The 144,179-nt window shown below is 41.5% G+C and overlaps 1 pseudogene across 1 annotated transcript; it reads left to right on the forward strand.

The window, feature by feature from the left end:
* Positions 1-62,585: 62,585 nt before the first annotated feature.
* On the forward strand, positions 62,586-114,476 carry LOC115831530 (annotated as a pseudogene). Its single transcript, XR_004027031.1, has 4 exons — positions 62,586-62,820; positions 99,167-99,817; positions 111,017-111,164; positions 112,858-114,476. The product of XR_004027031.1 is annotated as an uncharacterized LOC115831530 (transcript).
* Positions 114,477-144,179: the final 29,703 nt, after the last annotated feature.

Raw genomic sequence — 144,179 nt, forward strand, 5'->3', positions numbered from 1 at the left:
CATCTATCCACTCAGTTATACAGAGGGTTTCAGATTTTCTGTGGCATTGTGAAACAAACCAAAACCACACAGCTGCCTGGATTTGGGGATCTGAGCTGAAAGACCGTCTTTGCTTTTCTGCTTGTGACCCCAGGTCTGTTATCCTCTGTCCCTCGGGGCTATTTCCTCAGCTTTGCCATAGGGAGGGTGGTTTGCAAGCTCTGGAGTTCACTTGGACACGCATGCTTTATCATCTCTCAAATCACTTCCATTCCGTCTGAGTGTTGCAGAAATATATGCTTTGCAGGCAGTGCAATGTTTAAGACACCCCGGTCCACCCAGCCTGCGAAGTTGGGAGCTCTCACCAACTTCAGCAGACTTCAGAGTTGTTGTGAGATCGGCTAGAATGTGAGCCACATGACATATTGCCACCGCGGCCCCCACACTCTCACATTCCTGTGCACGGCCCCTCAACAGCTGCTCCAGTGAGAATCCAAGTATAGTTCCCCCTGTGGGCACATCCTATGCTGCTTTTCGGATCAGCTTTTGGGCACGGCCATTTCTGTGAAGGCCAACCAGCTCGCCTTCTTCTTACAGGCAAAACTTCCCTCACACATTCAATTTCAATGACTCGGTTCAGAGTTTATGTTCTTTTTTTTTTTTTTTTTCAGTCTTGCATTCACAAACTCACAAAAATGCAACCTGCAATAGTGTTACCACGGTTGTGCTGAAATCGGCGAGGGTCTGGCCGGGGAGAGCTTAATACCTCCTATAAGTGGGAAGTTACGGAGGATCTTGTTGCGGCATGCTGGATGATTTATGAAAGGCAAGTGATCTGGAAAGCTAGAGTTTCTCGTTTCTGTTCTAGACCTTCAGTGTCAGGCCAAGTCTCGGGAAAGGTCTGCAGCTCTAGGACTCAAGACTAGAATGTGAGCCGGTGCTCTCCAAAGGTCCCATAGCATGACTGAGGTTAATGCAAAGCCAGTCATGTTTTTTCCAGGATAGCTCTGACCCTTCACTCCAACCCTGCCTTAACCAGTCACATCTCAACTTCACTCTGTTTCTGTCATAAAGAAAAGCATAATCTTTACTTTTAGACACATCTGAGCTCAAGTCTTTCTCAGCCATTTGGTATAGTTTTGTTACCATGGCAAGAAAATTAAGTAGCCTTGCTTACTGTCAAGTTCCAAAACCTTAAAATCCAGCCACTGCCTGACCATGTGCATATCATGAGAATCAAATAGAGTAACACAAGTAAAGTGCCTGGCATGCACGTGAAGTTCCTTTTCTACTCTCAGTTTCTGTCCCTAACATTCCCCATTCCCCCTTCCCCAGTCGGCTATAGTAGAAAAAACCTGAGAACACAAAAAGCTGGCTTCAGCCACCTAACGACCTCTGTGATTCTGAATAAGCTGCCGAATTTCCTCATTGGAAAAGTGGAAAGAATAACAATAAGGCAATTACAACTTTGATAGGATTACGTGATTAAGATGACAGTGTAAATAATAATGACAGCTGATATCTATGTTAAATATTTTATTTACATTTAGTATCTGTGAGTACTATATGCCAAGTAGTTAATGCATCTCACGCAAACATATCCATCCGATGGATCACTACAATAATCTCTATTTTTCTCATGAGCGACTCGAGGCACAGAGAAGCTAAGTAACCTTCCAAGGTAACAGAGAGATGCTTCCAACAGTCTACACTGGGAGTTCCTCTGTCTTTACTTGCCTGCAGTGCCTGGCATATCATCCTGCCCCGGTAAATGCCCTACCTGGGTGGAATGAACAAAGGTGAAGAAGGCGTCATCCTCATTCCTACTGCAGATGGGGCTTTTGTATTTTTGCCCCAGGCTCTGGCTCTTGAATTGGAGACCCATTATGCTATTTGTTTTTTGCCTTCAGGTGTTCAGGAAGCCAGTGATGGAGGATTCCTAGGACCACTTGCTTTTAATTCTACTTGTTAGGGTTTCTCAGGATCAAAGGCAAAATACTTGCAGCTCTAAGTCTGTGACAGTGAGCAAATAGCAATCAATGCCTGGGAGAAAGAATTTCAGGTTCAAGGCCAATTCCAACCTCTCTCCCCCAGCTGTGTCCTCCTTAAGCACAGTGCCCTCTCCTGCCGGTGCTTCTGCCAAGACACAGCGGCTCTGGAATGGTGAGAACTCATGTGCGTTTGAGCTTGGAAGAGGCTAAGACAATTATTTTCAGAAATGAACCAAGTTAATGAGTGTAGATTCAACTTGGTATGATAGGAATCGTTGACCCAGTAAATGTTATAAATCTTTTATAGGTGAATTACTTCCTTCTAAGCATATTTTTATAAATTCCTCCAAGTAATGAGTTGAATGGTATAGTGTTGCCTGGTTTGTATCTTCATTACCTGCAGTACTTGAAATTTATAATATTAAAACAGCACTCTATACATAAAGTTATATAGAGATATTTAATTAATGGAATTACAGTGTGAAAAAAATATAAAGTGTTAATTACTACAGTGCCCACATAAATGAGAACTCCCAGGTGACCTGAGGCTGCAAAACATACATTTTGCACACGCAATCATTGATGTCTTTTCTCTTTTCTTCACTAATGCACCTGTTTCTAGTCCAGCCCTCTGGCTTTGCCTGAAATTTCCTCTCCGTGTGGAATTGTGGAAGTGGCCAAAAATTCCTTCTCAGATACATCTTTGCAGAACCTTAATTTCTACTTTTGGCCACTATAAGTCTTGCTTCTTTGTTATCATGGCCTATGATCATGTAATGGACAGAATGTCGGAAGTAATTCTCCTGCTAATTTAATGTTCATCCAAAGCTGACACATCATCATTGCACTTTCTTTAGTTGATAAAAGAGTCAAAAGATTGATCAAGTCTGCTTTACTGCAGTGAGCACATTTTCCTCTCCTTCCTAGTATCTTTGATCTTTAAATCTCAGTTCTTCATTTTCTGTAGCAGGGATTCCCAACTTCTATTCTCTCAGCTGGCACTGTTCCGTAAATGTAAAAAAATTTAGATACATATGTGTGTTCCTTAGTCGGAAGGACTACTATTTATTTTTAGAGTGATTTTTCCTATGTCTTAATGCTTAAATATCCTGAATGTGGGGTGATGATCAATTTTTGTTTTGTCTTGAATTTATGGATCTATTAATATCCCAAATCTGAAAGGCACTTGCGTAAGAATGCTGTTTTTCATTGATTCCAAAATACACTCTCCCTACCCCATCTTCTTATTTCTGAAACTGAAACATAACAGAGTCAGTGACATCTTAGTTTCAAAGAAATAGAGATACATCCATTATTACAATCTTATCACACGTGGATAAGACAGATGTTTATAGACAGACTACTTTTCCTTTGGTTTTCTCATTGGAGTCATGCAATTGAGTTTGTGGATGAACATACTCTCTGAGTTGCATCAAGATATTTTGGGGGTGGTTGATATAGATTGGATTCTTTACCCTCAAAATTCATACATGGTGTCCTTATAAGAAGAGAAAGACACCAGTCATGCACAGAGAAAAGGTCGTGTGAGGACACAACAGGAAGGTAGCCATCAGCAAGCCAAAGAGCGAGACCTCCCCAGAATCCAACCCTGCTATCACACTGTTCTTATACTTCTAGCCCCTAGAACTGTGAGAAGTAGTTTTTTTCCTTAAGGCACCTAGTCTGTGATATTTTATTAAAGCAGCCCTAGATGACTAATACAATGGTAAAGGAAGAGATCAATGTTGCCGTGATGATACTGGGAATTATTTTGTGATGAACAAATGAACTACAGCTTGGCCAAACACACTGGAATGGACAAATTACAGATTATTATTTCTAATCTTGAATTGCAAAAGTTCTCCATATGCATTGCATTAGTCCACTCTCATCCTGCTAATAAAGACATACCCAAGACTGGGTAATTTATAAAGGAAAGAGGTTTAATTGACTCACAGTTCCACATGGCTTGGGAGGCCTCACAATCATGGCAGAGGTGAAAGAGAAGCAAAGTCATGTCTTACGTGGCAGCAGGCAAAGACAGCACATGCAGAACTGCTCTTTATAAAACCATCAGATATCATGAGACTTAATCACAATCATGAGAACAGCATGAGAAAGACCCAACCTCATGATTCAATTACCTCTCACTGAGTCCTCACTGAGGACACAAGGGGATTATGGGAGCTACAATTCAAGATGAGATGTTGGTGGGGATACAGCCTAATCATATTATCTATTAAAATTCAGCATTAAAATCTGAGTCAATTTATTCATTTAAAAAATAAACTCTCAGCAAAGAAAGAATAAAACTTCATCAAACTACAAAAAAGTATTTATAAATCCCATAGCTAATATTATACTTAATGGTAAAAGACTGGATGCTTTCTTCCTGAGGTTGGGGGTAAAATATGAGTATCAACTTTCACCACTTCTAATCAATATTGGAAGAGGTCATAACTAGAGTGATAATGCAAGAAAAATAAATAAAGGGATAATAATTGGGAAGGAAGAAGTAAAACTGTTGCTTTTCACAAAGGGCGTGATTATCTATGACGAACAGTCCAAGGAATATTAAAAAAAACTAGTAGGATGAATGAATGAATTTGGCAAGGCTGTAAGATAATGATTAATATATAAAACATAAACAGTGGAAAAAGACTTTTATAAAATATCATCTGTAAGAGCCTCACTAATACTTAGAAATAAATTTTATGACTGATGTCCAAGACCTCTGTAAAAATGACTAGAAAACATTCCTGAGAAAAGACAGAAAAGGTCTAAGTAAGTAAAAAGATAGACAATTTTCATAAAATGAAATATGTAATGCTAAGATATCCATTTCTCCAAATTGATTCATAGATTCATTATGTTTCTAATAAAAATTTCAGCAGGCTTTTCAGAGTAATTGGTAAGCTGTTTTTAGAATTCATATGGAAATGCAAAGTATGTACAATATCCAAAATATCTTGAAGAGTTGGGAAAGTTGGAAGACTTACACTAACTGATTTACAGACTTACTTGGATCCTAGGCCTAAATGGAGAAACTAAAAGTCTAAAAATTCTAGCAGAAAACATTCTGCAATTTTAAAGTAGGCAAAGACTTCTTAGACAGAACAAAAAAACACAGAAATTAAAAATATATAAATTTATCTTATTCAAAGATAAAGTCCTCTGATTTTCAAAAGACACAGTTGAAAATATAAAAAGACAAGTCATTGACTGAGCGAAAGTACTCTCAATCCAAATAATTGGAAAAGGGTTAATATCAAGAATACATAAAGCATTTGTGGAAATCAATTTTGAGAGAAAAGTTCAACAAAAATGGGCATAAGACTTAAACAGACACTTCATAAAAGAAGATATACCAATGTCCAAGAAGCCTAAGATACCCTATTTTATGTCATTCGTTTTTAGGAAAATACAACTTAAAACCATAATGGGATGCTAGAATATACTCACTTGCATGGAGAAATTGAAAGGACACACCCATCAAGTCTAGTCAGGCATATGGAGCAACTGGAACTCTGATATATTGAACTTGGGAATGTAAAACGGTAAGCCACATTTGAAAATAAGAATTGGCAGTGTTTCGTAAAGTTATGCATACACTTATTATATTAGTTTTTACAAATTACTATGTAACAAATTGCTGCAAATCTAGCAGCTTAAAATCACTCACATTTATTGCCTCACAGTTTCCCTAGATTAGGAGTCCAGGCAATGCTTAGCTGGGTCCTTTGCTCACAGGCTTCAATCAAGTTGTGGACTAGGGCTGAGGACTCATCTAAGGCTCATGGTGCTCTTCTAAGCTCACGTGGTTGTTAAGAGAAATTTATTTCCTTGCAGCTTGCTTCTTCAAGGACAACAGGGGAATCTCTCACCTTTAGAGCCTCTTTTAAAAAGCTCAGTTGATTAGGTTAGGTTCACCCAGAACAATCTCCCCATTAATTAACTTAAAGTCAACACATTGGGAATGCTGATTACAGCCACAAATCTCCACATCTTTGTTAACTAATCATAGGAATAACATTCATCGAGAAGTCCTACCCACAATCAAAAGAAAACGGTTACACAGGGTGTGTAAACCAGGAGTCAGGGGATCTTGGGAACAGTCTTAAGGAATATGACTGCTACACTTACAATATGACCCATAATTCCACTACTAAATATTTATCCTGGGTAAATAAAAAGACTTTCACAAAAAGACTAGTACATAAATGTTCATACTAATTTTATGCATTATCATAAAAAACTAAAATAACTTCATATACCAACAGGTGAATAGATAAACAGACAGTGGCATAGTCACACAACTTGGCAATATAAAGAGGAACAAATGATTTGTGTTACAAACCAACGAATCTCTAAAACATGACATTGATCCAAAGAATTCAGACCCCAAGGAGTGTACATGTTATGATTCCATTAATGTGAAGATCTGCAGTAGGCAAAATCCATCTGTCCTTAATACTGATATTAAGATAGAAATGAAATCATTGGTTCTAAAGGGCAGAGGAGGGTTGACTGCAAAGGGTCAAGAGGAAATTTTCTTGATGATGAAAATATTTATATCATGTTCAAAGTGACCATTATTGCAAATGTATGCATTTGTCAAAATTTACCAAACTGTACACTCAAATTGTGTATGCATTTTATTGTATGTGAATTATTTCTCAATAAAGTTGACTTTTAAAAATATAGCTCTTCCACCAAAGAACAAATAAACAAAAAACAAATTTCAGAGGCCGGATTATCTTAGAATGGATTTAGAACCATTCCTCCACTCCCACATAGCAGTCATGTTTGGAAGGAAATCATGTTCGCCTATAAATGTGGAAATACACGGCCAGTTAGTCACCAGCATCTGGCACTTGTGATTGGCTTCATTTGTCTTGTAGTTTCTGGATCTTCAAACGTCTTCACAATTGGCTCACTTTCTGTCTAGTGCTATTGAGCGGCAATGTGGTCCTTTTCTTTCGAAGAACAGGGAATCACCTAAAAAGAAAAAAAAAAGATAGTTTTAACATTTATAGCAAAATTTGTCATGATGGTATGGCAAAAGATCCAGTTTCTCTTACAGAAGTTATTGTAAGGCTTTATACACAGACTTACACACGTGTATAAACATACGTGCATATCAACTTATTTCTTTACCTATATCTTGTTTACAAAGAATAGCTCATTCAGCAGAAAGACTAGATACTAATTCCAAAAGTATATTATGTGAATAGTTAAAATTGTATGCTGCCATCTTGTCACAAATCTTGCTCACCAAACCTCTTTGATTCAACTGAACAGCAAATGAGCATGGGGAAGAGGCACCGTGAGTGACCATGCTGTACCGTACATGAACAATTGCAGGACCTAGGGAAGATAAAAGGCAAGAGTTTGATGAGGAATGGCCTGCACTGGGCTCTCCAATTTTGTTTCCTACAAGAATCTGTGTAGGCCCAATAGAACATGTCACTCATTTCCTGGGAACAAGTAGAGATTCTGTAAATAAATGAATGAAAATGTCTATATCTCTCTATACCTGTGAAACTTTTCAGAGGAAAAAGTATCCCATATGTAAGTCGAGACTAAATATTCTTTTAAGAATTCTATATTTATCTCAGTGTTTAAAAAAAGTGTGGCTTATGAACAGTATGACAGAAGAAATGTTTTTAATTCACATCAAAGAGTTCAAGAAGACGTTGAAACAGTTGTGAAAGGGAACTCAGTAAGAGAACCCAACAAATGCCACCTAACTCATGCTTACAACATCTCAGTAGGATATTCCTAAAACTGATCATTTCGCAGGTGAGGAATCATGGCCAGAGAATTTCTAATTCTCCTTATTTTAAGGCAAAGCCAAAAGCAGTATAGCTAGCAGACAGTGGAGCTACGAATTAGACTTGCATTTGTCCTCCAGCCAGGAAAGGAAGACTGGTTGGTGATTTCAGTGTGTGTCATACAATGAGGTAGCTGGATATACAGATGAGGTCAGAGGAGATGCTGAACACAGCCAGTTGGGAGACGAGGCCATATTAAGGAGGATGGTTTCTGGGCTTTCTTGGGTACATTAACTCTGGAACTGAGATGTGCGAGAGGAGATATGTGAAGAGGATCAGCGGATCAGCGGATGCAAGAAAAAGAGGCAAGAGTGAGAACGACCAGGGATGGTGAGTATAGCTGGAGGACCAGAGGCAAGAGTACAAGATGAGTTGGCCCCACTCAAGTCATTAACAGCCATAGTAATGTAACAGCATTAAAATCTGAATTGCATGTTTCAAGTCTGTGAAATTGCAATAGCTGCCTTTATAACTGTGAGTTTCAAACCTTATCCACATGCTCAGACATCTTTAAAAAGTATATGAGCAATATACTAAGCTATGTACTTAGAATACAAGTAATAAAAGTTCTCATTTCCACTAGAATATTGTGAACTACAGCCAAAGGGAGTCACATGTGTGAAATGGACAAAGTGCACAATTTAAACATTCTTTAAAAAGCAACACATTCTCCTAAAGTGTATCTAAAACAAATCCCAAGATATCTTTATACAATGTTAAAATAACTGTACCTTCTAAAGCAAACGAACAAAAATCTTTGCCTTTTTTTCATAATTCCGTAATGCAAGGTGAAAATTACGTTTTACCCATAATTTATTTTTGAACACCCAATTCTCAAAAGCATTCAGAATGAGTCAGATCCAAGTGTCTGTATGTGTCTAAATTGCACAGTATTAAATTTAGTGTTTGGTGAGAGAACATGTAAATTTGAGGTAATTACATATACAAGCATGTGAAAGGTATTCTACTGTGTGGACTTAAAAATAGTCACTTATTTTGTCCTAGTGGAAAAGGAAAACCTCGCTATGAATGCTAAATAGCTTTGTATTGCTTGAAAAGCCTTTTGATACAATTCAAGGTATTGACTTCACAAACATTAGAAAGGGGACTTTTTAAGTGCACACTCTTATTAAAGCTATTTAATACTAATGAATGTGAAATGCAGTAGTAATCACATTTATTTCTAGCTATTTGTTCTTTTTTAATTAACTGAATGCAAATTTTAACAACCCTTTCTAAACTAACATGTGCCTTTGGGTAAGCTACAAATATTCATTCAACACCTACAAATATTAATACAAAAGGTCTCTACAATGAAGCACTTGATTCCATTTTAATTATCAGGGTTAAATTTTATTCACAGTATTGTTGGAGATTTAAAGCTGGATCTGTATACCTCTCTTTTCTGTTGCGATGAGAAGGAGTATAGCAAAATATCCAGGAATGAAGCATCATTAACTAATGCCTTACTCAATAACAGTTTGTGATAACTCTAACACAAATTGTTCTACTTTACAACTCAATTTCAGACAACTCTAATTTCTGTTTTCATTGAGAATCCAATTATGACAAGGATGGCATTACCTACCATCAGATTTCCAAGTTGAGGGCTTGAGTTGTTGAGAATTCCCATAAAACTCCTTCTACATTAATTTTTAGTGTTTCCCAGGCTCAGAGTCTCTAACAGCCACCTGCTCCAAGAGCATTTCTCAAACCTCTCATTCCATTTCAAATACCTGTGAACACTTTTATTGATATGTTTGTTTAAGATCCATAGAATTGCCTTTTGCTGTCACCTCTGATGGAAAGTGTATATGAAGATCCTTGGAGCTAAGATCTAAGGGAGATCTGTTATGTTCATTTATTTTCAACCCTCAATTCAATACCTTTGCCACCTTTTACTATGAAGACTGAGAATTCAGTATGTTGAAACACAATGAGTACTCAAGGTTGGAAACTCTAAGCCATTAGAATTTTTCCTTAAAAACATGAATGTATCAATATTGTTGATGAAACAAATCAAAATTATTGACACTAGTTGTAACAGTGTGTTCTTTAGACTCTTCTGTATGGACTAAATTTATTCCAATAGGTGCTTATTATTTTCATAGTTCAAATAACTGGAATAGTGACATCTTACATGACAGGCCCTAAATCAACTCCTTAAGACATAAAGACTGAGTTTCATGTGTCTATCGCTTGCTCCTTTGGCAACTTTGGCAGGCACCAATCAATCAGATGTCCCTACTCATCTCTGATGACTTCTCCAAATTAAATATTTTAGATTCTTCAATGATATTTCCAAGATGCTTAAATTAAGGATCATACCTACTTGGTTTTTGTATCCTAGCAACTTGTGCAGTGTTGGGAGTGTATTCAGTCTGGGGCCCAGGTAATGTTAGCAGAATAATTGATTTTATATCACTTCACCAGAATGGTTATTTTTCTGTGGAAAGCGTGAGTTTGACTATATTTCTTGAAGTGAAGCCCCTCAATTGTCTCCTGACCTGTGCCCACAGTGATGTGCTTCTTTAAATAGAACTGAAAGTTACCTTGGTGTCTATGCAGCCACACTGCACCATTGACTCCTGCAGAGTTATTTGTCAATAAAATATTGAGTTGTTTTCACAGGTTGTGCTCTGTCATTCTGTGCAACTTGTACAGTGTCATTTCATTAACTTGAGTCTACTGTTTCTTACTCATTGTACTATCAATAATCAATGCTGACATGTACTTACTGCTTACTATATGCTAGGAATAGTTCTAAGACTTCTCTATGCTTTATCTGCATTACTTCAATTACTTCTCTTAGTAACTCTGTCAGGTAGACCGGGGAGTTTGAAGCAAATAGTTTGAGCCTAGGGAATTCAAGGGTTGCGTTTGATTGACTATATTTTATTACCTCTCACTTGTTGGAACTTAGAAAACTGACTTTCACAGAAGAAGTCCTAGTTGCCTAATCAATCACATGGGTACCTCTTTGTTCCCTGAAACTACAGAGAATATTCTAGAGAATCAGAAAGTAATATTGCAAAAATAAGAGATGGCTAGATTTCTGAAAAGTTTTATTATAGCAATGTGCATAGTACCTTGCTACTTAAAGACCAGCAGCTGCCTGACAACTCCGAGGACATGCAAAACCTCGTCTCTGTTCAGGTCTAGTGAATCAAAATCTGCATCTTCGCGGGATCCTCCCTGTGTGTACGCAGGTCTGAGAGTCAGGAGTATAGTGAAAGGGAGCTGCACTTAGAGAGAAGGGCTGGTTTAATCCCCGGCTCCAGCACATAGTGCCTGTTTGAACAAGTTACTTAACATTTCCAGCCACAGCCTCTTCATTTAAAAAATTGGGCAAATGTCATCTACCTCAGAGTTGCAGCTTAAAATAAACCAGATTTAATATACACGCATGATCAGCTCAGCACCCAGAATGTCACTGATAATGTTCCCATATTGATCAAATCCAAATGTTATTTTGAAACAATGCTTTCCTTTCTCTAATTTTAAAAAATGATATACCTTCATTGCAGAAAATTGGCAAAATACATTTTTATTGTGCAGTTTTATTTCAGTTTTTAGCTATATAAAAACTGACATGTCTGAGTATTGGGTCCAATTAAGTGGCTCTTATAAAAAAGTACTTGCACTTTAGAAAAGCAGGTTCTATTTTCTTAAAATACATCTATGATAACAAGAACACAAGTACCCAAAAAATGTTATATATAAAAACCTCCATAAGTGGTAGATCTAGGCTGAAAGAACCCAGCCTTTTGAGCTGGGCAGGCTCAAGTTTAGACCAAGAAGGCAACTCCAATGGATGAATGCCTTAAGGCAAGATATTTAAGTCACACAAACTTCAGTTTCTTCATCTGTAAGGATGCTGTTAGGAAGGTTTAAGTGAGATGAGGGGGTTAGCTCAGAGGCTGTCATGGAGGATACCTGATCTGTGGTAGCTGTCATGTGATAGGTTATAAAGAAATTCTGCTTTTGACAGCCTCTTCCAAAAGAAATAAGAAATTGAGCTTAGTATTTACAGGAATTCCAAGTAGCTTTCAGATACTCAATTTAACCATGTCTGAAGGGACCCAAGGGTGTGGTGAGAAAAGCTCCTTGGGATGGAATTTAAAGGCTAACATTGCAAAAGTGGGTGTTTCCTGTAAAAGCAGTTTAAGCCACACTCTAAAATAAGTGATTATATAAGTTTTCTTTATTACCTGTAAAATGCTGATTTTTTAAAGACATGGAAAAGCAGGGCTGAAAAAGGTAGTTCAGAAGGGCTGAGGTGTGTTTTCCAACAGAACTCTGCAAGGACCATGGATTGCAGCATGTTTCCAATTTGTCTTCCATTTTTGTGTCAAGTTTTAAAGTCTTTGGAAGGGTAGTCAGTTCATTATCAAAGGACAAAGATGACGATGGCAAAGAGTAGGAGACTCAGCACAGCTTGCAGAATTGGTTTTCAAACGTGCTTCTTGAAAATCCTGCTGGTCACAGGCCATACAAACCTGACAAGCAAATTTCACAGAGGGGGAGTTTGAACTGGGTTTCAGGGGATTGTTCTAGGGTAGGTGGCTACATAGAATAGCTATGTATGGATCCTGCCCTGCAACTTCCTCTGCAAAAGGCAACTGGGTGTGGTGGAGGGAGCATTGACTGGGGCTGGGAGAGATGGCTCGGCTGAGTGGAGCACGCTTTGGAGGACTGCACCTCAATGCCTTCATGCCACACACTGATTGCGAGTGAGGCCCCAGGCCCTTTGACCTCCCTGACAATACAAGTGGATTATGGTGCCTGGCCCCTCAGACACGCCCTGCACTCATCTTCCAAGGTGCTTCTCCCTGCTATGTGTGTTCTTGGGCTTTTAATGGAGAATAGAAAGGAAACCAGGAAGAAACAATGAGACAGGGCAAAGGCTAGCACACTTTTTCTGAGGGTTTTGAAGAGAAATATGTATAAGTGGCTCCCTTTCCAAATGTACTTGCTGATACAAGATATAATATTTAACGATGCCACATGGTTAAGTTGACCAACACAGTCACATCTTTGTAATTGATATGCAGTCAAACACGCTCTATAATGATGTTTCGCTCAGTGATGGACCCCATATACGACAGCGGTCCCATACGATTATAAGGAAGCTGAAACCTTCCCATCATCTAGTGACCCTGAGGCACCCAGCATTCCCCACGTGTTTGTGGTGTGCTGGTGTAAGCAAATCTACTCTGCTGCCAGGCGTGCAAAAGCCCAAAACCAACAACTATGCATAGTACATCAGACCTGATGAAGACACTAAATGACCATGACCCTGGCTTATTATTTACGGTGCTATCCTTTTGTTATTATTTTAAAGTGTACTCTTACTTATTAAAAATAATTTAATGTAAAAGAGCCTCAGGTATGTCCTTCAGGAGGTATCCAGAAGTAGGCATTTTTGTCAGAGGAGAAAACAGCTCCATGCCTGTTACTGCCCCTAAAAAACCTTCCAGTGGGACAAAATGTGGAGGTGGGAGACAGTGGCGTTGATGATCCTGACCCTGTGTAGGCCTAGGCTAATGTATGTATGGTGTCTTAATTTTTAAGAAAAAATTTAAAAGTTAAAAAAATAAAATTAAAATGTTATAAGGTTAAAGGAAAGAAAATATTTTAATACAAGCATACAATGCATTGTGTCTTAAGCTGTTATTACCAAAAAGTCAAAACTTTTTTAAAACTTAAAAGTTTATACAGTAAAAAAGTTACAGCAAGCTAAAGTTGATTTATTATTTTAAAAAGTGTATTTTAAAATACATTTGGCCAAGCACAGTGGCTCACACTTGTAGTCCCAGCACTTTGGGAGACTGAAGTAGGGTGATGGCTTTAGCCTGGGAGTATGAGACCAGCCCAGACAACATGGTAAAGTCCCATATCTACAAAAAATACAAAAATTAGCCGGGCATGGTGGCGCATACCTGTGGTTCCAGCTACTCAGAGATTGAGGTAGGAGGACTGCTTGAGGCAGAGGTTGCAGTGAACTGAGATCATGCCACAGGACTCAGCCTGGGTGACAGAGTGAAACCCTGTCTCAAAATTAATAAAATAAAAGACCAAATGGAAATAAATGTAATGCAGCCTAAGTGTAGAGTTTCTAAAGTCTTCAGTAATGCACAGCAATGTCCCAGGCCTTCCCATTCACTCACCACTCACACCTGGACTCTCCCAGAACGACTTCCAGTCCCGCAAGCTCCATTCATGGTGAGTGCCCTATATGGGTGAACCGTTTCCTATCTTTTACACAGTGTTTTTACTGTGCCTTTATAATGTTTAGACACATTCTTACCATTGTGTTACAACTGCCTATAGTATTCTATACAGTAACATCCTCTTCAGGTTTGTAGCCTAGAAGCAATACCCTCTAGCCTAGGTGTGCAGTAGGCTGTACCATCCAGATGTGTGTAAGTACTTAACTCTATGATGTTTACACAATGATGGAATCGCCTAATACTACATTTCTCAGGACATATCCCCGTCTTTAGGGGAGGCATGTCTGTGTATTCATTGAGATGCTGTTTGGTACAGGTCACAATGTTGGGTAATGTCATGGGAAGGAATGCAAGCAGTAAAATGCATGATCCCTGCACCAGGTAAACTTAATGCCTACCAGAGAATACAAGGCAAAAGTGCACACAACTGCATGAATATAAGGCATACTGCAGCAAGTGACAGCCCGAGGCAGCATGGGACAGGAGTGCATGAATAGTGCAAGGCTAACACGCTGGAGGAGTGAGGATGTCTCACAGAAAAGTGGTGAGTCATTTCCCAGCAGGTGGAAGGATTCCAGACAGCAGAGATGAGAAAAGGGGGAAGCAAGGTAGCATGAACAGCTGTAGAAAGGACTTGGGTGTGCCCTAGAAATATAGATGTTATGTTCTCTGCTTTTTTTTTTTTTTTTTTTGAGACGGAGTCTTGCTCTGTCGCCCAGGCTGGAGTAGTGCAGGGGCGCGATCTCGGCTCACTGCAAGCTCCACCTCCCGGGTTCACGCCATTCTCCTGCCTCAGCCTCCCGAGTAGCTGGGACTACAGGCACCCGCCACCACGCCCGGCTAATTTTTTATATTTTTAGTAGAGACGGGGTTTCGCCGTGTTAACCAGGATGGTCTCGATCTCCTGACCTCCTGATCTGCCTGCCTCGGCCTCCCAAAGTGCTGGGATTACAGGTGTGAGCCACCGCACCGGGCCATGTTCTCTGTTTTTTAGGTCTCTCTCTCTCTCTCTCTCTCTATATATATATATATATATAGCATTTCCTACACCATTTATATATACACACACACACACTTTGGGAGGCCTAGGTGAGTGGATCACGAAGTCAAAAGATTAAGACCATCCTGGCCAACATGGTGAAACACTGTCTCTACTAAAAATACAAAAATTAGCTGGGCATGGTAGCGCACACCTGTGGTCCCAGCTACTAGGGAGGCTGAGGCAGGAGAATCACTTGATTCCAGAAGGCGGAGGTTGCAGTGAGCCGAGATTGTGCCACTGCACTCCAGCCTGGTGACAGAGCGAGACTCTGTCTCAAAAAATATATATATATATTCATATTTAATTTATATATTATATTCTATATACACATATACATGTAAATAAATGTAAAATATTAAAAAATGTGTTAAAACCCTTTAGAACCTGTTTACAAAATACTTTTCTAAAACTAATTTTAAATGTGTTACAAAAAAGAAAAGCTCAAGAGATTTTTTCTCGGTGATTTTTTTTTTTTTAGTGGCCAGAATAAATATTAGCTGACCTGAGGAGACATTTGAAAATCCTTGGACCACCTTAACTCTCTAAGATCAAATATTTACCTCCCTGAAGTTCTCAAAATAAAAGCTTCTGCTGGAAGGGTCTTGCCAGCAAAACAAATGTTGGCTGCAGAATGTTACAGTTGGCCTGTTAAGACATTACCAAATAAATTGCTTGATTGCCAAATCATACTCTTTGTTTTGAAAATTACTAAGATTGGTCGTATGGCCTGAGAGTTCAAGTTAGCTTTTTATAGATGAGTATAATTTCATTCTGCAATAGGATTGTCAGTAGAATAGAGTAGTGTTTACTTTATGGATAATATACATTTCAAAACATTGTGAAGCTCATATGCAAAGGCAATTACTTGCCCCTAAAATAAATACTCGCTGGAAGATGCACATTTCACATCATTATGTTCAATGGAATGCCAGCCCCTCCATGAGCTCAGGACCTCTGTAAATGTAAATGTTTATAAAAAGATTTTGCTGTAGAAATAAACCTCAATGATTTGGACTTCACTAACTTGGAATGTATAATGTCCCTTGTAGAGACTAGCTTGAAATTCTTCTTTTAAGATAGAGTAAGCATAATTTCAGGGGAAATTTTTAAGTTAGTTAACACATTTTAAGCACGGTGGGTAGCATTTATTGGCATGCAAGCAATGTAAATGACTGTTACAAATCACTCTGATTTATGCATTTAAGCAAGTTCCCTCTGGACCCTTAGACGTGTGGACTTTTAACCACTGAGGGTTTTGTCACTGATGTTTTGTTTTGTTTTACATGTTCTTAAAAATTAATAAAGCTGTATGCAATTTATGCTGTCCTCAACTTTATCTTCTGCACCTAATTTCTATGAGTCAGTAAGGCATGCTTTGAATAACTTCTTTGCCATGTGGCTAGGAAATCAGGTAGCATTTCTTCTTACACACACACTCAATAGTAAAAGACAGCTACCTTATGATCAGTTAAGCCTGCTATCTTTCAAAATTCTTCGAGTTGATATAAAATCCAGAATTCTCCAGCAGCAGGCTGTTGCATACAGCACTAGTACTTCACATTAACAATGAATATGTGTTGGGCCCTTGCTGAGTTTTGACTGTGTTCCATACATAAAGACAGCATCCTCTGCCCTAGAGGTTTGGCATAAATTACCCAGATTAATCAATAGAGAACAGGCCAGCAGAACAGAGAGTAGGAGAGAAAAATGCTATTCTTCTAACTGTGGCTGTGCAATAATATTGCTTATTATTGAGCATGATATCCAAACTGAATGGAGCTGCTGTCATGGAAAGATAATCAGCTTTGCCATGTAAAAATTGTGGAATATCAGCTCTGCTATACATTAGAATTTTTGAAAAGCAGACATGCCCAACTCCCATTGTTGATGGAGGGGATCGGGGATGGGGTCTGGCTAGGAAGTTTCTGAAAAGCCTTAGAGGCAATTCTGACGCATACTGGCTGTTGTTATCAACTGGAAAATGGAAGCGATGTTCTCAAGAGTTGGAGAACCAGAGTGTTACCTTTTTATTCAGCAGGCCCAGGATTGGCAGAGTTAGTGGTCCCATCTGAGCTTTGCTATAATATTGATATAATGTCACACTCTTAAGGGTTGCATTAGGGAATATACAAGGAAAGGCATAAGAAATTGTAGTATTTTGTAAAGATGTGCGAGCTTATTTTCAGACTAGAGGTTTGGGTGAATGAAATTTTGTATGTTGAGAGTATTTTGCCAAATCTTACCAGCTAACTTACTAGCAAATATTGCTCCCCAAAGCCTTGATCAGAGCTCCCATACTAGGCTGTACGTTCAGTTCATGAAATGACCAAGTAATCCCTTCTGGCTTGATAGAAACGGACCATCCAGGAAGTGGATTTTCTTACAAATACTGTACCTTTGACTTGTGTGGCTGTGTCAGTAAAATGAGACCAGCATGGGTCTGAGACTATACTGAGCTGTGTGATACCTCAGAAACATAGAGGAAATATTTAGCATATTAAGAGACATGGAAGACATAAACATGGTTCATACTGAACTTTTTGAGATGGAAACTCCATTTCCGAAAACCATAAAAAATGCATTAGGTGGCATTAATAGCAGATTAGATACTGCAGAACTAAAAATTAGTTACTTGAAGGCATAGTAATAGAAGCTAGTCAAAATAAACCACAAATAAGTGACTGAAAAAAGTGAACAATGCTAACAGAGTTTTGGGAGAACATAAAACACCCTAACATACATGTAATTGAAGTTCTGAAAGATAAGGTGGGGAAGCAGAGATAAGCATTGGAATAAATACATAATGGGTGAAATTTTTCCAAATTTGTTGAGAAGTCCAACCTCACAAATCCAAGAAGCTCAGCAAACCTCAAGCACACACTGACAAATGTAGAAAACCACATCATAATCAAGCTGCTTTAAATCAGTGACAGGCAGAAGATTTTAGAAATATCCAGATTACAGGACTGTATACAGAGAAGTAACGATAAACAGGGTAGCTAATTTCTTGCTAGAAAAAAACAGAAACCTGAAACCAGTATATTGTATAAAATGTAGAGTAAAACCACAAAAACCTTAGAGGAAAACATAGGAAATATTTGTGACCCTGGGTTGGGCAAGTATCTATTTGAGACTACATGAAGAGACTGGATAATAAAAGAAAAGTTGATCAACTTGAATTCATCAACTTTAAAAACTTTTTCTTTGTTCAAAAGAGATTGATAATTAAGTGAAAAGACAAGCAAGCCCCAGCCTGAGACGGTAAACATCTGCAAAGCACACACTTGGTAAAGAACTTGTTTCCAGAATTTATCTTACAACTCAGAAAGAAGATAAACAACCACATAGTCAAGTGGAGAAAATATGTCAACACATGCTCCACCCAAGAAGATATAAAGATGGTAAATAAGCACAGGGGAAAATGCTCACAATCCATGGGGGAATAAAAATTCAAAACACCAGGAGCTCCCAGGACATGCCTGTTAGAAGGGACAAAATTGAAAGGAGTGACAAGACCAAGTGCTGACAAGGAGGAAGGACAGTTGACACCCGCACACGTTGCTGGTGGTAAGGCAATGAAACCGTTTGGCAGTTTCTTATAAAGTTAAAATACACAATATACACCACATGTATGGGCTTCCTAGGGCTGCCAGAACAAAGTACCACAAAACATCACACACAGGCTGGCTTAAACAACATGCATTTATCATCCCTCAGTTCTAGGATAGAGAGCTGAGATCAAGGTGTCGACAGCATTGGTTCCTTCAAAAACACTGTGAAGAAGGATGTGCCCAGGCCCTTTTCTGTTTTCTGGTGATTCATTGGCGTCTTTGTCATCCCTTGGCTTCGAGGCATGCCTCCCCAATCTCTCCTTGTATCTTCACATGGTGTTTGTCTGTCTCTATGTCCAAATACCTTATTTTTATAATGACAACGGTCATACTAGGTTAGGGCTCACCCTATTTATCTCATTTTAACTTGATTATCTGACAAAACCCTATTTCCAAATAAAGTCACATTGGCACGTACTGAGGGTGAGGACTTGAACAACTTTGGGGTCATGATTTAACCCATCCTGCCATAGGACCAAGCAATTTCACACCCAGGTATTTTTCCTCAAGGGGTTTTATGAAGTTTATAGGATATTAAAATCTCAATTGGCCCAATTGCTATTTGTAGAATTTTTACTATACCAAGCCCTGCCCTTCAACTTGTACATGCAGGTTGGATGGGAATAAAAAATTGCTTTATTCTGGTCTTCAACACATTTATTCAAAATACACTGCATTATTTGCATTGTATATGATCCTGCTCATGAGAAGCTTCCAGTCTAGAGGAAGATACGAAATGTAGTTCTCAAAACTTACAATGCCAAACAGTACTTCCTTGTGTAATAAAAGTTGCAGACAAGGTTTCTAGTACATTCAGAAGGGCTGTAAACTGTTTTAACTTGAGGAGGAGGATCAGGGATGGCATTATGAAATAAGTGGCATTTCAGCTCAACTTAAAAATTGTGAACAAAGTAGTTAGAGGGAAAGGGAATCCAGGCACAGAGAACAGGAAAAGTGAAGTGAAGGAGAAGGGAAAGTAAACAAATACATGCAAGAAACAGTCAACCACAGATAGGCTGAAGCAAGCTGGGAGAGCACACTGCAGAGAGTGATGAAGCAAGCTTGAAAGGGCCAGGATGCCAGCCCGTGTTCTGGGAACAACAGGGACAAAAGGAGACATATTAAGTGGGAAAGTGACAGAATTAGTGCCACTGCAGCAAGATTAATCTTGCACTAGGTGCAGAGTGAATAGCTACTCGGGAGTCTGAGGCAGGAGAATAGCTTGAACCCAGGAGGCGGAGGTTGCAGTGAGCCAAGATCGCACCATTGCATTCCAGCCTGAGCAACAAGAGTGAAACTCTGTCTCAAAAATAAATAAGTAAATAAATAAATAAATAAATAAATAAATAAATAGAAAGAAAGGGGAGAGCCACACAGGCAGCCATTCAGTGGGCTACTGAGTAAGTGGAGATCCCTGGCTAGCCAGGGGCTCAGTCCATCCATTTGGTGAGGTTTCCTGTTCACATAGCTAGCCTGCCGGAAGGCAATTTTCTTTTCTTTTCTTTTTTGTTATACTTTAAGTTCTAAGGTACATGTGCACAACGTGCAGGTTTGTTACATATGTATACATGTGGCATGTTGATGTGCTGCACTTATTAACTCGTCATTTACATGAAGTATTTCTCCTAATGCTATCCCTCCCCCCTCCTTCCACCCCACGACAGGCCCCAGTGTGTGATGTTCCCCACCCTGTATCCAAGTGTTCTCATTGTTCAATTCCCACCTATGAGTGAGAACATGCGGTGTTTGCTTTTAGGTCCCTGCGGTAGTTTGCTCAGAATGATGGTTTCCAGCTTCATCTATGTCCCTACAAAGGACATGAACTCATTCTTTTTTATGACTGCATAGTATTCCATGGTGTATATGTGCCACATTTTCTTAATCCAATCTATCATTGATGGACATTTGGGTTGTTTCCAACTCTTTGCTATTGTGAATAGTGCCACAATAAACATACGTGTGCATGTGTCTTTATAGTAGCATGATTTATAATCCTTTGGGTATACACCCAGAAATGGAATCACTGGGTCAAATGGTATTTCTAGTTCTAGATACTTGAGGAATCGCCACACTGTCTTCCACAATGGTTGAACTAGTTTACACTCTCACCAATAGTGTAAAAGTGTTCCTATTTCTCCACATCCTCTCCACCACCTGTTTTTTCCTGACTTTTTAATGATTGCCATTCTAACTGGTGTGAGATGATATTTCACTGTGGTTTTGATTTGCATTTCTCTGATGGCCAGTGATGATGAGCATTTTTTCATGTGTCTGTTGACTGCATAAATGTCTTCTTTTGAGAAGTGTCTGTTCATATCCTTTGCCCACTTTTTGATGGGGTTGTTTGATTTTTTCTTGTAAATTTGTTTAAGTTCTTTGTAGATTCTGGATATTAGCCTTTTGTCAGATGAGTAGATTGCAAAAATTTTCTCCCTTTCTATAGGTTGCTGTTCACTCTGATGATAGTTTCTTTTGCTGTGCAGAAGCTCTTTAGTTTAATTAGATCCCATTTGTCTATTTTGGCTTTTGTTGCCATTGCTTTTGGTGTTTTAGTCATGAAGTCCTTGCCCACGTCTATATCCTGAATGGTATTGCCTAGGTTTTCTTCTAGGGTTTTTATGGTTTTAGGTCTAACATGTAAGTCTTTAATCCATCTTGAATTAATTTTTGTATAAGGTGTAAGGAAGGGATCCAGTTTCAGCTTTCTACATATGGCTAGCCAGTTTTCCCAGCACCATTTATTAAATAGGGAATCCTTTCCCCATTTCTTGTTTTTGCCAGGTTTGTTAAAGATCAGATGGTTGTGGATGTGTGGTATTATTTCTGAGGGCTCTGTTCTGTTCCATTGGTCTATATCTCTGTTTTGGTACCAGTACCATGCTATTTTGGTTACTATAGCCTTGTAGTATAGTTTGAAGTCAGGTAGTGTGATGCCTCCAGCTTTGTTCTTTTTGCTTAGGATTGTCTTGGCAATGTGGGCTCTTTTTTGGTTGCATATGAACTTCAAAGTAGTTTTTTCCAATTCTGTGAAGAAAGTCATGGTTTGATGGGGATGGCATTGAATCTAAATTACCTTGGGCAGTATGGCCATTTTCATGATATTGATTCTTCCTATCCATGAGCATGGAATGTTCTTCCATTTGTTTGTATCCTCTTTTATTTCATTGAGCAGTGGTTTGTAGTTCTCCTTGAAGAGCTCCTTCACATCCCTTGTAAGTTGGATTCCTAAGTATTTTCTTCTCTTTGAAGCAATTGTGAATGAGAGTTCACTCATGATTTGGCTCTCTGTTTGTCTGTTATTGGTGTATAGGAATGCTTGTGATTTTTACACATTGATTTTGCATCCTGAGAGTTTGCTGAAGTTGCTTATCAGCTTAAGGAGATTTTGGGCTGAGATGATGGGGTTTTCTAAATATACAATCATGTCATCTGCAAAGAGGGACAATTTGACTTCCTCTTTTCCTAATTGAGTACCCTTTATTTCTTTCTCCTGCCTGATTGCCCTGGCCAGAACTTCCAACACTATGTTGAATAGGAGTGATGAGAGAGGGCATCCCTGTCTTGTGCCAGTTTTCAAAGGGAATGCTTCCAGTTTTTACCCATTCAGTATATTGGCTGTGGGTTTGTCATAAATAGCTCTTATAATTTTGAAATATGTCCCATCAATACCTAGTTTATTGAGAGTTTTTAGCATGAAGTGCTGTTGAATTTTGTCAAAGGCCTTTTCTGCATCTATTGAGATAATCATGTGGTTTTTATCTTTGGATCTGTTTATGTGATGGATTACGTTTATTAATTTGTGTATGTTGAACCAGTCTTGCATCCCAGGGATGAAGCCAACTTGATCTTGGTGGATAAGCTTTTTGATGTGCTGCTGGATTCGGTTTGCGAGTATTTTATTGAGGATTTTTGCATCAATGTTCATCAGGGATATTGGTCTAAAATTCTCTTTTTCTGTTGTGTCTCTGCCAGGCTCTGGTATCAGGGTGATACTGGCCTCGTAAAATGTGTTAGGGAGGATTCCCTCTTTTTCTATTGATTGGAATATTTTCAGAAGGAATGGTACCAGCTCCTCCTTGTACCTCTGGTATAATTTGGCTGTGAATCTGTCTGGTCCTGGGCTTTTTTTGGTTGGTAAGCTATTAATTATTGCCTTAATTTCAGAGCCTGTTGTTGGTCTATTCAGAGATTCAACTTCTTCCTAGATTAGTCTTGGGAGGGTGTATGTGTCCAGGAATTTATCCATTTCTTCTAGATTTTCTAGTTTATTTGCGTAGAGGTGTTTATAGTATTCTCTGATGGTAGTTTGTATTTCTGTGGGATTGGTGGTCATATCCCTTTTATCAATTTTTATTGTGTCTATTTGATTCTTCTCTCTTTTATTCTTTATTAGTCTTGCTAGCAGTCTATCAATTTTGTTGATCTTTTCAAAAAGCCAGCTCTTGGATTCATTGATTTTTAAAGGGTTTTTTGTGTCTCTATCTCCTTCAGTTCTGCTCTGATCTTAGTTATTTCTTGCCTTCTGCTAGTTTTTGAATGTGTTTGCTCTTGCTTCTCTAGCTCTTTTAATTGTGATGTTAGGGTGTCGATTTTAGATTGTTCCTGTTTCCTCTTGTGGGCATTTAGTGCTATAAATTTCCCTCTACATGCTGCTTTAAATGTGTCCCAGAGATTCTAGTATGTTGTGTCTTTATTCTCATTGGTTTCAAAGAAGATCTTTATTTCTGCCTTAATTTTGTTATTTACCCAGTAGTCATTCAGGAGCAGGTTGTTCAGTTTCCATGTCGTTGTGTTGTTCTGAGTGAGTTTCTTAATCCTGAGTTCTAATTTGATTGCACTGCGGTCTGAGAGACAGTTTGTTGTGATTTCTGTTCTTTTACATTTGCTGAGGAGTGCTTTACTTCCAACTGTGTGGTCAATTTTGGAATAAATGTGATGTGGTGCTGAGAAGAATGTACATTCTGTTGATTTGGGGTGGAGAGTTCTGCAGATGTCTATTAGGTCCACTTGGTGCAGAGCTGAGTTCAAGTCCTGGATATCCTTGTTAACTTTCTGTCTCGCTGATCTGTCTAATGTTGACAGTGGGGTGTTAAAGTCTCCCATTACTATTGTGTGGGAGTCTAAGTCTCTTTGTAGGTCCCTAAGGACTTACTTTATGCATCTGGATGCTTCCATATTGGGTGCATATATATTTAGGATAGTTAGTTCTTCTTGTTGAATTGATCCCTTTATCATTATGTAATGGCCCTGAAGGAATTTTCAATGAACACCAGTGCATTAAAGGACATGATGGAATAGTTGGAGAGCTTGGTGATCCTTCTGGTGAAGCTAAAAGAGCAGGTCCTTACCTGATGGTGCAGTTTGTTCCACTTTTATGATGAGAAAAGCTCATGATGACACAGTGCTGCTGAAATAATATGAGCGTGGATTTTATTTTTGCAGAATTAATGGGATAATTTTCTTCAGAATCAGATCTCTAAATAATCTGTGTTAAAGATAATGCCAGTAACACCATTTTTAACATCTTAACACTGGTTTGTGTGTCTTATGGAGGCATCTAGGGATATAGTTCCAATTGTGCAGACTTGCAAATGTCCCCCATGGCATACTCTTTCAACATCAATATCCAGGGAAATTCCCTGGGATAAAAATCTGAACACGGCTCAACTTTACTGTAAAAACATAAAATTGGTTATCCAGGGCAACGAAGGAAAATAAATTCTAATCCTTTCCCTCTCTGCCTGCCCTTGGATGCCATCAGAAAGGTGGACATTGGCACCATCCTCTTCCTGAACACATCAGAGGATTCATCCCTCACCCTAAGCATCTCATCACCCAATCCATGGAAGTCACCAGTGCAGCTGTCCTGCTGCATCATCAGAACCCGGTCCCTGAGGACAAGCTTGGTGACTGCTGAGATGGGGCCAGACCTTGGGGAAAGGTCTTCAGGTTTCCCCAAATGGCTCAGAGGCCGTGGGTGTACTCAGCCAGACTTTGCACATATGCAACTCTGCAGGAAAGTGGAGGCTCCCACAGGAAGGTGACGCTGGATGCCAGCCTGTCACTAGAGCACAACAGAATGAGTTTAAGAACAATTGAGTTGAACACACACGTACCATCTCCACAAGTTCTCCAGAGGGCATTTGAAGCAGGAAGCAAGATGTTTATTGCTATGTAAAGCTCTGGGTTTCCTGAATAAGAAATCTGTTCCTGTATTTCTTTATTTATGTCTGTACTTCACATATATCCATGGAGAAGAGGAAAACATTTTCGGCAGGAGCATTGCTGAGCTGCAGGTTTGTATTTGAAAGGAAAATGTGTGGCAGTTATTTATTCTGGAGATGTAAGGGCCAAAGGAGTGTGTGGCTCATTGCAAAATTGAGCTGCAAGTTGAGGCCACTATGTAATTTTCCAAGATCCCACAAGAAATCATTGGTGAATTCGAAATGAGAGTCCTTATTTCTTGACCCCTCGTTCCCTGTATCTATCATAACAAGCCACCACGAAATTTGGTGACCTAAAACAACAGCAACCATGTATGTTTTCTTGTTGTTGTTTTGAGATGGAGTCTCGCTCTGCCGCCCAGGCTGGAGTGCAGTGGCTGGATCTCCGCTCACTGCAAGCTCCGCCTCCCGGGTTCACGCCACACCATTCTCCTGCCTCAGCCTCCCGCGTAGCTGGGACTAGGGGCACCCACCACCATGCCCGGCTAATTTTTTTTTTGGATTTTTTAGTAGAGAAGGGCCATGTATGTTTTTATGAACTACAGTTCGGGCTGGCGTGGACAGCTCATGCCTGTTTCTTGCTTGATCAGTTGTGTTGGCTCTGGGCCTGGCAATGTACCTCCAAGATGCTCGCCCATGAAGCCAGCAGCTCCTGGGAGCTCAGCTGGGGCTTTCATGGCTGACCTCATTACTTCTTTACATGGGTCTGTCCTCTGCCTTGCTCACGGCGTGGCAGCCGTGTTTTAAGACAGGAAGCAGAAGCTGGTTCCCCAAACCGGCAAGTGTCACTTCTGCCATATTCTACTGGTTTAGAAATCACAACACCTGCCAAGATTCAAGAGAACACACAGACTTCCCGGAACCTGAGGGAAGACAGTCAGCTGGTTTGTGTCTATCGTGGTCTGCCATCCTCTCAGTATGTTTCCCAAATGCTACATGGTGTCTTCATTTCACACCATGACTTTTATCACATTTTTATGTTTTTCCTGCATAAATATCTCTAGTTTGCATTCAACCATTGCTTTTTAGAGTTAAACTAAAAGGTTAGGTAACTGTTTACTTATAAGTAACAATCCTGAAGCCTAATAGAGTGAGATGATGTCCAAAATCAAAGACTGAGGTAGTAATGAAAGCATCTAGAATCCAGACGTTCTGACGTCTTGTCCGGTCCTCTGTTCATAACAGGGGATTGACCACACTGAGCTGGACCTTTGGCTACATGAGTGGTTAGGGTCAATATTGTAGTATGAGACAGTCATAGAAACACGTATTTCATCTGTAACATAAAATGCTTAAGAAGTTATACTCCGTAATTTTAAAAATTTGTAACACTTTTGAAAAACAATATCCATTGAAGAAAGAGAATGAGCAAAGTAATCTCAGACACTATGTTATAATATTCTTAGTAGAATTTTAAAAATAGGAAAAATAAAAACCTGTCTTCTCGCTGAAGCTTCATAAGACCCACCACCTCACGAACACCTCTATGCTGTCTTCGGTAATTTTAAAATTATATCTCACGTCATCAAAAAAATATTACTACAATTGATTTTCACAAAATGGCATTGGACTATAAGAAAAATATGCACGATGATGATGATAATGATGATGATAACAGCTTTTATTTGCTATCAGACTCACAAATTTGAATGGGTTAATACATTTACTTCTCACAGTAACCTTGTCAAGTGGGCTTTGGAGGCTGAGTTTCAGTGTGTTGTCCAAGGTCTGTAAATTACAGAACTGCAATTCTGTCCATTCTGTCAAATATTTACTGCACACCTCCTACTCCTACAGGCCTCTGTTCCATGCTCTGGGTACAGCATGGGCCAGCATGTGCTGGCTGTCTGAACTCACATTGCTCAGGGCCTTATGGGCTTTGAGGTTGATTTTCCCTGAATTTCTGTTGGCTTATGCTATGATAGTTAATTTCATGGATCAACTTGACTGGGCCACTGGGTGCCCAGAAATCTGATTAAACCTAATCCTGGATGTATCCATAAGGGTGTTTTCAGATGAGCTGAGCATTTGGTTAAGTGCACCGAATAAAGCTGATTGTCCTCCCCAATGCGAGCAAGCCTCATCCAAGGCTTCAGCAGGAGAAATGGCTGAGCAAGAGAGATCTTGCTCTCCCTGCGTTGTTGCCTTAGAGAGGGAATATCAGCCTTCTGCCTCTGGACTTGAACTCAGGCTGGAACTTACACCATTGGCTTTTCTGGGTCTGGGTTCCTCAGCCTCTGTAGTTGCATGTGTCAATTCCTTATAAAAATTCTCTTTTCTCCCCTCCTCTCTCTCTCTCTCTCTCACACACACACACACACTCTCTCTCTCTCACACACACACACCCTATTAATTCTGTTTCTCTGAATTACTCGTACACATACACCAAACTTTTTGTGATCTATATAGTGCATCACAAATTAAAATGCATTGAGGGGCAAGGCAGTAACATGTAAATGTGTGAGGCAGCCAAGTGTTGTGAGGGAGAGTGGTCCATTTGTGAAGTGGGAACACATCTCCACTCGAAGACACCGCATCACTGTTGTTGTTCTGAATGCAGCATGGTCTGAACGACACAGGACTGTTAGCCCTTTTTCTTGACTTGGAACAACACCGGGATGCCCCGCTTAGGCCTTGAGCTGTGCTTCGACTTGGCCTTGGTGTGTTCCTTGCAGCATGTGTCAGTTCATGTAGAAATGCACAATCTGTGGGAGGCGCTAACATTTTACTGCCCACTCGTGCTCTTGACCATTTGGCTAAACATGGTGAGATCTTTTCCATTTTGAAAAATGCTATCAGAATCTAGTTGAAAGAAGAGAGTAATACTTGCTTTCTCTCTGTGTCTTGACGTCAGTAACAGATGAGCTCCATCCTGAAGTATTTGCAGCTGATGGCAGGAAATATTTACATCTGGATCTGGACCATGCAGTGAGTGGTGTATTTCTCAGTGTGTGAGAAACACACATACACACATATGAAGTTTATATGTATAATGTATATATAAAGGTATTTTTGACCATTGTTATTTATTGAATTTAACATTTTCATAATCTTTTTATGCCCAAATTTAAAACAGTCTAACACATCTTTTAAAATCTAACTGATATAAGGAGCTGTAGCTTTGTGCTAAGCCCTAAGGTGCAAATAAAGTTTATTTTACTTTTCACTTCCAATTTGCCATTGTTACTGTAGCTTAGAGAGAACAGCAACAGTTTTTTTTCTTAGGAAACCCAGATGCTATGAAGGTGTCTTTTTCCCAGAAAGAAATACAAACTTGCTAAGTTTTAATATATAATTTTGACAATAAAGTAAAAAATACATTATATTTTGTTTCTACTAAAAACATATTTAGAAGCAAAGTGGAGTGTTGTTTTAACTATAAAACAATAAACAAAGAAACAGCAATGCACATCTTAAGATAAAATGATGTAAATTGTGCTACTTAAATGATGGTACATAGAGTGGGTCCCGGGACCTACTGGGCCCTTTTAGAAAGAAACCACCTTTTTCTCCATCAGCGTTTACAGATGACCTGTTACGTGCTGGCCACAGTGGTAAAGTGGGGGGATGTCATGGTAAGGAGTGCACGGTCTTCTCACTAAGAAGCACGTTTGGAGGAAGAAACTCACATATGTGTGAAACTACCTCCCCTCTGGCTTTGTGGAATGTCCTTTCGGGGTGAAGCAGTCTTCTCCAGAGAAATACAGTGTGTGGCTTCTGCCTTCATAATTAACCTCCAGAATGCCCAAAGCATGAGCCCAAGCAAGTAAAGAAGCAAAGAGAACAAAGAAAAACAATGACAAAACACTTACCCAATATCTACTACTGTTTCCAAGAATGATTCACATATATTTACTTATGTAACCTTCACAGAGCCCAGTGAGTTAGGTACCATATTATTCCACCGTATGGATGAGGAAACTGAGGCACAGAGGGGACTGCAGTAACTTGCTTTAAGTTGCACAGGTAGGCGGCACAGCCAGCATGTAACCCCAGACAGCCTCTCCACATAGCCCTGAGCTTGACCTTGACCTTGACCACCGTGCAATTCTTGAGACTCTGTTTCCTGTGATTTTGCAGAAGTTGTGAAAATGGCTCTGCCACTGTGTCTCCCCCTCAGCTGTGTTCTTTTCTGCTCCTATTTTACTTCCATGTTCGTTCCTCTCCCCCAACTTTTCTTAACCCCAACTGTCACTCAGCCTCCTTAGATCATTGTGCACCCTACCTTCTCCCATCTGCTAACCTGGAATCTTTCTCTTTTTGGTAAAAAAGTGTCAGATGATAAAATAAGCTTAGATCATACAATCTATGGGTCCTAGCCCTGCAGTGGGAATAAGAGTAAAGGAAATTAGACTTATTGAGCTACTTCAAATACAGTAGCGAATGTTTTCACCATTCATTGCTCTGGCGCTCGACAGAAGGGGAGTGAGGAGATGTAACACACCAGGGATGTGCTTTGGCCCACGGTTTTCAAGTCTATATTCAAGACAGAGAGCTGTTTGGCTTGGGTTTCATGACAACTCTATGGTGAATTAGAAATGCTTGATGTCATTTTGTTGTGGTAGTAGGATTTAATTATGAATAATAATTTTTAAAAATATATTTTATTTATGGGGCAATGTCATGTTGAGCAAAGTGAAGAAAATTGTAAAGCAAAACAATCACCAGTAATGCCACCAGAATAACAAAGCTATTCTTATTTTCTGTTTTCCTAGTTTGTATTTTTATTTTTAATTTATTGAAATAGAACCCCCAATGCTACTCTCTTATTAGATGAATATCAAGTTGAGAGCACAAACAGTCGCCCACATTAATATGACTTCTGGGGACTGCCAAGCCTTCTATGGTCTGTCATCTGCTCAGATTTCAAGCACCATCTCTTTTTATTTATTAATTTTATTTTATGTTCCAGGGTACTGGCACAGGGTGTGCAGATTTGTTACATAAGTAAACTTGTGCTATGGTGGTTTGCTGCACAGATCATCCCATCCCCTAGGTATTAAGCCCAGCATGCGTGAGCTATTCTTCCTGATGCTCTCCCTCCCCCAAACCCCCTTCTCACCGCAGACAGGTGCCAGAGTGTGCTGTTCCCATTCCTGTGTCTATGTATTCACATTGCTTAGCTCTCACTTATAAGTGAGAACACGCAGTGTTCAGTTTTCTATTCCCTTGTTAGTGTGCTGAGGATAATGGCTTCTAGCTCTATCCAGGTCTCTGCAAAAGATATGATCTTGTTCCTTTTTATGGCTGCATAGTATTCCATGGTGTATATATACCACATTTTCTTTATCCAGTCTATCATTAATGGTCAATCACCATCTCTTACCTCTGCCCCATACACGGTCTTAGTGGCATATATATTGAACTCCATACAGTTACTGGCAGGTGACATCTTTTTTCCCTCACATCTACCTGCCTTTGATTAAGCTGTTTTTCTATTAATACATCCTTCCCTGTTTGTTGTCTACTTACCTTTCAATATTTAGCTGACACATCACTTCTGAGACAAGCTTTCCCTAAATTAGTTGCCAAAGTTTTCTCTGCCATTTTTTCGTCTGCAAAGTTAGAATGATAATAGTATCATGACACTAAGATATTGTTAGAATTAAATAAATTAAATGAGACAACACAGGGTAAGCACTTCGGTGCCTGACATATGGCACTTAATAAATGTTGGCTGCTTTACTAATAATTATGTTAGAAATGGGAGTCTTTACTATAATTTTTATGAAAGTCATTTGAGCTCAGTAATACCACTATTCAAAAGCAAAATCATGATGAATATCTGAATGTAACTGTACACAGTTAACAATTTGATCACTCGGTAATCTATTGCATTATTTTCCGTAGACTGTTGCAAATGTCATGTTTCCAAAAGAAGAGGGAATTGGGGCAAATGTCATTTCAAAATCTGCCCCCTACTTGCTATTTTATAATTTCCATGAAACCATTTACAAATACTTTCTTTATGGGCAGTTAGGGCAAATTACTACTTCACATCTGGAACTTTAGGGTAAGGAACAACTCCAGCTTCCAATGGTCTCACTTGAAGGGAGAGAAAAGTGAGATGCAGAGAGTTACCTGAGCTGCCCAGTGACACAACATGAGAATCAGACGCAGGCTTTCTGCTCTGGCTGCCCTTACACCAGCATGGTGTTCACAGCGACCTCTGTGCGTGGAAGTTCATGGAATCTCTCCTGTTCCCCTCGTCTATGAGTCCTGGTAGTCTTTCAGACTTCTTTTTTCTTTTTTGTCACAGAGTCTCTCTCTGTCATCCAGGCTTGAGTGCAGTGACGCCGTCTTGGCTCACTGCAACTTCCACCTCCCAGGTTTAAGTGATTCTCCTGCCTCAGCCTCCCGAGTAGCTGGGATTACAGGCACCCGCCACCATGTCCAGCTAATTTTGTATTTTTAGTAGAGATGGAGTTTTGCCGTGTTGGCCAGGCTGGTCTCGAATTCCTGACGTCAGGTGATCCACCCACCTTGGCCTCCCAAAGCGCTGGGATTATAGGCATGAGCCACAGTGCCTGGCCAGTCTTTTAGATTCTAAAGAGTGAAAGTTGCATGCATCAGGTTGCTATCTCAGCTGTGCTGTTGTTTTGATATTTGGGGCCGTAATGAGCTCTGCTTTATGGCTGCCAGTACACGCCTCTGATTGTGCCATTGTTTGTGTTTGCTGTGGGTGCTCTGTTTATGTGTTAAGGCCCATGGTACCTTAGGCTTGCCATATGATACTCGTCTAGCATCTTAGGCACGTAAAAATGCTGTTCTCATTAGTGGGATTTCAGAAACAATCTTAGAACACTTTAAAATAAAACCTATTATGGATGAACTTTAAGTAAGAATAAAGCATCTATGCTAATGGTAATTTTTGCAATGTGATTCTTTAGGTTAAATCTACTGTCCATCCATTATTTAGTTTTAGGATGAACATAGCATTTAACTTTGATTAAATACGAAGTAGATGAGAATTTAAACCAGTGGAACTCAATTATTGGACTGATTAAGCAAGAAATATATATTATCTATTTTAATCTGCTTAATTACTGAAACAAGTTTTTCTTTTAAAATTACTCCATTAGTCCAAAGAACAAAATCAATGCATATTCAATTAACATTAATTATACAACAAACGCAAAGTCGAGTCAGGTTTAGCACAGTCCAATACTGTGATTTTCTTTTTGGTAAACTGAAAATTCATTTACTAAAAGCAAAAAGAGTGCTTTTGACTACATTTAAAATCAGCATGAATGCTAAAATTTAAATGTCAAACCAATCTCAAATCTGTAGGGGTTTAAGTGTGTAAAGGGCCAAGGTAGGGAGGAAGAATGTGATTCTATTTCTTCTGCTTCTGAAGCAAAAACTTAAAAGGACCTGTACAATGAAACTGTTAGGTTTCTAGACAACAGGTTACTTTACCAAAATAGTATTTTAGTGGTTGAAGAGAGACAAATCAGAAGATGCTGAATGAATTTTCTTTAAGCTATACACAGGTTTATAAATGAAGGAACAAAGGCGTGATAAGATGTGTCTGTGTTTCTACTATAAAATTAATTGTCTTGGGGCCACTGCCCAAGACAAGTTGCTTTGTCCACCTGATGGAAATAAAACCATGCACAGCTAATTTGTTTTGCCAACCAAACTCTACTGGTCATTAAGGAATGAACAGGAGAAAAAAAGAGAGAGTCCCAGAGGGCAGCTCTTGTGAAGGCTAACCTGAACTCTCTAGTTAGGTCTGGGCTGTGCCCACAGGTTGTATCAGACAGTGCACATTTGATTTTGTAGTAACACTTCATGTTTGAGCAACATTTCCCATTTTACAAAGCTTTTTATTTATTTTCTTTTTTAACTTCCACAGCCACTCTATCGGGCCTATGTATATTTAGCTATAGATTGTTAACTATTTATTATGTCATGCAATTAACATGTAGTTAAGTAAGTTAAACGAACATTTTATGCACATATGAGTAATTTTTATGATTTTCCATCTGTAAGTCAGCAAAAAGGCTCCGAGAGGCAGAATCATGATGTCGAATAGTGTGTGAATGGCAGAGCTGGAATTTAAGCCTGCGTTTTCTAAGTCTAGGGTTCTTTTCTTGATGCCCAAACTGCCATTGAAGTCACAGAGCTGCTGACTGACCAAAATGGGAACCAAAATGGGAAAGGTGTGATAACCCCTAGATTACTTTAAGGAACCTGGACCATTTAAACTCCTTTGCCTGTATCGATCAAGTTAATGTCAAACTGACCACAGAGCTGCTTCTCTCTACCTGTTAAGCTAGAGTCTAAATCAATAAGCACATCATTCGGATACCCCATGCGTTCATTCACTCATTTATTCATTTATTCAGCACGTGATTACCCGTGATCTCTGTGGCTCCACGAGTCTCCCTGGGAATAGAACAGTGCAAATGTTAGTATGAGTCCCACCCTCACAGAGGGAAAGGGACTAGCAGTGGTTTAGGAATTAGACGCCAATGTAGAAAATGATAGGAGGGTCAGGGAGCTGTGGGTGCTCCGAGGAGAGGCACGGAACACAACCTGGAGGAGTCAGAGAAATCCTGGGTGACATTTCTAAGTGCAGCCCTCATGGGTAAGCAAGAATTAGCAAGGCAAAGTTGAAGCATGAAGGTTTGGAGAGAAAAAAAAATGTTGCTGGCAGAATGATTGGTACATGGGAAGAATCAGTTGCCTCATCCAGTCTGAGTTTTCAACACTCCTATGAGGATGCTTCCTGACAGAGAAAGCCTCACCCTCAGCAGCCATCCCTGCTTTATTTGTGTGAATGGCGAGACTCAGGGAAGCAAAGTAATTTTTCCCTTCTGGAAAATAGCAATCACGCTTAACACTTAGTTCTAGCCTTTCTATGCATTTCTTTCTTTTTTTTTTTTTTCACAATACTATGCTACAATTAACCATGGTTTATATCAGAATTTCCCAAACCACAGTTTGCCTTCAAATAAGAATAAAATAATAGCTATTGCTGTGGCCAATTAGACTAGATCTTAAAATTATAAAATGAGTCAGGATAATTTGTTCAATGAATTCTAACAATGAAGATTGGCTACACAATCATACTTTTTCAGTGATTTTGGGGTCATGAAGTCCAGAAATGAAACCCAGTTTGTGTGAGCAAGACACAATTCTGCATTTCCAGTCCAGTAATTCTAAACATATACAAATTTCACCATTTCAAATTCATCAGCACCCTCATCTCCAGATGAATGGACAGAGGAAAAGAAGATGGACAGGACAAGGGTTTTAGGCTGCTTTGGGAACTATGTATTTATGTGTTTGGGGAGGTAGAGGGATTCAGGACTATCTTATTTCCTCTTTATTTCTCTACCTTCACTAGGAGGTGCTCCATGTTCACTAGGAGGTGCTCCAAAGATCCAAATCACGTAATCACGCACAACATACGTTCTAATGACCAAGCCTTACAAGTAAGTAATTTAGCGAGATGGAGAGTAATGTCATTGACAGTCCTGTGGCCTGGCATATTGGTCATCTTTAATGCCTCACTGAATCCTTGTCCCTACAGAATGTTTGTTTACTGCTTTGTGAAAACCCTTGTCTTTACATTTTTGTGTCTGCATCCATAAACTGTCATCATTATTCCACCTCTCTGAGCCATTCACTAACTCACAGATGGAGAATGAGAAGCATTGCATGTATTGGTATATTGATATTGGGCACTTTTGTGTCTGGTCCATGTGCATGCGTTCTGCCTGGCACACTGATGCACACACCTGGTCTCACTTTCTGCCTTCATGATTTTCTAGATTGAGGACAGATATTGTTTATTTTTGCTGCCCCACCCACATTCATTCAAACTTCTTTTACTAAAACATACTGTGACGCCTGTAATCTCAGCACTTTGGGAGGCCGAAGCAGGCGGATCACGAGGTCAAGAGATTGAGACCATCCTGGCCAACATGGTGAAACCCTGTCTCTACTAAAAATCCAAAAATTAGCTGGGTGTGGTGGTGTGCACCTGTAGTTCCTGCTACTCGGGAGGCTGAGGCAGGAGAATGGCTTGAACCTGGGAGGTGGAGGTTGCAGTGAGCCGAGATTGCGTCACTGCACTCCAGCCTGGTGACAGAACGACACTCTGTCTCAAGAAAAAAAACAGAAAACAAAAATAAACAAACAAAATACTGCGATTTATTTATTTATTTATTTATTTATTTATTTATTTATTTTGTTGTGGGGTGGGAAGGATTCACTTTTTCAAGGCTCTTCACCCATGAGGTTTGGATGGAATTGACTTCACCTCCAGCCACTGTGGTGGACTCTAATTGGCCCAATTAGAAAAATGCATTCCCCTTAATTGGCTCAGAGCCAGCAAGATATAAAAAGGCTATTGTTAGGTCTTCGTGAAACATGCAGGTATAATTGCTACTGTACTTGTAGCTGGAAGAAGTGTCATGTTGGAACTGATGCTGCCATCTTGCTACAACACATGATTTCAGGATGAAGCCACCCCCGACACTTAGAGAACAGACCCAAGAAAGAGAGTGAGAAAAGCAGAGTCCAGGAAAATCAACTGAGTTTTTGAACCCAATCCTACCCCTGGTATTAGTTTTCCTACTTCAGAAATATTTCCTTATTCATTAAACCAATTTGGGTTGTGTTTTGGGCCATTTTCCATTGGAAAGACATTAACTGTTATACTTTGCCAAACCTGCCAGGCAGAATGGATTCCTCCCTTCTCTGCATTCTCAAATGCTTTGTTTATAGCACTATTAGATCACTTATCAAATGATTTATAGTTGGTTATATGAGTTTGTAAGCCTCTGGAGGGTACTAACCATGGCTAATTCCGCTTTACATCTCCCCAGCTTCAAGCACAGTGCCTGGCACATGGTAGGTACTCAATGAGGGTTTGTTCAGTTAACTAACAACTTTACTGCTCTTCCTCTGTTAGCTTCAGATTGGTTTCCCTCTCTGAGTTTATAAGCTTCAACTCCCACAGAATGAGAACAGCACGTATCTGTGCAATGTTTTAATGATTAAAATAATTAAAAGGCAATAGGGGCTACATTATCTTGATGACTTCCTCAAAGGTGAACCAAGTTGAACGCTGTTAACTAATTACCATCACAGGCAAACCGAATGTAGGAAATTGTCAATTGTTTGCCGAGAAATGTCACCATTGTTTTCAAAGCATATTTTTTCCAGGCTGACATTATTTCAGTCCTTCTACAGGCACTGGAGACCTTTGAAAAATGAAGTATGAGTATTTTATTGATAAAAAATAACCTTTAAGGGATTTTGGAAAAGAAAAAAAAATAGTGATCCCCGAAAGTGCCTTCCAGAGCCTTGTAAAATGCTATCAGCTGAATTATTACGAGATTTCTACTTCATTTCAGAAAACTCACCCCTGCCAGGATTGAAAAATACCAGCCAATTAGCCATCTCGACAGCACGAGTGCTTTCATTTGCCTTCAAATGTTTGCTGAATCCCTCGCTGGCACCCACACTGAGCAAGCAGCTCTCCCACGGATCCCATGTGAATGTCATCAATAGACCAAATTCATTGCATTTTTACTCTTGTTGCTTGGCAAACCTATCCATGTTGAGTTCACCATTACTGCCCATATAGTTTTGTTTTATCACAATTTTCACAATAATCCCTTTTCTACTTTAAATGGAAGGAAAGGCCATGTTAGACCAGTAGCCTTCATTGATCATTTCTTGCCTTGAACAGAGCTCCTGGTAACGTAAAGCCTATACATGCTGCTTCTGGCTTTCCCTAAGTTATGGGCACATCTGTCATTCCTTGGCTTTACTAGTGCTCACCACCGCTACGTGACAATGCTCTTGAATCTCACCTTGAAAGCCTCATACCAGGTAAAGGGACAAAGCCGCAACTTTGATGGCAGGACAATAGATTAGTTTTTACTCTGGGCTCTGTGACTTGTGAAAAAATCATTTCTTGGCCAGGCACAATGGCTCATGACTGTAGTCCCAACACTTTGGGAGGCCAAGACAGGAGGATATCTTGAGGCCAGGAGTTCAAGACCAGCCTGGGCAACAAAGTAAGACCCTGTCTTTACAAAGAAAAATTAAAAAAAAAATTAGCCTAGTGGTGGCATGCACCTGTGGTCCCAGCTACTTGGGAGGCTGAGGCAGGAGGAATGCTTGAGACTAGGAAGTTGAGGCTGCAGTGAGCTGCATTTGTGGCCCTGTACTCAGCCTGGGTAGGACGGTGAGTGCCTGTCTCAGAAAAGAAAATGAAAAATCATTTCTCTTTACTTAGCCTCACAGGACTGCACAAGAAAAGAAATTGGTATAGACAGTCCATAAAAATCACAATATTGTTAATATATTCTGATTCTGTGTTGCTTTTCTTTACGAGGGTGGCACACTAGTTCACATCCATGAGATGCAGTAACACTCACCTGGAGAACACACTCCAAATTTTCTGTTTTTATTTGGTAATAGATTTCTTTTTTCGAATTACTTTGATCGGTTGATAACTGGGGAGCACAGGCTCTTCTAGGGGTCTCTTTCTAGATGTGAAAAGCAAGAGATGTAATCATGCACAAGGAGAAACAGTGCGTTTATTACCTCTAAGTCACACACACACACAAATACAAGCATTAGATAACCTCTTGGAATATTCATGAATTTTGAAACGTGTTACAGTATCAGGGGTTCTTCTCCCTGTTTTCTGATACTTTAACTCACACTTTCTGAACTGTAGAATTTCTAGTGACTTGTGAAATCTCCACTCAAATTGGTCCTACCTGCTGGAGGAAGCCTTCACTGATACCCTTAGCCCTGACCAGCTGCCCCTTCTCTGTGCCTGTAGGCACATATGAGTAACCGCGCACCATGCTGACTTCACGGATCTTTGGAGGTCAATCTTCTATGCTTCACATTCCTTGAAGGTAAAGAGTCTGTCCTATTCCTCTTTGTATTCCCGAGGCCCAGCCTAATGGGCAATGAATTATGGAAATCTCAGCCAATGTTTGAAAAGTAAGCTTAGGGAAAATTTATGAGCAAAAGACTTAAATAATAATGAGACACTTTTACAATACACGAGGATTCACAGAAATGTGTATGGTAAATAGGAAATGAGTTGACCAGACATGGGAGGCCATAGAGAGAAAATGCAATGTCTTCATCAGCAAAGAATAGTTTGGATAAAAATAAAATGTGGTAACATGCTTTCTGCGGTTAAGAACTATGGTTAGTCCAATGTGGCTAAGGAATGTTAGAAAGTCAGATTGAGAGGAAATTATGATAAAAAGCTATGAAGGCCATACCATGCTAAGATTTTGATGAATAGAATCTGTGGGCAATTCTGCCTTGCATATATGTTATAAAGATAGACATCACCTCCTGAGCCTCAGCTCCCTTACATATGAAGTCAGGTGGTTAGAACCCTGGCAATCTCTAAGGTTTCTTGAGGACCTTCAATCTATAATTTAGGGCCGAGCTGGTTCGCCTCATGCAGACATCACTTTGGAAAAGATTATCCTCATTATGCTGCCTCATCTGAGCCCAAGATAATAAATAACTGCAATTATCAATTAGGCTTAACCTGTTTCAGCTTTCTTTCTCAACAATCTTTAAGAAAATCCTTTAAGATTGTGGCTTTATAAACACGTAAGATAATTAATTGAGAAGAATCAAACACATTTTCACTCAAGAAGCCTTCTCCACAAGGAAGGGCAGAGCTGAGTGAGAAACAACGACCCACAACCAGAGTTGAGCGGACCTCAGGGAGAAGAGGGTGGAGGGGACATTGACAAGGATGCCCAAGGGGAAGCCAGACTGGAGAGGGACCATTCAGGTGCCGGCTGGCCCCAGCAGGGAAGACCTGGGAGGCGAAAATCCACAGGGGCTGGGAAGGGAAGTTCCAAAGTGCCCCAAAAGGACCCAAGGGAAATAGCGTAGCCACCTTGTGGCCCATGGGTTTGTATTCTTCGTCACTTTCCATGGCATTTTTCCTCTATGTCCCACCCTTTAAGTTTAAGGAAAACTTGAAGGTTTCTCCCAAGTTACATATAACAGTTTGGAGACAAACCAACTCAGTAGAAGCTCAGACTGGCTGGTATCAAGGACCTTTGTGGAATAATTCCAAGAAATGTATTAATTATCATATATTATGAGATATTTGCCTAGTTCTGTGGCAAAATAAAATTGCCGTATGAATCTGTGAATGTAAGTGTGTTGCCTGGTGTAATTGACACACAAAGAGACACTTATATGTGGCAAGTCCTCTGACTGCTTCATCTCTCACAAGACAGCTCGCAGATTCAGCCTTTCATTCACACGTGTGAGATAAAATGCTACCCAAAGGGATAAGTTCAGGTTTTTGAGCTTAGGGCATTTTTCAGGAAAAACGAGGATAATGGAACACACACATACCTATACAGAGCCAGCTTCATAGGCATGCAAACTGTGCAGCCCCACACAGCCACACACAGCCCCACACAGTCCCACACAGCCACATGCTCAGCAGAAGTTTTAAGGCACTATTGTCTCCATCCTGAAATTCTTAGTAATTTTTGAACAAAAGGCCTAATACTTTTATTTTATACAGGTTCCCACAAAGTATATGGCTGGCCTTATGTGCATATATGGATAGATAACAAATAGACGATAGAGACAGATAAACAGATAAATAAATATGATAGTGATGACTATGATAATAGATCAAGATTTGAATAAAGAAAGCAAGCTGTGAGGATGAGAAAGAAACTTTCTATCATATATTAAGTGGTTAAATCACTATTTTTCTTGAAATCACTTGTCTTTTGCCTAATTCACGTCTTATCTGGTGAGAACATTTCAATTTGATTATTAATAGAGAATTTAAATTCTCTGAAAGACCACTGTTTATGAGTTGTGCTAAGATCAGTAACATACTTCATTAAACGGAGTTAATAATGTTATTTTTGTGGGTACTTCAATACAGAGTAGAAAGCCACTTTTTCCAGGAAAGGTACTGTATTTGTCAGTAATCTTCTTTCCACTTTCTTCATTGTAACTTAATGCCCAAGAATCAGCTAATCTCAGTGAAAATAATATGCCTCATGCGCTGCCACCTCAAACATCACCTAGAGTCAAATTGTTTCAAAACATGCATTCCACTGGCTTCCAGCTGAAGTCGCAGTGAGTGTGCTTCATGCTGCTAAAACTGCAAACAGTTCAATCTGAAGGCTTCCATCTCAGGAGAACTGGATGTGCAACTAGATGACACTATAGATAAGTGAATTAATTCAGAAACTTCTAATGCTTTCTAATTCCATTCAACAGGGAAAGATGGTCACAGTGACAAGATGAGTCTATTCTTAAAAAAAAAAATTGTTAGAAATCTTCTAAAACAGTGTTAATTTCCTTTGTATTGCCATTTTGATGATTACATAGTAGTGGTTTTCTGTATTTCCGTCTTTTAAAAACATTATTACTATTTTATTTTTATAGGATAGGGTCTTGCTATGTTGTTCTGGCTGGTCTCAAACTCCTAGGCTCAAGTGACCCTCCCATCTCAGCCTCCCGAGTAGCTGATGTTATAGGCTTGAGCCACTCTACCTGGGTCTTTGTTTTCCTCTTTAAGTTATTCTACATTTGAGCTTACTTTAAAATTATGTTTTCTTTCTAAATTAGAAAAAATCACTGATTCTCAAACTATGAAAACTAGAAGAACTATTTGGAATTATTCAGCTCATTGTTTTACAATTTTAAAGTATTTTGTTATGGTCTTCATATATTTTTTCCATACCTTGATTCCCTAAATACAATATAATGATTTCTATTTTTTAAAATCAGTTCATTTTTTATGTTAAAGAAATTTACTTTCGTCTTAAGCAATAGTATCCATTAAATCCTGGATTTAATAAGCTAGTTTTAAACTTTCAAAACACACACACAAACACACAATTTTTTCCCTTAAATTTGTCTATGACCACCTGAGAATAGTTTATGTATCTCTCTATGTATCTACTACAATTTGAGATGTGGAAATACAATCTAAACTTTCTGTGGTACAGACTAGCCAATTAAGGCTTAGTGAGCATATTAAAGAAAAAAAATGTATATATCCCATGGCCCAGTGGAAAATCTTAGGCTTTAAAATATTTTTAATTATAATCCTTACCCTGCCACTTCCTACCTCTACCTCTTTGACTAAGTTACCTAAAAATCTGTGAGCCTCAGTTTTCTTATACATAGGAATGACATTTAAGCAACAACCTAGCCCATACAACACTCCTGAGGACTAAATAAACCCAAGAAGGAGGGGTTATAATGGGTTTGTGATGGTGACAGATGACATAGATCATTGTAAAGATGGTGGATTTTATTCTGAGATAGAAAGCCATCCTTCAAGGTCACAAGGGCAGTTATTGACAGATGACAAACAAAACCAAATTTCCCTAATTCTCAGTTGAATGACCTGGGTGCAAAATGTACTAAGTTAGTTAGATGTTAAATAAACTAGTGTCATTTCTCCATCTTCAATGAACTGAGTTTTTATAAGACTTTATCTAGCCAATAATGTTCACAGACCACAGATAACTCTCTTTCCTAATGAAAATACTTAGTGTATTATTGCATGAGGATCACTGGTTCCCTAATTTTTTTCTGACATGGTTGCTTCATTGCAATTTATCTCTGCAGCAAAAGGTAGAATGATTGGTTCCTTTCTGATTTTTCCTTTCAATCTAACATATGGTTCTGTTTAAATGTGTCCATGTTTGCAACTTACAGTTGACGTTTTTGGCACTCAGAATAGTATCTTGCAATTATACTTAGTTTAGAAAGAAGGGTTTGCTTTAACAGCAGAATGCACGAAATAAAAAAGTTCAAGTCAAATTTATTGGCTGCTGAGAGCCCTCCAGAATGTAGACGTCTGGTCTGGGGGAACTCAATGGATTTCTGTTCTTGGTACATGCACCCACTTATGTGTTCATGTCCCACCCCCCATCCTCACAGCCATTACATGAAAGCATCTGAGTGTTGTACAAGGTTAAAGCTTTTTGTGTTAATCTATCCCATATGGAGTAGGTATTAAACAGACAGCAAATTCAGTCAAAGCCTGGGGCAGGCATGTATTTGTAACTGGGGACACTGTCAAGGGACTTTTGTAGCAAAGAATACGGGGCGGGGGGAAAAACAGAGAAAAGAGCATATGGAAAGTAGAAAAGTACCTCCCAGGCTAGACTCAGCCTGCAAGTAATTGTATTTGTGAAGATCCTAAACTTCTCGCTATGGTCACAGTTGACATTTACAAACACTTGAGGAAGGGGTGCTCCTCCTGCATCACCACGCCCATGAGACACAGAGTTACCCCATTTCTGAGCCTAACTGCAGAAATTAAACCCAGAAATAACAGGGATTCAGCACAACTCAACAGTGTCCCAGCACCAGATCCTGGACACATGGAAATTAGTAAAACAAAGGAGCTCTGCAAAAGTCATAGAAAGGCACATGTCGAGCTCTTTGCCATTTAAGCGAAAAGATTTGATGTTTTAAGTACTGAATTCTGAGCAAATGAGAGAATGACTGAGAACTCTTGGTGGTTAGAATATCTATATCAAAATCAACATGTGACCAGGCCAGTTCGTGACGTATATCAGACAACGGAGATCTGGAATAGACTCAGGACAACAAAACTGTGGGAAGCCAACTAGAGGAGACGCTGGCACTGCTGACCCTGGTTCAAGGGCAGGTTGATCCCCCAGGATGGAGGAACTGGAAGTCAGTACCAAAACACAAGGTAGGCTTGTTTCTTTCTATATCTTTTTACAAACGTTTTTGCTTACTTATCAGATTTAAAGTGTTCTAAAATGTGGATACAGTTCTTCTGGGTGCTTTTATCCTCTGCTTGTGTGCACGAGATTCTTAAAGGACTCTTCTGGGTGACATAATCCTATCATCTATTAATGTAGATCCCTTGCATAGAATAAGCCCAAGTAAAGCCTGGAAAACCATTTATTAAGTGGAATGCATGGCCAGGGAGGTTTGAGAAGAGGGAGAGTTTGGGATTAGATGATATCTAAAGTCTCTTTCAGCTCTGAGTCTATTATTCTATGAGAGGTCTCTGAGCTCAAAAAACCTCACAAACATCAGTGACCTGGCTGGACCTTTACCCTGCTACCCAGATGGCGACCTAGTAAGAGACCACCTTCTGAGTCAGCCAGATCAGTCTGCTTCTTGTTGACAAATACCGAGTAACCATTACATGCCAGGCACTTAAGATACAAAAGTGAGCAAAACCAACATAACCTTTGTGTTCTCATGAAGTTTCCATTGTAGTGGGGGATGCAGACATTGTTCAGTAATCACAGTAAGCGTGTGTATTAAAAGTGATATAAGGCCGGGCTCGGTGGCTCACACCTGTAATCCCAGCACTTTGGGAGGCGGACGCAGGCAGACCACGAGGTCAGGAGATCGAGACCATCCTGGCCAACATGGTGAAACCCTGTCTCTACTAAAAATATAAAAATTAGCTGGGTGTGGTGGCGCATGTCTGTAATCCCAGTTACTCAGGAGGCTGAGGCAGGAGAATCGCTTGAACCAGGGAGTCGGAGGTTGCAGGGAGCCAAGATCGCGCCACTGCACTCCAGCCTGGTGACAGAGCGAGACTCCATCACACACACACACACACACACACACACACACACACACACACACGTGATATAAAAGATCCAAATGAATCCTATGTGTCATATAATAAACTTGGCCTAGACTAGGCAATCAGGGAACGATGTCTAGGGAAAGTGATATTTGAGCCAAAATTTGAGGAACAGGAGTTAACTAAAGGAAGGAGGAACATGAGTTTCCGGAGAGATGAAACAAACGGGAAGAACGTGACATCATAAAATCTAAACGAAGGCCAGTAGGCTGGAGGAGAAATCCTGACGGGCAGAGGCAATGAAGTGTCTAAGATGCAATGTTGGAGCCAGGCTGGTCCACTTAGGGACTCAGGCCAGGAGAGAGATTCTGCCCCTGAATCTAAGTGATAATGAAGAGGCGCTGTAGGTTTTAAGGTGAAGGTTAACTTAGATTTGAATTTGAAAAGACCAATTTGGCATTCAGTTTCCTAGATGCAACCAAACAGTTTTTGAATCAACTTTTAACTTACACTCCTTAGGTAGGCAATTTTCAAACAATCTTCAAGGCTTGGTGCTTATTTTGCATATAAATGGCTGGGCTAATTTGTGCTGCTTATAGCTTAGACCCAAAGCATGCTGGCCAACTAGGGTTTTCTGGCCTTTCTGTGCGAATGAGCCTCTTTCATTTCCTTGAAGAGTTGAGTTCATTGGGAAAAAGCCAGAAGCATCGACAACAGTCAAGGACGGTGTTTGGAGCAGGAGTTTAATTAACTAATAGGAAGACTGACAACAGATGTTGAGAATCTGCAATGGGGGAGGGACTTCAGATAAGGTACCAGAAATTCCACTTTCACCCTTGATAGAGCACTTAGCCACTTTGGGCTTCTGTTTCCTTGTTTGTAAAATAGGATTCTTTCATTCATGCATTTGTTTTTTCTTGTTTTTAAATAATGCCCATTTGCCAAATCTTGTGCTAAGCTCTGGAGACACACAAAATAAATAAAGTGTGGGGCCAGCCTTTAAGTCACGCACTGTCACTAGGGAAGAGAAGATCCAATCTTTAGTGAGTACTTACTGCATTCTGACAGTGTTCGGTACTTTCATATACGTTCCATTCTCTAATTCTTACAACAACCAGGGGAGATCATCAGCTTCTTAGCCACACTCTTAGAAACGGGAAAACTAAGACTTAGAGAGAGGAAGTACCTAACCTAAGCTCAGGCAGATGGTAAATGGCAGAGCCAGCTTTCACACTCAAGGCTGTTTGATTCCAAAGCCCATGTTCTTTTCACTATAACACACTGTAAGCAAGTCATTACAGAACCAAGTGATAAGTGTTTTAGAGGAGGTATGCACAAAGAATTATGGGAGCAGAGTGGGGAGAGACTAATAATAGCTTCCCTGATGTTTCATAGGGCTGTCTGGAGGATCACGTGCACTAATGGACTTGAAAGTGCTTTGTAAACTAAAAAGTGCTATATAAATATAAGGGATTATTGTAACCCACATATCCGGATCTGCTATGTGAGGGTGCTGAGTAATTCTCAGTGTGAGAAATACATGCTTGGACTATGGCTATTTAATTCCTTCGTTTCCAGGACTTTCTTGGCATTCACTAAACCACAGGGGTGGGTCTGGCAGCCAGCAATCTCACACATTCTAAATGGAAGCCGATGCCTGTCAGCTGTGTGGGGACATTCCTGGGTGCTGAGCGCTCAAATGGCACTTCAGGTTTTTATCTCTGAGCTGAAAGGGAAAGGACTGATTTAGCCTGGAGAGCTCCGGAGCAACTCTCCTCCCTCTCCTGCTGCCCAGAACCCAGCAGCCCCTAAGGGGGCCCTCCCAATGCCTCAACTCCCACTGAGATCCCAGTGATTTCCTGCTGGGACTGCCCACGGAGATAAGCTCCAGCAGGGGCCAGGCTGAGTCACCGTCTCCACCTTGCGGTGGGGCCCTGGGGAGAGGGATGGCTTGGAGAAAAGTCCTGTTTATAATTACAGGGATTTTCCAGGCTACCCAGTATGGGGACAAGGTGGATTGTAAACAGTTGTGCTCAGTAGCCAGGGAGTGACAATAGGGCAGTGTGACCCAACTTGGAGTCCACTAGGAGAAATGTGTGACCGGGCTAAGAACAAAGATCCTCCCACTGGCCAGTACTGTGGTTAGCATGGGCACTGCCTGTGTGAATATCTGTCTATTCACATGGATGGGCATCCTTATTTTTCCTACGTAGGAAGGCCTATCATCTTATTGTAGACTTAATTTTAAGGCCTCTCTAACTTACTAGGGCTCATGAAAACAGCTCAGACTGCTGCCCCTGCTGGTCTCTCTGTCTCCTAAACATACAGCTTTGTATCATGAAGACTGGCAGCCCAAGGGTCAGGCCTGGCTCATGCAAGCTTTTCCCGCTCCAATGCCTCACTCCTCCAAGGCAAGTCACAGTAGGACAAGCACTGGGGCAGACTTGAGGACTGGGAGAGAAGCCGACTTGCCTTCTTGCCATCTGTCCATCTTCTCCTGCTCGGCCACATCCCTATCTCATATGCATGGGGTTTTCGCCAGGCTCCCTTGCCCCATAAGTGTATTGACACAACCCTGCCTGTTCTTTGTAGTCCACAGAACAAGGATTAGCACCCTCACCTCAAGGGGTCCCTCTGCTGGTGGAAATGACCCAGAAAGAGAAGGCATCAGAAGCCCAAGGGGAACCCTACCTTTTGGAGGAGCCACGGCTGCAATGAGGAGTTTGACAGTCCCACAAATATTAACCACATCCCCACAGAAAGGAATCAGTAAAATCCGAGAAGCAGAAAGGCAGGAGAGAAGAAAGCCAGGAGAGAATCGTTCCTCACATTTCAAGAAAAGAGACAGCACAGCATTAAGAACAAGAGGTAGGCAGTGGTTAAATTTCAGATAACATTAAATGGGATGAGGCTCCACCCAAGTTAAACCACTGATGAGTTTTACAAGAACGATATCCAGAACCTGGTGGAGATTTCAACAAACTGAAGTGGGAAGGAAGCAGATGTAGACTGCTTTCCCTAGAACTTTGGAGGTGATAAGAATAAAAGAAGAAAATCAGAGAGATCAAGAGTTATTTTATTCATTTATTTTTAATATGGAATATTCTCATCATATTTGTTGACTGGCAGGTGGTGTAAAGAAAGAGATTTAAGGCATGTCAGAGATAGCATGTTTGGTTGGACTAGTGCAGTCTCAGTTCAGTCCTGATGGCCCCCTATGCCCTCCCATCATAGCTTCCTTTTCCTCCGGTTTGGATGAATTATTACATGCTTAGAAGGTTAGAAAAGTAAGAGAGATTGGATTCAGGACCTCGATGGAGGGGTGAGCCTTTGTCTGGTGGAAAAATTCTGTTTCCTCTGGAGAGGTAAACAAGGAGAAAAATACCGGTGAAGACATATAAATATTTTGAAATGGATGGAAGGGAAAGGAGGCCACTGATAGAGAATCATCAACTCATCATGCTGAGATAATCTATTGAGAATGAGAGGGCAGGTCATTTTGCAGACTGAAAGATGGCAAGCAGGTGTGGGATAGATGAGATGAAATATGCATGTTGGTTAGCCCTCAGTTTATTTACCTGTAAGGTACCTACATTAACTGATATGGGTTAGCTCTGTGTCCCCACCCAAATCTCATCTTGAGTTGTAATTCCCATGTGTCAAGGGAGGGAACCTGATTGGTGGCGATTGGATTATGGGGGCGGTTTCCTCCACGCTGTTCCTGTGATAGTGAGTGAGTCTCATGGGACCTGATGGTTTTAAAAATGGCAGTATTTCCTGTGCTCACACTTCACTTCTCTCACCTGCTGCCATGTAAGACACGCCTGCTTCTCCTTCTGTCATGATTATAAGCTTCCTGAGGCCTCCCCAGCCATGTGGAACTGTGAGTCAATTAAATCTCTCTTCTTTATAAACTACCCAGTCTTGGGTAGTGTCTTTATAGCAGTGTGAGAATGAACTAATACATTAGCCAACCTATTTATATTGCACAGCTTACCTATGCATGCTACACTGGGTCTTATATCCAATCCTAGAATGACCTGGTGTTTGGATTGCAAAGAGCTCTGTTTGGTAGGAATGTGCAGAGTCTGGGTGCCATCACTGCGTGTTATTGTCCCTTGCCATATGCTGCCCTTTACAAAGATAGCTGTCTCCTGCCATCAATAGGGCACATATGCTGACCACAATTTCCAGACTTTCTGAGCACTTATGTGTCATAGCTTCCTTGAGACACACAGCATGAGTTCGAGGCAGCTGGCTAAAAGCCACCCTAATGGCCCTCCTAGATTAGTGTCACAGATTCTCATACGGTGGGGCCGGGCAAAGGGAGAGGTGTTCTCATAGTAGGTTTCCAGAGGGAAGCAGACATCAAGATGGATAATTCCCTAGGAGGATGATTATCTAGGATCCAGGACCGATTTTGGTAAGAACACTGAGCTTATGTAGTTTTAAATTGCCCTAATTTCATACTCTTTTCATCAGCTCTGAGGTAGTCTTGAAAATAAGCAATCTTGAAATCTGAATCATTTCAGCATGGTGAGAAAGTATAGTAGCCATGAAAAATAACAGCCCAAGAACCAATGAAGATGGGGATAGAATGAATCTGAAGCTTCTCAAACCCCATCTCCAAGGAACTGTAAAAATTTGGCCTATTTGGCAGCAACCTAAAGAGCCCCACTCCCAAGTCTTGTCTTTATTTGACCTTACTCAGAGCTTACTTTCTGCAAACAGCTTTATCTCCAGGGCATTCATTGAAAACAATCAGCAGCAATTGTTCACTGGCTGAGGCAATAGACTTGAGGCTAATAAGACAGTGATCAAAATTTAAAAAGGAAAACTGAGGAAACCATAGGGCATATGCAAGTCTTCTGTATTCATGGCAATCTTGAAGGCTACCACACTAGGTGAACTGTGCACATGCCTAGAAAAGATCCAAGAAGACCTTGACCTCTTACCTCAAACTGACTGTGTCGGCAGGCAGTGAAGGCTAAGGCAGGGTTTTAAAGTATCTGCTGGGGCATTGAAAGCATGCCTCAATATAAACAGAGCCCTTTCACCAAAGCTGGGAGATGTACTGGTTCAAGGCCTTTAAAGAAATCTCTGTTAATTGAGAATTGACAGAATTAGTCTAAAACATTACTAGTTAAATAGCCACAGTATCAACAAAAGGCAACAATAACAAACCATGTAGGAGTGTATTTATAGTTTTCAATGAAAATTGTGAAACATACAAAAAAACCATACACAAAAAAGTATGGTACATAAATAAAGGAAAAACAGTTAACGAAAACTTTCTTTGAGGAAGTCTAGATGCTGGAATTAACAGACAAAACCTTTAAATTAGCTATCATAAAAATGTTCCAAAAGCTAAAGGAAACTGTATCTAAAAAATTAAAAGGAAGTTAAAAAAAAGGATGATGTCTCCTCAAATAAAGAATATCAATAAAGAGATAGAAATCATAAAAAGAACCAAATAGAAAATACGGAAAGGAAATGAAATAACTAAAAAGCAAACTACTAGAGGGGCTGAATGGCACTTTGGAAGTGGTAGAAAAATAGAATCATCAAAGATGTGTGAGTTGAGATTTTGTAATGTGAGATCCAGAAAGAGAAAGGAAAAAAAAGTAATAAAAAACCTGACGTTCAGAGCTGTGAGATACAATCAATCACATCAAAATATATATGATGGAAGTACCAGAAAAACAGAAGTTCAGAAATAATATTCAAAGATATAACGGCTGAAAATTGTTTTAAATTTCATGACAAACAGTAATCTGTACATCTGAGAGGCACAACAAACTCAGAGTAAGGTCAAAAAAGCTGACTGTTAGGCACATCAAATCAAACTATCCAGCCAAAGACAAAGAGATAGTCTTATAAGCAGCAAGAGAGGCATGACTCATTGTGTACAAGGGATCCTCAATAAGACTAACTGATGACTTCTCATCAGAAACCATGGAGCCCAGCAAGCAGGAAAGTGGAATTTCTAGGACAATAATAATGCAAAGAAGGCAGAAGAAATGGAGCTATATTGGAGTAATGATTTTGTGTACCACTGAATTGTTTGTATTAATATGAACTAGGCAGTTTTAACTGAAAATGTTAATTATAATCTCCAGGACAATTACTGGGAAAACACACACACACACACACACACACACACACAAATGTAGTAAATGAAATAAAAAGGAAATTAAATGGTACACCAGAGAATATCTTTTAAACAAAAAAGAAGTCAGTAATGGAGGAATGCAGAAGCAAATAACAAAGGGGCAGACATAAATCTTACCTTATCAGTAATTACATTAAATGTAAAATTACTGAACATGACAATCAAAAGGCAGCAATTGATGGAATGGGTAAAAAAAACCACCTGCCTTTAGTGTATCTACAAAAGATGCATTTACACTCAAAGATACAAATAGCATCTTTGAATAGTTAGAAAGTAAGTGGATGGAAAAAGTTATCTCATTCAAATAATAACCAAAGGGGATCTAGAGAGCCTACATTAATCTTAGACAATATTACTCTAAGCAGAAGTTTTTGGTGGAGACAAAGAAGAACATTTTATAATGATAAGAGGTTTAATTCATCAGAATAACATTGCAAGTGTAAACATATGCATCTAACATGTGAACCCCAAAATGCATGCAACAAAACTGACTAAACTGAAGGAAGAAATAGAAACATCAACAATGATAGAAACATCAATACCCACTTTTCAGTAATAAATAAATAAAACTAAGCAGGAGATCAACAAGGAAGTAGAAGACTCTGGAAGAGCACTATACACACTAGACCTAAGAGATACATACCGAGCATTCCACAAAACACCACAGAATATAATCTCAAATGCACATGGAGTATTTTCCAGAATAGATCTCAGGCCCAAAAACAAGGCGCAATACATTTAAAATAGCTGAAATTGTGCAAAGTACATTTCCTGACCACAATGGAATGAAAGTTAAAAAATAAAAAAAAAGAATAATTCTATTAACATGAAGTGTCCAGGATAGGCAGATCTATAGAGACTGAAAGAATTTTAATGGTTGCTACAATTTGTAGGGAGGGAAAAATTGCTAATGAGTTTCTTTTTGGGACATTGATATTATTCTGGAATTAATGTCACTCAAATTTGTGAAATACCAAAAACTATTGAATTGTACACTTTAAAGGGAAATAATATTTATGATATGTGTATTCTATTCTCTATAAATATTATGAAAAATAAAAAAGATTCGAGAAACTATAAATATTCCTTGAGCTAAACCTGAAGGTCGAAAGTGCATGATTGTTGCAAGGACAAGGTGGTACATCTGACAGTGAAATTCCTTCCTAAGCTGATCAGCCAGAAATCGTTGATATTATCCCCAAGCCTCAGACCACAAGCCAGTGAAATTTTACATTGTGTACTCATTCTTCAGAAGTAATTCTGTAACCTCCTTTGCATGCTAGTCATGGTCCTGATGGATGCACTTGTTAATTTTCTCTCACCTGAGTCTCACCTACCATGTTCCAGATATTTTGGCGGGGTGGCGGGGGAGGGTTCTTAGGAAGTATTTGACAGCGTGAAAATGAGATCTGTTTATATTCTAATCTTTTCTAATCTTTTTTTCTTCTTTGTCTTCTTTTTCACTTAGCTCACTAAATGGCTCAATCCAGGGAAGGTTTAGGTTCCATTATCTTATCATTTCTGAATGTTGATATATTATCTCAATCTTGGCCACCAAGGCGAAAACTGAAGTGTCTTTTTCAAAGCAGCGCTTCCATAGTCTACATAAGGGGAGTGGATATTAACAAGTCCTTTGGACCGTCAGAGTTCTCTGGCACTGAGCCAAGACGTTTCCAGCGCTCATTTTCCTGAGCCCTGAGGCCTGGGTGAGACACATCCCATCCTGGTTAATTTCAAAGAAGAAGCCATTATTGAGTGGTTCTAAGCTTAGTGTTCATTTTAAAACTTTTAATTCTTATATCATTTGTTAAGTAATTGGGCTCAACTGTGTGCTATCAGCATATTATATTAGTAAATTGCACATGTAGCTTTAATTTCTGCTTTTTAGGTTTCAGTTATTCTTTTTGTAACTCCTCTAGAGAAACACGTGTCTTTGTACATTTTTGGTCCTGTTTAACTGTGAAAACTTTCCTCTTGGCTGTTTTGTTACTAACAGATAATCACCTTTACAGTCCCGACTTTTTTTCTGCGGATGAAAGCTGAGCAAGTTTGTGGGCCGCCGTATATCAGCCCTGGATTTGGGGTAGACACCGCACAGACCTGGACTGAAATCCAGTTTCCGCCATGTTCTTTGTAACTTGGGAAAATTTCTGAAAATCTTAGCATCAATTTGTTGTTATTGTTGTTGTTTGTAAAATGAGGGTAAGAGTATTTGCCCCACAGGACTATTGAGAAAATTTGCTTTTCTTCCTCTTTATTGTACAATATTCAGGATTTTTTTTCCCACAAAATAAGAGATAAGATGTCGGTATTCGAGTCTTAATAGATAACTATTCTAGGTGGCATTCCTTTTCCTGGCTGCACGCCTGGTCATGAAATGGTGTCAAAATCTCCACTACCCTAACGATAGGTCCACTCAGCTCCCTGCCAGAAACCTGACTGAGACTACCTTGCTGGCACATGATTTCATTCACTAAGCATTTATTGAGCACTTACTATGTACTGGTTACTCTACTTGTTAGGCAAAGACAAATAACACGGGATGTCTGCTGCAGAGAAGTCATCAAACAAAATTATTTTGGAGGGAGAAAGGTATAATTGCTGCTCAACATTTAAGCATGTGATTTTTTTTTTTTACCCTGAATCTCATTCTATTTAGCTATCTATGATCTATTTTAAATCAGAGAGGCATAAAACCTGGAGTGAGTTATAGACACCACTGGGTTTGCTCCCCTCGCAGGGTTGTTTCACAATTAATGCTTCTAGGAGGACCCTTATTTGCTATTGGCCACCATCTTTTTCTTTAATATCAGCATCTTCAATCCTGCCACGGTATTTAAATAAAAAGTACAAATATAGTTTTAATATCATTCTCCTTGAAAGACCTTTTTTGTTTTTCTGGTTTTTTTTTTCTTTTTTCTGTGACTCCATGTATCTGTCAACCAAGAAAAGGCAAAAGATCAGACGCCAAAGCAGTAAGACAAGGTCTTTATTGGGAACTTAGGAATTGCCATTTGGGAGACACAGATTTCACTATTAATAGAAGGCAAATTATGTTCCAAAGAGAAGGAGAGAGTGGGGATTTTTTAAATGATGCTGAGTGCGCTTACACAAGTTGTATTGAAATATAATAATTACCCTGGTGGAGGTGGCTGGTTTAGTACAGGAGTCCGTAGTTCATTGGTTGTTGCTGCTTAGGAGTCGCAGCTCTAGTGAAAATCAGATGTTTTCCAGGATGCTGTGGTTCTGACACTCTGGTCTGGCTCAAAGTTTCAAGGCAAATTCCCATTTTTGTGATTTTTGTTGTTTTTGCAAGGTTGCTGTCCGTGCAAGTAGTCCTTCTTAGCGAAGCTTCCCAACACCATTTCGCATGCCGCGTCTCACATATCCGCCATCTTTACGGTTTCCCAACACCATTTCGCATGGCGCGTCTCACATATCCACCATATCCGCCATCTTTACGGTTTCCCAACACCATTTCGCATGGCGCGTCTCACATATCCACCATATCCACCAGCTTTACTGCTTCCTAACACCATTTCGCATGCCACATCTCACATATCCACCATCTTTTCTTTGGTGACATTCTTCGGGTTATGCCACTGGGTCTCCCCTCCCCAGCCTGCCCCCAACCACAGCTGTTATCCACACTTCTCATCTATGCATTTTAATTCCCACCTATTAAATGAGAATGGTTGCTTTAGTCTTTTTCCTCAGCCTTCTTTCTTTTTATCTAATTCTACTGGTGACTGGATAAGTATTTTCAACTCCTGAAACTAAACATGATTTTGCTGATTTGTTTTTAGAGCTTTTGTGATAAGAGTTAGAAAAATGGAGAGAGTAACCACAGAAGAACCTTGGGTTACAAAGAAGGTCCATGGAACGGGGTGCTGGGGAGGTTTTTGCCATTAAAAGCAATGGCAAATGTGTAATTACTTTTGCAGAACCTAATCGTAACATGAGTTGTGCTACCATTGTTCAGGAATGAGAGCCCTGAGAGTGAACTCCATGGGTCCACAAAATCAAAAGGGCAATAAACATTGCAATCTCCTGCACACAGTTGTTACGATGACCTCCATATGTTAGTAAAGGCTGGCTCAAAAATACAAAACTGGGAAAAAAATTCTGTTGTCAATCAACATGTGTTTCAGCAAAAATGCAATGAGAGAGTTTCAATTTTTCAGAGGACTCCTATGTAGTAGAATACACGCCAGCACCTGAATGTCTTTATTCTCCACCTATGAGTTTGTTGAGATAAGTTATCTGAACAGAATATGAAAGGTTTCTGTAGAAAGAAGCTGCCTGAGTGTCATTGCATTGGCAGTGACCACAAACTGCCTTATTTTAAAAGTGGAACATGCACATCATAGCTCATATCCACAAAAGCTCTGGCCGTGTGCTGTGTTAAGAAAATCACTCAGAGGTCTTTCATTTGTTCTTTTGCAAGGGCTATAGGGTTGTAGACAAAAGGTTATTTTCATGTCTGTCTTCATCATTATTATTATAAGAAATTAATATCATCCACCTTATCTAGGAATGCTTCAAAGGTCTTGACCCGACCCAAACCGTGAACCCAAAACTGAACTGAACCACATTAATTTTCAAAACCATCAGCTGAAACTGAAACCACATAGTAATTATAGCTGAAATGTATACTGAAACAACGTCTTCTGAAAACCTGACTTGGCTTGATATATTTCGAAAGGTAATTAAGGTATGTAAAAATGTCTCTGACCGACAGGTCATTGCAGCTTTATTTGTAATATGAGTCAAAGCACATGCAGTGTGACCAAAATAATTAAAGAAGAGAAAAACCACCCTAGACCTTAAAATGTTGGCGCTATCAATTTTCAGACTGTTTTGCTGGTGGAAAGGGGGGAAGGGAGCATGTCTTAGGCCTAGGCGATCTGCATTTGATCTTCAGGGTGGGTAAGGGGTGCATCCAAGAGCCAGGCCTTTGAGGGGTCAGCCTGAGAAACATGGAGTGCTGAAGAGAGCAAAACTGAGCAGGGACATGGGCTGGGGAAGGAGAGAACTATGACCATAGTGAGGAAGGTCTCCTGGGGCGCTCAGCAAACAGATTTAAACATTTTCTACAACTGAAGAAAATAGCTATACCAGATCCTAAGTGATCTCTTGTGCTGACTAGAAAAAATTCAAAATTGAACTAAAAACTTTATTTGAATCACTCCCCTTTTAGAGTTTAAACCAGTCGATCGCTCAGGTTGGAGGTCTGGGAAGGACAAAAGGCTGCCTCCTGTTTCTTGTACCTGTATTCAGGGGCTCCCCGCACTCCACCTTCAGCATCTGTGTGTCCATCTGTTCCGCTCAGTGGACTGGGCAATTTAAGTCTCTCTAGGCCTGACACAGAATAAACACTTGCAGGTGAGCATACCAGATCTGGAAATTCAAAATCAGAAGTGTTCCAATATCTAAAACTTCTTGACCACTAATGTGACACTGCAAGTCAAAAATTCCACGCATCGTGGCTTAACGCCAACTTTGTTTTGTGCACAAAATTATTTAAAATCTTGCATAAAATTACCTCCAGGTTGAGGATATAAGGTGTATATGAAACATAAATAAATTTTATGTGAACTTGGGTCCCATCTTCAAGGTATCTCGTTACATATATGCAAATATTCAAAAATCCAAAAAATGCCAAAACACTTCTAGTCCCAAGCATTTTGGGTAAATGATACTCAACTTTTAATAGTTATTAAATGACTACATGAATGCATCAATGAACGAAATCTTGTGAATTTTCCGAAAGGGAGAGTTATGTGGGGCTTGGCGGGAGTCTTTTTTGTCCCATCGTGAGAGCTGGGCCCAGAGAGACTGTCATCTAACCCTGCTTTAGTGATGATGGGTGTGGTGGGGGAAGGAGCCCATGGCTGTGGGCATGTGTGGGCCACTGTCTCACTCGGGAGATAAATGGTGGATGTTACCAGGGAGGCTCAGGGCCGGAAGCACACACACAGCCACTATCCCACAGAGTCTCCACCCAGTGGTGACAGGGATGGGATGAGGATCAATACAACGCTTTTCTTTTTGTTTTTAGTACAGATTTTTAAATCCTAGAATAAAAGGCTAGAAATAAAAACAGAAAGAAGTCACAGTACAAGGCAAAAGAACCAGCCAACCAACCAAACATCTTAAATCTGAGCTGGAACAAGGGTGGGTTGCAGCCAGTCAGTCTGGAGGTGTGTTCCTGGTGCCCATGGCGCCTCACTCGGCCAAAGAGCTTGACGCGCACAGCAGCTCGAGATGGGCACATGCTCTGCTATTCTGCAGAGGAGCAGCTAAGCCTTCCACAGAGGTGGAATTCACAGTCTTCACTTCACATGAAGAATCTCTGAGCCTAGGAAAGATTTGAAATAACCTCTTTAAAGTTATAAGGAAACAATATAATTTTGACAGCTATTGTCTAAAACTGCAAAAGATGGTAATAATTTTCCAACATTTGGTATTGTACATACAGACCCATAACCCACCCAGGTTATTTTGATATTAGTTTCAGACCCATAACCCGTCCAGGTTATTTTGATATTAGTTTGTGCAGTTAAAAAAGAATGAAATGATTTGGATAATTGAAATTTGCAAGGACCATGGTAGATTAGTAAAAATGAATAACAATAGACTGCTTCAATTTCTTTTCATTTCTAATTCATAGCAGGAAATGAGAAAGCACATTAGGTCGATGGTTATGAACTAATTAAGAGGGAAACTAAAAGCAATTCCATTTTGAAATAGGTTGTGCAGAGAATATGGAATACCCAAGGTATCTGCAAATTTACAGGCTTACAGTACTGGGTTTAAGCCAGATAACCCGGGCTTCTATCTTAGTTCTTGCACTTACTAGCTGTGTAACATGGAGCAATCTACTTAAACTCCTTGACTCTAGGTTTGCTCATCTATGGCATATATATAGTAATAAATACCTTACAGGTTCTTGTTAAAACGTTACTGAGTAGCTTTTCAGAATGTCTTGTGCAGTGCTGATCAGATGGTCTGTGTTTAGTATTTTTTATCTGCATCTGACTTCAGATTAGAGAAGCCAGAAAGAAAAACATCTCACCCGACAAAGAAAATTAAAATCAGCTGGTTGGGTCCTCACCCTCACGTGCTGGGAATTCCTTGCTTTGCCACATTAATGTCTTCATTAAATATTCACGGGCATTGTTCATCTTTTCTGAATCCACCTTGGAACCCTTGAGGAAAAGCATGTCCTGTGTCCCTCGGAAGGCTGCCCTGAGCCTGGATGCCAGTGGTGGCAGTGGACACATAGGCGATGACTGGATGAAAGATGAGGGTGGCTGGGTGTGAGCAGGTCACTTCCAGGGCAGCACTCAGCTTTCTGAGCCAAGATACTGGTGCCTAGAGGGCTGTTGTTCACTACCCAGCACCCAAATCTGCATTTTCCCTCTGCCCATCTCCCAAAGGGAACACTGTGGCTTGCTTCTATTTTAGTAAAGGGAGCATTTTGCCCCAGGGAGCCCCCGTTTCTGAAAGCACGGGAAGTGGGATACTGGAGACTTTCCCTGCAGTCTACTTGGATGGGTCATTATGAAGGATGAGAGTCCCATCTAGCACTAGGAATAGCCGCTGCTCACAAAAACACCACACGGGCTTACCCTGTCTTCACAAGCACAACCTCATCTATGAATGAACCATTATATGTCTGCAAAGGGTAAAGTCAGCAGACTGAAATGAAGGCCTTTATGATGATCCAGTTTTATTTAATGACGAATAAATATATTTTTCTCTTTTGTGTGATTTTCTGAATAACATTTTTATTTTCTCTAGTTTATTTTATCATGAGAATACCATATGCAATACGTATAATATGCAGCATATGTGCTAATTGACTTTGTTATCAGTAAGACTTCTGGTCAAAATAGGCTACTAGGAATTAAGTTTTTTGGGGAGTCAAAAGTTATATGCAGATTTCTGGCTGTAGAAAGTTTCAGGGAGTTGGTACCCCTGACCCCTACATTGTTAGAGGGTCAATTATAAATGAAACATCCAGGCAAATTCATAGAGAAAGAAAAGAGATTACTGGTTACCAGGGACTATTGAGGAGGGTGACTGCTTTATGAGTACAGGGATTTTTTTGAAGGTGATGGAAATGTTTTGGAACTCAATAGTGCTGATGGTTGCCTGCACACCATTCTGAGTGTATTGAATGCCACTGAATTGTACCCTGTTGAAATGATACATTTTAAATTTTGTGTATTTTGTCATCATAGTAAAACTAGTTGTAAGGGCTTTCCGTATTTGAATCTAGCTTTATTTTGTTAGTCAACAAACTAACCGTATTGATGTTAAATAAAGCTAGCAAATTAACTTTCTTTATTTTGATTCTTCCATTCCAGTGCTGTCCTCCATGGTCTGACCAAACTGAAATGCTCACACTTCAAAGAATAGACATGTGACTTCTTATCTTCAATTCTGCCCTCCACTGCCTGGCTAATACTCACTGGTGCACACATTCATATTTCAAGATAGGACTCATATCACCAACTCATGAAATCTTTTTTGAACTACTCAATATAGACTTTGTGCGCCCACCACAGCTGGCCAACTTTTAATCCAATCCATGATATTGTTTAGGTACTAAACATGGGCTGCATAACAAACCACCCCATAACTCAGTGGCTTAAACCAGTAATGTTTCTTTTATTCACAAATCTGCAGTTGGGGCAGGGCCTGGTGAGGATAGCTCCTTTCTGCTCCATTTAGCCCCAAGCAGGGCAGCTTGAAGGCTGGACTTGTGAAAAAGCTCATCCACTCACATGCCTGGTGGCTCATGGGGCCATTGGCTGTGGCCTCAGCTGGGACTGTCAGCTGGGATGCCTACACATGGCGTAGCCACATGGCCTGAACTTTCTTACAGTATCCTGGCTGAGTTCCATGGTGAGTCCCACAATAGAGAAAACCAAGCAGAGCCATCCTAACTTTGATGTCTACCCTCAGGAGTCACATGGCTCCATTTCTGCCACATCTATTCGAAGTGGGTCACTCAAGTCAATTTAAGAGATGAGGTGATAGAGACCCTACTTTTTGTGGGAGGAGTATCAGAGAACTGATGGGCATGTGTTAAAATCACCACAAATACTCCCTGATCTCAGACAGGTACACCCACCCTGGACTTCCATGGTCCTTCTCACTTCTACTAGAATGTTCTTCCTGTCTGTCTTCATTCCTAGACTGTTAACTGCATGAGACTGTATCAACTTTGCTCAATATCATATCAGTAGGTAGCACTGTGCCTAAATGTTTATTGCATAAATAAATATTTTCTTGCACCCAATTGTTTACTAGATTTTCTTTGCCTATGGTTGCCTGAAGACAGGAATAGTGCCTTATAAAGCTCCATATCCCCAGCACAGCCATGGTGGTGTCCAGCACAAAGCAGGAGCAACAGTTATTTGTGAAATAAATTAATACATGCATAGATGGATGGCTGGATTTGTTAGCTGAGAATATATGTATATTTGTGTGTGTAGGTGGAAGACTTTTTCATCAGATAACCCCAGTAAGGACAGAAATTTAATTTTCTTACCTCTCTACATTCAGGATTAGGAAAGCACTTAAAATGCAATAAGTAGTCAGTATGTTCATTCAATTTACTAATTAAATGAATAAATAAATGAATTCGTAGTTTGCTCTTTCCTACAGAAACAAATTGAGACATATTAGTTATCAAATGACTGCAGCTTATGTTATATTTAATGAATTCTATTGTAATTTGATATTTTTTTCAATGACCACTTTGTTTAGTATTAATTCTGCCCTAGTAATCATACTAAGGTAGTGATTCTCAAGTGGCATTGATTTTGCCACCCGAGAGATGTAGAGCAATGGCTGGGGAGGTTTCTGGTTGGCTCAACTAGGAGGATGTTACTGGCATCTAGTGGGTAGAAGCCAGGGATGCTGCTAAAATCCTACAATGCACAGGTCAGTCCCACTACAAAGAAGAATGACCTACTCACAAATTTCAATATGTGCAAAGGTTAAGAAACATTGGATGAAAATTCAGGGAAACAAAGGTGACTAAGACATTGCTTTTGTCACTAAGAGACTCACAAGAGAAATAGGTAAATAAATAATTATAACAGGGTGACTTAAATGTAATAATCTAAATGTGTAGAACAAATAGAGATGGAATAGGGTGGGAGTCATGAACTCACCTGCACTTCACATAAAAAATTCTATAGAAAGGGGAACAGCTTGTGCAAAATCATATACAAAACATAGACTGAAATATATACATTTAATAATGCTGAGAACTAGTAGGAACTGATTAGAAGGAAATGGAGATCCCCTTTACCAGAGAATGAACACCTAAGATGGACATTAAGGCATCTTTTGATATCTGTGAAGGATGTTCAGCACCGCAGCCATCTTATTAAACATTTCAGTGTAAATTTTTGATTTATTGAATGACAGATCGATTCATGGAGAAAAGGAGGCTTTACTTTAATATTAAAATAGAAAACCTCTAAGGCTGGCTGTGGATCCTGACGTTTCTTGGGAGGTGAGGACCCTTCTGTCATCTACATGTTCTCTTACCCTCATCAATTTATTGCCTCTCAGCTCTAAATCCACCCTTCTCTCCCTGCTGTGAAATCTTGCAGCTGGGCCCTGTAAACATTTCCTCTCTGTCAGCTGGTAGAGTGTTAGGCTTTCTCAGTAGAGATCAGTGGTGTCATCCTGAAAGGGGCTGATGGAAGAGAGGCATTTTTCTTCTAGGTTTCTGTCCTCAGTAGTTGTTGTTGCTACTATTATTACTCTTCAGTGTGGGGTATATGTAATGTATATATCAATACACATTTTGAAGACATACTTTAAAACTTTTTATAATGTCCACACACCAATAAAAAGTTGGGGCCAGGCACTATGGCTCACACCTGTAATCCTAGCACTTTGGGAGGTCAAAGTGGGAGAATCTCTTGAGCCCTGGAGTTTGAGACCAGCCTGGGTAATGTAAGAAGATCTTTTCTCTACAAAAGAAAAATTTAAAAGTTAGCCAGCTACGATGGTGTCTGTAACCCCAGCTACTTGGGAGGTTGAGGTGGGAAGAATGAGTCGGGAAGTTGAGGCTACAGTGGGCCATGGTTGCACCACCACACTCCAGCTCGGCTGACAGAGTGAGACCCTGTCTCCAAAACAAAACAAAAAAAGTTGTAGGTGAGAGATTGAAGACAAAAAGACTAATCTCTCATGCCCTCCTATAAAGTCTCTTTTCAGTTTCTACTTTCTGTTTGCATTCCCCTTTATTTTATTTTATTTTATTTTTAGTTCCACAGGCTTTTGGGAAACAGGTGGTGTTTGGTTACATGAGTAAGTTCTTCAGTGGTGATTTGTGAGATTTTGGTGCACCCACCACCCAAGCAGTATGCACTTGAATCCCCCTTTAGCTTAGGCAATTCACATGATGAATTACTTTTAGTTAAACTTCCTGGTTCCTGGATTTAACACTAACCACATCTATAGCTTTAGGCAAAGTATGTAAATTTTATGCATTGGAATCACCTTGTTTTATAATTGAGAGTATTTTAAATCGTTATTAAAGGGGAATACACTTTACATAGTGCCCTGAAACATGTAGATAAAAGAGAAAAAAATGCTTTAGAGAGTACCGTGGCATACAGTAAGTGTTCAATAAATGTTTTTTTTTTCCCTAAGCCAAAAATCTGTCTTCTAACACAGAGATGTGGCCTTATCTTTGAAAGCATTAGCAGGACCCTGTTATGTGAAGACCATGACTCCTACACAAATATAACAAGTACTGCATATCCAGCACTGGCGAACTAGTAAGTTAGTAAGATAGTTGTGGTAGAATTAGGACCATTGAATAGAGTAATAACAGCAGTTAACATTTATTGTGCAAAACTATGGATGAAGCAATGTTCCAGCTGGTTTTGCATATATTAGCTCATTTAATTCTTAACAGCTACTGCATCAGCTCATGTAACAGCAAATGTTCTCTCATCTTGTAATCGGGAATACTGAGGTGTCTACTGTTTAGACAATTTGTCTGGGTCACAGAGCTAAGAAGGGGCAGTGAGGATTAGAAGCCTATGAGTCTTCAGTGATTCTAATGGCTGTATTATACTTCCTCTAAAAACCACAGGTATTTGTGTTTTGGCTTAAAAATATATATTAGAATGGTGATGCTTGGAGGGACTTTGGCAATCAACCAACCTAACTGCTTGAAAGCCAGGAGAGATACTGACAGCCAGGCACCAAGGAACTTGCACAAATCTTTAAAGTTAATTCAGTGTTATTTCTGGAACTGGAACCCAGGTCTCCAGGTCTCCTCAGTCTCAGTTCTATGCTGTTATGTGTCTCTTGCATTCTTCCAACAACATAATTAATATTCCAGTGTGCATTATTAATTTCCTACGTGGTTACTTTTTTTTGTATCCATGTCTCCCCAGTCAATTATATCCTTTCCATATGGAGTCTTAAAGTCATATAAATTAAATGAGAACAACGTGTTATAGAGGAATAAGGGAATAGTTGCTGGATTTTTTAAAAATAAAATGATTTCAGTCGATAGGTATTTATGGAAAAACACTAGAATCTTTATAAATATCTTTATGCTTAAATATATTTTAATCGGCAGCACTAATAAAAGAGAAGAACTTCAACAGAAGCTTTGGGATTAATAATTACTTTGCTAAAAATGATGAATTCTTGGCTGGCATGTTTGCAGGGGTTGGGCTGTGAGTCCCTGAATGGCTGGAACCCTGGCAGAGAGGATCCCGGAGTGTCGGAAGAGGGGCATCACAGACAGATACATCCTACAGAGATTGCAGGACTCCGAGCTTGGGGAAGAGACAGTTAAAGCTTCCCTGTGAGAGCGAGTTATATCACGCAGCGCCAGTGCCAGGTCAGCAGTCTGGCTGGAGCTGGACCGGCTGGTGGCGCCAGGCAGTGCCAAGCACCCCTGGCAGCCCAGCAGAGGGTTCTCAAATCCAGATTTCATTCTGCAGTCCCGGCAGTGCTTTGACGACTGCCTCACTAAAGGAAGCTAAAAGCTGTGTTGATGCCTCCCAGACGAGCCTCGTTGGAAGCACAGAACCTTCACGGCTCGGAGCCACTGACACCGTGACAAAGGGAGCCCTGCTCAGGTGAGACAAGGCTCGGGGGTTCAGATGCTGGTCATCTGGTACAGGTCTCTGTCGTGTGCATAAGAACAAGTCCGTCTGCCAGGCTGGACGCTGCTATGAGACAGATTGATGTGCGGAGTGTCTTTCAGCATTTCCCTAATTCCTTTTTGAAAAGCAAGAGCTAGGCTGATCATGCACCTGGGTCATAAAGCCCACTCTAAATCAGGGAGATGGCTTTAGAGAGGATCCAGCCCAGGAGAAATCTAGTTCTGACTCTCGGATGTGTCAGCAACTGCCCGACTCTGCTCAGTAGGTCCCCAGAGGTGATTCATCTCCATAGCCTGTGAACTCATCATGGAATGCTGGCAACGGACTACTCCACGGGGTCTGGAGTGCTGAGTTCTAGTTCAGAACCTGTCCTAGCGGCACCAGGAAGCCCTGTGGTGTTGGGCAAATCACATAACCTCTTGGTGTTTCTGTTCTCCATTGAAAAAGATGGTTATGTATTTGCCATGAGAGGTTCAAACTCCTTAGGGGTAAAATTGTGCCCTATTTACCTTTGTTTGCTGAGTCCTTGGCACAAGGCCTGATGTTTGACACACCTAAAAATTACCCATGGACTCTGTGCTTCGGGACAGAAAAGGTGATGACAAGATGCAGGTGTAAACTTGGAAAGGCCATGAGATCCAGGTTATAGTCTCAGTGAAGTCAGCTACCCATTCAGAGCCCTGTAAAATGAACACAGCTATGTTTTGCGTTGTGTGATGACATCAGTGCAGATGTGAGCCAGACTTAGGCTCATGGTGGGCACTTCAGCAGGTGCTAGCCCTGGTGGCCTTAGCTTTGTGTGTGTCAGACCCCAGTGACAGGTCTAAGGGTTGGAGAGGAGACCGGGAGTGATCTCGGGCTCTGGGATGAGGGCGTATTTGGAACAGTATGGCTGAAGCCCTGTCATGATGACCAAATGGTTCTGATGACTCTGAGCCATTCCCCAGTTGGAGTCAACCTCCGGGATGACTGATCCACTGGGCAGGGTCTGGTGTTAAGAGACAACACGGTGCTGGCAGTCAGGCAGATGTTCTTGTTTCAATACCAAACAGACACATCCAGAAGGCAAACAGAATGGTGTTAGCTTCCTGATTAAATCTCACTTGCCTCCCCCACTGCCTTGGGGGCCCTTAGAATAATGCCCATTATTTCAACACACAGTATGAAATAATGTGTGTTCGAGCTTCCTCCTTTGCCTGACCGTTTTGATATCGGAGTACGTCATCTCCATTCTCTTGCTGCTATATTCCCTTCTGGCCTTATTTTGGGAGATGCCCTGCTTCATTGCTTCTGTGACAACTATTGCTTGTATTTTCCTGCTTTCTTCCCGATGTTTCTCATCTTCATGCCTCTGCTTAAGCTGGGCACCCTCTCCAGTGACTTGAATGACTTGAATTCATTGTTTAAGGCTACGCTGAGCTCCTGCTTCCTCCAAAACGCCTCCCCCTGATCTTTTAGGTGTTTCTTTCCTTGTCCTGAAAAGCACCCAGCGTTGTATCTATTACATAAGATTGTACTGCCATTATCTACACTCTGCCCCACTCATCTGTGCTCCTTGAAGGCAGGAACTGTGGTTTCACATCCTGATATATCCAGAGTCTAGTGCAATGTCTGGCTTACAGGAGGGAGAGCCTTGTCCAACTGTGGGGAGGAAGAAAGAATATCCAATTTCTGGGAAGATGACAGGGGGCTTCCAAGAGTTTCATGGTCCTCAAGAAGACTGTGGCTCTGGTTGACAACAACAACCAGGAAACCACAGTAGAAACCCAGAGCCCAGACACCAGCACTGGGGGTCTCAGGGAGGCTGCAGCTCAAGGGCTGGGGGACATGGGTGCTCTGCACTCACTGTAGGGAGAGAGATTCCCACAGTTGAAGGCACCTGGCTCCTCCAGGGCACCAGCCTTGGTTTGCGCTATGCTGAATGGGGTGGAGGCTGAACCCTGGTCTCACAATGGAAGTAAGATTGAATGGTGGGGTAGACAGTGAGGTCAAGCACTCAGTGACAATCAGTTGCATTGTTAGATTATTTATTCCAGCATTGATTTGCTCCCAGATGACAATATGTCGTTTTAGCATTTGGGTAATTTGCACAAAGAGGTTTTTAAGGCCCTGACTTTGTCCTGGTGTAGACAGTGAGATCTTCCTGGTGGAGCCTGGGTGCATGCATGCCGTGCTTCTAATTGGCCATGCGGCAGGACGAGGAGGACCACAGCCTCCATGGTTCTTCCTGTCGGATGTGACCATCCTTTGAGCAGAGGTTCCTACAAAGGCAAAGCTGGAACAGCATGGACGCCTAACTGTGCCCGTGAGGCAGAGTCTTTGAGTTGTGACCGACACATCTCACACTAGTTTAGGCAAGAGAGGAGAGGAAAGGTATCAGGTCAGGTGACCAGGAAGATTAAACACAACTTTGACCCAGCTGGACCCATGGGCTGAATAAAGTCAACAAATACAAGTATTGTTTTTTATTCATTTTTTCTCTACTTCTCAAGTTTGCTTTTTTTCTGAATTCTCTTTCATACAAGAAAACACTCTCCATGGATTGTCAGAGAGAACTCTGACAGTTCTCATTAGTAACTCCAATGATAAAAGAGGACCCCCTTTCCCTAGAGTTCTCGCAAAATCCTCAGGTCCTTTGGCCTTGTTCGGCTCGCAAACACATCCGGGGATGCAGTGTTCTGAGGGGGTCCGGGGATGCAGTGTTCTGAGGGGGTCCGGGGATGCAGTGTTCTGAGGGGGTCCGGGGATGCAGTGTTCTGAGGGGTCCGGGGATGCAGTGTTCTGAGGGCGTCCGGGGATGCAGTGTTCTGAGGGGGTCCGGGGATGCAGTGTTCTGAGGGCGTCCGGGGATGCAGTGTTCTGAGGGGTCCGGGGATGCAGTGTTCTGAGGGCGTCCGGGGATGCAGTGTTCTGAGGGGGTCTGGGGATGCAGTGTTCTGAGGGGGTCCGGGGATGCAGTGTTCTGAGGGGGTCTGGGGATGCAGTGTTCTGAGAGGCCCAGCGTGGGTCAGTCCCTTCCCTGGCCCTGCCCCTGCCCCATCTCCATATGAGAAGTGCATGCAATAAAGCTACAACTCAAACTGACGGGGCAAGAGGGGAGCTTAGAAATTATCTGGTTGACTTCCTTCATTTTAGGTTTATTAATTTGGAAAAGGAGCAATGCTGTGAATATTTTATGTACTTACTGGTTATAATTTAGAGAATTAAAATGAAAATAAAAGCCATGCATAATCCTCTAACATTTAGATGTACTTCTGATCATTTGATATTTTCCCCAAATACTTTAAAAGTTATCTACATCATTTGAAATATATTAATATTTTGGAGCTCCGAATTTACCTTAACCATTTTTCCTTGTCATTCACTTTTTAAAATTATTTAATGACCTTCCTTAGCACGAATATACCCATTTATCAAAATTCATTCAGCCATTCCCCTAGTATCAATACCTTCTTTTTAGGGGTGAAGAAATTGAGGTCTAGAGAAAGTAAGTGATCTTCCAAGATTGGCAGCAGAGCTAAGACAATCTTGTTTATACCTTATTTATCAAAGTTAAATTACCTACCTAAGGTCTTTATCTCTCTCTATATATAGATAGATATCTGGAAGACTTTGAAAAGTGATTCCATTTTTTTTTTTTTCTTTTTGGTGGCTTTAAAAATTGGCAGATAGGACAGGCATGGTGGTTCATACCTGTAATCCTAGCACCTTTGGTGGCCTAGGAGGGCGGGTCACCTGTGGTCAGGAGTTCGAGACCAGCCTGGCCAAGACAGTGAAACCCCTTCTCTACTAAAAATACATAAATTAACCTGGCATGGTGGCAGGCACCTGTAAGCCCAGCTACTTGGGAGGCTGAGGCAGGAGAATCACTTGAACCTGAGAGGCGGAGGTTGTGGTGAGACGTGGAGGTTGTGGTGAGCCACTGCACTCTAGCCTGGGTGACAAGAGCAAGGCTCCACCTCAAAAAAAAAAAAAAAATTGTCAGATAAAAAAGAGAGACGTATTTGATCTGAGTAAAATGCTCCTCCCCAAATGAGGCCACCTGAAGCCCTGATGAGAAGTTATCCTTAGAGGAGGGGCCAGTGTAGCAGGTAGAAGTTGGGTTAGTTACCAGGGGGGTGGGGGGAGGGCATCAGCAATGAGCTTTTCTACATTTGCAAAGATGGAGAGTATATTGACAATGCACACTCTTCATGAAGGGCCACATGTGGGTGCTGCATCTGCCTGTACATTTTGGTCCATTCCACAGATACTGATTGCTCCCCTGCTCTGTGCCAGGCACAGTTCTAGGCACTGAGGATAAGCAGAGAAAAGATAGGAGCTGTGCTCCCAGGGAGCACAGCTAGGCATGAAAGGTGGCACAGAAAATTAGACAAAGACATAAATGAAAATGAAGAAGACAAGATGGAGATGGATGTTAATTCAAATGGTGAGCAATGATGAGGACAGGAGAGCGTTGGATTGGGACTAAGTTGTTGAAGTGGCTACTTAGGAGGTGAGGATTTGGTTGAATTGTGAAGGAGAAGACGGGCCGGGAGAGAGAGCATCGCAAGCCAAGGTGAGCTGGTGCAAAGGTCCTGGGGTAGGTGATGCAGGGCTTGTTTGAGGAACAGAAGGAAGGCCAGCCTGTGTGGCCCATGGCTGAGCCTAAGAGGAGGGTGTGGAGCCAGCCTAGACTGAGGTCAGGGAGAGGCAGGGCCAGGTGAGGGCTTTATATTTCTTTCAAAGTGTTCCGGGAAGCTCTGGGGAGTTTTCCAGCTGGGTAGTGCCATGCTCTCATTTCTGTTTGGGAAGATCACACCGGCTTCTCTGAAAGCGCAGATATTATGGAGCCAGGAATGGCAGCCGTGAGACTGATGAGGAGGTTATTGTGAAGGTTCGGGCAGAACACCCGGGTGCCTTGTACTGGCTTGGAAAAATCAGCTGGGAGGGGCTGCGTGGAGATCAGGCCACAGGTCACAGCGGAACTGAATGGGGCTGGTGATGGGTGGTGAGTGGTGGCCTGTTTAGGGAAAGGGGAAAATTAAAGAGAAGCCTTACAGTTTTTTAAACATACGAGAATTTAACACCCAATCTGTTTTTCCTTCATTTTCTACTTCATTCAGGACAAGAGGGAGAAATTGAGATTCAAATAACCCAACACTCAGGCAGATTGCCTGCTAGCATGCCTACCTCTCACCAGCACAGTGAGGGAGGGGCCTGTGTCACTTTACAGATGAGGCAGAGGGTCCCGCAACTCCTCAAGGGTGGAACTAGGATTGGAAACCACTCCTCCTGACTCCTCTTTTCCTGCCAAGAGCGCTGCACCAGCTCTGGAGGAAGCCACAGGAGAGGTTACACAGGTCTCAGCTGCCTGTGGTATTTGAGTGGCCATGGAGGATGGAATTTATGCTGCTGGAATAATTAGAGCCACTGCCCCTCATCTGCAGAGAAGACACGCTGTCTTGTAATTGCAGAGATCCTGTACCTCGCTTTCGAAATTGGTCATAAGCTGGAGGCTGATGTTATCTTTCCTCACCCTTCAGACCCAAGTTCCCCAACTCCTCTCACAGCCTCGAACCACCCCTTTAATGACCCGTAAACAAGCAGCTAAATGCACCATGCACTGAGGGGCTCCAGTGAGGGGAGGAGGTGACTCTTCTGAAGCAGGGCTCCACCTGAGTTACTGAGTCAGCGAAAAGGCACCTTTATCCAGGCCTAGAGCAAAACACAATCAGCCTTCGCAGGAGTGGTTTCCCAGCCATGAGCTTGCGGCACGGGACGGGGCTGGCTGCAACGGGGACTGCCAAGGGCCCAGGTTCTGTGCTGGAAACAAGAGCACTCTGGTGGACTCGGAAATACAGCGCTGAGGTGGGTGGGCTTTAGTCGGAGCCACCTCCCGACATTCCTGCCCCAGGCTTCTCTCCCAGGATTTCCTTCCAGGCCCTGCCATTCTGCATTCCTTAGGAAGCTGCTGATTGCTGTAGGCTGCCTCCTCTTCCCCCGAGCTTTACAGCATTCATTATTTACCTTCCAGTTTGTACAGTTACATCATGGAGTTTAAGAACACTTTCTATGTGCAGAACAAACATTTGTACATGCCACAACATACAGTGGGCTGTTTTGTGCCATGTATTGTGCTACTGTATGCAAATTAAAGATGAAATTAACATTCTCTGTTGCTGGCTTTTCCCAATGTGTGGGTATCCATTATAGACTTCGATTCTTTGTAAATATTTCAAAGGAAGAAATTCAAAGAGATGATGTGAAGGTTGTGAAATTCCCCATCATAAAATCAGAAACTGATTAAAGCTGGAACATGCAAAGCCAATATTGATTTCAGCAGCAAAACCAGAATCGGGACAAGCAGACACAATATTTTCATAATTAAAAAAGAAAATGAGCTCATGTGAAGAGATGTTATCATCACTCGTAACTTGAAGATGCTTTTGGATACACTGCAATAATTCAGCTAACGTTAACATAAAAATGAAAGTACTTTTTCCACATCTGTATTATTAGCAAAGGAATTAGGCAATTAATAATCTGTTTGCTTTAAAATGTCATTTTCATAAACACAATTTAAGCATGATATATTTATGATGATATCTTTCATTTTAAAGTTATTTTTACTTAGTGTTTATTGTATGTTAATGCGCTCTCTTTCTGTTCCTTTTTTATTGTCAAAAGTCCATATTAGGTAGAGATAATTTTTGCTGGCTATTGTAATATATAATCTTGTTAGAATATATTCATCCATGATAACAAATTGTGCATTTATCATAGTATGTGTTTTACAAAATATCTCCTTTAATGTAACCCTATTACAGAAAAAAAATTCAGTGTTTATTATTTTGGTCCATTTTTATTTTCGATTTTCAAAAAGTGCTTTCACAAATGCCGAATAACTAATCTACTTATGCTCTAAAATAAGGACTCTAGTACAGATAGCTGCAGAAGCATAGATCAAAAAATAACTTATGTTGCCTGAGGGAGATGGTTAGGAAACAGTACTGAGATAAAATATAATTTAAAATGGGTTTTCAAGAATGCATAGGAGTTTGTCAGGCTGTAAAGGAAGAGAAGGACATCTCATAGTGTACAGCCTATACAAGCAAAAATCTAAATAGAGAAGTATATAGTATATAGTGTCAGAACAGTAGGAGCTAGAAGTAAAAAATACGAAATCTGTGCAGTGCAACAAAAGCTATAACCCCAGAAGAAAGGCTGCATGTTAATAAACACAAAGGGAGGCCGGGCGAGGTGGCTTGTTCATGCCTGTAATCCCTGCACTTTGGGAGGCCAAGGCAGGAGGATCACTTGAGGTCAGGAGTTTGAGGCCAGCCTGACCAACATGGTGAAACCCTGTCTACACGAAAAATACCAAAATTAGCCAGGCATGATGGTGGGCACCTGTAATCTCAGCTACTTGGGAGGCTGAGGCAGGAGAATCGCTTGAACCCAGGAGGCAGAGGTTGTAGTGAGCCGAGATGGCACCATTGCACTCCAGCCTGGGGGACAGAATGTGACTGAGTCTCTAAATAAATAAATAAATAAAAAAGAGACAGTGAAATTGGGCTAGGCTGTGAGAATGGGATTTGAGCCCCCAGCATTCTCCATTCTATTCTCACCTCTGTCTTCTCCAAAGCAGCCCAGCTTTGGAGCTCCAGGTTGGCGGCTGCAGGAGGCTTCAGATCTAATTTAATTGGTCTTTTCAGGGCCACCTGTCAGCTCGCACCTCTTCCAGGAAGCTGTCCTGGCTCTCCAGCTCCCACAGACATGTCCTCTGACATCTTGCAGCCCCTTCTCGTGAATGTTTAGAATCAGTGGCTCCTGTCCTTCTTCTTCCCATTTTCCACTTCTCAGGTCTCTCACTTGGCCTGGAGCACCTTCCAGACCCAAGAACTTCCCACTTCCTCCACAATCTGGCTCACAAACTGAATAGAGATGCCTGTGGGGCACACACAGCCGACTGCTAACCAGCAGGGGTAAACCCCCAGGGCTGAACAGGCCCAATCTTGGTACACTTGGAACCAGAGACTACTGCCAGGAGGATTGTGCTGGCTCATTGTCCTGCTCCTGAAGTGTTTGGTCCATGAACCAGCAGCATCAGCGTCCCCTGCAGGCTTGTTGGAAATGCAGATTCTCAGGCGCCACCTCCAGACCCATGTGACATGTAAGCACCAGGACGTCAGAGAAGCTCTGGTGTTGCCCCCACATGCTACTCTCCTGGGTTAAGCAGAGCCAGGTATAGGTAAGGAGAGGAACTTCCAGCAAGGCCTGGGGCCTGGCTACTTTCCTGGCAGGGAGCCTGGCACGTCAATGGCAGTGGCACTTAATCCTGCCTGCACACATGCATTGTCCAGTGTGAACTGATGCCGGTCCCTTTTCTCAAATATCTGATTAAATTGGTCTGGGACGTGCCCAGGAATGGGTCCTGTTTTGTTCCAAGATTATTCTAATCTGTGCCCAGGGTGGACCCAGTGGTCATCATAGGATAGAACATCCTCTTCCCCAAGAGAACAAGGGATGAGGAGCCCAAGCTGTCCCATTGGCATGGCCCTCAGCTGCCAGGGCCAGGTTTCTTTAATCAGCCTGGCACAGGGTAGCTGAGCACTGAACGTTAGACCTGGCATGAACCCAGGCCAGAGAATAGCTTCCAGGGAGAGCCAATATTCTAACTACATCAGTGGAGAGGCTCTGTCCAAGAAGAGCCCTCTGGGATGGTGGAAATGATTCCTTCATTCACTTGTAGAGAAACTGGGCTCCAGTCCTGGCACTGATGGGAAGTCACTCCTAAGGGGCCCTCCAGCAGCCCAGCTTTGAAGCTCCCAGTTGGTGGCTGCAGGAGGCTTCAGGGTGCAGCCCTGCAGTGGCCTTTGCTGCTAAGATAGAATCAGAGTCCTTCGCATGGCATATGAAGCCCCATGGCCTGGCGCTCACTTGCCTTTCAAGCCTCATTTTTGCCATTCCCTGCCTCAAAATTCACATGGCAATAAGGAGTTGCATACAGTTCTGCACACACATGACAGTTCTCTCCTCTGACTGTTTTTGGATGCCTGTCCCCTTCCTCAGGGCCTCGTCCACGTTCATGCTCCCCACATGTGAAGCATCATCACTTTCCCTAGGATGACTTCTTGGTCCTGGCCCAGTCTGGGCTCGGCATTCTTCTCTGTGATAGGCGGTTGCCACCCCACCACGGGCAAGGACGTCGAAAGCCTCCCTAAGTCATCTGGTGCCACCTCCGTCTTCCACAGAGCCTGTGTCCCATGTCCATCTTTAGAATTACAGTAAACTGAGCAGTGTCTAAAATCTGGCATTGCACAGTCAAGGCGTCTAACATTTGGGCAAGAAAACGTGAACCACCCTGGGAAACCCGCACGGGACTTTTCCTGACATTCAGCTGGACCTTTCCAACTGAAGCCTTTCTCTTGGTTCCTGCCCTAACATGAAAAGCTCCGTGGCATGGAAAAGCAAACCCTAGGGCCAGGGTCTGCCAACTGCAGCCCACAGGCAAAGGCCCAACACTGCCTGTGTTGTAGCTAAAGCTTCCCTGGAGCACACCACACCCACACCCACTTGTCTAGATGTCGATGGTGGCAGCTTTCAGACCGCAGCCGCAGGCAGAGTTGAGTCGTTGCAACGGGAAGCGCATGACCCGCAAATCTGAAATGATCTGGCCCTTGGCAGGGGAAGTTTGCCAGCGCCTGCTCTAGAGAACCCTGAAACCAACCCCAGGCACCTGGGGTACTGCTTCTTGTCCTAAGCCTAGTCTTATTTTCTTATTGCACGTGAACATAGATAACAAATTATGTCTAATATGATTGAGTTTTAGGGTTCCTGGAAAGGTGTAGGACTTGGGGTCAGATGGCCTGGTTTTAACTTCCGGTTCTGCAATCCACAAGGTCTGGGGCCTCGAGAAAGTAAGAAAATGCCTCGGTTCTTGGTCTCTTTATCTGTCCAGAGATCAGTCTCCACCCTCCAAATGGACCTAAGGTCTTGGTGATTAAAGGAAAGCCCTTCATGCCATTGAAAATGCTGCCCGATGGCCCTCCAGGGGAGAGGGCGTCTTGCAAATCCATCTCTTTGTGAGTGACGTTAGATCTCTGTCCAAATTTGCCTTAAACTGCAGCCAACTACTTCTGGTGCCAAATTCTACCCTGTCCCCTTCTTACTTTCTTGCTTTTGCTTCTAGTCTCTTCCACCAAGAATGACCCCAACCTCCAGTCTCTCCTTCAGGCCAGGCCTTGATGACGCTGCCCAGGAGCACCTGCCTCAGGCAACTTTGATCTCAGTCCAGCCTCATCCCACCCTTTTCTGACCATCCCACCCCAGGGGCACACACACCCACCTCTCCATCCAGGGTACTGGCCAAGCTGAGCCTTTCCTGGTGATACCTCCTTCTCCCCAGCAGTGAGCACAGAGGCTTAGCACGTGTTTGCTGAATGGACTTCACCCATTCCCTATTTTCTTTCTCTCTCTCTCCTTCTCCACTTCCCACTTGTTACCTGTAGCTGACAATTACTCAACAGCAGAGAGAGGTGAAGCAGGCAGCTTGGGACCAGAGAATAGACAAGAAGAAGTGAACTAGCCCTGTGTTGCACCCATAAGCTCAGATTTTGAATAAAACCTTCTCTATCCGACAGGACTTATCATCTGTAGAATTACCTGGAAGGTAGTAGAGTGAGAGAGTTTGTCATTTGTGGATTGTGAGCACAGAAGTGTGTGTGTGTGCTTCCCTATTATTTGTAAAGAGGTAGCCACTATATCCCGATTCATTTTGTACTCATATTCTGCCCCTGGATGGCAGGGTAGAATTGATTAGAAATAATGGCTGGAAGCAAGCAGGGAAGAGAAGGCTAACACAGGCTCAGCTTGCAAATCTGAGTCTTGCTCACTTTTTTTTTTTTTTTTTTTTTTAGAGACAGAGTCTCACTCTGTCGCCCAGGCTGGAGTGCAGTGGGGCAATCTCGGCTCACTACAAGCTCCGCCTCCCAGGTTCACGCCATTCTCCTGCCTCAGCCTCTCTGAGTAGCTGGGACTACAGGCGCCCGCCACCACGCCCGGCTAATTTTTTTATATTTTTAGTAGAGACGGGGTTTCACCGTGGTCTCGATCTCCGGACCTCGTGATCCGCCCGCCTCGGCCTCCCAAAGTGCTGGGATTACAAGCGTGAGCCACCGCGCCCGGCCTCGCTCACTGTTGAGCTGATGCTGGGTGCAGGCAGAGTGACCACAGAGCCTGCTCCTCTACAGCCTGGCCCAGGGCTGCGAGGAGCTGAATCTTGGCTTCCATGCCAGCCCAGGTCTCACACAATTTTCATAGTTTTATTGACAAAAGTGATTTAATGACTAAAATTAAACAGTCAGGCATTTGAGGCCATCAGGAAACAATGAATCAATGTGGGAATGTGAGTTGCCCAGGAGGCTGAGCATTCATCTTTTAGGCTTCTTAACTTTTTCATACTTAGGTCATTTTGTATATAGATCCTTCAAATTTATTATATAATTTTCTTTCTCCTTAAGAAGAGCAAACAACTTATATTGTGATGTAGTGCAGTGATATTTTCGGAGTTCCACAGTAAAGTTTTTCTGCTCTTTTAAACAGCCCCAGGTTACCGTATCTTTAGAGTTTCTATGTTCGTTTTGGTAGTTTTCAATGTTTTATCTTTTTTTTTTCTCTGTCAGTTGTCAGCTCTTACTTTTGCTATTGGTAAATTTCTCTATAATAGCAATATTTCTTAGGGAATATTTTTTTCTAATCTAGAGAGAACTAGAAATATGAATGAGGAAGCTGGTTAAATATACATATATAAATTAAAAGCAATCTGAATTTGAGTGAAGATTTAAAGAGTTCTAAAGAAAGCCAAGGACATGGCATTTATAACAAGGATTTTGTAGATTTCACTTCAACTGATACAAAGAGGTTTTATTTATGCATGTTCTTATTTGTATCTTATTGTTATTTAGTTTCTTATTTTGTAGCTTTTGGCTATTTTACTAATTAGTGAGATTGCTAAAAGGCTAGGTTACGACTATTTGAAGTATTTTGACTGCAACATGAATATGTCACTTTATATAATGATATAAAATGTTCAGATTCAATTAAGTTGTTCAAATGCCTGATTAAGTGGCTAACATGTATGAAACCCTCCTAAGTCTAAGACACAATTCTGTTCTCTGAAGGTGACTCAGGAAGGGTAAGGGAGTTCATATCCCACATCCTAGACAAGAGCTTGAGTGCCATGACATATGGACTCTCTAAGCTTTCTTGGAGAAATTTTCTGGATAGTTGAACAAGCTCACTAAGAAAGACAACTTTCTCTTTTTCTCATTTCATTAAAAAGACGACTGCAGGCATTCACCATCTCGATTTTGGTTACTCGCGTATTCATATTATGCTTTAAATATAAAATGTGCATGCTCTTGGCCATGAGTGCAAACAGGATGTCCTGAGCAACATTTTTTTTCTGCTCCCTATAGCTGGTGCCTTTGTGTGTTTGTGTGTGTGTGTCTGTGTGTGTACATAAAATTTGTCAAAAGGATGCTTCGATGGCCTTGGGTCACAGGTTTGTATTTGCCAGATGAATGACTGTGACACCCTCAGTTTGTGAATTCCATGCCTGTATATATTTGTATAATGGACTAAGTGAGGGCTCCTGTCACCCCAGATCTGAGCAAAGAAAAATGGTCCTAGGAAACTCAGTCCCTTTGACACAGACATGGCAAACCCAAGGAGCCACACAGGTCAGTCAGCTGACACAAGGAGTGGAGTAACAGGCGCAGTGCAGCAGGGAGACGTGCCCCATCTGACTTGGATGGCTGGTCATTGCCAGGTGACACACACAGGCCCGGGGATGACACATATTCTAGAGTCCTGCAGGAAGCTAGAGATCTCAGACAAGGAATCTCCCAACCTTTAAAACCCTGTGCAGAGCGAAAAACTATGTCTGTGGAAGGAATGTGGCTTGAAGGCTACAAGTTTGTGACTTCTGCCTGGTATCATTAACAGAGGACAGATGTCCTCTACCGGGAGGTCCAGTCTCCAATCCAGACATAGAACTATTTTCTGAGTTTGGCTTAGTGATGAAATATATATATATATAAATCTTTTCTCTGTTCGCAGTTGTGGTTTCCAGTCTAGTCAGGGAGCTAACACAGCAGAACTGTTGACTAGCAGAGCCTAGAGTGGTATGAATAAAGCCGTGTGGCCCGGCAGTGAGGGAGGGTGCAGCATTTGCCCTCAGCTTTGATTGGGGTGTGGTGCGGCTTCTTTCTTCTTGAACTGTAGAGTCCTGGTCTGTAACATGCAGAGTTAATTGCGACATTAGAAACAAAACACACAAAGCATAGATTACAGTGCCCGACACCTCATAGGAACTCAATATGTGGAAACTGATTATCACTGTGCTTGTTATTTTCTGATGATTATTTTTATCAGCGTAGCTTATGTCAATGGACAGGAGTGATAGCTAAACAGCTGTGGAATCACCCAGTGCAGAAATGCTTATATTCATAATCTTCCAGGGCTCCCAAGCACGGTGTTTCTTAGATGCAAATACAATAGACGTGGAATTCTAAAGCCCCAATTAAGTGGAAAAGGTCGCTTGAGAGGTAACAATAGGCCAGAACCAAGCAACAACAAAAAAGCTACTTAGTTTGGCAACCTTTGTTCAGAAGAATCCTTCAAAAAAGCCCCCCTCGGAATCCTATGAATGGGGCCTGAACCAGCCTCCATCCTCTGCCTGTCACACACAGGGTTAATTGAATACTTGGGTTGGGGGTGGGCCCCCCTTTTGTGGCAGTCACTGGTCACAAAACAAAAACCAATTGCTAGGTTCAGAAAGGGCTTTCCAGCTTACACTCTGTGCTAAAATAAGCCCTCCAATTCTTCTTCCTGCTTGGCCAGGAGGAGGTGAGGAGAAAATTAAATCTTTCAAATACACAGAGTTTGCTGGAAAAGGTGAAAGTTTCATTGCAAATTCCTGATGGAATGCGGACTCTCGGTGGAAGCTTTGCTCCCTTTGTCTTCTGTGCCATGGGTGGGTGCATCGTGAGTTCCTGCAGCAGCGCGGGTGGGGGATGGGAATCTGTCCAACTGAAACCCCAGTCCCCCACCTCCCTGTCCCTTAAGTCCCCCAGTCTCCCCACCCACCCTCGTCCTCACCCCAAAATATTAGTCTGTATGCAGTAATTACATCTTGAGGACCTGGAGATTTTGGATTCCAGTGGAGGAATGCGGCGCTGAACACTGGTCCCCGAGTCCGCACCCTTGCGCTGGGAGGTGTCTTTAGTCACACATGGTTTCCCAGGTAAACACGCTTGAAAACAGTTCCAGGCGGGAATTGAATGAACACCTTACCCTTGCTTGTCATGAACCAGTTTGTTTAATTACACAAGCATAAAATTATAACACTGGAAAATATAAAACTGTAGCTAAAAATGTATAGTTCACCTAGCTTCTGCAAGCCCTTCACATGATATCTTTCCCAAATAGGATGTTTTCTTGGCCACTAAACATGTTTATTTTCTCTAATAGACAAACGGGCATAGTGAAAGATAAGGGCTCTTGTGATCTAACAACTGTCTGCAAGGATATTATGTGTTCTTAGCCAAATTGTTTAACTTCTTTGGGCCTCAGCTTCCTTCCTGTAAAATGTGTACGCCTATCTGAGGATTTAATCTGGGGATTAAATCTGAATTTTTTTCTGGTTTAATTTTTCTAAACACTCAGGCCAAAATTCAGATTAAATTCAATTGCTCTCATTAATATATTTGATTATTTATCCAATAAAATAATGGTAATAGGCACTTTTTGAACATGTAGGTGTGCAAAGCACTGCTCTAATTCACCTGCACATGGCATTGTTTTAATTCTCAGAGTGGTTTTGTACTTGGACACTTTTATTATTCTAGGTAGACAGACAGTGACACACTGGGCAAGTGAGGTTAAGCAGCAGGCCCAAGACCACAGAGTTAGCAAGAGACGAACCTCAGATTCAAAGTGAGTTCTGCTGACTTCCAAGCTTATGCATTGAGCAAGACCCTATCCGTCCTCAGTCTGTGCACGATAGTTCATGTAGAGGCAACGTTCACAGGCTCACTCCATTTTCGTGTCCTTTTCTCATTTCTCCTGGCTCAGCGTTTGGTTGGAGATCTACCTGGGAATGTTATAACCTCACGGAGGTTCTGGATGGACAGTCGGTTAACGAACTGGTATTTTATTTCTAAAGTAATCCTGCCCAGTTGCTGTCCACCTGGGAAAGAAGGGAGGGTCAACATGTCACAAAAATGTCTCAGAAATGCACCAGGAAGGCCCCACAAGCTGCTCTCGGGAAAGGTCCCTTGTGTCCAGGACTCTCTCTTGGTCTTTGAAGTGGTAGAATGGCGTCTTTCGGTATGTTCTGTAGGTGGATGTGTGCACCCAGGCCTGAAATCTCCATGCTGTGGAGTTCTAGTCACCAAGGAACAACAAATTTAGTTCTAGTCCACAAGGTCACAGAGGAGTGAGAACGGTAGGTGGCCTTTTCTAACCACCATCCAGACGCCTGGGTCTCCATCTTTCTTCCCACCATGGTGAGTGTCACCTTCAGGTGTGGACCATCAAGAGGCAGGAGACCTGGGTTCCCATCTTGGCCTCGCCATTTCCCAGTGACGTGACCCCTGTACCTATCCTCCTCCTATGCCCATCTCTCTGAGTGTGAGGTGGGAAAACAGAAAGGCAGATAAATAGTAAGGGAGAATTCCTGGTGTGACATAGGATATTGGTGATTTAGGAGATGTGGAGAGATTGGAGTTTTCTTTTCCTTCCTGCTCAAGGCACATTCTGAAGAGACTTCCACAGCAGGCATGAAGGGAGCCATTTAGAAAGAGAGATAGGCTACTGGGGTCAAGGGGAGGTTTGGATGCCAGGTTCTTGGTGGGATTCTGGGATGTGATCGCCGGTAGTATTAGTAATGGTGGCGGTGGTTATAGTAATAATAGCAGTAATACTTATTATAATTCCTGGATGTCCTTTTGCTTTACAAGGAATTTCTAATTCTCACAGATCTTATAAGGTAGGTAATTTATTTTTCCTATTCACAGATGAGGGACCTGGCACCTGGGGAAGTAACTTACACAACATTCAGGGCCACCAAGCGGAGCTGCTTGTTTTAGCCTAGACTGATGTAAGCCCAGTTTTGCCCTCAGCGGGTAGAGAGCTCTCTCCCAGCAAAGCCCAAGCCTCCCTTACCCCTGGGACCTGGTGCTGAGCCCCAGCCAGCAGACAGAGACGCTCTGGTAAATCGCCCCATTTCTTCCATCTCCCAGGGCAGTGGACTCACTGTAGATTGGGGCAAATGCTGTTGTTTTGCTTGTCTCTGTATTTCTATCTTCATTCTTCTCTCCACTCTTCTCCCCTCAGACACAGTAGTAGAGAAAGTAGTAGAAAAATATTGTATGCTACTTGATCTTATCTGAAAGGTTTTCTACAGTCCTACTGTAATGTTTGTGTGTAGAGAGGGAGGGAGGGGAAGAGGGTGCATTCTGAATTGTGTCTCTTGCAATCTGTTTCTGTTTTCTCCGCGTTCACCAATTGAAGGCAATCCTATTTTAAGAACAACTCAGTTTATCTCCCACTCTTCTGCATTTTGCACTGCCATCAGAGAGATTTTTTCTAAACATTCATGTGGATTACATAAATGTCTAATTGACAAGTCAGTATTAGCTGCCCATGACCTACCTGTAGGGCAACATCAAAGATGCTTAGGATGTCATGAGCAGCCCTCTACATTTGCTCCTCACCTGCCTGTCTAACCCGTGTTCTCTGCCTCCCTGCTCTCCCCACTCCACCCCACATGTAAACATGATCTCACCTCTGCAATGTCGATCTCACAGATACCATTTGCTTATCTGTAGTGGACATTTAATGTGACTCAAGGTATATCTGCTGAATCAATGCATAAAGTAACGGTAGCCAAACTGCACAATCCACAGTCCCACCATGGCAGCCTCTCAGCAGTCCCACCTGCAGTGCTTTCTTCACCCATCCCTATCATACGCTTCAGCCTAGAGGATTCCCAGTTGTCCTTCAAGGCTCAACTCAAAGTTTCCTCTTCTTCTCTGAAGTTTTTCTGTCTTATCTTCCCCCAAATAGGGTTAGCAATTTACTCTCCTTGGGGCTCATTTTCTCAGAAGCAGAAGTAGTAGTAAGGAAGCCAACCAGGTGCATTCTTGGGGAATCCTGGGGATTCTAGTGAGTCTCTCGTGTTGTTCTCCAGGATCCTCTAGAAGAAATACTTTGATTCCTCATTCTGTGGGCTATGCAAAGTCTTCTGCTAGAGGTTGTAGGACTATGGCATTGAACAAGGCATGGACCCTCCCCTCAGGTGTTTATCATAAAGGAGGTATAATAGATATATGCCATTGACTAAAACGCAGCCATTTGAAAAGTACTATTGTAGCTTAGAGAAAGGTACCCCTTCCTCTGCAGGAAAATCAGGGAAGACACTAAGAAGCAACAGCATTTAGTCCTGACCTAAAAAATGAATATGTTTTAATAGGCAGTTTATGGGGCAGCTGGGGTGATGGGGAAGTCATCTGGAGCTAGAGAAGCCAGGTAAGAGAGATGCAGTTTGATCATAGGTGACAGTTGAGCAGGGAGTGAGAAGAGGGAAATTTTATGTCAGGTGAATACCCTTTGGAATCCATGTTTTTCAAATAGCCTGAGATCCTAAGAAATGACTGAGTATTGAACAGACCTTAAGGATTTAAAAATGTTCAACACAAACACATCCGTTAAACAGGAGTAAGATCCACCTAGATGCACATGAACATTTATCATTCCAAATATTTTAACTTGACACTATGCTGATAATCCCTAATTAAGACATTGGCCAATAGTTAAATAAAAGATATATAAAATGGGAAATTAAAGGCCGATACCGACACAGGGCACTGACTGAGTTGATCAGTTAAGTTCATGTGGACATTATTTAACATCCATTCAGAATGCTTTCATTATTCAAATTATTGTACATAGACTCTAAACCGGAGAGTGGTGTACCTATAGACTGGATCACCACCATCTGTGACAGGCACTGAGTGTATGGCACAGAGCAAAAGAGCTGTGGACTCTGCTCAGGAAATCTGGAAACTCGTTATGCATTTGATGTGCATGTGTGCCCCTGTATGGGTGTGGCCTGGATTCCTCTGGAAGAACTGTTGGCAGCCCCCTGCATAGACTCTCTGCAGGTGAGCATGGACAGTCATCACAGAGACTCACTTGTGTCCTGGGAGCTACCACCAAACAGGGGGGCAGAGCCCCGGGTGGATTGGAGCTTTGGAAAGGTCCTGATCATCCCCAGACTCAGGTTTTCCATTCAAGAAAACTTAGCTCAGAAGGTCATGGAGAAATTTCACGAGACAGTACCTATAATGTCCAAGACAGCGCCATGTGGGGTGGCATCCAGCAGGCTTTCCCTGAGTATCAGTCTCCTTCCTCCTCCTCTGTCCCCAGATGATGGAGTAGAGATTTAGTAACAACTTTTTCGTAGCAATGAGGTCCAGCAACAATTCCAGATCCAATTTTTCTCCTGGTTTGGGAACTTGGAGATCATTGTGTAGTGGGTGCTGATGACTTTACCCTTGAATGGATCCAGTTCTTCTTAAGAGCACCCCTGTTGCTAAGCCACAGTTACAATCCCAGGGTGCGAACACATCCCCATTCCATAGACAGCCTTTGTCTCATTTTGTCTGCCAGGGTCAGGATTGCCAAGAGATTTCCCTGGTATAGCCTCTAGGAGCCCAGGCCACTCTGATTACCATGCAACTGTTCCTTTATTTTGCAAGAAAATCCTGCCTTCCAGGGATGGAGCTGAGAAGAAGGAATGGACAATGAGGGCTGGTTAGATACTCCTAGCTGAAGAGCTGTACTTGGCTCAGGCTAGCTGGTGTCTGTCATTCCCAGACACACAGGGAGAGGAGGCACCTAATCTGCGGGAGTCCTTTGGGGGAGCTGTACACACAGGAGGCCCTGGGCTCCGGCTTCATGGGCAGAGTTTGCACAGCCAGCAATTTTCCAGCCGCAGCCAGTAGAACCACCAGCAAGCATTTAGAAAATGGAGGGTAAGGCAAACCTGCCTTTCTCCAGTGGGTTGTAGGGAGACTCCAGTCATGCCTCAGGCATGAACTCCAGAGAGCAGCCTAAGCCCAGCCTGACCACATCCTCCACAGGCTTCTCCACTACCTGGTTCCAGGCTGAAGTTCTAATACTGGTAATTTCATGCCATAATTATTCTCTCACTGGACCCCTTCTCCATTGGGCAAGGAGACCCTTCAGGGAGGGATTGTGCCTTATTCATCTTTGTGCTCTGCCTAAGACCGCAGAAATCAGGGAGGCTTCCCGATGAAGAAGCACACCCGTGTAGCAATTCCCCTCATTTATCACATCAGCTCCAAGCGGACCTCTTCTCACCAGGCCCCTGTGATTAAAACAACAACATCAAAAGCCCTGTGATATTGAACACTTATTCTTTAGTTTAAGTTAGCTTGAGACCCCATGCCTTTGCTCTGCCAGAACTTGCAGTTTCTTGCTAATGTCTGGTTTTCCCTGCACAGCCAGCACTCCCCTGCCACAGGACCTTTGCACTTGCTATTTCCTCCACAAGAAATGCTGTTCCCATAGCTCCCTGCACTGGCCCTCTCCCACATCCTCTAGGACTCTGTTCAATGTCACTGTGTCGTAAGTCCTCCTGACCACCTTGTTGAAAACTGTAACTCCTGTGTTCCTCCATCCATACTCTATCCCACCTCCCTTTTAATTTGTATCCATAGCTCTTATTATTATCTAATTTGCAGTATGCTTTGCTCTTTATTTGTTTATAGTCTGTTTCCCCCTTTTAGACTGTAAGCTGCCTGAGCACAGGTATGCATGTGTGTTTTGTGCACTGTGAAATCTCCAGTGCCTAGAACAATATGTGACACACCATAAGCAGAAAGTAGATACCTGTTGAATGAGTGAGTAAACCATGGATTGAAAGCTTAACTAGTGAGTTTATCTGTTGGTCATTGCCAACACATGATGTGTCTTCTGTGGTCATAGAGCTCTTACCAGGTGTGACAGCTACTATATCTTGTCTGGATACAGCCCCAGTGACTGGCATAAACTGGCTTCTTGGAGATTGGCTCCCTTCCTCCAGGACTGGATTGGGAATTGCGAGGAAGCCTCAACACAGAAACAAAGGGTGGTGCTTGGGGTCCAGTTGGAGAGCCTGTGATGCCAGGAGGAAGGTGTGGGTTTTAAGGTCTGATGGATATGGTCTCTGTTCCCTTCTTTCACATCTGGATATGTTTCATCTGGCCAGTCTTTTAACTTTTTGAAGTTTTGAATTTTCCATCTGAATAATTAAAAAAGTCACTAATTCCTAGTTTACTGGGTTTCTGTAGATACTCAATAAATGGTTGTGGAACGGCTTGTAAGAAATTAAAAATATTTGTACAACTCCTAGCACATAGTAGGCACATCAAAATGGCATGTGGTATGATATGAATGGGGGCAATATTCTTACCTCCAATAGCTACAATCTCAAGAAGTGCCCCATGGTGACCAACAATGGGGAAAGGAAGGCAGTGTTCAGTGGACAATCCAGTTCCACTATTTACAAGCCACATGCTACCCTTCTCATGATCTGAACCCTGGGCCTCACCAGGAAGCAGGAGACAATGATCATAACCTTAGTTAGAAGGTGTTTTGATGATCAGATGGAAACCCAGGCACAGCATGTCTGCAGTAAACATTTCATCTTCCTTTCGTATATTCCCACTCATCTCAGTGCCTCCAAAATTTCTACCCATGTTTTCTTATTATTTAGATTTTCAAAAAAATTTTTTTTGTGTGTGTCTGTGAATCAGTTACTATTGCAGGGTACTAGGCCTTATGAAGAAGACAGTGAGCACCAGTATTCAAATATTTAGACGGGCAAAGTAAGACATTTATTCAAATGGTTACCAGATCAGGCACCTCTTGTCAGTACTAGACCGCTATGATAAATATCATGGGGCCTAGGGGGAGGACAGCCAGTTCTTCCTATATAGAAAAAAGGAAGCTTAAAAGGAAGTGAGTTCACAAGGCACAGAAATGCATGGAGAAATTCTAAATGCAAATTAGTAAGTGAAAGAAGCCAACCTAAAAGGCTACAGTATGATTCCAACTATGTGACATTCTGGAAAAGGCAAAGCTATGGAGACAGTAAAAAGATTAGTGGTTGCCAGGAGCTAGGGAGAGGAAAGAATGCATAGGTGGAACACGGAAGGGTTTTAGGGCAGTGAAACTACTCTGTATGATACTGTAATGGTGGATACATGTCGTACATTTGTCCAAACCCATAATACTGTAAAACACAAACAGTGAACCCTCATATAAAATGCGGACTTTAATGATAACGTGCCAGTATTGGTTCATCAAGTGTAACAAATAAAACAAGCTTAAGTAATATGTGAATAGGGGAGACAGTGTTGGAGGAAGAAAGAGAGCAACATTGAATTCTGTACTAATCTATTATTTTACTGATGTATAGTGATTATACATATTTATGTATAATATGTGATATTTGGTTATATGCATACCATGTACGATGATCAAATCACTATGCTTAGAGTATCACCTCCAATACTTATTTCTTTGTGTGGAAAACATTTAAACCTAATCTTCTAGCTATTTTAAGATCTACAATAAATTATTGTTAACTGTAGTCACCCTTCCATGCTGTAGAACACTAGAACTTATTCCTCCTATATAACTGTATATTTGTATCCATTGACTTACGTCTCTTCCTTTCCTCTCTGTGGTATCATTCAGCCCTTTACCTCTGTGAGATCTAGTTTTTGGCTTGTACATATAAATAAAAACACGTGGTATTTGTCTTTCTGTGACTGGCTTATTCCACTTAAAATAATGACCTCTAGTTTATCCACGTTGTTGCGAATGACAGGAGTTCATTCTTCTGAATGGCTGAATAGAATTCCATTATGTATATATACACCACATTTTCTTTATCCATTCATCCACTCATGGACACTTAGAATGATTCCATATCTTGACTATTGTGATTAGTGCTGAAATGAACATGGGGTGCAGTATTCCTTTGATACTTATTTTCTTTTCTTTGGATTAATACTCAGTAGTGGGATTGCTGAATCATATGATATCTCTATTAGCTTTTCTTTAGACTCTCCCCTACTTTTTTTTAATTGCTGTACTAATTTATATTCATATCACTCATTTATAAGAGTTTCCTTTTCTCCACACCTTTGCCAGTATTTGTTATATTTTGTCTTTTTTATAATAACCATTCTATATGGATTGAGATTATATTTGTTTGTGGGTTTGATTTGCATTTCCCTGATAATTAGTCATGTTGAACATTTAAAAATAATATCTATTGGCCATTTGTCTATCTTCTTTTGAGTAATGTCCACACAGATCCTTTGCCCATTTTGAATGGATTAACTGTTTTTGATGTGAGTTGTTTTAGTTCCTTGTACATTTTAGATATTGATCCCCTGTCAGGTGAATAGTCTGCGAATATTTTCTCCCATTCTACAGGTAGTCTCTTCACTCTGTTGATTGTTTACTGTGCAGAAGCGTTTTACTTTAGTATATTCAGTATATTCCCATTTGTCTATTTGTTCATTGTTGGTGTATAGCAGTGCTATTGATTTTGTAGCCTGTGCATTTATTGAAATTATTTATGAAATCCAGGAGTCTTTTGGGAGAGTCGTTATAGTTTTCTAGATACACAGTCATATCTTTGGCAAACAGTGATTGATTTTCTCTTTTCTAATTTGGATGCTCTTTCTTTCTTTTTCTTGCTTGATTGCTCTGTGTAAGACTTCCAGTACTACGTTAAATAGAAGAAGTGAAAGCAGCCATTCTTGTTTTGTTCTAATTCTTAGGGGGAATGCTTTCACCTTTTCTCTATTCAGTGTGATGTTGGCTGTGGGTCTGTCATACATGGCTTTTATTGTTTTGACATATGTTCCTTCTATGCCTGCCTACAGTGTTAAGAGTTTTTATGATAATGGTATGATGGGTTTTAGTGAGTGCTTTTTCTGTGTCTATTGAGCTGATCATATTTTTTGTTTGTTTTTAATTTGGTTTTTGTGGTGAATTACATTTACTGATTTGCATATGGTAAACCATCCTTGCATCCCTGGGGTTAAACTCACTTGATCGTAGTGTAATATATTTTGTGTTCTGTTTGTTGAAGATTTTTGCATCTATGTTCATGAAGGATGTTGGCCTGTAGTTTTTTATTTTGTTATTTCCTTCCCTGGTTTTGATAGTAGGGTGATACTGGCTTCACAGAATGAGTTAGAATGGGTTCCCTCTTTCTCAGTCTTTTGGAGTAGTTTCAGTAGGAATGGTACCAATTCTTATTTGAATGTCTGGTAGAATTTGGCTGGAATTCATCTGGCCCTGGTCTTTATTGTTGGCATTTTTTATACTGATTTAACCTCAGTGCTTGTTACTGGCTGTTCAGGATTTGTGCTTCTTCCTGATTCAAGCTAGGAGTGTTGTGTCTTTCCAAGAATGTATCTATTTTTTTAGACTTTCTAGTTTAGGTGCATAGAGGTCTTTATAGTAGTCTCAAATGATCTTTTGTATTTCTGTGGTTATCAGTTGTAATGTGTTCATTTTCATTTCTAATTGAGCTTGCTTGAATCTTCCCCCTTCCTTTCATGGTTAATCTAGCTAGTGATGCATTGACTGGTTTCTCATTTCAAAAAACCAACTTTTTGTTTCATTGATGCTTTATATTTTTTTGTTTCAACTTTATTCAATTCTTCTCTTACTTTGTTATTTATTTTCTTCCGCTAGCTTTGGGTTTTGTTTGTTCATGTTTCTCTAGTTTCTTGAGGTATGACATTAGGTTTTCAATTTCTGATTTTTCAGACTTTCTGATATAGGTTCTTAGCACTATTAACTTTCCTCTTAGCACTGCTTTTGCTGTACACTGAAGAGATTGATAACTTATGACACTATTGTCAATCATTTTGAAGAAGTTTTACATTTTCAACTTGATTTTAGCCCAAAAATCATTCAGGAGCATATTGTTTAATTTCCATGTATTTGTATAGTTTTAGGAGTTCCTTTTGGAATTGATTTCTGTCTGTATTCCACTGTGCACTGAGAAGATACTTGATGTAATTTTGATATTTAAAAATGTATTCAGACTTCTGTAGCCTATTATATGGTATATCTTGGAGAATGCTCCATGTGCTGATGAGAAGAACATATATTCTGCAATTCTAGGGTAGAATATCTGTAAATATCTATTAGGTCCTGTTGGTCTAGATTGCAGTTTAAGTCCAGTGTTTTTTTTAACTTTTTTTTTTTAACTTTTTTTTAACTTTCTGCCTTGATAATCTGTCTGGTGCTATTAGTGAAGTGTTGAAGTTCCCCACAATTATTGTGTTCCTGTTTTTCTCATTTCTTAGGTCTAATAGAAATTGTTGTATAGATTTGGAAGCTTCAGAGTTAGGTGCATATGTATTTATGACATTTTATTAAGCCTTTATTATTACATAATGACCTTCTTTGTCTTTTGTATTAGTTTGTTCTCACATTGTTATAAAGAACTACCTGAAACTGAGTAATTTATGAAGAAAAGATGTTTAATTAACTCACAGCTCCACAGACTGTATAGAAAGTGTGGCTCCGGAGACCTTAGAAAACTTACAATCATGATGGAAGGCAAAGAGGAAGGAGGCAAATCTTCACACAGTGGTTCAGGAGAGAGAGTGTGAAGGGGGATGTGCTACACTTTTAAACAACCAGATGCCATGATAATACACTCACTATCATGAGAACAGCAAGGTGGAAGTTCGCCCGCATGATTCAATTACCTCAAACCAGGCCCCTCCTCCAACACTGAGGATTACAATTAGACATGAGATTTGTGTGGGGACGCAGAGCCAAACCATATCATCTTTTCTTTTTGCTATTGTTGCTTTAAGGCTGTTTCATCTGACACAATGATAGCTACTTCTACATGCTTTTGCTTCCCATTTGGGTCGACAATTTTTTTTTTTACCATCCCTTTACCTTAAGTGTATAAGAATCTTTACATGTTAGATAAGTTTCATAAAGACAGCAGATATTTGGTTTGTAATTGTTTTATCCATTCTGCAAATCTGTGTCTTTTAGGTGGAGTAGATTATTTATATTCAGTAATAATAAAGAAATGAGAGATACTGTTCCAGTTATGTTGATTGTTACCTAGATACTTTGTTTTCTTCATTGCTTACTGATTCTGTGAGGATTATGCTTTCAAGTATTCTATTTTGGTGCATATTGAACTTTTGTTTCAATATTTAGAACTCATTTTAGCATTTATTTTAGGGCTCGTTTGGAAGTGATGAATTCTCCTCAGCATTTTCTTATTTAAAAAAAGACTTTATTTCTCCTTCATTTATGAAACTTAGTTTTGCTGTATACAAAATTATTGACTGACAATTATTCTGTATAAGGAGGCTAAAGCTAGGACCCCAATCCCTTCTAGTTTGTAAGGTTTCTGCTAAGAAGTCTGTCGTTAGTCTGATAGGTTTTCCTTTGTATGCTGTTAGTCTGATAGATTTTCCTCTACAGAACACCTGATGCTTACTGCTCTTAAAATTCTTTCCGTTACGTTGACTTTAGCTAGCCTGATGATTATTTGTCTTGGTGATGTTATTTTTGCAATGAATCTTCCAGGAATTATTTGAGCTTCTTGTATTTGGATGTCTACATCTCTAGCAAAGCCAGGGAAGTTTTCCTCCATTATCTCTCAAATATATTTTCCAAACTTTTGCTTTCTCTTCTCCCTCAGGAGCACTAATGATGCTTAGGTTTGGCTTTTTTACATAATCTTGTATTTCTCTTAGAACCAATGTTCAATTCTTTTAATTTTTTTTTGTTTATTTTTATTTGATTGGGCTAATTTGAAAGCCTTAGCTTTGAGTTCTGAAATTCTCTCTTCTACTTGGTGTAGTTTATTGTTTAAACTTTCTGTTGCATTTTGTAATTCCCTAAATGTGTCTTTCATTTCCTGGAGATCTGATTGTTTTTTCTTCAAAATATCTATCTCTTTGGAAAATATTTCATTCATTGGTTTTTGAAACTGGTTTTTGAAATTTTTATGTATGTGCATTTTTTAATCTTTCTCTTGTATTTCCTTGAGTAGCTTATTAATTAACCTTTTGAATTCTTTATCTGGCATTTTATCTTGGCTTGGATCCATTGCTGGAGAGCTGGTGTGATATTTTGGAGGTAGGATAGTACCTTGTTTTGTCGTGTTGCCAAAATTATCTTTCTGATTCCTTCTCATTTGGGTAAACTATTTCTTCTAATTATTTTAAAATTAATTTTTTATTCAACAGTGTTTTTTAATTTCTTTTTTTCCTTGAGAGTGTGACTTTAATGCTTTTAGTTTGTTGTAGCCTAATTTGGCTCTTGGTGCTTCCAGTGGTAAAGTTTCTGTATGACTTTTTTGTTGTAAAGAGTCTTTGTATGATGGCTTTCTCAGATGCTGGTTATGGTAGCAATGTGCTCAGTGTGTGAGCAGGTTCATCATCTCCTGCAGGGTTTGAATGACAGAAGTCTCTTGAAGCTTATCTTTTCCCCAGTGGTGTACAATTTTTATTTACTTGTTTTTTCCCTAGTATTTTATTTACCAGATTGAATAGTTCAGGCTTCAGACCAGTAGTGTAGCTGTCCATGAGTAAACACTAGCTGTGGCTAACACAGGTGGGTAAATGCAATACCCAGTGATGGGTGGAGGTCCCAGCCCTGACAGAGGCAGCTGCAGGAGCTCTCGATGAAATACACTGAGGTCTTTTCAGGGGAATGGTAGGGAGCCACTTCAGCTCCTCTGCCAGGCCAGCAGGAAAGCAATCCACCTTCCAGTCACACTCCTAACCTAGTGTTCCAGCAATTCAGGTCAGACAGCCATCTCCTTTCATCTGAAGGAATGTTGATTTTTGATGTAGAAAAGGATGGTGACTCTACCGCTTGTGCAAGCCTGAACCTGGAGAACACTTTTCCTGTGGAGATGCAGTCACCCTGAGGTGTTCCAGAAAGGCTGACTACAGGTACACCCAAACTGAGCTCTCAAGGGAGAAGCCCCAGTTTGGACTGCCGTGGTGGATGAGGGGGAGTAGAAGTCCCCTTCTCCAATATTCTTCATGAGCACCAGTGCTGCCCGACGGGTAGAATAGAACTTCAGACATTCCCCCCTGAGCCCAGCACCACTGCTTCGACTTTGCTAAAAGAAATTTCCACAAATGGAAAGTTCTAGGACTCAAGCCCTGCCGTCTGAATTTTTTTTTCCCACAGGGTTCTCCCTTGATATGGTGCACTTCCCTTTCCCATAGGAGTAGGAGTCCCTGAGGGCCAGGCTACTGTGAATCCTGCTGCTTCTCTGGGTCTGTCCCCTCAGTGGGTTTGCTGTACTGCAGGTTTGCACTGGGGAATGTGTGCAAAGGATCCAGTGATATGACCTGTCCTCAGGTCTCCTGGCAGAGGGTGCAAGCCCCAGCTCTGGCAGGGATGTCAGGGGAGTTACATAAACTCTGTGAGATTCCTTGGTTATAAATAGTCTTAGTATGTTGGTTCTCTCAAATGCCGGTTGTAGTAGTAATGAACTGGTCACACGGACAGACTCAGGACCTCTTGGTTAGCCAGAGTGGTTCAGGCAATGGTGATAGCTGAGGATACACGCAAGATTTTTTTCTTCATGGATGCTGCGTCGTTTTGCCTGCAGATGCTATAATGGACTGTGTCAGTTGGCCTCCAGCCAGGAGGTGGCACTTACAAAAGAGCATCAGCTGTAGTGATAGTGGTGGTATTTGTGTTTGCCTTATGTTACCCAGGGGAGGTACTCTGATGTCTCATGCAACGACTGGGGCCATAGAGCTCCCCAGAGTTTCTGTCCTTTGTGTTACACTACCAGCGTGGATGGAAAAGTAAAACCAGATGCGGAATGGGTCAGGGACGTCTGTATTCTGGCTGTCCACATGAAGGTGCAAGCAGCGGCCCCAGTGGGAATCAGAGGGCAATTTCCTGGCCACTGGGGTAATGCTCCAGGTGGGAGAGCAGTTGCCTCTGCTGTACAAAAGGGTCTGCACAAGAAGTGGGGAGAAGTAGGTGGGAGTAAGCCCTACCCAGCCTCCATGCACCTAGCAAAGCAGGTCTTACATTCATGGTGTTCCACTAGCAAGAGCTAGCTAGACTCCAGGCAGTCTATGCTCAGAACTCAAAACAGCCCCAGTCCATAAGGCTTCCCTGCCAGGAAAGAAACTGACTTTCAGACCATGCCTCTCCCTATCTGCTTTCAAAGCTGGGGCCACAAGCTCCTGTATTTGTGGCTGCAGCACACTTGCCATTCATCCCTTGGTTCTGGCAAAGGGGTTCCTTCTCCACTTTATATCATATAACGAATCTCAGTTGGGAGTTTCTCTCAACTTCAAAGAAGGACAATTTGACTTCCTCTTTTCCAATTTGGATGCCTTTTATTTCTTTCTCTTGTCTGATTGCTTTGCTTAGGAGTCCCATTACTGTGTTAAATAGGAGTGGTGAGAGTGGACATCATTGTCTTGTTCCAGTTCTCAGTGGAAAGACTCAACTTTTCTTTATTCAGTATAATGTTAGCTGTGGTTTTGTCATATATGACCTTTATTGTGTCATGTTCCTTTTATGAGTAATTTGTTGAGAGTGTTTTATCATGAGACATGTTGAATTCTATCAAAGGCTTTTCCTGCATCTATTAAGATAATTATATGTTTTTTTCCTTCATTCTGTTGATGTGATGTATCACATTTATTGACTTGTGTGTGTTGACCAGCTTTGTAACCTGGCATAAACCCTAATCATCATCGTATATTTTCTTTTCAATGTGTTGTTGGATTTAGTTTGCTAGTATTTTGTCGTAGCTGTATTCAAGGATATTGGCTTATAGCTTTCTATTTTGGTTATGCCCTTGTCTGGTTTTGGTATCACAGTAATACTGGCCTCATAGAATGAGTTATGAAGAATTCCCTCATTTTTATTTTTTTGAAATATTCTGAGAAGAGCTGGTTTTAGTTCTTCTTTATAAGTTTTGTAGAATTCGGCAGAAAATCCATGTGGTCCTGTGCTTTTCTTTGTTGGTGGACGTTTCATTGCTAGTTGATATGGTTTGACCCTGTGTCCTCATCCATATCTGATTTGTAGCTCCCATAATTCCCACTTGTGGGAGGTACCCAGTGGGAGATAATTGAATCATGGGGGCAGGTCTTTCCCATGGTTTTCTCATGATAGTGAATAAGTCTCATGAGGTCTGATGGTTTTATAAGGTGGAGTTTCCCTGTACAAGCTCTTTCTTTGCCTGCCGCCATCCACATAAGATGTGACTTGCTCCTCCTTGCCTTCTGCCATGATTGTGAGGCTTCCCCAGCCATGTGGAATTGTGAGTTTTCCATTAAACCTTTTCCCTTTGTAAATTGTCCAGTCTTGGGTATGTCTTTATCAGCACTGTGAGAAGAGACCAATACACTGATTCAATCCTGTTACTCAGTATTAGACTGTTCGGTTTTCTATTTCTTTTTGATTCAGTTTTGGCATGTTGTATGTATGAATTTATCCATTTCCCCTAAGTTTCCCAAATTTTTAGCATACAATTGTTCATAATAGTTTCTAATGATTCTTTGTGTTTCTGTGGAATCAGTGTAAATGTGCCTTTTTTTTGTTTCTGATTTCATTTATTTGACTTTATTCATTGGTTCAGCTAGCTTGCAGTTTCTGGTTTTATCTATCTTTAAAAAAAAGCTTTTCATTTTATTGATTATTTGCTTTTGTTTTTTTTTTTTAAGTCTGTATTCATTTAGCTATTCTCTGATTTTTATCATTTCTTTTCTTCTACTAATTTTGGGTTTGATTTGTTCATGCTGTTTAAGTTGCTTGAGGTATGTGGTTATGTTATTTATAATGAAATCTTTCCACCTTTTTGATGTAGGCATTTATTGCTATAAATTTGCCTTTTAGCACTACTTTTTTTTTTATATCCCATGAATTTTGGTAAATCTTGTTTCAATTTTTATTTGTTTCCACAAATTTTTTTGATTGTTTTCTCAAATTTTCTATTGAGTCAATGGTCACTCAAGAGCATCTTGTTTAATTTCTACATGATTGTTCAGTTTCCCAAGATCCTCTTGTTATTGATTTCTAGTTTTATTCCATTGTGGTTTGAGAATGCCCTTTTTTTTTTTTTTGAGACAGTGTCTCATTCTGTCACCCAGGTTAGAGTGCAGTGTTGCGATCTCAACTCACTGCAACCTCTGCCTTCCCAGGTTCAAGCGATTCTCCAGCCTCAGCCCCCCAAGTAGTCAGGACTGTAGGCATGTGCTACCATGCCCAGCTAATTTTTGTATTTCTGTAGAGATTTTACCATGTTGCCCAGGCTGGTCTCAAACTCCTGAACTCAAAGCCGTCTGCCCATCTAGGTCTTCTAAAATGCTGGGATCACAGGCATGAGCCACTGTGCACAGCCCTGAGAAGATACTTGATATTACTTTGATTTCTAAAAATTTGTTGAAATTTGTTGTTTTACCGACTGAATGGTCTATCCTGTAGAATTTTTCATGTGCTAATGAGAAGAATATACATTCTGTAGTTGTTAGATAAAGTGTTCTATAAATGTCTGTTAGGTTTATTTCGTTTCTAGTGCAAGTTAAACCTGATGCTTCTTTGCTGATTTTCTGTCTAAATAATCTGTCCAATGCTGAAAGTGGGTATTAAAGTCCCTATCTATTATTGTTTTAAGGTCTCTCTCTCTGTTTTTAGCTGTATTATAATAATATGTGCTTTATATGTTTGGGTACTCCAGTATTGGGCGCATATACATTTATAATTGCTGTATCCTCTTGCCAAATTGATCAGTTTATCATTATATCATGGCCTACTTTGTCTCTTTTTATGTTTTTTGACTTAAAGCCTATTTTTTCTGAAACAACTGTTGTTTCTTCTGTATACTTTTGGTTTGTGTTTTTGTAGAATATATTTTTTTCCATCCCCTTACCTTCAGTCTATGTGCATCTCTACAGATGAAGTTGGGTTTATCGTAGGCAGCATATAACGTGGTGTTTTTTTAATCATGCCATTCAGAAACTCTGTATTTTTTTAACTTTGGAATTTAAACTGTTTGCATTCAATATTGTTATTGGTTGGTGATGTCTTGCTTCTGTTATTTTGTTAATTTTCGCAATTTTTTTCCATTCCTTTTCATCTTCCTTCCATTTTTATTGTTTATCTTTATAATTTAGTATTCTTTTGTAGCAATAATGATTGGCTTTTTTTCTTTCTTATTTGTGTATCTGCTTTACCAGTGAATTCATATATTTGTGTGTTTTCATGATGGCAGATGTATTAGTCTGTTCTGACTCTGCTGATAAAGAAATAGCTGAAACTGGGTAAATTATAAAGATAATAAAGAAAAAGAGGTTTAGTGGACTCATAGTTCCACATGGCTGGGGAGGTCTCACAATCATGGTGGAAGGTGAAAGGCATGCCTTACATGGCAGCAGGCAAGAAAAAATGAGAGCCAAGTGAAAGAGGAAACCCCTTATAAAATTATCAGATCTCGTGAGACTTATTCACTACCATGAGAACAATATGGGGGAACCACACCCATGATTCAATTGTCTTCCACCAGGTCCCTCCCACAACATGTGGGAATTATGGGAGCTGCAATTCAATATGAGATATGAGTGTGGACACAACCAGACCACCATATCATTCCACCCTTGACCCCTCCCAAATCTCTTGCCCTCACATTTCAAAACCAATCATGCCTTCCCAAAAGTCTTCCAGAATCTTAACTCATTTCAGCATGAACGCAGAAGTCCACAGTCCAAAGTCTCATCTGAGACAAAGCAAGTCCCTTCTGCCTATGAGCCTGTAAAATCAAAAGAAAGTTAGTTACTTCCTAGATACAATGGAAGTACATGAATTGGATAAATATTCCCATTCTAACTGGGAGAAATTGGCCAAAACAAAGGCACTTAAGGCTCCATCCAAGTCCAAAATCCAGCAGGACAGCGAAATCTTAAAGCTCCAAAATGATCTCCTTTGACTCCATATCTCACATCCAGGTCACGCTGACGCAAGAGGTGGGTTTCTTTTTTTCTTTTTTTTTTTGAGACGGAGTCTTGCTCTATGGCCCAGGCTGGAGTGCAATGGCATGATCTCGGCTCACTGCAACCTCTGCCTTCCGGGTTCAAGGGATTCTCCTGTCTCAGCCTCCTGAGTAGCTGGGATTACAGGCACCCACCAACAGGCCTGGCTAATTTTTGTATTTTTAGTAGAGATGGGGGTTTCACCATGTTGATCAGGCTGGTCTCGAACTCCTGACCTCGTGATCCACCCACCTTGGCCTCCCAAAGTGCTGGGATTACAGATGTGAGCCATTGTGCCTGGCCAAGAGGTGGGTTTCAATGGCCTTGGGCAGCTTTGCCCTGTGGCTTTGCAGGGTACGGCCTCCTACCTGGTGGCTTTCACAGGCTGGTATTGAGTGTCTGGCTTTTCCAGGTGCATGGTGCAAGCTGTCAGTGGATCTACCATTCTGGGGTCTGGGAGATGGTGGCTCTCTTCTCACAGCTCCACTAGGCAGTGTTCCAATAGGGACTCTGTATGGGGGCTCCAACCCCCGCACATTTCCCTTCTGGACTGCCCTAGCAGAGGTTCTCCAAGAGGGCCCCACCCCTGCAGCACAAGTCTTCCTGGGCATCCAGGTGTTTCCTGAAATCTTGGTGGAGGTTCCCAAACGTCAGCTCTTGACTTCTTTGCACTCACAGGCTCAACTCCATGTGGAATCTGCCAGGGCTTGGGGCTTGAACCCTCTGAAGCCACAGCCTGAGCTGTATCTTGGCCCCTTTTAGCCATGGCTGGAGCAGCTGGGATACAGGGCATCAAGTCCCTAGACTGCACAGAACACGTGGGCCCTTGGCCTAGATGGGAGGGGCTGCCACAAATGTTTCTGACATGCCCTGGAGACATTTTCCCCATTGTATTGGTGATTAACATTTGGCTCCTTGTTACTATGCAAATTTCTGTAGCAGGCTGGAATTTCTCCCCAGAAAATGGGTTTTTCTTTTCCATTGCATCATTAGGCTGCAAATTTTCCAAACTTCTATGCTCTGCTTTCTTTTTAAAACTGAATGTTTTTAAGAGCACCCAAGTCACCTCTTGAATGCTTTGCTGCTTAGAAATTTCTTCTGTCAGATACCCTAAATCATCTCCCTCAAGTTCAAAGTTCCACAGATCTCTAGGGCAGAGGCAAAATGCAATCAGTCTCTTTGCTAAATCATAACAAGAGTCACCTTTACTCAAGTTCCCAACAAGTTCCTCATCTCCATCTGAGACCACCTCCACCTGGATTTCATTGTCCCATATCACTATCAGCATTTTGGTCAAAGCCATTCAACAAGTCTCTAGGAAGTTCCAAACCTTCCCACATTTCCCTGTCTTCTTCTGAGCCCTCCAAATTGTACTAACCTCTGACTGTTACATAGTTCCAAAGTCTCTTCCACATTTTTGGGTATTTTACAGCAGTGCCCCACTCCCAGTACCAATTTACTGTATTAGTCCGTTCTCACACTGTTGATAAAGATGTACTCGAAACTGGGTGATTAATAAAGAAAAAGAAGTTTAACGGACTCACAGTTCTACACGGCTAGGGAGTCCTCAGAATCCTGGCAGAAGGCAAAAGGTATGTATTACATGGTGGTAGGCAAGAGAGAATGAGAGCCAAGTGAAAGGGGAAACCCCTTATAAAACCATCAGATCTGGTGAGACTTACCACCACAAGAACAGTATGGGAGAAACTGCCCCCATGATTCAATTATCTCCCACCAGGTCTTTCCCACAACATGTGGGAATTATGGGGGCTACAATTCAAGATGAGATAGGGCAGTTGGTGGGGGGCACAGCCAAACCATCAGCAGATTTTGTGTTTTTGCTTCCAGATGTAGGTCTCCACTAAGCATTTCTTGCAGGGTTGGTCTAGTGGGAATGACTTATCTTTTTCTGCTTGTTTAGGAAAAACTTCATTTCCCTTTCACTTTTAAAGTATAGCTTTGCTTTTTTTTTTTTTTTTTTTTTTTTTTTTTTTTTTTTGCATAAGTTCTCTATGCCTTTACCCATTTCTTATTCTGGAACACCCAAAATTTAAATATTTGGCCACTTTGTGGTGTCCCATATGTCTTGCATTCTCTTTTCATTCTTTTTTATTGTTTTATTTTTATTTTTTGTCTGACTGAGTTATTTCAAGAGACTTGTCTTCAGGTTCAAAAATTTCTTCTGTTTGATGCAGTGTATTGTGCTTGATGCTCTTGATTGTATTTTAAAATTTTTCATTTATTGCATTCTTCAGTTCCAGGATTTTTTTTGTGTGTGTGTTTTTAAATGATTTCTATCTCTGCTGAACTTTCCATTCAAGTTATAATTTTCTTTCCAATTTATTTGCATTGTAATGTTTACGTGTGTTCCCTTTATTTTACCAATTTTTACTACCGTTATTTTGATATTTTTAGGCATTTTGTAGATTTCCTTTTCTTTGAGATATGTTACTGGAGAATTATTGTGTTTCTTTGGAGGTGTCATGTTTTCTTGCTTTTTATTTTTTGTGTCTTTATGTTGATATCGGCACATCTGGTGTACCAGTCATTTTGTCCAATGTTATGTATTGGATGAAAATCTTTCATAAGGAGAATTTTTTTATACAGATATATCTATAATGTGCATCGGGCAGGGTGCTTTCACTTGTACTCTGGGTAGTGTAGAAGTGTGGTCTCTGTATGATTTCTTTAACTGTAATCAACATCAGTGATGTCTGTGAATTCCTCAGTGGCTTAGGTGGCAGTTGTTATTGGAGGCTGTGGCAAGACTTTCCTGGGGACAGGGGCTCCAGGAGGGCTGGTCCTTGGGCACCAGTGATGTCATTGGTGGGTTGGGGGTGCCAGTCGTTGGGCCCCTGGGTGGTGTGTATGGCGTTGGTAGTGGCAGTGGTGGTGGTGGGCCAACCCATGGCTCCCATGTGGCTTGCACAGATGCCTGTGGTGGATGGCTTGTGGCTGGGCTGGTATCCAAGTCAGCTAAAGGTACATTCAGGTATGTGATCACCCTGCCACTGGAGGAGATGGCATTGCTGTCAGTGGCAGTGGTCCCTGGCAGTCAGCTCTCAAACTCTGGGGAGTACACACTTCCTTTGTCCCCAAGGCAGCCTCCTGCTGTGCTGCACCACCCATTTTCCGGAGTGTAGGACACTGTGCGGGTTAGAGTGCTGTTGCTCCAGCTGGGCCACTGTGTCTAGCTAGCATTGCAATGCTGCAGCCCTCTGGGTGGATGTAGGGGAATGTCAGTGGGGCTTAAGGTATGTGGGGCAGCAGGTGCTGTTGGTCACCAGGGCGGGATGTAGTCTGGTGTGGACTGGGCTCTCAGAATAGCATCATGTTGCGGTTACTTGGGTCTTGAGGGTGTTTGGCATCCAGTGCAAAGTCTCTCCCTGAGACAATGCCATCACATAGACTGCAGGCATCTTTCTACACCAGTCTAAGGGCCCACGAGGGCCAAGGGACTCACCTATGGCTAGGGTTGAAAGAGTCCTTGGTGCGAACGTGAACCACTAGGGAACTCTTGCTTACCACTTTTCCACAGTGGGGAGCTCCTTCTCTATATTTTTAAAATATGAAATGTTCCAAAAAATAAAATCAATTTTTTAAAAGGAAAGGTCATGGAGATGAGTTTATCAGAGTCAGACCTTTAATCTGGTAAGATTTAAATAGGTGGAGCTCAGAGACAGAATCCCCATCCCACGATCTCCGGGACCTGGCAGCAATGGAGCTTGGAATACACAGAGCTTTGACTTACTTTCGGGGAGATCCCAGGGGATCTTGGTCTCATGACTGTTTACTTTCTTTTGGATAGGGAAGAAGCCATGGGCTTAGACCGTTCTTTCATGAAACAAGATAAATAGGAAGCCCCAGCATCAATTTAGTATGCCTTGGGGAAGAGAGAAAAGGGTTTCAGATAGAACTTGCTTGAAGCCTGGGTTTGCTGCCTATTAGCTGTTTTTCTTTGAGCACATCACATAGTGTCTCTGGATGTATTTTGTAGCTTATATTTTACCAGAGTTTATTGGTAAAATGCAAATAATTATATTACTATCTACACATCAGAGGGAGTTGTGAATATTCAATTATATAACTTAGGGAAATGCCCAGAATAGTGTTGACACGTAGTCAACTACTAACATTTTCTTTTTCTTCTTTTCTTCCCTTTTGATAAACAGGAGAAAGAGTAAATAAGAGGAAGTTGCACTTTTTCAGGTGTCAGGCTGGAGGCAGCCACTTGAAGATGAGTCTACCTCTGCCTTAGGAGTGCCTGATGGCCTGCGCCATTCCATGTTATGTCTACTGATTTGCTCCCTGTATTCAATGATTATTTTTTTACTTAATTCGCTCTTACTGACCCTGAGAGTGACCATATTTTTAACCAAGTTGGTCTTCAGCCTCAAAACTTAGCTTTTTCCTTTTGTGGTCCCTGAATCCCATCACATGTCATGGTGGCTGTGAAGATGTTTGCCAAGCCTGCTGAGAAAGCTCATCTGTGGCATCCAAGAGCAGAGATTTCAACTCTAAACCCCTGTGACCTGCCTTTGGAATTATGGATACCCAGCACCGTTTTGAAATATCAGTGGACATCCAGTTTTTAAAAGCCCTCAGAGCTTCGGGAGACACCCCTTTATCTCTCTGGCATGTCAGAGAACCGATTCAACCCTTCTCATCTCCTCCTCCTTCCCTCTCTTGGGCAATCAGGATGTAGCAGCAACTCACCGTGCATGTTTTTACAGCTCTTCTCCAGTAATGCTGCCATTTCCACTGCAGACCACAGGATAAAAGGACCGCTTCACAGTGGCCCAGGATACCCTTTTAAATAGGAGGTAACTATTCAGTTTCTTAGTGGCCCATACATAAACTTGATTATGTTCTTCATTGCTCCAATATACTATTTGTTGGTTTGTTTTTTCCAGAGGGAGAAGAAAGTACTGCTTTGATCTAAAATTAAGCAAACGTTCTTCAATAAAACCACCATGGGACTTGACCACTAATGGTGACCAGCAGTGGCTTTGTCATGGCCCTGCCCACTGGCGGCAGGCACATGCCAGGGCCAGGGTAGGCTGCCGGCTGGTGAGCACGAATAGGTGGCTGGGGGAGCGCACGCAGTGGGAAGGGCAGATGGCTCCATTCTGATTTGTTAGCAAGCCGCTTCCCCGGAAGGGGCTTTCCCTTCAGTGAAGTCTGTGCCCCCAGCCTCAGCTGTCTTGGAGCAGATGTGTATAGTTAGAGATGGGGACCTTTTCACTGTAAATACTGCTCACATGTTCCTAGGCTGACTTTACTATGTGTAGAGCCTCTTCTCAAATATCCAGATCCCCTCTGTTGGGTACTACAGAACAGATGTTACCCTGCCTCCTATTACATTAATTTACGAACTTTACATATGCTGAGTTACGGACCCTAAGCTGTTGCATGTGCTTGGCTCTTATGTTCCAAAAAGTACATTTTTATGGTTTTGTGGAAACTGTGCTGTTCTACTGTTGCAGTCTGTGAGATTCTGATTTTTTTTTCTCATCAGCAATTATCCTTGTCCTGGAACATCAGAGCTTGAAGAAAGGGATTCTAGCAGCCCACCTCTCTCCTTCCTAAGCTAGATGATTAGAGGCTTAGAGAGAGGTGGTGGTTGCTCTGAGTTTACCAGATTCAGTGACAAACTCAAAGCCCAAACCCCTTCTAATTTCTAATCAATCTGGCAGCCTTCTTTTACCAAAAGTTGACTTTTGATAGTATAACTTTTATACACTGTGAGACAACATATTTTAAAAAACAGTTTAGAAAGGTTTAATTTTTTTTTTGAAAGAATTTCTAAGGTCAGGCACCATGGGTCATGCCTATAATCTCAACACTTTGAGGACCAAAGTGGGAGGATCATTTGAGGCCAAGATTTCAAGATCAGCTTGGGCAACATAGTGAGACTCTGTCTCTAAAAAATTAAAAAAAAAAAATAGCCAGGTGTGGTGGCGCATGCCTGTAGTCCCAACTACTTCAGAGGCTGAAGTGGGAGGATCCATTGAGCCTAGGAGGTGAAGATTGAGTAAGCCATGATTGCACCACTGCACTCCAGCCTGGATGACACAGATGTCAGAAAAAATTAGTTTTATTATTATTAGTTTATAATAATATTATGTTTAATATTAATATTATTCAATAATTTAATATTGTTTATTATTATTAGTTTTATTATTAGCAAAACTGAGTGGAAGGTACAGGGATTTTCCATATTCTTCCTGCCCCTCCAACAAACATGCCCTGTCTCCCTCATTATCAACATTTCTTCCCAGAGTGGTACACTTTTTATAATTGACGATCCTACACTGACACGTCATCATCATGATGAGTTCATAGTTGACACCAGGGTTCACTCTTGGGGTTGTACATTCCAGGCATTTGGACAAATGTATAATGACATGACTCCACCATTTTAGTATCATACAGACGAGTTTCACTGCCCTAAAATCTGTACTCCACTGATACTTATTCCTTCATCCCCCTGCTCCCTCAGCCCCTGACAACCACTGATCTTTTTATTGTCTCCATAGTTTGATCTTATTTAATATTTTTTGAGGTTGCACTGTTGCCCCAAGACATCATATGAGTACAGGGTTAACCACCTTAGCCAAGGGTAATTTGGTCTGGTGAGGTCTCCACCTTCAGGACAAAAGCATTTCAGAACCATCCTAACAATAGTGTTCCCATAAGTAACCAGACACTGTTTGTATCCATGGCAACATGGCTCCATGAGCACTGCTTCCGAGGAGCAGCTGCCCTTCCTGGGCACTGTCAAGAGTTGTTCTTCTCTGACATCCCCACCCTTCTTTACCTGGCACATACCCCAGCCCAGGCACCAGGCATCCAGGGCCTTCTATGGCTGTCTGGATGCATTCCTTCACAGCTGGAATGTGGTTGACTTGTTGGCTTCTGTTCCCAGCATAGTGAACAGTGGGCACTATAAGCCAGTAGGCACTCAACTGATGATTCTTCAATGAGATAATTGACGCCACTTTTAGGTCAGTCTTTCTTGTATGTTACACCTTCTGTTCTTCAACAGAACCCTACAATATCCCAGAACTTTGAGGTCTTATCTCGGGGTTTCTCAGATGTTGGAGTACCCAGGTATCACCTGCTGAGCCAGTTCCCTTGGACTCACCTGCAGGGGTTCTGAGTCAGTAAATCTGGGGTGGGCCCAGTACTTTGCATGTGAGCACAGACCCAGTTGTTTCTGAACCTGGTTGTCCAGGGACTGCTGCAGGAAGGAGCCAATAGGACTGCATTCCTTAGGGGCAGTGGGTCTCATCCATCCCTATCTATGGCAGTGACTACAGGCCATGCCCAGGCCACATGAGCACATGCTACTATAATTATTTTGTGGGATGAATGAGTTACAGAACTGGAGCCCTAAGACCTGAGTTCTAGTTGCAGCTCTGCCAGTTGCTGGCTGATTGAAACTGAACAAGCCACCTGCCTTCCCTGAGACTGTCTCTTCTCCTGTGAAATTAGGGCATTAGAATACATGAAGACCCCTTTATGTCCTTAATAACCTGTAAGTTTAAGAATCTAGGAAATCTCCATGCTAGTGGCTGCAGTTATATCCTCTTATCCTCAATGCATCAAGAAAGAGTAAAAAATGGCAGCAGGGTTGTGTCAACTGCTCTCCTTAGCAGCTATCATAAGGGAATTGCCTTCGTCATCTTCCCCAGCCACCACTACACTCCCACGCGGCCACCATCACCTGAACCATCTGGCAGTGGGGGTTCCTTCCTAAATATGAGATGCAGAGCCCCACCGCAGGCCTTTCTTTCTGGCTGCCCTCCACTCCCACCCAAAGGCTCAGTTTTGCTGGGCTGCACACCTCCGAGGACTCAGTTCTTTGTGTTTTATGTTGTTTCGTATCCACTAGTGTTACAGAAACTGCTGCAGACCAGGGACTAGAAGCCCATAGGTTCTAATTCTAGCTGTGACACTAGTGAGATGAATGACTGCTGGCAGGTAACTTTATCTGTCAGACCTCACCTCCCATGTACAAACTTGGGTCTGTATGCACATTTGTGGTTCTAAATCCTAGAGTCCAAATCAGAATTCTTTGTGCAAAATATACATAGCTAGGTCCTAACCTCGGAGATTCTGACTCAGTCCAGAGAAAGGCGCAGATCTTGGGGAGAAAACAACTCTCTAGAGGAGTCTCGCCTTCAGTGAGTGCCAAGATCTCTCCTGTCGCTCGGCTCACAATGTTACCCTAACTCATCCGTCCTCTGATGTCACCTGCTAACAACTTACCCTGTGGCATCAAACCAGTAGTCCATTTGCAGCTAGTACAAACACTTCTTTACATTTAAGTTTTGTTTACGAGATTTAGCCTACAATAATACAGGCTGCCAGTTGGGTTTCAAATGTGTATGTTCCATTGCTAATAGGAAAAACTACATCTATTATAAAAATTCTCTCTGGGAGCTTAGCACAGAGGCAGGCCTTGTATTGCAAACAGTTGAAAAGCCATAACCAGGTATTCTGGACTGTGTTTTAAATCACCTGAGAACACTTCTTGAACACTAGTATTTGCTTAGAATGACAAACCTATTAAGTGGTTCTTTCAGTTAAGTTTGCATCTAAGCAATGTTATCTGAATCACAGGAGGAAGCCAGGAGTTGTGTCTGGCTTTCTGGCCATACAAATGGCATATGGGAAAGTCATTGTATATTATTAATATCCTTTGATGTATATTATTATGACTTTCTCACAGTATTAGTGTTGTTGGTTTTTATTAATGTTATTTTTATAGCAATGCTAATATTATGAGCTAAAAGTTTCTGAGCATCTGCTGGATGCCAAAAATTCTTATAAATGCTTTACATGCATTAGCTCCTAACAGCACTTTGAAGTAATTCTTATTGTCCTTACTTGACGTATACAGGAAATAAAAACCTGACCATTAGACCGAGCGTGGTGGCTCATGCCTGTAATCCTAACGCTTTGGGAGGCCGAGGCAGGCGGATCACCTGAGGTCAGGAGTTTGAGACCAGCCTGGCCACCATGGTGAGACCCCATCTCTACTAAAAACACACAAAAAATTAGCCAGGCGTGTTGGTGGACACCTGTAATCTCAGCTACCTGGGAGGCTAATGCACGAGAATCACTTGAACCCAGGAGGCGGAGGTTGCAGTGAGCCAAGATTGTGCCATTGCACTCCAGCCTGGGCAACAAGAGCAAAACTCTTTCAAACAAACAAACGAACAAACAAAACCTAAGCATCTGAGGAGTTTGGCCTGGGCGGTGGAGCTTGTGAGCTATGAGCTGGAATCTGAGTCAAGGCTGGGCTGGTGGAAGGAGTTCACTCAAGCTCCAGGACTGTCCTCCATTCTGTCCTCCAGGACTCTGAATCACCTGGGAGGAGAAGGAATTGTGGCGGGCGTAACACCTTTTCTTTCCCAAACACCAAGAGCAGGTTCTTTCTGGTACATCCATTGAGGTCACATTCTTGAAGTGCATTTTGGGGAAGTCATCATTTTGGCTACAGCAGGGACTGATGTATCAGTCTATTAGAATTCAGAAAAAAGTAAGCAAACAAAAAAGGTGTTGGAATTATTCTCTTCCAGCATTTTGAAATGTACAATTGGTTAACTATACAATTGGTTAACTATAGTCACCATGATGTATTGAAGACCAGGTCTTATTCTTTTTATCTAACTGTACATTTGTACCCATTAACTTAATGCTCATAGCATCAAGAATAGATCAATATTTAAGGTGACAAATATCCCAATTACACTGATTTGATTATATGAATGTGTTGAATTGTCATATATACTCCCAAAATATGCACATCTAAGATGTATCAATAAAAATAAAGACAAAAATTAAAGCTTTTACAGTAGAAAAAAAAGTTTTAGAGAAATTATGATTACTTGATTCACCTAAACTGACAGTCTTGCTTGGAATGAATTACTGCTTTTTGTAACATAGTTTTAGAAGAGAGATTCACATTTCATGTTACTTTGTGCTAAGCACTGTAATCCATGCCTGGCTGCTCACAGCGCTCCTCTGGGACCAGGCATCACCATCTCCTCTGTAAAAGGAAGGTCAGCCTGTTGCCAAGGCCACAGGATAAATGGCTTGGCTGATTTAGGAAACCCAGTTGGTCTTATTACAAAACATGCGCATTTGCCCTTCACCAGGTGATTTTTCTGTAAGGTTATCTTCAAAAGTCCGACAAAGCTCTGTTCCACCAGCTCAGGCAGGCTGGATCACCAGCCATGTGGCATGGAAGGGGCTGTGTGGCCAGGCTCAATCTCTGGTCCTGTAGGCTTCTGCCTTTGGCTTTCTGAAGTGAGCAGTACTAGAGATTGGGCCCAGCTCGGCAGCACAGTTTCAGGAGAGCCACGATACAAACCATCCCAGTCTCTGTTCCCACAAAGGAGAAGCTAAACCATTTTTTATTTGCCCATTCTAAGTGCCAAGTAATGTGCAACTGCTTCACATAAGCCTTCCAGCCTTCCAGCTGACTCTGCTTTCAGGAGATATACTTATGCCCCTTTTGCATGGCTTAGGAGACTGAAGCATGTAAGAATTGAATGAAGGGTCAAGGGTCACACAATAGGTGAGCACGAAACCGGGACTCTCTTGGGGTATCAGACCCCAAAGCCAGTGGTCTTCACTTGATCTTTGCTAATGTCCAAGAAGCAATAAGGCCAGAGTTCTTGACACATTATTGTGCCTTTTACTTTGGGAGGGACTGTGGGTCCACTCTGCTTTTAACAGGAGGAAATTAAATATTTACATTTGATTCAACTTTGGCCCCATGACTGTCCAGCTTGTTTCCTGTCAAAGGCACAGATTCCCTGTTTTAAAGTAGAGGGTGAATTTGTGTAATGAGGACAGATTGGGCAAGTGCAGAACACACTTTTTCACCTGCAGATTCACAATCCAAACACAAAGAAATACTGGATCATGTATGGTATATTTTAAAAGATGCCATAGGCATAGTTAAAAAGCACAACAAAATTATATTTTCTCATGTCAGAGGGCAGAATCTTATGAGCTGTTGAGATGAAAACTATATCTTAGGGGCTGAGAGTCTAACATCTGCTTGGGGGTGTTTGTGGCCCTTGCAGCTGTTGTGTGCAGTGAACATTAGAACTGAGCAGCTTTATAAAGCCAGGAGCAAGGGTAGAGTCCCTGTGTCTCTGAATAGAAACTAGCAATGCTTAGCCTTCTATACCAAGGAATGCATCACAAAAGCTAATGCTGGGACTGGGCGTGGGGTGGGACAGGAGTCACACAGAGGAATCAGGACCCCAACTGTGGCTGGTGTGAGGGGCCTCAATTCACACTGTCTTTGCTGTTTGGAAAATCTGAGCAAGAATTTAAGGTAAAAGCTGATCTGGAACAGATTGAAACCCAAAGGGCTCATGCCCAGCATAAAAATCATTGCCCAGTGAAGATGCCTGTGGAGCTCAAGGCATTTCTGAGACTCCATGGGAGAAGGATTCCTAAGGAAGGTGCACCCCCAGCACCTGTGGAGACTCATCACCGTGAGGGCAAACAGACTCTGTAAAAGGAGAATTCACCTCTAAGGAGCTGCAGACAATAGAGGAATTAAAACGGGCCTTTGATCATTCAAAAAGTATTTTAAAGGAAAAAATAAAGGAACATAATCCAAATTCCAGCAGGAGACTTGAAAAAGAAGGTGTAACAAAATGGAAAATAAAGTCACTGAAATAAAGCAAGTGAGTTGGACTAGAATGTCTCCTGTCCATTAGCTCTGTCCCTGGCTGCAAGGTCCATGGGGACTGTGCCTCCCTTGACCTTGAATCTCAATGCCCTAGCATAGTGCCTGGTTCTGGGTAGGTTCACAGTACACATGTACCTCCCAAATGGATGGATTGCCAACCTAAGTGTTCATAGGAACGCACTGCTTTCAGGCACTTTAGGTGTGGACATCGGTGTTGTCAGATCTTTTCTGTTCTAGCCAGGCATTGTGGACATCACCTTAGTGTGTGAAGGAACAAGCTGCATTGGTGCAGAGGAAACCAGCAGGAGCACAACAGTTACCCATTTCTCTTGTCTTATGCACTGCAGTGGAAATAGCCCAGTGTGCATGGTGGATTTCATCATGGTGCCAGTAGAAATATAGGGGGTTTCCTCTATGAGCTGGCTGGCTTACATGAGCTCCTTCTCTGCAGCATTTCTCTAGCCATCTCCTGTCACATCGTTTATTGTGTTCACTAGTCCTGTGCTAATGAGGATCTTTGAAAAATGACTGGTATGGTAATGATCTACGGAACTTACTGTAGATAGCAATTAAAGACGGTTAACGGCGGGTTACGCTGACACATTAAAAGGCCTACAGGCTGCGATTTATGAAGACAGCTCTGCTGCCTCCTTCGTATGTGATGCATTTCTCTGGTTTCTGCTTAGGCTGTCTGGTCTCAGAAGGGAATGCCTTCCAGGCCTTCCCCACCATCACTCCGGTTGCCAGGTCACCCACAATGACATTAGCAGGCTTTATTGTCCCTATTGCACCTCCTGATGCCCTCAGGGTGCTTGAGGTAGCTTTTGTCAAGGTAAGGCCTAGGTCAACATTTTGTTGTGCAGAAAAGGCATGTGCTATCAGAGGAGAAAATTTAGATACAATGTTGAGATGAATCTTATAAGTGATGTAAGATAATTTGATGACAAGAATTGAGATTATATGCTGAGATCTTACTGTCTTAAACTTTGTTGATTTCTGAAAATAATAGAAATGCAATCCTAGCTAAAGGAAGCATAGTCTAGCTCACCAGTGGCCAGCGAACTCTGTGAAGAAGTATTGCCTTCATGCAGCAATCTCACCTAATATGAGACTCCAGATAGAAGATAGCTCCTAAGAAGTCAAAACACAAATGAAGATCATGTAAATTACTCTCATGTGAGAAATAGACAAGAGATAACCAACCCAGTCCCAACTGTCTCACACCCCCACTGGCCTCCTGTACTCATGGATGCCATATTCTTCAACATTTGCACTTCTGTTAATAGAGTTAAAGTAGAGCAAAGATAGGCTCTTTTACCAAGAGCGTATTGGCTAAATACAGATGCAATACTAATAACCACATGGGTAAAACAAGATCCTGAGATACTGTTATGTTTTTCTCTCTCTTTTGTGGCCAAGAGTGTGTGCTCTCTTACCTTTGTAGATTGCTCGTGTTTTTGGTTGATAGGACCAAAAGCAGAAGTGTCTAGGCCACTAGGAAACAAGGCAAACCATTATCTGTGAATGCCTGGGTTTTCTGAGAGGAAGCATGCTGGACACTGCCAGTAGAGGGAGAAGTCATGGTATGAAGTTTTCCATGATGAGAGGTAAGGACAGCTAGGGCATGGGGATGCAGAGGATGTTCTTGTTGTTGATGGTGTCATGGTGGTTGTACCCCAAATCCCTGGGACAAGACAGCCCCATGCACACAGAGGTCATAAAAAATGTGCGACCCTGGACACTGAGTGTCACAGCTTTGGGGACAGTGATAACGTGTCCCTGTGTCCAAACTCAGCTCAGTCAGCTTATCTAAAAGGGACAGAGAGCACTTCTGTGGGAACAGTTGGAGCTGAAGAATAGAGAACTTTTCCTTTGATGTTTGGACTCTACGGAACCCTTGGGAATTGTTTTCAAGTCCAGGAGCAATGGCTGAAAACATGATTAAGATAAATTTGCAACCAGGAGGTTGAAGATAAATTAGGATCTGATTTTATTCAATTGGGAGGAACCATGGCCAAGCATAATTCTTCTGGTGGATTCTGAAGTTATTTGAAATTTGCCCATAAGATGGATTTTCCTGAAGAAGGAAGGATGTGGAAGCTGATGCTTAGGCCCCATTTCCACATGTGAATTTCTAAGAAACTACAGCTTTCATCCAGAGTGGAGATGAATGGCACTGGGGTCCATGTTGCCTGAATGCCTGGGGACCAGGAATGAGGACTTGTCACCCAAAGCACGAGATCCACAGTGGCTACGGGAATGAAGCCACTGCTTTGTGGAAATGACTAATTCACCCAAATCCAAGGCGTTTTCCACAACCGAGAGGCCTGGGCTGAGGATAGAGATTTGAGCCTTAACTGAGACATCCTAATGGGAAGTTGCATCAGTGGTCAGTATCTGAGGCCACGGAAAGTGTCACATGATGGTGTGTCACAGGGCCCCACATTTAGGACATTTGTGTACTCAAAGAGAATCTTTGAGGACCATGACTCAGAGAAATTTTTAATAATTTTAAACAGGTTTTGGATCATGTTGATGATGACAGAAGGCACAAGTCACCTACCTCAATCCCTATGGGGAGGGCTGGTATTTCTGCATTGTTCTGCGAGCAGAAATGTGACATGGATGTGGAGGCTCTCGGCTGGAGGCATGGCTTGGCCTCCCTACAATGGGTGTGGCCAGGGCAAAGCTGGGACATCCTCAACCCAAAGGTTTGCATAACTGTTTGAACTCCTTGTAGATATTCCTAACCAGTGGTGATACGGAAGGGAGAGGAGGAGCAAAAAAGGATGGCTCTTCATCAAGAGCAAAAGCAAGAGATTCAGATAGGAGATTTCACTTGGCTTTTCTAGTCTTGGGCGGGGACTCACTATGGTAGTGAAGAGCTCTGGAATCTTCCAGAGAAACAAGCATGGGTATCCTTTCACAGGTCCCAGATAGCCAGTTACGGCAGAACAATGTCCTGTTACCAGAAGATTATTGCAGATCTTGTGACCTGAATCATTGTGTTGGTCCAGGGCACACCCAGGAGGGTGGCTTGGGAAGGAGATTCCAGGCTGAGGTAAATACCGACATCTGATTTCCTGACACTGAGTAGGAAAGCATTTCAAAGACAAGCTCCAAGAGCTTTGGAAAGTGGAACATTCACCCGCTTCCCACAATTTATAAGGGGGCTGGCAGTGGTTGTTTTGGGGAGGATAATAATGGGGAAAGAGAATTGGGTATGTTATGGCACACAGAACCAAAAATGAAGATTCCTAAGTAGTAATCTATTAGCTAGGGAATTCTTGGGCAATTTCAAGAAACTCAAAAAAAGTGTTACAGAGAGGAGCCCCTTGGAGTTTGTAGGAGACTCGGTTTGTCTATCTGGCCCCAAGGCCCAGAAGTAGTTGACAAAGAGACCCAGTTGTCCCCTGGATGCCAAACTTGGGGAGATAATGGTCCTGGGTGGCAGCCCCTCCCCATGCAGCCTCAGTCAGAGCTCTCCAGCAAGTCTGCCTGCAGGTACCTATGGAGTTGCAGTGTAGCCATGTTATTAATGGCTTTCTGCTTTGGCTGGATTTCACACATAAAGAAGAGAAGAAGGAAAGGTCTGGGTGACCTGCCTCTTGTAATAACACTAAAGTTGCACTCATCAACTCTGCTCATATTTGATGGGCTGGGACTTAGTCACTAAGCCACACCCATCTGCAAATGTGCTGGAAAGCATTGCATTCTCTGATGACCACATGCCCAGCTAAATATTGGGGTCATATATTCCTATATAATATGACATAAGCAAAATGCAATCACTGAGAATCACTAGCAGTTTATACCACAAGTATCTTCACAGCCCAGAAGAGACACTGGGTTGACTTAAAATCAAAACTGGAATAAATACAATGAGAAGATAGAAAGCCTGCTGAGAACACTGGGGTACTTGAGTGGAACTTTAAACAGTGTCTTTGCTAATGTTTATGGTAACTGTTCAGATTGTCTGTTTCTTTAAGCTAATTGTTTTCCGATTGTAGAAGCAACAATAACTCATTGTATCTTGCTTGAGAAAAAATTAAAAAGTACAAAAAATCAAATATAATTAATTAATTTTCACACTACCAAGAGGTATTACTGCTTCCATGTTGATATGTATTCGTCTTGTATTTTCTACAGATGCACACCCACACAGACACGTTCATGTTTATAATAGAATTCGAATGTATATATTGATATCTTATAACTGGATTTCTTTCATTGAAATAATTTGATCAGGTATCTTTTCTCTTGGATGTGTCCTAACAGTTCTTTCTTTCTCTGATAGAGCCAGATCAAGGAAAGAGACAGGAAAGCAGTTGATTGTACCTGCCTTCCCTGAGTGCACGCGGGAGGAGAAGGATCATCTCAAAAAGGATTAAGGAATGAGAACATGGAAATCACTTACACACGCGGTCGTGGCTTGGACTTGGCTGGTGAGCCCGGCCTGCCTGCTCTGCTTCCATTCACTCAGACCCAGCTTGGGCTTTTCCTCCAAGTGCTGGTAGCAGTCATTTATGAGGGAAGAAAGGAGCAGAATAAACACACTTCTCAGCTCCCAGGCATTCTGTGTGTGTAGACAGAGGATTGGGTGGATGAGAAACCTCAGCACACCTATGATCTTCATCAAGGTTGGAGACCTGCAGTGCACACTCCAGGCCTGTGGAAATGGTTCCGCCTGGGTCCCTCTATTGCTCCTCAGCTGCCGCATTAGGGCACCTCGCCCAAGTCCACGTGTGGGATGTGCCTGCCTATGGCCCACCTAAGGTGTGCAGTCTGTCTGGAGGGCCGGGCACAGCCTCCTCACGTGGGCTTCAGCTGGAATTGAAAATTGCATTTCTCAAGGTCAGCTTTTCCTTGCCCCATAGGCTAGCTTTAGTAACTAGCAATGTGTGTGCACGTGTGTGCCTGTGTCTGTGTGTGCACATGTGTGTGTGTGTTAGTGAGTGGGAGAAAGGAAGAGGAGGGGAGACCCAGCTATATAAGCATGTTATTTATTCCCAAGTCTGTCCTAGTTAGGAAAATATTCCCTAGGATCTCAGTATGAATTAACATTCTTTAAACACACACACACACACCCACACACACACACACACACACACGCGTGCGCGCGCGCGCCTCGTGCTCTCCTTCTCCTCCTCCTGACAGCAGGCACAGCCCAGGGCCCCGAAGGTCACGCTGTGTCCACGAATCCCTCTGGGGCTCTTCTTTCCCTGGGTCCTCCAGGAAGGTCTGAAACAGCCCGGACCCTGCTCCCCATTTCTTCCCAGCTCAACCTCCACCTCCCCAGGCTTCAGGCGCTCAAGGAGGCAGGTTTCTTCTTTCAGAATCCAGCGGGCAGGCACCGAGGGTGCCGGAAGGGCTGAAGGGGGAGGAACAAGCCACCCTGCCACACTGGCTCCTGTCGGCCCCTGCAAGAGCCTCCCCAGCTGCCGGCAGCATCCTGTGATCCCCAGATAGATTTTTCATGAGGGCTGTATATTTGGAGAGAGAGAGGAAAAGGCAGCTAGCCCAGGAAGGAAGCAACCCCACATGGATAGTGGCTGCGTCTTAAATATTTCTAGATAGCAAATAGCCCATTAAAAGCCCACATTGTAATGCCTTGGAGGGGGGCTGCCTTTCCCTGCAATATCCCAGGACCGTCGGTAAAGCAGGCTTTGTCATCGTCTGCGTTTTCGCCGCGGCGCTGTCCTGTCTCAGCTCCTCCTGACTCAGCTGAAGGGGGATGGGGAATAATGCATCACCCAGGGAGAGGCGCCGGGGCTGCGGGGCACAGCTGAGCGTGTGCAGAGGGAGCCCCTCAGGCTTTCTCTCTGCTGCCTCCATCTTACCGTATCCAGAGACCACACTAAAATGGTGGCTGACGTGGAGACAGAGGAAGCTCCTTTCTAGTTATGGCCGCAAGGCAGGATGCTGAGGTGTTGTCTAGGTAAGAAGCAAATCTTAACCTTGGGTCTCCTTTCTGCACATGCAGCCCTGTATGGTGGTGTCTCTGACGTTCAGGGAGCTAAGTCACAATGCTTTTATTTTTTCAATTTATTTTGTTATTTTATTTTACCTGCACAGCTTCCCCCCAAAGGGTGTCAGGAAATAACCCTTTCTGTCTGCTTTTCTTTCTTTTTATAAAAGAATCACATTGCCTTTGCCTCGTAGGTTCAGTTGGATCTCCAAGTGGCGGTACCGTTCCCTCCACGTCAAAAATACACAGAAACATGTGGAAATGTTCTGTCATCCAGATTGAAAAGCATGTGCACCAAATTTGCACAGACCTGATTCGAATGTAGATAAAAGTGCAAAATCCAGAGGGGGGAACACGCTATAGAAATCCTGTCTTCTATACTATGATTTAATCATCGTGTGCCACAGAACGTCTTTGCATAAATTACAACCACAATGATAGCATCCCTTTCACAAAAGGTGGCCTCTGATCGATTTGACTCTCCAAGAGATGGCTGGGTTTTTCAAAGCAGAGAAATGATGCCCTGAAGTCTTAAAGAGCTGTTGATTGCACCTGGGGCTCCCGTGGCCGGTGCCCATCGAGCAGCCCATCCTGGCTGTTCCCTTGTTCAGCTGATTTTCTTTTTTATCTTGACATTTGCTAAGCGCTTGGTTTTTATTTTCCGGAAAGAGAGGATTATTGGCAACTGGCACCACCCCCATGTCTGGAGGAGGGACGTTTCTAGGATGACCCCCAGAGTGGAGAAATAGCCGAGGTAACCTTTTTGCTATAAATTTCTTCCCCTGCCTCCGTCTTCTGTTCCTTTCCTTTCCCCCATCCCTTGAACAAACATGATTTTTAAATTCCCCTCATTTTTAGTGCTTTGGAGTCTTCTCAGATCTGGACGAAAACAGCTCCTGGGCTGTGCTGAGCAGTTCCGGAGCCCTGGCTCCCTTTCCCCCGGCCTAAGCCCCCAAAAGAGAGTCTTTTTCAGGACCATGGGAGCATGTTTTAAAAGGCTTTCTATTGAAGTGAGGCCGTCAGCCAGCCGTGCGTGTCCGCATTGTGGTGGTCCCAGAGCCTTATGGACAATCTTTTGAAAGAATAGGGTTGGGAAGATTCTCAGGACAGAAGTGGCTAATTTCCATCCTTGGAGCTTTATCTCACAAAGGATATTTGATAGAAAGAAAAAATGGAGTCTGTGGAAGCTTTGCTCCTATTTCCAAATGGGTTGACTCTGGATGGAAATGAATATTTTCACATTTTTCCCAATAGAGGAAAGCTTTGAGTGCCAAAATCCTCAAAGGAGAATGAACATCACACATCACACATGTATGTGTAAGGGTAGAATAATATGGTAAAAAATCCAGTGAGTACAAGCACACAATGGGCATTCGTTACAGGTTAAATGAATAAGTAAGAAAAATTCAAAGTTGTTATTGCCGTTTATGAGGGTGGTGATTATTAACAGATGCAAATGTATACTCCCTTTTGTAATCACAACAGTGTGAAAGTCTTATCTCTGATCATTACCATGAGGACACTTAAATATTTAGCCCTGGGAACAAAATGGTTTGTAGGCAGGACGTCCTGTGTGTTTATGTGCACGTATAAAATGTAGCCCTGGCCCCAGGACTGCCAGGCCTCTGACTGCATTATTTACATTCAGGGGTGTCCTGATCAACATGGCCCCATAGAATAATAGAGGGAATTTCAGATAGTACAGTGTTACATAATAAAACGCTTTCCACTGACTCTGTTTATATGTGGAAATTTGAAGTACTGAGTGAAAAAGAATAGTGAAAATAAAGACAGGAAGTATATACATAACAAACAAGTTTTCCTCTCTGCAAATCAGATTATTCCCTTGTGCACCTTGCAACCCCCATCTATGATGTCAAACTCAATGGACGGTTGAACTAACAGCCTGGGAGTCACCAGCGTGAGAGTGTGTGTGTCCATACTGTGCAACTTGAATTAGGCTCCACGGCTGTGTACAGCTACCCCAGGAACAGCCCCTCCCCTCCTCAGCGTTTCAGTGGAAAACATGCTGACTGGGACCCAGCTACAGGAATCACATTTGGGCAGAGAGAATGGTTTACCCTTTTCATGAGGGGTCTTGACTCAAGAACACTTGCCAATTCTGCTTGACCATTTCCCATTCTTTATAGTTTTTCCTGTCACTCCTTAGACTAAGAAAGAAAAATCTGTAGGGATGATTCGGTGGGATTTCTCTTTTGTTCATAAATAAACCTTATCCCTGGATGAGCTCGTTCACACTAGGGAAGTTACTACCACTGGCTTTGAAGCCAGGCAGATCTGGGTGTTCCTTCCCATTTCTTTATTTGCTTTGTGGGTGATCTTTTCCCAGCTTTTCTGATGTTTTATCCTTCTTAGTGAGAGCTTCTTTAACTGCAGAACGGGGCAATAATGCCTACCTTGCTGGGTTATAGTAGAGAATGCTGTTTATGCAGGAATATAAAAAAACACGTAGCACACAATGGGAGCTTAATACATAAGAATTATAAACAGTCTTTTGTGTATATATCAATGTATTTCATGTCCTTAATATTTATTTAAAGGAAGTACATTCTTTTGAATTAAGCATAAAAAGGTCATGAAATGCCAGATATGTGCTTATTTGAAATGTTTGCAAAGCTTTGCAATTGATTTAAAATAAGGAGATGATATAACAGGGTGTTAGCTCTGGCACTAATTAGTTACGCAATCTTAGATTATGTCACTTCCCTGGGTCTCAGTTGTAAACAGTTGCTTAATAAATAATTTTTGTTTTGCTGTCATAAATAATCCAGAATTAGGCAGTGAAATATGGAAGCTACATTGGTAGGAGCGTCTGTGATGTTCAGGTCCTGGAGGGAAGTGTGAGTTGGCACCTCCATCTTACTCCCTACCAACGCCCTCCAGAAACACTGCTCACGGGAGCTGCTCCTGTTTCTAGTTCACTTGGTCTAGAGGCCAGCCAGGTAGGAGGCATCCTGTTCGTGGATGCGAAGTGGCCCAGACCCAGGCTCTTGCAGCGTGTCTGACTGCAGCACTTTCTCCCTCGGGGTGGCTCCCAGTCCCAGTGCAGAGGGCCCACCCTTCCCACCACCAGGCCGGTCTCCTGGAAGTTGCGAAAACCTTCCCGCATTTCAGACAATGGGAATCAGCATTCTTTGGCGTATGCCTGGATTTGCCACAAATTTATCCTGCAAAGTCTCTGCCCTCCTGACCTCAAATGTTCCTGTCCCTACAACCAGACGGCACACCCCAGGGCCTCCGGGGCTCCTTCCAGTGCCTCCTTGTCATCTTTTGAATCAGAGCTCATGAGGCCACCCACACAGGCAGGCTGGAGAGGAGTGGCAAGAAGCTCACTGTCGGACAGTAGTGAGCAGAGCGACAGAGGCCCCCAGAGACTTCGCGCAACAGAAAAGACCAACTCCCGCATTTGCAGGGGACGTGAAAGTGCAATACTGTGAGGAACAAAAGGAAGCCTCATCTCTGGAAGCCAGGAGGAAATACAGTCGGTGTAGACAGCAGTGGCAGGGACCAGAGCTGACCAGAAGGCTGGGTCCCAGCAACAATTAGAGACAGGCAGCAGCTGAGGCCCCTTCCCTGAGAACCATTTCAATTGCACAGTGGCCACAGAAGGCTCCATTGGCCCGGCAGCCAGCTCTGCAGAGCCATTTGTCCACAAGGAAAATAATAGCCCCGGCCTCATTGCTTTGGGCTGCAGGGAGGACAATGACCCACCATGAAAAGAGTTAAAAAGATTCTGGGGAAGGGGAAAGGCAGGCCCACACGGTGGCAATTCAAGATCTTTTGGATGCCGTGAGCGTGTTCTTTAATTAAGCCCCTCTTCTTCAGCTCATCCTGCAGAAACGCACCTGCTTCCCATCTGCTATCCAAAACGGCAAGCACAAGAATGACTTCACACTGTCACTTTCAGAATTCCGCTGTGGCCCACAGTGATTTTTCAAGAAAGGCAGCCACAGACTCGCTCACGCTTTCTGTTTCTCCCTTGCTCTGAAAGATTCTATAAAAACCACATTAAAAAGTGTGTGAGCCAAGCAATTTCATTTATCAAAGGAAGAAGGTCATCCACAGCATTCATTCTAAGAATATCAGGCACACGGCCAGCCCTGGACACAAGGCATGAAGACCAGAGGCCCCTTTATCGACCTAATCTCTATTTTATCGCCCAAACTGCATCTGTGCCTGAAAGCTGGGACACACAATATTTCCCTCTACCAAAATAATTTTATTTTCTGCAGCAGCATGTAACAAACAATTAAGGGTGGTGACATGGGCTTCCGTCGTTTTCCGAACAACCCAGTTCGGTTTGGTGTTACTGCAGTGGTTGTTATTTTCGGTGGTTCAGTGCTTATTCCATTCTGCCAGTTGGTCCCATTCGCATGGGCCTGCAGCAGGCGTGAGTGCATGCCCTGTCATCTTGGAAACCATGTTATTGCCAGAACTGAGTTGGGGCCTTGCTTGAGGGCCTGTCCCCTGTCCTCTTCACAGATGTTGCTGTGCCTTCGGGGAGAGGACTGAATGTGCTGTCTCCCTGTCCCACCTGTGTCTGCTGTCTCCAAAACTAAGGGAGGCTGCAGTGAAACCAGCCTGGCCCAGGTTCCTCTGGTGCCTGCCATGGCTCAAACCATCCAAATTATAGAGGCTGATTCCCAGCGACCCATCCCTTTGTACCCTTGTGCCCCGTTGAAGAAGTGGCCATGTTATGAATTGGGAAGCTAAGGTCATTAACAATTTGTGCAGGTGTACAGAGAAAGTGCAAGTCAGAGATCCTTGTCTCAGCTACTTTGCTTGAAAAATGACTCCATGCCCTGAGATGCTATAAATGTAACAAACAGTGTGAAGTGGTTCTCCCCCTCCAAGAAACTGCCCCCAGATGCGTTCCCCCATTAGACACCTGCTCCTCCAAGCCTGGTCTTCTCTCTGCATCCACTTCCCCTATGCCTCCCGCCACCCATCATGCATGCCTCCTTGTCACACACGTGATCTCTGGTCCTACCTTGCACTTGGTGCTGGGGGCTGTGATTCCCTTTGCCTTTGTCTCCCCATATCGTCACTGACGTCACCTTTCACTGTGCACTGGTCTCGCTTCCTCGGGAACTCTATGAATGGCCTTGTTCTCTGATTATTTAATTCTTCCATTATCAACCCAAAGCTCACTGGGTCTATAGGGCTGAGAGGTCATTTTTATTATATTATTTTAATTATTCAGATAAAAGACTCCCAGGCACAGATTTATCACCACTGCCTAAAGAAAAGCAGAGACACACATAATTCCACTTTGAAAATCCATTCTTAAAAACAAAAATATGATTCAGTTGAAGGTATTCAGAAAAAAAATACTCATTGAAAAACCCTGATGATTTTTAGCATTTCAAATAAATCGTGTACAGTTATGGTCATTTGTTAACTATTTTGGAGACTGTGAGCTGATCATTATCTCTCTTTTTCAGATAACAAAATGTATCTACCCTTTCCCAGAGTGTAAACTAATCTGGTGGCTGGAAAAAACAAACAAACAAACAAACAAACAAAGGTCTGTTAAGGGCTGATTTTTCAAATGGCGCATACCATTCCTTGAAACAGAGGTGGTGAATAGGTAGAGACAAAACCATCAAACATCCAGGCAGGACCTGTTTATCTCTGGGCAGAAATCTGTTCAATTCTATGATAAAACAAGGTTTGAAGTCAGGGATTCAATTTCACAAACTAAACAGACATGTGTGCACACACGCACAGCCCATTTCGTAGGGTCCTAGCAGAATTTTCTCTGTAGGAAAAGCACTCAATCTTGCTGATTTGTGGCTCTTTCTCTGGTTTGCATCAGGTTGGGCCTCATGACACAGGACTGGCCTAGGCATTAGGTCAGAGCTGGAATATGCCAAGCTCTTCTCCATTCCTTCTCCATTCCCAGGGCTGAGCAGTGGTTAGAAGGGTGAGCACAACACACCCAGACACTTATCCCCTCTATGTCTTCTGCCTTTCCTCTTTCCACTGTGGGCGTTTCTTCTTGGAGTAGCTTTTTGATCATACTCACTGGTTGTCTACTTCTTAAGACTGGCCATGTTTCAAAATTCCTCCAATTGCATTACTTCCCCTAAGGCTCTCCCTTTTCCTGGATATCTCATTGACACCTGTATTAGAATTTTCCAGAGAAACAGGACCAATAGCATATATGGGAATATACAGAAAGATATTTATGATGAGAGATTGGCTGAAATAATGGTGGAGACAGAGAAGTCCCACAGTCTGCCACCTGAGAGCTAGAGGCCCAGCAAAGCTGGTGGTGGTGTTCTAGTCCAGGCCCAAAGGCCTGAGAACCAGGACCACTGATGTGCAAGGACAGATGAAGATGGATGTCTCAGGTCAAGCAGAGAGGAAATTCACCCATCCTCTACCTTTTTATTCTAGGCAAGCCCTTAACAGATTGCATGGTGCCCATCCACATTGGTGAGGGTGATCTTCTTTGCTCAGCTTACTGAATCAAATGTCAAACTCTTCCATAACGGCCTTCACAGGTATGCTCAGTAGGAAAGTTTTACCAGGTATCTGGGCATCCCTAAGCCCAGTCACATCAACTAAACCATCGCAACACCTAAGACTTGAATTTCCAATTGTCTTCTGGTGTTTGTAAAACATTGATAGGCAGCTCATCCCTCTCTGTTGAATCCTGGACAGTTTCAAAGCCTGCTGGTCAGCTCTGTCCCATTCTGCAGGCATCACGACTTCCAACCATCCAAATAAAGTAAGTGTCCTTGCTTGCTCTACTTCTGATTTGTCCTTCATGTCCCGCTTCTTCTCCAAATTACCTATGTATAATCTATGGCATTCTCATAATTAGCCCAAACTGGCGATCCAATCCCTACACACACACACAAACACACACACACATAAACACACACACACACACACAAACACAGACCTTAATTCCCTAAATTCCCTTATTCTGTTTACTGAATCTGCTTCTTCTGCTGCGGAAACATTTCTGGAATCCCCTTTTCCTCTCATGCACCGCCATTGCCCAAGTTTTGGTACTCATCAATTCTTGCCAATGTGATTTCTAATGCACCTAATGGGTTTCTTATATCCAGGTTCCCCCCTTACTCTCCAGTCTGTCTTCCACTCTGCCCCTAGACTTGTTTTTCATATATAAAGCTCTTATTTTCCAGCACATATAGAATAGGCTTCTCAGCACGGCACTCGAGGCTTTGCAAATGTGCTGTCAACCACTCCATACACCTGTGTAGATTCCTAGTCACTACTCCCCTCTCTTCAACACTCGTGGCCCATCCCCAAGAGGCTGCCTTCAGGCCTTTTCAACTTTGCAGAAGTCCCTCCACTAGGAATGCCTTTCCTCTCCCAGGCTTGGCAAGGTACGTTTTCAAGGCCTCTTGTAGTGCTGTGAGCTGTATGCTATAGGTGATATGCCCCATGCTCCAGGCAGTTTGGTCTTGTGAGTGCAAGTAAGGGGCTTATCACAAGCCCTCTCACTTGCCTTGAACTCGGAATGTCTGACCCTTTCTCATGTGCAGCTTGGTGCAGGCTCAGAGTAGAATGAGGCGGGTGGTCAGTGCTGAACATGGAGATGGTTCTGGGGAGCTTCTGTGTGACTAATATCACAAGGCCTCGGATAAAGCCCCCTGCAGCCTCTCCTTTCCCTAGCTGGTCTGAGCCAGGGGAAATGGCATCCTTGTCATCATCACTACCATGCTGTGTTCCTATTTGCCCCAAGGACACAATCAGCATCATTACCCCATTCTCCTCAAAGCACATTCCATTCATTTTCTTCTTCAAGGCAGTGTTTTTTATCCCCATTCCACAAATGAGGAGATGAAGATTCAGACAGAGCCAAGTAATTTTTCAAGGTAGCGATTCACCCTCTGATTCTCTGGACTAGAGTCATCTTGTGGAAGCTCTGCCTCCCTCCTCTGGTCTCTCTCTTTCCCCGTCCACTTTCCTCAAACATGTGTCACCTCTGTTTCATTCTCTGGCCACTTACCCCCACCATCCTTTCTTGGCTCACATCTGAAATACTCCAGACTACCAGATTAGGTAAAAATGCAAAGGCATGAGAAAATGGCAAGCATGGAAACAAAATCTTGGCAGAGATGAGTGGCAACCTCAAAAAGAAGCCTCCTCTCCCCATGAATTCCTTGGTGCCCCATCAACCTCCGTCAATCCATACAAGACCAGACTCACTCGGACCACCCGGGTCTTCCACATACTATTTGTTTTCTGCATCTTGAACAAAATAATGGATTGTAGTTGATGTTCTCCAGGAGATTTGACTACCCTCACATAAAATCTCTGGTTAAAAAGAGCTGATTTAAGTCATACATACAAAAGCAGCATGATAGCATGCAACGTTTATCAAACCTGAGTGGAAAAGGATTGCCCGGAAGGCTTTTTGAAAAGTGTATCCATTCTCATCTCTACTGATGGTGCTGAGTAAGTCTGGGCAGAATTCCTGGAGTGTCAGGGGATTCCTGAAGGAGGTCAACAGGAATCTCACCGGCGAAAGAAGAACTGACTTTGGATTTAGTCAGACCTTGGTTCAGACCTTACCTTTGCCATATGCAAACATTAGAATTTTGAAAGAATTGCTCATTTTAATCTGACTTTTCATTTTGAAAATAAAAACTTCCCTTTTCATTTTATTTTGACTTTCAGTTTTTTCTCTTAGAAAACAAATCAAAATGAAACCTACCTCAAGTCATTGTTGCCAGACTCAAATAAAATCAATTAGGTTAATCCATTGAATCATGAAATAAAATAATTATCCTATGTTGGTTTTCAAATAAATGGAAAGTTGCTTTTTTCATGTCAGAGTGAATATTTTATACAAGTATAATTACACATAAAGGAAAATATTATAATCCATTGAGAAAGTGGTTGTTTTATTTAGTTTGAGAATTACATGCTATTAATGTATTTGTATCATTAGAAATTTTGCGGAGATCCCTACAGAAAACAATTATAACAATTTCCTTTTATTTCAACTTCGAAAATGTGGTAGCAGGTATCCTGAAGGTGCTGCCTCTGACACCTCCTGGAAATTCTGTGTGCATGACTACAAGCAACATTTGAATGCTTGGCTGAGTTCAGGAGAGGGACTCTGAGCAGCCAGAGTGAAGAACAAAGTGTTGGGAGATACTGGAAGGACACAGGAATGCAGGGGACAGGAATGCTTTTCTATTTTGTGCATCGGGGGATTGGGGGCAATCACCACAGGAGACAAAGTTGGGTCCTTGAATCCTTGGGTCAGAAATCAAAACTTACTCCCATCTTCTGCTCCACCTACCCAACTAAGCCTGACCCTGGCTGGGCTACACCCTCACTGAAAAGTATGCAAGAAAAAAACCTGCCTACTAGCTTAGAGGGCTGGAATGAATCCCAGGCTGTGTCTACGTGGGTGTCAGTGGGGACTGAGTAAAATACAGGCTGCAGGAACTTCCCTGAACGTTTGTAACCATGGACCTAACTCATAAAGGATTAGGGCTGGAACTGAGATTATCAAGGTTGTGAACCTCTGGTGCACCTGCTGGAAACACATGCAAACCACTCCTGAATAATGAACTCCCCAGCATCCCCACACCCCAAATTCGTGTGGAACAAGTATGCTTAAAATGCTTAGAGACATTATAAAAAGGAAACGTAGTTGTCAGAAAAGACAAAGGATGCTTCAAAATACAAGATAGATTTTAGAAAAAATTGAATGGAACCTGTTAAAAATGTAATCATTGAAATTGGGATAATTCAAATGAGAGGAACAGCACAAATGATGCCAATGAAAAAAAGAATTAATGGGTGGTAAAATAGATTAGAATAATTTATCCCATATTGAACAAAAGGAGATACAGAGATTTTACCTCATAGTTTACCTGTTAGAAACCTCATAGGTTACCTGTTATAAACCTACCTCTAATCAGAGGACCAAAGAAAGAAAAGAGAAAAAAGTGGAAGAGAGCCAATATTCATAGAAATAATACATATTTTTTTCCCACAACTTATGAAAGAATGGAGTCTGGAGAATCAGGAATGTCAGTAAGTCCTAAGAAAAATAAGTCCTATTGAGTACATACCTAAACTCATTACAGTGAAATTACATGCTACCCAATACTAGACATGATTAAACACACACACACACACACACACACACACACACACACTGAGATAAAACAGACTCCCAGTAAAGAAAAACAAATTAGTCTGATAGTAGACTTCTCAACAGTCATCAGGGAGGCTGGGGTTTACCTTGACTGCCTAAATTAAAGTCCATTCCCAAGGACATCTCAAATGGCCAAGTAACCAGTCCCTGCTTGTTTATAGAGTGTAAAAGTTGTTTAGATTTGCTATGGACCGCCTCTCTACCTCCACCTCACTGAGCTCTGAGGCAAATGGATTCCCCTATTATAAACTAGGAATGAGTGTCTGAAAGAAGCCTTTTCTGATTCCCTGTAAAAGTTCATTCATCAGGAGGAAGGGGAATCATCCCAGCCTTCACTGCCTGTGGACGGCAACAACTTCACTGTGGAAGACACTAGTAGGTAAGAAGTTGCTCATGGAGCCCATATGATTAAAGGCAATATTGAACCTGACTCCTTGGTTGCCTGTCTCCTTCCCCTTTCTACAGGAGAAGTAAAGGCATCTTTTAAGGACAAAGATGACAGTCTTCGTGCCTGGCTGAGTCCTTGCTTAGAGACATACAGAATAATAGAAGAAACTTAGAAGGATAGTAAATTGATATGTTTTTATTTGCCCCTGAAATTGTGTTCCTTTCTAGCCTGTTCCTCCCAAGAATGAGCCACAGAGGGTGTTGCCCACAGAAGGAGGGAGTCGATTCTCATCTGAGAACAAATGATGAATTCTATATTTTAAAGGTGGATTTTCTTGATCTCCTTAGTCAGACTTAGTTTTGAAAATCAAACTTTGTAGAGAGAGAAGAGATTTAGAAATTTTAAGTCACCCCTTCTGAATGCCAAGGCTTTGGCCATATCAATTATTTATTTATTTATTTATTTATTTATTTATTTATTTATTTATTGAAATGAAGTTTCACTCTTGTTGCCCAGGCTGGAGTGCAGTGGTGCAATCTTGGCTCACCACAACCTCTGCCTCCCAGGTTCAAGCGATTCTCCTGCCTCAGCCTCCCGTTTCTGGGATTACAAGCATGTGTCGCCATGCCCGGCTAATTTTGTATTTTTGGTAGAGATGAGGTTTCTCCATGTTGGTCAGGCTGGTCTCGAACTCCCGAACTCGGGTGATCTGGCTGCCTCGGCCTCCCAAAATGCTGGGATTATAGGCATGAGCCGCCGCACCCGGCTGCGCCATATCAATTTAATTATGATCATCGTGTTAGTGTTTTCCACAGACAGTCTCCTGAGAGTAGAGAGAGGGAGACTGAGAGAGAGGTTGAGGCTAAGGTCTGTTAGAACCTTGGACTTGTCCTGGCAAAGTGGAAACCCTGGAAAAGAAAGAGAGGAGGTATAAGGTGCTGGCTGTGGAGGGTGGAGAAAGGTTTGGTGGGTTGGTGTCACATAGCTTTTTCCGTAGCTACTTTATTGTATTATTGCTTTAACATCGCTTTCTCAGAACTACTCTGATCATCTGACTCTCAATATACCCTTCCTCCCCATCCATAGCCCTATTTTATTAGGCTTTCTTTGCATTAATTCTTGTGTCATACTGACATTTGCTGACAGGGTTATTGTCAGCTCCCTCACTGGAACATCTTCTCTGTCGTCTCTCCAGAGTCTGGACGCTGCTGACCATAATGTTTATTCAGTCAATGACTGGGAAGGAAGCTAACATTCAAAGGTGCTTTGCTCTGCTTGCCTCCAGGACTGGGGCAGGAGAATGCCTTGTAGAGTGTGCTTTATGCCATTATGGTCAAACTAGCATAGTCAGCCAAAAGAGAGGTGCCCACATAGATCCCCCTGAAGAAGTCACTGATGTGAAGGTGGCAAAGTATAAGAAAGACAGAACCAATCTGGGTCCGCTGGGTTAGACAGAGATCAGCTCTGCACTCCTAAGGCCATGGGAACCTGTTCCTGAACCTGTAGAGCATCAGTTTTCTGTTCTACTCTGAGTTGTACCACAATTAGAAGCATCATTATGTGGAAAGGAATTCCCAGAGGTTCCTAAACATCCTTCTCCTCCTTTAACAAATAAAGACACATGCATCTTGCATTAATACTGTGGAATAAATAATGAATTATAAATGGAATAGAAATTATAATACAGTGATGTGATGTCTGCACAGATTTTTATGGTCCCTGGAGTCAGTCCCTTTAGAAATGTACATTATTTTCTCTATTTAAAGATATTCACAACTCTTTGTTAATCCAGCTCACCATACTCATCTAGGGACACTGGGAGGGAAAATGTATTTGGAATTCTACGGGCTCCATTCTTCCATTGCTTTTCAATTAGAGACACCATTCGTCTTGTGTGTTTTATCTCTTGGAGCATTCTCCCATGTGCTGCTGGAAGATAACACTCTTTTCAGGTCTCTGAAGTTGCTGGGTTTTACTACGTGTCTCCTGACACCCATAGGTGTATGTAATCTCACTGTAACAGAATGTTGTCATGTCTTGTTGACTAATTAAGCATCCTTGTTCCAAATCTCAGTAGCTGAAAGTTCAAGTGTTAAATGGTGGGATAGTGAATCCAGGAGGCAGTGAATGAGGAGGCGACTCGGGCCCTGGCTGAGTTTTTACTTCTTGTTCTTCTGTTGTATTATTTTGTCTCTGTTTTGCCAGGTGCTGCCTGGTTAAAGATGCCAGTAGGCTCGACACAGAGCCAAATATATTGTCCAAATGTGAGATTAGAAATTAGATCATATGTGATAAAAGACAGCAGTTTATTTTAGCTTGGTGTTATATCAGGAAAGTATGAAATAATATAATCAATTTATTTGCTTACTCAAACAAGCAGTGTCTGCTGTGTGCCAGACACAGGAAAAAAAATACCAGGGCTGAAATGATCCATAAGACAAGATTCTTGCTCTTGAAATACACAATCCAGTGCGGGAGGAAGACAAGTAGTTGCTGGTTATAGGACAGCATCATGAGAATTGGGGGAGAGATTTGTTTATGATTCTTGGAAGTAGGAGTTGAATTCAGGGAAGGTGGCATTTGAGCAGTGTGAGGACCTGTTGGATGAATAGTGGGAATTGAAGTAGGAGAAAAACAGAATTTAGAAGATCATGAAGGACTTTCCACTCTACGGCAAAAACTTGGGCTTTTACTCAAGGACTTGAGGAGCTGTTGAAGATTTCAACTGAGAAGCTTCAAGAGGAACCTTGAGACTGAGCTAGTGCCCCTTGATGGCTGTGTGAAAGGATGGACTTCATGGGAGGAAAGAATTGGACAAGCTGAGAGGACTCTAAAGAAAAAGAAAAGAGGCACTGAAAGACTGGGCTGAACAGTGACGATAGACTCTCAGGTTATGGAAGAAGCATGTAAATGGGGCTGAGCAGGTCGCTGGAGTTAGGAGAGTTGGAGTCTGCTTTGGCTACCTTGCATGGAAATGATGCTGGTTGTTAAACCAAGGAATACAGGAAAAAAAAGACACCGTTTAGAGATGACATCATGATTTCGGTGTGAGTCAATTTCAGTTTGAGGCACCAATGAGACACTCAGGAGGAGTGGGCTAGTTAGCCACCCACCAGTGCCCGGAGCTCAAGAGGAATGTCAGGGCTGGGATGAAGGTAAGTCAGAAACACTCCAGGACAGCTAAAGACCAAGTCTACATGCAGTGAGAATAACAGTAGCAAGATATAACTATATAACACTGGTCAATAATAAAATTTAAAGCAAACAAGAAGAAAACTAGGAAGGTAGACTTGGAGCAAGCATGTAGAGAGATATGAGAGATCCAGAAACAAGTCATGTCCAGAAAGTTAACATGGGGAGAGAGTGGATATACGATTTTCAGATACCACAGAAAGTGTCTGTCCTACTAGCATACAGCCCTATCCATTGGTTACTAGGCGAGGCAATAGATGTGTTAGTTAGCTGGGTTGTGGGGATATTTCAAAATGTATACATATATCAAAACACACCTTGTACACGTTAAATAAATAAAATTTCAATTTATCAATGATACACCATTAAAGCTAAAAACAAACAAACAACAACAAAAAAAATGTGGCCAGATGCAGTGGCTCAGTCCTATAATCCCAGCACTTTTGGAGGCCAAGGTGAGCGGATCTCTTTAGTCCAGGAGTTTGAGACCAGTCTGGGCAACATGGTAAAACCCCATTTCTACGAAAAATGCAAAAACATTAAACGTGGTGGCACATGCCTGTAGCCCCGGCTACTCTGGAGGCTAAGATGGAAGGATTACCTGAGCCCAGGAGGTCAAGGCTTCAGTGAGCCATAATCACACCACTGCACTCTAGCCTGGGTGAGAGAGTGAGACCCTGTCTTTAAAAAAAAAAAGAAAAGAAAAAGAAAAAGAATGGTAAGGAATTGTCAATGAATGTATAGGGGAGAAAATGAAGCAGAAAAGACTATTTCTAAGTTTTTCAGCCTCCTTGTCTTGGAGAACGAGGGATTCTTTGATAGAAATAAGACTCTGGAAGAAGTAGTGCTTCTCAGCTTATAAAAGTGCCTTTTTAAAAAATGGTGATTCCAATTTCCCAAAGAAGAAATAGTTTTAGAGTGTACCAGAGGACTACTATAAACATTACACCTAATATGTCTCTTTAAATGTTGTGTATTCACTTAGCAATGAACTTTGCACACCTTCATGTTAGTCCCTCAGTGAATACTCACTCGCTTTCACACCGCTATGCCGCCAATGCAATTACCATTCCGGTGCAAACCCAACTGTGGTGGTCCTACCTCACCTGTCAGGAGCAATTTAATAACAGAGAGCAGCACTGAGGTCTCATGTTACTAATATTTCATTACATTTACAAAAGAGACAAGAGTGCATTCATTAGTATACTGTGAAATATTACCATAAATAAGGAAAATTAAATTATACTTGTCAAAATAAAAGAACACTGCACATACCATGATTCAGGGTCCTTAATTCTTTTAATTATGTTTTTTTCTTACTTGCTAATTTGTGAAATTTGCTAACTCACAATGGGCTCCCTTGTCATTAGTGAGAATGAGTCTGGTTCTGCTGGAATACAAAGGGCTTTGCACACCCTACGTAGCATGGGTCCTGGCATTCTGTACCTGGAGCACCATGTTGACTGATTGGTGCTTTTTTTCATGTCAAGCTTGTTGCAAGCTACATATTAATTATCACCTTTTGAAATTGGTGATTAGGAGATGAATGTTATCCCAGTAAATGGAAGTATACCATTTTGCTCTAAAATAGAAATTCCAGCGCAGAGTTGTAATAGCTAAAATGTTGCCTTATTTTTAGTGTTGTGCCTTGATGTCTAATGTGTGTTTTCTATGAATGCAAAGAACAGACAATTGTGCTAGTTTCAAATTTATTGCTCTGCTGAGTCCACATTAATGATCCATCACCTAGAAAAATACAGAAGTCATTTTGGCCTATGTGAAGCATGGTAAAGTTTTAAATCCAGGCAATATTTATTGGATACCTACTTTTCGTATGTATGCATTCTCTAGCAATTGTATATAAATTATCTGATTAATCCTCACAATATTTCAGTGAGTTAGGCAGTTTGAGTTTCCTTTTATGAATAAGGAGTCTCAAAGGAGTTAAATAGACTTCCCAAATTCACGCACCTGGTGAATGACAGATGAGAACATACATCTTTCCATTACGTGTTTTACCTCCTCATGGCTTGATATCAGCTTATGTCAAACTGCCTGTAGATTGTATATTATTGTTAAGAAACACATGGATTTGGATGATAAAGAAATAAGATACATGAAGAGAAAGACTGGAGAGGGGGCGTAGGGGACTCGTTAGCAGCAGCCATTAAGGAAAGGCTTACGTAGCTGTGTCATTTCTAATTTTCATTCTTATTTTGTTGGAAAAAGAACGATGTTTAAGAAAATTGAGAAAAGTAAAATGACAAAAGAAATACCTGTCAGCATTGAATTTGGGTTTTTTTTCCTTTTAACATTTTTCTCCAGGCACCGAAGATGTTAAAATTCTTTTGTAAGGCCTTTGACAGGGCTCTGATCGGATAGAATTTCACACCCTTCCCAGAATGTTTGCTGACACTCTGGAGCATTCTATGAAAGAGGGTGCAAAGAATCTTGCCTGACTCCCTCCAAGAGTAGGTCACATAGGTTTCCTCCTGTTCCCTCTCTGACATCTTGGTCCGTTGGTGTTACTATAACAAATTACCATAACTGGGTGGCTTAGAAACAGCCAACATTTATTCTTCACAGTCTGGAGGCTGGAAGTCTGAGACCAGCGGCCAGCATGGTCGGATTCTGATGAGAGCTCTCTTCCTGACTTACACATGGCCGTCTTCTGGCTGTGTTTCCACGTGGTAGGGAGAGAGCAAAAGAGGTAACAAGCTCTGTTGTGACTCTTCTAAGGCCACTAATCCTTTTCATGAGGGCTCTATCCTCATAACCTCATCTCATCCTAGTTAGCTCTCAACGGCCCCACCTCCTAATACCATCACATTGGTAGGGTAGGGTTTCAATATATGAATTTGGAAGGATACCAGCATTCAAACCATAACGTCTCCCTTGGGCTATGCACAAAGGGAGCCCAGAAATCTCACATAATGAGTGTTCATTCTGCTGCTGCTGGACTGGAGATGCCACATAGAGGGGGAGAAGCTGAGGAGCCCAAGGTATTCCCAGTAGTAACACCAGTTCTGTGAGTCTGCAAGCCTTAAAACCACTGCAGTGCCCAGCCTTGAGCCAGCTCAGCTTCCTCCAGCAGAAGCAGAGAGATGGTGGCATCATGTAAACCCTCCCAATGGCAGATTTTTGAGAAAAATAAATGTTGATTTTGCTTTAAGATACTACATTTTAAGTAGTTTGTCACATAGTCATAGTAACTAGAACACACTCTTGTGATATTTTTGTATCAGAGATCATAATTTAATGTGTATATTGTTTAAAAGAAAGGCTATTCCTGATACATTTCTATGGTGTTGTTACAATAATGTTCATATAACAAGAAAAAAATTTGTGCTGAAACTGCTTACTTTTAAACTTCTAATACAATCATGAACAATATTTGTTTAACAGAGATTTACTGTGGCCAATACAATAGGTTATGTTTTGCTGAGATGATCTTTAACTCACTCAAGGAAAAATTCTAGAAGTTAGGCCTGTTGATAACCTTCTGTTTAAATAATTATATATATTTTTATATAATACCTAATACTTCCCAATACTCAGAAATGGAATTTATTTCTTTTGCCAATTAGTGATCATCGTACCAGGTAACACTATCTTCCAAAAAGATACGAGGTTAATGTTTTTTCAAAGCACTTGTGTATCTGATGAGAATGTAAAACAATCTGATCAACTATAATTCTTAGATCTCAAATTTCCTACTCCAAAATTCTAGAGCTGTGCTGGATAAGCTTTTTAGCACTTAACGTCGAGGCGAAGTATAAGTCTAGTGTTGTTTGCCTTTGTAGGTGATCATCTCACAACTCACGCAAACTAAATAAATGCATATAAGATTTTTCTTTTATTAAAACACCAACAGAATCAGTTTGGGTATGGATCTGGCAAACATCTTGGAGTCTCATCTTTACATATGCAGCTCTTTATAAACCCATGGGTCTCCCAAATGATGCTCAGTGTCACTAATTGCTGGCACAGTCCCCACCCAGCACCTCTGTGTCCCCTTTTTTCTGTACCTAGGAACATGTCCCCTTTCATTTACCTTCCTGTGGCTCATTCCCCTTCTCAACGTTCAGGGCTCTGCTACCCCACACAGGTTGACCCTGATCGCATGATCTAAGGGGAGCTTCCAGCGTCTCCCTTAACACTTTACCTTGTTTTATTTACTTTAAAGCATTTGTCACTATCTGACAATATTCTGTTTCTTCAGTTGTTTGCTTGTTTATGATGTTTCTTCTCCTATTCGAAATAAAACCCCATGACAGCAGGATACTTTTGTGTTACTCATTAAGTTCTTCCCTACAGCCTAACACTATGCCTGGAAGATAGCAATTGCCTCATGTATATTTTCAAAAGGATGAATGAATGGAGAAATGAATGGATGGATAGTTGATATCCTGCACAGAAATGCCAAACATTTTTTGATTGAGATTTTTGATCCCTGCCAGCCGTCATCAATCCCTGTCCTCTCACCTTGTTTAGCTCTCGGTTCTTTTCTTCCTATATTCCAGGTCGCATGGGCTTGATCCACAATGACTCAGCTTTCAGCCACAGCAATTGTGCTATGCTCAGCCGTCAAGTGTGTTTTAAATCTCCTACTACATATTTTAAAAGTTTTTCTGCCATCCTTTGTACCCCTTTTTAAAAACTTATCCAGGATGTGGTATGAAATCTCCAGTACCTCTTGGCACACACGAATGTGTCTTTTTCTGTTTATTGTTTTCCCTCTGAGGGTTGTAGTGTTCAGCTGGTTACATCAAGAGAAGTACTGGGCTGGGACCATTAAAAAACAGTGTCACGAAGCAGCACAAAGGAGAAAACAACACTGTTTTCTGAATGTTCGTGCTTGGAATTTCTCTACTGCAGGGAAAATGAGACGGGGGAGGGCCCTTCTTATCTATTTTCAGATAGACATCTCACAAATGTGTAAAAAATATAATCCTTTTAGTTCCACTGGCCTTGTAGTTGTTGTAAATGCATCTTAAATTCCTAAATGATTTTTAAATTACATTATGTCTTTCAGTGGTGTAGGCTTTGATTTCTGAGGCTGTTAGCCAGATACAGGCTTTAACAAACACTCATGTTCTTTTGTCTTTATGTCTTTATTTTAAAATTACACATATATATGTATATATGTATGTATGCATAAGTATCTGGTGAGTGTAAGAAAAATATCAAAGAGAAGAATTTTTCTCATTCTGTCTTCAAATAGGTAATACTTCACACATTGAGGTATGCTCATGGAGAGTAGCAGGTAATGCTTTTGAAACTGAAAGATTTGTCTCTGAGTTCCAACAATTGTCTTAGCAGACAGAGTTTCAAGGTCATCAAATCTGTATCCGTTGGTGGGATAGAAGATGTCAATCACATTGCATTTGAATCAGAACCTGTCATTGTCAATACAGACAAACTGCAGGCTACTCTCTCTCTGTCTGGCCCCTGGAAACTAGGCTTAATGTTTTGCCAAAAAGTGGGTGTTTGCTCTTGAGCCTAGAGTAAAGGTTCTCACTTCAACAACACTTTTAGCTACTCTCCAGAAAAGCCAAGCCTCATACTGATGAGAAGAAGAGAAGGAAGAGAAATGGGAAGGGGATAATTAAAATACTTTCCTACAAGAGGAAGTAAACAACGATTCTTAAGTGCCATTACATGACAGGCACCATACTGAGAACTTTGGATGTGCTATCTCTTTAAATTTATTTGAATAATAATCAGCATATAGAAATTCAACATGGATTCTGCACCACTTCTTTCAGTCCTTTCGGATGGTTTTTCATTTGTATGTGTAATACCTTGAAAGTTACTTAATCTCTCATTAAGTTGCTGAGGTATGCCTTTTAATATAATATTTGCATAGGCCGTGAACCCGAATGAATAAAAGGAAAATCCCAAGATCTAGAACATTGTTTTAGAATTGATGCCTACCCAACACCTTGTCCTGAGTTTACTTAGCAGATAGAAAGGAGTTACATACACAATGAACATTTAAGGATTGAATTGTAGTTGAAGTAACTGTGATGAGTAAACAAAAAATGCCAGAAGCTCACTGCCTCCTCCACCCCCACAGCACCCGATGCAGTCCAGAGGCAAATTTCTATGTTAATCCACTTATTATATTATTTTTATGTATTTATACGTATAGCACGTAGCGTATCTAAGCTCACGTCTGTCTTAGGAATTGGAATTTTAGCAGACAGAGAGATTATCACCTTAACTCTGTGGTGTTCAATCTTTTGGCTTCCCTGGGCCACATCAGAAGAAAAAAAATTGTCTTGGACCACACATAAAATACACTAACACTAATGATAACTGATGAGCTAAAAAAAATGCCAAAAATATCACAATTTTTTTTATTGCTTGAGCAATTTTTTTTATTATTATTATACTTTAAGTTCTAGGGTACATGTGCACAATGTGCAGGTCTGTTACATATGTATACATGTGCCATGTTGGTGTGCTGCATCCATTAACTTGTCATTTACATTAGGTATATCTCCTAATGCTATCCCTCCCCTCTCCCCCCACCCACGACAGGCCCTGTTGTGTGATGTTCCCAAAAATATCATAATGTTTTAAGAAAGTTTACAAATTTGTGCTGGGCTGCATTCAAAGCCATCCTGGGTTGCTTGTGGTCTGCAGGCCCCAGGTTGGACAAGCTTGTCTTAAATGAAGTTTACAAATAGTTACAATTATGTTTAGTGCTACAAATTAGAAGTATATGCTAATATGTAATTGACATGGTTTGGCTGTGTTCCCACCCACATCTCACCTTGAATTATAATAATCCTCACATGTCAAGGGTGGGGCCAGGTGGAGATAATTGAATCATGGAGGCAGTTTACCCCATACTGCTCCCATGGTTGTGAATAAGTCTCATGAGATCTGATGGTTTTATAAATGAGAGTTTCCCTGCACAAGCTCTCTTGCCTGCCGCCATGTAAGATAGGACTTTGCTCCTCATTCATCTTCAGCCATGATTGTGAGGCCTACCCAGTCATGTGAAACTGTGAGTCAATTAAACCTCTTTGCTTTATAAATTACCCAGTCTTGGATATGTCTTTATTAGCAGTGTGAGAATGGACTACAGGAAGATATAATCCAGTCTGAATGATACAAATTTCTGTGTCTAATACCTGAATATCTGAACTGTACTTGGTCACTAAGTTGCCATCTGCCTCTTAGGTACTCCTGGAGTGGGCAAGGATACCTGCACGCTAGCACTGGCTGATGACAGCTTTTTTCCCTCTTGAAAAAATGGCCATTCTGATAAGATGGCTTCTTCAACAAGCTAATAATCCCTGAAGTCTAGTTTCTTTCTATGGCTTTTTGGAAAAAAGATACATGAGACTCTTGGAATATAAGCAAAAACTTATAAAATTCAATGTTGACCCAACTTGGTGTATTTTTCTCACACTCTAAAGAGTAGTAAGGATGATAAGATGATGAATTCCATGTATTGAGGAAAACGTAGGTGCAAAAGTGAGATACTTGTAAGTGGCTAAATTTTACGTTTCTCTATAACCAATGTGTTCCTGCGTGTTTTTACATCGGCCTGTGTGTGATTTAGGGCTAGAGGCTTTGGCCTAACTATTGGAAGCCTGGAGCTGTTTATTCTGGTTCTGTTACTTTATGTGTGAACACAGCAAACTTTATAAGAATATTTTCCCAGATACACTTTTCATTCATTTATCCGCTCAGCAAGCTGTTTGGAGCTAATCACTGTGGAGGACAAGACATGGTAATTTTATCATTAATTGTCATAAAATATAGATTTAAAATTGTATTGATTAAAAATAAGTATGTAATGAGAACTTTCTAAAGCTGGTCAAATTCAAAGACTTGGTCCCTAAGGGAGATTAACATAAGCCAACCCTTCTGGTGGTAAATTCTCAGTGCCAAGAAAGAAGTCTGTAGAAAAAAACATACTGGGGCACAGCCAGGGTGTGGTCAGTTCCACCTGTAGGGCTCAGGAAAACATTCATTAAAAAGATATAATTGAGACAATTTCTAAATAGCAGTCAGTGTTTTAAAGGCAAATAAGGGCCAGGAAGCACACACTAAAAGTCTGAGAAACCATACAGCTTGGCTCATTCTGGGAATACAAGCATTTTGGAATGGCTAGAAGAAGAGGGAGTGAAAAGATTTTAAACATGAGATTATTATAAACTGCATCTATTAAGCAGTTGTGTTTTAAGTTACTCTCTTTAACAGTAAAATTATAAACTCACTCACTTGGCCCATCAAACCTAGAGAGACACTGTCACTATTTGATTTTATAACAATGGGAGCAACGCTCATGGTTACATAAAGAGCTCAAGGTTACAGAGCTAAGAAGTGTAGAAATGCATGTTCTTCTCAGACAACTTGTGTTCTTAACCATTACATACTCCAGAGAGAAAAAATATCCCAGCAGTCTCATATACAGGCTAAGGATTTTGGACTTTTCTGTATACTTTAGCAAGCTCTCCATTAGCAATTGCATTTGGAAGGGCAAATGAGAGAAGGTGGAAGGTTGACTTCAGAGAGAACAAGAGATAACTTCACTGGTCACGGCAAGAAGGGCTGACATTCTCCAAAAGGTAGGAGTAGTGAAAATGGAGAAGAAGGGTCAGATAACAGGGCTGTTAGCATGACCGATTTTATGAGTTTCGGAAACTGATTAAATGCAGCAGAGGAGGGAGAGGTAGGGGAGAAACCTAGGATGATGACAGAATAGATGAACATAAATATCTCCAAGTCAAGATTATATAAATCAGTTGGTAAAACCAGGATTCAAAATTTTCATTAATACTTCTTGCTGGCTGTGTCTACATTCACGCTATAAAATCCACAGTCTCTCCCATCCTACTGGAAGCCCTATGGCACATTTGAAGCAATCCCCTTGGTTTCCATGGAGCATCTGCCATTCCCCTCTGGTTCCATCGACTGATTATAAAAATGTCTCTCTTGTCATCTATATTAGTTTGCTCGAGATGCTGTAACAAAAAAGCACAAACTGGTGGCTTAAGCAACAGAAACTTATTTTCTCAGAAGTGTGGAGGCTAGAAGTTTGATATCAAAGTGTTGGCAGGATTAGTTCCTGCTAGGGGCTCTGAGGAAGAATCTCTCAGGACCCTCTCAGCTTCTGCTGATTTGCTGGCCATCTTTGGTGGTCCTTGGCTTGTAGATCTATGCCTATGTGTCTGTCTCCAAATGTTCCCCTTTTATAAGGATTAGACCATGGACCCACATTACCCAAGCATGACCTCATCTTAACTGACTACATCTGCAATAACCCTCTTTTCAAATGATGTCACAAATAAGGTATGGGCTTTAGGACTTCCACATATGAATTTGTAGGGAGCACAATTTAGTGCATAACACCATCTAATACCAAAAGCACCATGTATGTTCACAATAAAAGAGAAGGCACTCCCATCAATGGCCTATGCTTGAATTATCACCACTGTTGATGTCCACCTCACTCATGCCAAAACTGCCATACCCAGTGTTTTCTGCAGGAGAACATTTCCTGTACATCAAACCACAGGCACAATGTCATTCATATCTCAAGGATTCAACCTCTCCAGGAGATCAAGCATGACCCATGGGGTCTGGACCAGAGAGCAACTGAGAAGAAGACCCTTGTTTGCTTCGATGATTTTTATCCTTGCTTTACATGGAGAGAGTAGGTAGGGGAGAAAAAGGCATATATGGCTTTGGGGCCATCTGGGTGCCTTGGAGAATATGGTTCAATTCCCTCTTTTCCTCTTCCAATAGTCTAATATATTGTGTAGCAATATCACATAAAGGTGCAGAAGGAGGAGGCCAAATGTAAGTGTGGGTATTTTGAAGGAATCTTTGGTGATTCTGAAATAACTTCCATTGAGGACCACTCTTCCTCACAATCACTCCTTTGATCCATTCCATTCAGTTCTGTTCTAGCCTTGGCTCATGGTCCTTGCTGTGGTCTCAGTGTTTGTGTGCCTTCATGATTCATCCTGAAACTTAATACCCAGTGTGGTGCTATTATGAGGTGAGGCTTTTAGAAGGTGATTAGGTCATTGAGGCTCCATCGTCATAAATGAAACTAGTGTCCTTATAGTTGAGGCCTGCGAAAGCCCTTTTGCTTTTTCTCCATGTGAGGACACATAGAAGTCACCATCTATGAGGAACAGGCCCTCACCAGACAATGCATCTGCCAGCACCTTGATCTTGGACTTTCTGGCCTCCAGAACTGTGAGCAACAAACTTTAGTTTTTTATAAATTGCCCAAAGATTTTTTTCCCCAGACTTTTATTTTAAGTTCAGGAGTACGTGTGCAGAATGTGTAGGTTTGTTACATAGGTAAACGTGTGCCATGGTGGTTTGCTGCACAGATTAGATCATTCCATAACCCAGGTGTTAAGCCCAGCATCCCTTAACTATTCTTCCCGATGCTCTCCCCCTCCCACCCCCGCACCCTGCAACAGGGCCCAGTGTGTGTAGTTTCCCCCAATGTGTCCATGTGTTCTCATCATTCAGCTCCCACTTATAAGTGAGAACACACAGTATTGTTATTTTGTTAGAGTAGCCCAAATGACTTAAAACATATATATAGGTTCCACCTTTTTTTTTTTTTCCTTTTAGGAAGTTTTCTTTCAGAGTCTTTTCTATACAGAGATGCACCATTTTCCAGACATAGACAGACATACCTACATTTGGTCATAATGTTTCTTCCATCTTTTGTGGTTAAGTTTCTCCTTTATTCCATAAATATTTTCTGAGCAAGTTGCTTCACCCTGTAGTTTTGAAAATATCCTCATTGTGACCTTCACCCTGGTGAAGCAACTTGCTCAGAAAATAGCCAATAGCAATATGGATTATTTGTCTATGGACGAATCAAATGGTCCAAAAGCAATATGGACTATTTACCTATTAGAATATGAACTCTCCACGTTGCATAGTTAATTATGTCCTATGGTGGTTGGTTTGCTCACAATCCTTATGAAATATGTTTGCCAAAGAAAGGAATAGATGTAAATTATACATCTCCATATCTCCACTTTTCCATATCCACATACCCATATCTCCACTACAGTCGTATCTCCACTTTGCAGCATATGGAGCCTCAGAAAAACTAAATAGCTCCCCCAAGACACCAAGCTAGGAAATTTATATTCTTTTTCTAAACCACACCTGATGTAGAAATTGCTGCTTCTTATGTCATGTCACCATACAAGGTCACAATGAGGATATTTTCAAAACTACAGGCTTTTTATTGTCTGATATCTTAGAACCAATTCCAAGGGGAGCAATGGATTTGGGTCTGGATGCTGTAGAATGTGGTCAGTATTTAAGTTATTCTGTGGAGGGTAACTAAGATATTGAGTGTAACAGTAGTGAGTTCTTTGATTGTGGATTTAGTCAAGGCTAGGCTAGGTGATGTTATGGCCCAGTGGCCGGGCAGATAGTTAGACAGTGCCTAACTCATTATGGATATTCAATATTTGTTGAATAAATAAATGAATGAATGAAGCATCATTGGCTTTAAACTGCCTCTTAACCCTTAGACACTGAGTCTATGATTCTCTTGTTCTATATCTAGCCCTATGTAAAAGCAGTATCTGTCTAAAATTTATGTGTTGTGTGAAATCCTTCATTGCTAGCTATGCCATAGACCCACATTCTGACATTCTGAAAGAGGAAATTCTCTCTGAATGTTCAATGCTGATACGTATTAGCTGGCTGGCATCATTCACGCCATCTGTTAGAGTGGCATTATGCCTAATTGCAAGGTGGCCTGACAGTTTTAAGGGACTCTGCATGCCAATCACATTTGAGTTTAGCTAGCTAACCTGCAGAACCCAGAGCATAACAATCTGAAAAAAGTTTCCCTGCTGGTAAAATGCAACTTCAAGTGAAAAGATCATGCCTCATTAAAAACAGCCATATTTTTGACAGTGGTAGGTATCCTTCATATAGCCTCTATTCAGTTTACCTTTCTCTAAATGACCACTGCTATGGTGATCTCATGCCAAAGAGAAAAAAATAATGGACAAAGGCCGCATCTTGTCCAGCCAGAACCACTGACGCTTTACAAATACTCAAAATGTCTTCAACTCTCCTGCTTGGAAACAAATGTACCAAGCTGCCTGAATTTTACAGCATTGTCTTCCTATAATAAGCAAACATCTGTTACCCTAAAATTCAGTTTATCTTTTGGAAACGATGCAGTAGGAGACTTGATATGAGTGAATTTGCTTACCTCCTGGAATTGTCATGGAAAAGACCCAACATAAGCATTAAAATATGTAGATTGCAAAACAGGAAATTAAACTGCTTTCCTAACTTTGAAAATCTGAAGGAGTATGTTTAGGTTTAGAGCTGCTGGTTACAGATGAGAAAGTAGGCTCAGAGATGTTGAAAAATGATTCAAGATCAAATAGACATCTAAAGCAGAACTGAGATTAAAACCCAGGGCTCTTAACTCCTAGAACACACTTCTTCTAATACACAGTTGAAATGATGTTGATTTTTTTTTTAGTAAAAAAGGTAATTATGGCCTTTAAAGAATCATAGATTCACCAAAGCGTGTTTTTTTCCCTTTTATTTTTCTGTTACTTCAATCGCCAGTTTTTTTTTTTGCATAATAAAACCCAACTGACCGTGCACACAAATGTATTTCATCAGTAAAATGACTGTAAAAAATATTTTGAAGATTTGGTATTCTTCATTTTATAACCAAAGCCTTTGAAAAAATTAATAAGATGACTGCATCTTTTATTTTTATTAAGTAATCATTATTTTGAGCCAAGCCGTCATCATATTTCCTGTGGACAGATGCTTTTGTGTTCCTGTATATTCCATAATACAGTGCTGAATACATAGCAGGAACTCAACATTCTGGACTGAATGTAGATTCGTGAAATACGGAAGAGTAGGGAAGATAGAAATGGAAGGCGAAGAGAAGGAACAGGGTCAATAGACGTAGATATGAATGATATCTCTTTTTAAAATAAACCCAAATTCTAGAGGGCAATATTCCTCACATACTGTTTATATTACAGCATTCTCTACTTAAATATACTTGTGTGCCTTCATGGCTATCTGTAACTAACACATTGCATGAGCTGAACTTGACAGGCAAGTTAAGAAAGTTTATTTTTCTCTCATCACCATCTTCAAACCCAATTCATTGTTTTTTATTTCTTTCTGATATCCCTGAATGGGTAGTTTTAGTAGCTTTTTGATCATGTTCAGGCATTAAAATGAACTCATTTCAGTTACTGAAAATTCCAGGCTAGTGTAAATAAATACTTTTGTCTCACATATTTGTTTGAAATGATCCACAATCACACAGTTTATGTCTGACTCAGTCTCTGCAGCCTTCAGAGGAAAGCTGGGGTAACGTGCTCTTAGGTTTCATCTTACATTACATCTTCTGGGTGTTACCTGTAATTCCTCTAAAGAGGTGCTGCAAGGGCAATGTCCTATGTGATTAGCGACCTCTGTGCAGTTCCAAAATGCTGGCTGGCTCACCTTGGAGCACTTGTTGTGGGTTTATTTAAGGTATAACTGATCCTCTGTCTTATTCCTGTCCTCCTGTCATTGAATAATGCATTTGTTCCTGGTATGGGTGATCCACCGCCTTTGGTTCAGCTGGTTTCCTGGGAGTCTCCCCTTGCCAAGAAGAACTACCAGGCATTCTCACTGTTCTAACAATGTAGGCACCTCCCAATGGAATAGAGATATCTTTGAAGGGAAATGCGCACCCTCCCGCACCCTCCCAATGAAATACAGCCACCCAAGAACAATGCAGACACATCTCTATGACAATGCAGGCACCCACACCCCTACCCCAAGTGCAATCTGGGAACCTCCTGAGAGCTCTTCACGCTCCACCTCAGAAGAAAGCAGGTGTCTGCATGAGTTAGCTCCCGAATGCGCTGGCAGCTTATTTCCATGCTGGAGTGGGGGAATGAATTAGCTTCCAATTTCTTTTCTTGATAGACACCTGCCCTTTCCCTGTGGCACCAAGACCATCTCCATCACTTGTGCTAATGTAGTGTTCATTCCTAGGCACTCCACACCCTGCCTTCCCCTATTTCTAGCTTTGATCAATTTCTACTCTCCTCTTTTTTGAAGTTCAAAGACGGGTGATAGATCAAGGATCTTAGAACAAGCTTTGATGACTTCTTAGCAACTGCTACAGAGAATGAGTTCAGCTACCCTTTAAAAAAACTGAGGTAATTGTCACCTGGGTATTTGGTTTCATGGCCATAGTAAAAGCTCTAAAGATTGGCACAATTATTGGATAATCAGTTACACTTATTTATGTCAAAACTTGGTCTGAAAAGATTCTGAAATGGTTCCTTAGAAAGAAAATGTACAATTACTCGTGCATTATATGCAGCTGGATGGTTTTGTTAGGAATTCACTCATTCCACATGCTTAGTATTTTTCTTTTTTTAAATACTTTAAGTTCTAGGGTACATGTGAACAACATGCAGGTTTGTTACACAGGTATACATATGCCATGTTGGTTTGCTGCACCCATTAACTCGTCATTTACATTACATATCTCTCCTAATGCTATCCCTCCCCCTGCCCCCCACACCATGACAGTTCCCGGGGTGTGACGTTCCCGGCCCTGTGTCCAAGTGTTTTCATTGTTCAATTCCCACCTATGAGTGACAACCACATGCTTAGTATTCTGTATTACGAAATGATTCAAGGTACCTCTGGTTATAAATGTCTTTTCTACTAGACAAAGAACGTGCAATAATACATTTGTAAAAGGTTTCTTCGATAAAATGCAGCATTGTCTTATTAAAGTTCCTGGGAAAGCAATGCGTCAGTGTCTTGATGACTAACAGAGGCCGGTGGTGCTGCAGAAAGTGAAAAGCAGTCAGTGCAAATTGAAGGCCTTGCAGTTCACTTAACTTTAGCATGCGTAAGTAGCCATAGCATCTAGAGAGCTTTACTTTTCTGATCTATAAAACAATGAAGATTAAATGCATCTCAAAGAGTTGTTTTAGGGTTTTTACAATGTATCACATGTAAAATCTTCTGACTGTCACATAGCCAAAAAAATTGTAACCTATAAAAGCATCACATGTTATTTATTAAAATCGGATTCTTATGTAAGTAAACACACATTTCAAAAAAGGCATATCTTTTGTATTCGACTTATAAAACCAGGGTGAATTTCATCTACCCATATTATATAGATGAGAAAAGTTAACCCAACTATGCTTTTGCCTGATAGGTAAGAACATTTCTTTGAAGACAAGTCTTAGGCCCACAGTTTTTATCTTATATCATGACTGGTGAATAAAACTACTTTGCAAAGCCAGAATGTTCTGTGATTGCTGTCTGGGTCAATTATAATCATTTGGCCAGTGCCTCTGCTTCTTGCAGGGAGGCCATGTCGATAAGCCAAGCCCTCCAAGGCTTCATGTGGCTGCAATTAAGGCTCACCCCGCCCCTTGTGTTTTCAGAAGCTAGGCATATTGTGGAGAGTAGAGAGAGAAAACAGGGAAAGAAATTACCAGCATTCCAGGAAATACGCCTGCTGTGCTGCAGCCTTCTTCACTTCGATGATGACTTTTATTATGTTCTATTGATTTTCATGTTATTTCCCATTTTTGAGCAGAATGGCTTGAAGCAATAGCAGCAATAAAGCAATGTTTCTGTCAGTCATCTTTGTCTTTCTCACCCACACACATGTTATCTCTATCACATACACATAAACACACATAATTCTTCTAAGGGTTGCATTTCCAAATATAGAAAATAAGACTAAGATTTCTAGAACAATCATAGGAGCACGCCTAGAAGGCTTTAATATTGAGCATGATGCCTAGAATACATGTGAAAAGGAATGTTGAGTGCACTGACCTGCACATATCCTGAGAGTGAGGGTGACTGGCGTGGTTCCAACGCCTTTGGTTTTTAGTCTAAAAACACCATTAGAGTCTCACTAAAGTTGCTGCTCCTTGCTAGACTGTGTGACTGTGCTGAAGAGTGTATGCAAAGCAACACTGAAGAGAAAAACGGGGTGGGATGAGCATAAAACCAGGACGGCCTTAAGAAAGCAATTTGTGATTGGCAGAAGGATAAGATGCCCACTCAGAGAGTCAGCCCCATGTGTACACACCAGGTACAACCTCTGGGACCGTGAATGGGATAGAATATCACTCCCATGAAGAAGGCAGGTTATTATAGCACAGCCAGCTTATAAAAGGGAGATTGTCCAGGACAGCACTGACCTAATCAAGAGAGACAAGGTTCATCCTGAATAAAGAGGTCTGAAGCATGCAAGAGCGTTTTCTCAAGGAAGATTTTACCCATTGCTGGCATTGAAATGAAGAGGACCAAGTGGCAGGGAATGTGGGTGGCCCTTGGGAGCTGAGAGTGGCCTCTGGTTAACAGCAAGGAAAGACAGAGTGGCCACAGTGCTATTCCTTTCCAAGCAACAGAATTTTGCCAACTACAAAATCTAGCGCAGAAGAGGATCCCAAGTTTCAGAGGAGAGGGCAGCCTGACAACACCTTGAATTTTGCCTTATGAGACCCTACGCAGAGAACCCAGCCATATCATGGCTGTACTTACAGAATCGTAAGCTAATAAAAGGCTGTGTTTTTGTAATGCCAATAATTTACATTAACTTATGAATTCTATCCCCTAAAATTTATTGTTTTGATGATCAAAATTCAATGTTTTTATTATCGTATTCACAAAGTTGTCCACTATTTAATTTCAAAACATTTTCATCACCCCCCAGAGAAACCTCATACTCACAAGCAATTGTTCTCCATCCTCCCTCCACCAAACCCCAGGCGACCTCTAACATACTTTATGTTTTGATTCCATTTATACATTATAAAATATAAATGGAATCAAAACAGAAAATGGAATCATATAATATGTGGCCATTTTGTTTTTGATCCTTTCACTTGGCATAATGTTTTCAAAGTTCATAGCGTTGTAGCACGCACATTACTCCATTCCTTTCCACGGCTAAGTAAAAGGTTTTCATTTTATGAATATACTGCATTTTATTTACCTATTCATCAGGTGATTGACATTTGGATTGTTTCTCTTTTTTGGCTATTAGGAATAATGCTGTTATGAATATCTTTGTGTAAGTGTTCGTGTGAACATGTTTTCAGTTCTCTTGGAGTTCCACTAAGAGTAGAATACTGAGTAGTATGATAACTCTATTTAATATTTTGAGGAAGTGATAACATATTTTCCCAAATAACTATTATTCTGCTTTCATATTAGCAATATTTGAGGGTCCCAACTTCTTCACCTTTACGCCATTGCTGTTGTCTATTTTTCTGTGAAAACATGGGTATTCAGATTCTTTTTCCATTAAAAAATAGACTGTCATTTTATTGTTCAGTTGTAAGAATGTATTTGTATATATATATATATATACACACACACATATATACACAAATTATATATAAATGTATGTTCTGGATACAATCCCATATCATATGCATAATTTACAAATATTTTTCTCACATTCCGTGAATTGTTTTTTCACTTTTTGAAGTTGTATTTTGAAGCACAAAAGTTTTTCATTTTGATAAAGTCAAATGTATCTGTATTTTGTTTAGTCACTTGACCTTTTGCTATTATATTTAAGTGACTATTACCTAAATCAAGATCACCAAGTTTTACTCTTAGGTTTCCTGCTGTGAGTTTTACAGTTTTAGTTCTATAGTTAAGTCTCTGATCAGCTTGGA

The sequence above is a fragment of the Nomascus leucogenys genome, chromosome 19 (genome assembly GCF_006542625.1).
Source record: "Nomascus leucogenys isolate Asia chromosome 19, Asia_NLE_v1, whole genome shotgun sequence".
NCBI lineage: Eukaryota > Metazoa > Chordata > Mammalia > Primates > Hylobatidae > Nomascus > Nomascus leucogenys.